Source organism: Tachysurus vachellii, chromosome 14, assembly GCF_030014155.1.
Source record: "Tachysurus vachellii isolate PV-2020 chromosome 14, HZAU_Pvac_v1, whole genome shotgun sequence".
Taxonomy (NCBI): Eukaryota; Metazoa; Chordata; class Actinopteri; order Siluriformes; family Bagridae; genus Tachysurus; species Tachysurus vachellii.
Genome location: NC_083473.1, coordinates 12,074,467 through 12,215,939, shown reverse-complemented (window position 1 = coordinate 12,215,939; position 141,473 = coordinate 12,074,467). Strand labels below are relative to the sequence as shown.

Below are 141,473 nucleotides of genomic sequence, written 5' to 3'. Positions count from 1 at the left end.
TTGCTGATTACATGGACAGTAAGCAGTGTTAAGGTGTGGATTGGGGCTATTAGGGGTAAGGGAAAACCTGATGAATCAAGTAGTACCATCTTGATTCCCTTACAGCAATCATATCAACTTTGAATACAGCTTATTTGGTTCTTTCTGTAAAACATACACAATATCAGTATCTTGTGACAAACACAGGAACAGCTTGGGTTTATTTTGGAACAGACACCTATGCTTACTTAAATTGGATGGATTTGATTCACAAACTATATAAATTTATAGCAATTGCCACTACGAAGAGTTTCTACTGTATTTCCCTGCCTAACTTGGGTCCTGTCCATTGAGAGGATTAAAGTGAGCTAATCACATGTCAGAAACACTCAAAGGTAACATTTTGTATTGTGATAGCATTATGTATTCTTACAACTGAGCTTACAACTAACAAAAAAAAAACAACATTTGCTTAAAGCCCAAACAAAGTGAACATCCCACCCATTAGCTGGTTGCATTTCTGAACCTAACAATTAATCGTTTGTCTACCAGTTAATGATTTATTCTCTTTCTGGCCCTTCAGGCCCTTTTGGTTGTGCAGAAACACGACTTGTAGTCAATTGCCAGCCAGGTTCAACAGTTGTTATTCACTGATTTATCTCCTTCCTGCCATGAGATCCTGATCTTATCTTAAAGCCGCAAGATAGCATTATCTGTTGTAGTAAAATCTGTCCCTCATAACATTTTGGTTCATTGACCTGCCACTGATAAGTCACACATTTCTTTAGATGTGGTTAGCTCCTGTGGAGGTAACCTACATAATGCCTAAACATTTTAAGCTTTACCCTAGTGGTACTTTATATCATATGCCTACTGACAAGATATATTAATCTTTTATTGAGGCTGCAAAAAGATTCAGTCATGACATAACGTCTAAGTTTCTTGGATATTTCATTCTTAGTGGAAACTGACACCACATTTACTTTTAGTAGTAATGGAGTCATATACCCTGTCAAATCCACACTTGTTGCAACAAGATACACCCTCTTACAATATTGGCAAATGACCCTGGCCCTTGTGTTGAGTATCTCACTTATAGTCAAACCTGCTCTTTTTTCTAATTGTGGTGTTATACTTTATACTTGTGTTATACTTTATACAAGTAAATATGAATAATCGATTAATGATAATGAGTAAGCTTTAAGGATTATATTAACACATTACAATCACACCTGATAATGATTACATTCTGTATGAAATTCTGTACAGATGTATTTGAGCCTACTGTGAATTTGACTCATTACAGTACATCACAGATTTATGAGTTATGCAGTCTTATTTATTGTAATGATCAAGATAGTGATCAACAGTGATTAGGTGAATGGCTAGGCTCCTGGTAGCTATAAGGCTGTGAAATTCTAAGGCTGTGTGTTTTATATTTTTCTTTCTCATCCTCTGTTGGCTTATGTCATGATTCTCTGTTGTTGCCTGTGTGTTTCTATGAGCCTGAAACAGGCCCAGGTAACAGAAACTACACTCATGCTGGCTCATGTTAATGCCTATGTTAGGCTAAGCTATGTTAATATTAGGGTTAGCCTATGGTATTCGTCAGTATAAAAGCCAATTGTTTTATAACTTATATTTAGATTATGGAGTACCTAGGCTGTCTTTGTGCACAATAAACTTTTATTTTTTGTACTTAGTCTCCTGACTCCTAACTGCACTGTTTCCCTTATTTCCTCTGGCCTTGTCCAGACTCCCTTTAAAGGTTAGCACCACCTGTCTCATTGTCTCCCCCTGTCTCCCCTGTCTTCCTGTCTTGCTGTTATCACCTGCCTTCTCCTGTCTTCCCTTGTCCCCCCTGGCTCCACATCTCCTTCTGTGTACACTTTGTATCCCCTAGCTTCCCTGCCTCCTCCTGTCTGACAGAAAAAAAATCGTGTCGCCTGCCTTCCCCTGTCTTCCCCTGTCCCCCTTGTTCCCACTATTTCCTGGAAAAAAATGTCACCTGTCTCCCCATCTCCCTATCCCCCCATTAAAAGTAGTGTCACCTGTCATCTGTTTGTCCCAGCAGCAAAGCACAGAAAAGGCTCAGGTTTGCGTCACTTTGCTTCCTGTGGTTTGTTGCATCCCAAACCACATACCAGTGCACTCAATAGTATGATGAGCTTGTTCAATGATGTAGGTTATCTCTTACCATAGGGGTCATAATATTTTAGGGACTTTTTGGTAACATAGGCTTTAGCCAGCTTTTGTTGAAAATGAATGTCTTCTGGCTTTGTCCCTTCACTACCAGTGTGTAATTTTAGAAAAAAAAAAACTGTATCTTTCTCATGTGTATACCATTTGTTCCCTTTAATGTGAAACTTTATCACAGAACACTGCATGTAGTTTGTATTCAAGATTTTATGTAGTTTACTGTGGTCAAGTTATGTACCTTAAATATTTTTGACTACACTATATTCGCATTTCCAACTGAAGGTATGAAACATTTGGTACCATGCCAGCAAAAAAGAAAAGTACAGATTAGTAACATTTCTTCTAAGCATTGTACAGAAGCCTGAAATTGTATATAAACAGCTACTACAATGGATGATACCACTATTAATTGTCATCCATAATGTTATGTGTATGTGTTCATGTGGGTCTAATATTGGATTTTTGTTATTAATTATTACAGGAGGAACAACATGGACATAATGGTGGGGCAGTGGGTAGCATTGGTGTCTCCACAGCCCCAATGCCCTGGGCTCAATCCTGAGCTTGGGTTGCTGCCTATCTGGAACTGGAATGTTCATATGGGTTTTCTTCCACCTACCAAAAACAGGCAGGTACATGAATCATCTACACTAAATTGGCCCTATATGTGTATGGGTGTGTGAATGTGTCTAAAGGTAACCTACAATATACCTGTATCCCATTTGGAATAAATTATTTTGCCTTGTACTCAGTGTTACCAAGACAGGATCTGGATGCATTGCAGCCCTGTCTTATGCACCCTTTCGGCATAATATTTAAATGTATTATTTAAATACAAGTCACTTCAGTATGAACAGCATTCGCCTGGTTACATATTTGTCAGAAAGGGATTTATTTTGCTATTATCATAAAGTTTTTTCTAGCAGTGTACTGAACTGAAAAACATCTCTAATATAAAAAAAATAATCCAAGACCTGCTCAATATTTGAGGCCATTATCACCCCTGATACTGCTAATCAGTAGGAAACTGTTTCAGTATTTGTTGGGTTCTTGATAACTTTCCTTATACTTTAACATACAGGTAGGTCAACCAAACAGCCAATGAGAAATTTGTAAGGCTGACTTAGTGGCATTCTATAGTGTTTGATAGCACTTTGCAATTGCACTTCGTCAATCTCGAATATATAGTGTGTGTGATATGAAAGATGAAATTTGTTTTGTGTTTACAGTGCAGCTCAACATTGTCAGGTTTTGAGGGTGTGGGATAGATTCTGCTATCATCACTATATCATTCTTTGAGTTAATCTTCACTAGCACTAGCTATAACCTCTCTGAAGGTTCTGCAGGGTTGCATTAGGGCAGCGCTGTCCAATCTTATCCGGATAGAGCCGGTGTGGGGGGTGCAGGTTTTCATTCCAACCAAGTAGAAGCCACACCTGATTCCACCTGTTTAATCAGTTGTTCTTGGCTTTTAGTAGACTCTGGTGTGGCTTCTGCTTGGTTGGAATGAAAACCTGCACCCACACTGACCCTTTCCGGATAAGATTGGGCACCACTGCATTAGGGGATTTGCAGTGTAGTTTTGGGAAATGAGAAAACTCAGCTATGAAGTTAGCCCTCTCTGTACCAGCCTCATGACGGTATGTGCCCTGAAACACTCCTAGAAATGACTCTGAATGTAAATGTGGCTTGCTGCTTGTCAGGAACTCCTAATGGAAAACTATATCTTAACTACAGTACAACCCACATACTGTACGATCATGAACTTCAGAGAAAGTGTGTTTAATTCCATGAGACTTAGCAGTTAGATAATTGTGTGTAGAATTAGAATTGCGTGTAATTATTGAATTTAACATTTGGTATGAAATAAGTGCAAACTCGGGACATGGGGATACAGAATAAATATTCGGAGCACAGAGATTAAACACATTTGTGTTAATTTGATTTTAATGTTGAATTGCAGTGCAATAAAACAGAAAGAGCTTTATAAGCAATATGTATAATTTACATATGCATGGCATTACCACTTTATTAAAATAGTTTCAAAGTAGAAAAAAAATAAAGAAACTAAAAATTTACACTGTTCACAAGCAGAAAATGCATAAAACACAGCAGTGAGCAAAAAGATATGATGGCTGTGTCTGAAACCCCCATTACTTTCATGCACCAACTTATAGTGGAGAACACTGCTGCCCAAGCTAAACTTCTATCTCGTTCATATAGTTTAACATTTACAGTACATGTTTGATTTATATTTTATATACAATGCCTTTTAAAAAAACATGGCACCAAAGAGTATTGAGCCTTCATTCTTTTACATAAAACATTATGCTAGCATGCCTAAAGTTTCTGAAACTGGTTGATGCTATGATTTACACACTTATCCCCCATTCAGTGATGTGTGTAGCAGTATGGACAAAGAAAATAAAATAAATGAGTAAACAAACCAGGGATTTCAAACACAGCCAAAGTGGCTTTTATACAAAATAATTTGCATGTTAGTTCACCATCACCATCTATTTCACATATAAACAAACTTGGGAGCTCCCCATTTTGATCTAGATTTGATCGCATTAATGCTTCATTAAAGACTTAAGGCACTGGTTACAATTATAACAGTAATAAACTGGTTAATTGACAGAGCCCAATCTATGATTTGTCAAGCATAATATACTGTAATACTGTAAAGTTTTCTGCAAAGCTCAGTTTTACACATGTGCATGGCAAATTGTCTTGCATAAGCTATATATTAGTAAAACCTAAAGGGTAAACATAATGAAAATTAGCTAATTATATAGCCAGAGATGTATTGCTATAAAACTGCATCCAAGCAGTTGGATTATGGCTACCAAAAATATACATATTAGCAGGCATCTTTGGCTCAACATCGCTAAAAAAATCTAAATGTGGAGTATGCAAAGAAATAATACCAACTGTGGCAAAATATAAATGGCAGCATAAAATATGATGCCACAGTAAAGACAGAAAGGTGCATGTGTCATGTTGCTTATGTGAACAATTCACTTTATAGATGAATTAACAATTAAACAGCTTTGCAAAAATATATTCACATTTCTGAAATAACTCATCCATATTATGTCCTTCCTCATATAGGCCCATTACTCCACAGTTTCCATATAGGAAATAAACATTCTTTTATCAGCATTCTTCGGAGTTAATAGCAGAAATTACAGCTAAAAGATGGGTCTTAGGTTGAGGTATATTTCCAGTTTATTGTCACTAAAATAATGTATTAGCTTCATTGCTCTTTCATGCCTCTTACTGTTGTTCCATTGGCTGTCCAACATTGCAAAGACAAACATAAATACTAGCCATAACCAACAAGTCACTTCCTATGACTACTTCATGATACATCACTCAGTGTTTTTATGAAATCATATGAACTTGATGAAAAACTGTTTTTTCAGTGGATGTGTAAAGGTTGTTGCAGGTGTTCCTTTGTTCCTCAGACATAGATGCCCTCAGGGTTGAGGGCTGAGGTGATGGGACTGTGTAGCACCCGCAGGTTAACTCCCAAAGCATGAGATGGGCCTGGGCGCTTCAGTGAACCAGTCAGTGCTATGAAATAAAAAAATAAATAAGAATAGGTACTTTTATAGTTTATTTACAATCAGTATCAGTCAAGTGCAACTTTTGAAATTCATAGCTTCTTAATGTACTATTCAGTGAGGTTAATTATACTTACTGATCTCTGTATGCACAATTGGCAGGCAGAGAAAAATATACAATAATAAAACACAAATAAAACTCAGCAAATGATCTGCAGGTTCTGTTATAAAAACAATCGAACTGTTAGTAATGAATGCTAGCAAACAATAGACAGAAGACAGTAAAAAACTATGCAGAAGGGAACTTTATACAAAATTTCGTAGCTGATTATTGTAAGATTCCTGTCACTCTTATTCTTCTATTAAATAATGAAACTTAAATCATTAAATAAAATAATAAAACATTATAACACCATTATTTATATATATATATATTTTTAAGCTGTAATCAGACTTCACACTTCTTGCTATTGTGTCATTTTTAAATGGCACTAGAGGAGCACTATAGCGTGCATGCCTCAGCATCTTGTTAAAGTCTTAGTCCACCCCACATGCTGCTGCTGGATACTAAGGTGAGTAACAGTACTCAGACCATCTCCAGGCAGCTGTTGCCACAGTAACCAACACCGAATGGAAGTAGGTGGAACACATGTAGCTCTCAGTGGGGGATCTGAAAGCCTCTAAGTCTTACTGTAAGAGCCAAAATAATGTGTGATGCATGAACACAGGGAGTTACTGCCCACAGAGATGAACAATTGTGCTTTCTGTTAAGTTTTTATCTAAATGGTTACAAACAACTCAACGATAGTTGGTATAAACGTTTAATATACAAGTCGCTTTGGAAAGTGTCTATGGAGGGACACGGAGGAAAGTACGTAGTAGTAAGCAGTTTACCTGATTCCTTAGGCACAGGGGGGACGCTGGCCTCCACGTCACTGGGCTCCACAGGCAGCACGGTCACTTTAGTGCCAGTCTGCTGGATGAACTGCTGAAGATTTACCTGCCTCAGCTCTTTAGTTAGCTGTTCAAGCTCAAACTGACTCTCCTGGGAAAAAACATGCACATCTGCTATGTAAGGCAGTAAAGACCAGATATATGCCTAATTACAGTTTCTGTGTTTAGCAATATAATATTGTTCAATAACTCTATAACTGGAACCAAATATGTTTCATTGTGCTTTTAAAGTTTACATGCTGAACTAATTATTTCTCATATTATTATTATTTCATATTCTTATTTATCTTCCCAATATGTTACCTCCACCACCACTCCATTTCTGCATCACAGTTTCTAAGCTAGTTTGGTCATCTACTACTGCCTGTTCCCTGTATATGTAGATCTTTTACTCAATACAAATTTAAAAAGAGTCAAAATGAGAGACTGTGATAGTCTAATGCATCTTCAACATTAAAGTCTTATCAGTCTGCCCTACCTGTAGTCTCTTACTAGACTGACTCAGTGACCTCTCCACAGCTCTGCAGCTGTTTTCCAGCTGTGCTGTGTGCTGAGCCTGAGCCTTGATTTCAGCCTTCATGGTCTCTAGCCTGGCCTTCACTTCTCCTTCACTCCACAGCTGGTTCTCCCTTGTCTGCTCCTGCTGCCGCTGGGCCTCCAGCCCTGCTTCCACACCATGCAGACGGGTCAGCCTCTGCTCCAGCTCAGTCTCGCAGGCTCGAAGCCGAGTGTGCACCTCCTGCAACCGCTCCTCCAGCTGCCTCTCACTCTCAAGCTCAATCTGTAGCTCGCTGGCCCAAAACTCCTCCTCCTCCACCTCCACCTGGTTCCTACACAGCTGCTGCTCTAGCCGCACCATCTCCTCAGTCATGACTGCCCAGGAGTCCTCATTGCTTGATCTCTTTTGGCTCCATACATGCAGCTCTGCATCGCATGCTTCTGTTCGGCGCTCCAGAACATTCAGAGATTCCCTCTGCAGCCTCACAAGGCGGGTCAACTCTTCCACACGACTGGAAGGTAGCCGTGGGGATGTGGACAGGCTTTGGGGGGCACTGTTCATCAGAACAACACAGCGCTTGGAGTCTCTGTCTACGGTTCTGGTTCCATTAAGTATGTCTCTAAGGCCACGTGGCGCCCCAGTAAAAGTAAGGGATTTACGGCGTGGTTCACGACGGCGAAGAGATCGCTCACCCTGGGCTCGGAGCTTAGCCATAATAGGGAGACTCTGGCGGTGCAGGCCACGCTCAGGGCCCCGGGAGACAGGGGGCCCCTCAGATGGAGGGCGCTCTGTCAGGGAAGGGCCAGTGCGGTGCAGAATGAACTGAACATCGCCAGCATACTGACCCCAAGTGTTTAACGAGGCCACAGGGCTCTCATGAGGAGCCAAGTGTCGCTCAGAATCTCTCCATTTCTCGATAAGTGTGTAGCGTCCAGTGCGGCCTGCCAGTTAAGTAGATATGATGAAATATTTTTCAAAGGATGTTACATATTCAGTTTATTTTAGCCTTAATGTTGCACATTACAGAGAAGCAAAAAGCAATTAAAAAGTTATCAAAGAGTTAAATAAGTAAGCATATGAAGCTTGTCATCTTCATGGTAATAATGGAATGAAATCAAGTATTAACCCTGATGGAAAGCTTAAGAGTCCCTGCTTCTTCTTTTTTGGCAAGATCATGACTCAGAGTTTCCATCTCAACGGGAGCTTTTTCAGCCTTAGTATATTTCTTGCTAAAGTAAGTGTGTGTGTGTGTGTATGGGTGTGTGTGTGTGGTGGGGTGTCTAAAGATTACACACACTCAGAAAACTCAGAAAAAGGCTCAGACAATGAAGTCAAGAAGTTTAAATCAATCAAACTGAATTTCTATGTAAACAGTCTGAACCTCTTTCTCAACCTTAAACAGAAGGTTTTAGAATTTGAAAATAGCTAAAACAAAAAATAAATGTTTAATATCTTGAATGTTAAATATGCAGGATTATACATTATTTCTAGGTCCCTATTTAAATGTAAACACATTTTTGATATCGACTATGTGAAGTGGTTTGTATAAAAGGTCAGATTTTCCTTATGCCTAACAAGCTTGTGGAATGCAAGCCAGCTAGACTTCACACTGCCATGAACGCAAACACGGTAAACAAATAATACCAAGCATATATTAGGGACTGAAATTCATGTAAATATTTCAAAGATTGTACTTTTCACTGAAATTGTCTGAAATCTAATTTGTAAAAAAAAACGGTTGTATTTGAAAGAAAAGGCAAAACAGAAGTGCACACACACAATATAACAGTTTAATATATCATCCTAGAATTGATGCTGCTTACCTATTGCCTGAGCTAGTGCAATGACCACTTCCTGACAGGTGGTAGCCTCTGTGACTCCGCAGACTACTCGTTGGATTCCATCCACCCAAACCTTCAGCTCCATCCTGACACAGGCGGTGCAGAGTTAGGCCTCTAGCTCTGCTCCCTCATTCCCGCAGACTGCAGCGATTAGCACCGGTCACACTGAACACAGACAGCATAGCGCTCAGTACTGCTCATATGCCTGCATGTTAAGCACCACCATACATTAGAGCACTGAATATTATATTCCTATTAATAATTCCTATATAATGAATATTATTTCCTATTAATGCTTTATAGTGATGTGTTTCTATATCCTTTCATTTCTCAAATCATGCCAGGTTCCACTCTTATATCCAAGTGATATGAGATCACTTGGAGTGTTCAAGAACTTCCTGTGATGATGCACTACCAGTGCATGCTTCTAAGCTTATTTGTTGTTCAAATATGATCCATTAATTGCAAATGAGAAAAAAAACCCTCCATCTGGCCACAGACTATAGAATCCTGACCCGGTGAGTCACTAGTTTTTCAGGAAATCTTTGCCAAAGGAAATGCCCAAGCTTCTAGCAAGAGCCCCCTGTATGCTTTCAGATGGACATGTTTCCTTCCTCAGAACAATGGAATGAAAACCTGGATTTGCTGTTTTAATGCAGCACACACTTTAGGCATAAATCAGTGCAAGTTTTGTATTGTGTTGTGGAAAAGGGCCACACTGGGAATTATGGGACCAGCTGGACTCAACACTCTTTGCCTCCCACTCACAAGTATTTCTAGGCTACAAAGACACGAGTCTGAGCCAGCTTTTTAAGTTTGTGCTTAAAAATGGAAGTAGTACCCAAAGAAAAGAAAAAAAGGGTGACGGGCAAAATGCATTAGATTACATGTAGCTTTGACTTAATGAACAGTCTAATAAGAATCATATTCCTATGAAGCTACTTATATTTATATATATATTTGTTTACAAAATGTATAATCACAGCTATTGCTGACAAAAAAGATTTATTATTATTAAAGACAAATCATTTGGCCACAAGGGGTTATTTTTTTTTGTAATCTAGTAACAAGTAACAGTCTCAGTGTAATAGAGTAAAAATAACATACAGTTTATTCATTTGTAATACAAAATTCTTGCATTAAACAAGCCACATAATAATTGATAGCCACATAGTAATAATTGATAAAAAGTCAATCAATTTTATGTCTATTAATAGGTGAGAACAGACCAAAGGGTTCTTTTCTGACGAAGTCATCATTCTCTCCACTCCAGTTCCCCCTGATTAACATCATTACAAACAGTCCTTTCATTTATTCAATACTTCACGAAAGAATGAAGTTTTAAACGTTTGCCTCGCCAAATGAGACACAGCTAATTTACTTTGTGTGTGGGGCAGTGGAATGAAAAAGTAGATCATTTCTGTCAGCCAAAGACCACAGAACGCCTCCATGGGCTCCACTCGAAGAAATGCAATACTCTGCTAATAATATCTCACAGATCCCAATCCAACACTGAACCTTCTGCTGATAAAGACAACACAAGGTTGCATGATGTACCAGATAAAACCACTCTAGTTTGTAGAGACACCAATGATACTGCTTAAACTGAGTTAATAACTGAATTATTCAGAATTGTTTGTGGAGGTTTATAAAGGCTAGCAACTCACTGTAGCACTCAACAGTTTATGTACAAAATGTCTCAGCAAACAGGAAAATTATTAGAAATTATTAAGATATTAGTGTATTTAGAAATATTTTAGAATTGCATTGCAAATGATGAGAAGCAGGAGGCTGACATTAGCATTTTACATATTCACAATTTTCTTACACATTTTATAACATTTTACTGCATATTTTCAAGTATTTTATTAAATAATTGCAAGTTATTGTGGAATGTTAGTTATTCTAGTTCAAATTATATGTCAATATATACGTATATTGCACAATACTGTTATTTGCACTACCATGCACTTCACACTTTATGTACATAACTGATCAGTCATATATTCTGTATTTATATTTAATACTCGTACTGCCTATATTGTCTCTCATCGTCTGTATTGTCTTGTCTTGTATAGTATAGTGTTATTTATGTCTGTACTTTTGAGAGTCACAAACAGCTGGAACCAAATTCCTTGTGTGTCAACACACTTGTCCAATAAACCTGATTCCGATTACTATGAACAAAGCTACAGGATGACTGCAATAAAATAGCTTTGAAACTAACAATTATACACACACAATGTTTCTACTCTGTATAACCATGGTGAGAGAAAAAAAAGCATCTCAGCAGAAACAAAACATCCCATCTTTTAACAGTCTTCAGTTAATCCGTTTGGGTGAGTCTATGCCCATGACAGCCTCAGATTCCTGTTCTTGGCTGACAGCAATCTAACCTGATTGTAGCTACATCCACATCGAGCATCAAGGATTGATGCGAACCATGAGATGCTCACTACAGTTTGTAAAGAGTGCTTATTTGAGTTACTACAGACTTCGGTCAGTTCAGATCAGTTTGGTCACTCTTCTCTTATCCCTCTCATCAAAAACCCCAGATCAGCAGTTTCTGAAATTACTCACACCAGCCCATCTGTCACCAACTACCATTCCATGGTTAAAGTTGCAGATTTCACACTTTTTCCACATTTGGAAATTTGATGTGAACATTACGTGAAGCTCTTGACTTGTATCAGCATGTTATGCACCCTGCTGATGTGATGTAATTGGCCAATTTGATAACTGCATGAATATACAGGTGTTCCTAATAAAGTGGGCAGTAATTATATATCTCCAATATTCCCTGTAAAATTAATCATGTAATCTTGTTTATTCACAGATAGAAGAAATCATTTATAGGCAATTCAGTTTGGGTAATTTCACATAATCTCATATGTAGAAGCAGGTATTGGCATAAATGCCTGTGTTAGTGTCCAATGCCATATGGTCTTGGTCTAGGATGCTGAGGAACCACTCTGAGATTGCTCTGCTCTAAGTAACATAGATACTGCCTGAAACACAAGCAACATGAAGACACAACCAAATGTGGCCACGGTATATTGCACACCATCACCAAAAGAATACTACTGAGCTGATATTAAAGTAAAATTTTAATTAAGCCCAAAATACCCTATATCTATATAGATTAAAAAACAACAACAATGGTCTAACTGTAACCAAAAAAATGAATAACACAAGATGGAAGGGCAGAACAAACTTCCAAATTCACCTTTTCTCCATTGATGCAAGAGGCATTTTTATGTAACATTTTTTTATTTGAGTTAAAGTGCTCTCATCCTTCATTAAAAGCATCTCTGGAGCTTCTCTGGAGCATCGCCGCCAGTATATGCTTTTAAAGAGAGACAGGCTCTAAAAGGCTTCGTCCATTAGCTTTCTGGCTCTTTGTTGTGACCTTCTCATGCTGTGGACATGCCCTCTGCTACCCTGACTTGGAGCACAGGTCCAAAACCAATGCAAAGGCAATTAGGATTCATGATTAGGTCTGGGGGTAGGAATCAGTACAGACCTGACAAATGTATTATTATACTGATTTTTAAATTGGGATTTGCAACAATGATAGATCAATTTTGTTTTACAACTTAATTTACGTTTTGCTTTAAATTGTAAATCTAGATAGGAACGTTTCTTTAAAAAAAAAAACACTATGGAAGAAAACTTTTTTAGTGAGTGAAGCATTTATTTTGGTATGCATGAAGGTCCCTGAAAATAAAATGTTCCAGAGATTGTTCTATTTATTCACTATTAGAAAATTACCAAAAAGAAAAAGCATTACCTTGCAAAAAGTGTATGTGTGATTCTATTATCTATGAATGAGCTGACTGTTAGCAGTTTAATCTAGGATAGGTTTAACATTAGATTTAGTTTTCTTTTGAAAAAAACTTAATAGTTTATAGAATCATGATGTTTAAGAAATATGACCTTTTTGTCTTTTCAGGAAGTGTCACTAGTGTACAGCAATTATCAAGTGACCACAATTAAATTAGACAAAAAAATAAACAAAAAACAACAAGAACCACTCCCACAATACGTACCACATGCTATTGTGTTTGTCACTGTAATGTCAAACTAATAACATCCAGACAAATTTTCAATACACTGCAATCAGTTAGTAAAATTCTTTCCTCATTTGTACCAAATATTTCATAAAATTGTATTTCTTTCTTAAAACTAAGGGTAAAATGCAGTTTTACAAAACAGATTATGTTTATACACCCATATAGAGAAATCTCACTCCTAAAAGAAAAACTTTGTGTGACAAACACAGACTTGGATTGCGGCACTCATTTACAACCAGTTTAAACAAAATCCTTCAATGCCTTGTCACTGGGCCTTTCTTAAGCAAACTAAAGTCTAAAGGGTTCTTTTTTGCTGGTCAGGAAGTGAGAGGAAAAAGCCTTCGACAAGCCTTAGGCAGTGACAGGAAACTCACTCATGAATTCATGATCAGAAACTCAGATCTCTTACTAAAACTTACTCAGTAGACCACCTCTATACTCTGATAGAAAGTATGCCACTTCTTAAAATACCACAGGATTAATAAATTAATCTGTAATATATATGACAACAAGAACACAGTGGGGAGAAATATGGCCACAGGTACACGGTGCAAATTGTACTACAATAAATAAACAATACAGAACAAAGTTAACTGAGCATATTGTACCATGGGCAAATGGACATTTAATTAAGGTGTTTGTACAGTATATCCATAAGGCATTAAGTAAAGGAAAAGTATTCTTTCAGAATGATCTTTTCAGGGGGTTGATTTCATTACACTAACCTAGTTTGCCAGAAAGGGACACAAAGGACATAGGAAGTCCTGCAAGAGACAAGAGGCTTAAGTCATGACAGGAAAGAGCCAAATTAGAAAAGAATGACAGGCCAATTTCACCTTCAAGAAGGAACACTGATGAAAAGTACATATTTCTAACATATAATAGATATATTTATAACATAACTGAACTCCTGGAGAGTGAATATAGCACTGATTCTCCTGTTTCCTGCTGAACTTTTAATTCTGCTAGTGTCTGCCTTAGCTGCCATGCTACATGTAATTACTAACAATTTATGCACTCTGGAGTAATTGGTTGCAGGCCCCGTCTGAAACGGATCCACACACTGACACTCACTCTCACTCACACACACAAACAGCATGTGTGTTCTCTAAATCTGACTGCTTTTCCCTCTACTGGAAACGGGGCACAAAAGAAAAGGTGAAGAACTTAGCTTTGCTTGCCAATATAACCATATTCACATGAAACAAGATGAGAAACTAACACAGCTAAGCAGAATTTAAATAACATGAAAAAAAGTGTTGTTCCTGGATATTAATAACTGTTGAGAATGTATATATCCTAAAGCATGCAGGGATTTAATCAGGAAACATTGGCCTTGATCTTGCACCACAGACACTGATAACATTGAGGCTGCACATTCCACACCTCATACATGCTATGAACCATGATTCAGAGAAGTATTCTTATTCCCACTACCTTTCCCTTGATGTGAGCTGAAACACTAGCAGCTAACATAGAATGTGGGACAGTAAATAAGAAGCGTAGTAAATGGTATCAAGCTCACACAAATAGTAAGCCTCAAGGATCAGTGAATAAGATTGTCAGTTAGGTGTCTTGTTTAACACAACTCTCAGATTTGATCATTTAGAAATTTTAGTCTTTTTAATACACTACAAACTGCTTTTGGTTTTGCCATCATGTATATAGACATGAATACATGCTTATGTGCACACAAGAACCACCATGCAAAGTAGCTACCAGCTGTTTTCATGCCTTAATGTGAATGACAACAGAAACACAAATCCACCCAAAGATTATTAAAGGAGTATTTTGACTTGATGAACTGTGAAGGTCAATCGAAAATGATGACACATTCAAATATTATACATGTATGGTTGCAAATAGCTGACAGAGAGAGAAGGAAAAGCAGAAACCCTTTATTGCTCTCTCAATAAGTACTGTGTGTGCAGCAAAATCCCAGTGTGTGTGGAGAGAGGAAGGAAAACAGCCCCCCTCACATAACCCTGTAAAACAATAACCTGAGGGCTTTTGGATTTTAGTGAGAGTAGTCATATCTCAAAAGTTTGTATATTGGAAAGTTTGTATATTTCGAATGATTACACCACTAGATTAACATCAACACCTTCTTAACCTGCTAGATCATATCTAACTTTTGGAATAAAAGTTGAATAAAGGTAGAAGCAAACTGCATCACATTATTGGAATATTGTCGTGCAACATTTTATTTGGAGTATTTTAAAGTATCTATCGCTGTCGTCAACTGTTTGAACTCTTCACATTCAGTTCCACAGCTGAATGCGTCATGAAGAGGCAAAATGGGCCTCAGACAATAGAAAATATGCCTCAAACAGCGATTGTTTTCCAAGACTTTCACAAAGAAGAATAATGTACCTATGGCTGTGCAACTATGGCTGCCTGAGTCCTTGTAAACCTTTTTCAGGGGTTTTTTTTTTTGGTTGGAGTGCCGTCTTGGCCGGGATGTTTTAATAAACTCAAGGATCCCCCACCCCTAACATGGAGGTCAGCACTAGCAGACGTGCTAACATCTGGATGGCACATTGAGCTGCACATAATGCTCGCTTTGTTCTTTTGCCATGATTGTGAAGAGCAACAGAACTGGCCTTCAGGAAGGAGAAAAGTGCTGTCCGACAAAAATATTAAGGTGGCCAGCTCTCTCCATATGGTTAATATTAATATTCTCAGATCTCTTCTGTTTTAGTAGTTACTCAACAAATCTCCTGTGTTAGTTCGTGTTCAGTTCAGAACAGTCAGGAGAAACCCATAATAATAATAATAATAATAATAATAATAATAATAATAATAATAATAATAATAATGTACAGTATGATCACAGGTACATCATGACAATCAATGTTTCTGGTTAATATTTCATAAATAAACATGATCTGATGATTTTGCAGATCATTCAGCATTTGTTGCTTTGTTTGATGGGTGTTATTTTGTTGGACCAGCACTTTATACAGAATAAAGAGTTAGTCTGTTGAGTTAACCCTACACTGAAGTGAAATATTACCTTCTGTACATGTAAACACGACAAAACCAAAATCATCTGACAGTTATTTAGTCAGTACACTGTAGTGAGATATGAGCAGAGGGCTAATCCGGGCTGAATCACAGCTTGTCTTCAGGCTACAGTTGATCTCAGCTTGTTTTTAACTGTAACGTGCCGTCAAACTGAGGAATAGCGAGCAGATTATTCTACCTTTATTTACACTGGAGTGTTACAACACGTCTCTGTCCATCAGTGGGCCTCATCTTTTTACGCGAATGTACTAATGAAGGGCGTTTTTTTGTCTCACCTTTAATCTGTAGACTGGAGAAAACAAGCCGTCTTGACCGTTTTGCACAGACCTGACGTTACCGCGGCTGAAGTTTGCTGAAGAAATGGACCACAGAACGCAGTTTTCTTCATCTTCCTGCCTATTAACACACTCGCTGGATGGGGATATTCGTTATAAATGGTTTGTAAACAAACACAGACGTTTCCTATAGCAGAAGACAGAGTGAAAACAGCGAACTAACGAGCAGAGCGAAAAGTTTTCATGCTGTGTAACGGCGCATTCTGCGGGAAACTCCCCCATACTGCTCTAACATGGCAACGGCTCCGGGACAGCGCGGTGAATTGTGGGGGATTTTAAAGCTGCACTAGGGTCTGTGTAAGCAGCTTTAAAAAAAAAGCCTGACGCAAAATCTGAGAGCAAGCAGAAACCAGAGATCTGGTGTACATTAAATTCACCATGATCATTTCCGTTTCTGACTGTAAATACTGTAAATTACACGCGTATATATCTAAATATATAAATATAAATGTTAGGAGACAAGGATAAATAAACTAAATAAAACTTCAACCCATTCAGAAGAAATAAAGATATGTATTTCACAACATGGCCATTTTCAGCAACTTAGTTCGGATTAATGGATATACTGACATCTTGTGCTTTACACTGGAATTGTTCCTCTTAATTGTATCATCATCATCATCATCATCATCATCATCATCAACAACAGCAACAACAACAACAATAATAAATCATTGTAGACAATGGCCTTTATATTTACTGCTAATAAGTCATGATAAGAAATAAAATGAATAGGATAGCTAAAGAAGCCAATAATAATAATAATAATAATAATAATAATAATAATAATAATAATAATAATAATAATAATGATGAAGAAAAAAAAGAAGAAGTGTTATATTTTTAGTTATTCTCATCAAAACTGCTTCTTGTTATTGTTTGCGTGAATCTGTGAGGTTGAATTCCTCTGGCACTTCGTGTCGGCCAAAAAGTTGCGCAACTAGAAATAGCGCATGTGGTAGTTATTTTAAAGCAGTCCTGCTAAGACACATGTAGGTTAAAACCATTTTGTTAATGTCACCTACTGGTCGGGGGCGGAACTAATGCGCCTCGATACCTCATGGATTGACAGAGTATTGAACCAATCATATCTCTACATGGCGCTGACGTACGTTCAGCACGTCCCGGTTATATTTAGGACCTATTTAAACAGAGAGGGACTCAGTGGTGTGCTGCGGATTTCTGAGGATCATGTGAAAAGCCGGTACATAATTCACTACATACAGCCATTAGTAAATAAATCCTTATTGTTGTACATTGTTTAACATATTAGACGTGTTTTATATGTATATACAGTATATTTTAATAGCGCAGTGTGTAGTTATGTGCCATATTTATGAGACTATTGATTATTATAAGCACAGCTCTCTAGGCAAGGCTCAGCATTAAAATGATGTGAGCTGACGCTGAAGAGAAACCGGTTGCACAGCTAATGTACGTATTTTAGGTCATATATAAGAAGTACAGACACCAACTGAGGGAGAGAAAAAAAACTCATTGTGCACTGGTGGCTGGGTAAGTGATCTGTGCGCTCCATCGTATCCGCCCATATTTATGTAAAGAGCGACCTCCATACAGGCCGAGACGAGGGAGAGGAGTGAACGAGGAAGAAATAGATATATCTCCGTCCTGTCCTCGGGGTTATAACCGCGATACATGTGCGACATCGGGCTCGTAGAGTTCACACAGCGGTTCATATTATAAAAATGGCAAGATCGGGTTTTAACAGAGGACTATAACCTGCTCTTAACTTTTTATTCGCCTTTTTCTGGCTCGGACGCGGAACTTACAACACCAAAGGTAACAAACAGGAACAGGCAGGATTCATTCAACACACTGTCGGTCATGGAGGATCGAATGCACGACCGTGTTAATTGCCTTGACCAATCTTGGAAAAGCTTTTTTTGTGTTGTTAGAGATAATGTATAATGTGAAGAACGCCCCGGTCCGTCTGGGCCCTGCAATGCAGCTATGCGGTATAACGAGGACTTCTTCAAGCTCCACACGGTTGTCCGTCGTAATGTTTTCTCACTTAAACCTGTGTAGCAATGGATTTCGATCACGTTGGCTTTAAAGTGCATTATTTTGTGTCGTTTGCATTGGGTTTGTTAAGTTATGCTACGCCCGATTTAGGCCTACGGGTGTGTGTATGTGCGTGCGCGCGCGTGTGTGTTCAAAGTTCCGTATGTGCTGTAATCATTTTGCATGCTGGGTAGCGGTTATAATGCATCACCTGGGAGATAAACGTGAGGAATACCGTGTTTTCCAAGATTGTAACCTGTGCCATGTATTGTGTACAGGGTATGTAACTGTCCTGGCAACTTTAGCAACACTTACTGAGGATCTTTTTAAATGAATGAATGTGTGGTGTAGATAACTGCACTGACAGCACCAGGTTACAATTTTTTTGTTAAACCTGCATTAGTTTAGATCAGATTTACTATTAAATGTCATTAGAAAAAAAATTTGCAAACCTTTTTATGTCTACAATCTTGTTTTTACGTATAACGATAACATTCTATCCAGGTAACAGGTTTCAGTTACTTAGATTGTGGCTGCTGCTTTACCCCAGACTTCAAAACACCTTTTGTACTTTATTAAGTCACAGTATCAAGTTATATTTTCAGGACCAAAGTGCTTGCATAATAAATCTGATTGGTAAAACGATGAAACGTGGACACTTTTTACTCTCAAGTGATTGAGAATGTCAAAATATCACAGTGTATGATGGCAAAGATAATATAAGCACAGAGCATTATAGTGGTGTGCATTGTGTTTTTAGGAAAGTTGTGTTTAATGCTTATTTTCTGCCACATAACTTTTAGCTGACTTTGGAAAAGGGCGAGACTTTGAATGTTCTAGGAATTATGATGTGTAAGTGTGAATAGTTGTTGACTGTAGTGTATTGTGCTGTGTTCCAAACAGGTGAAGAATGACGGAATATAAGCTGGTGGTGGTCGGAGCTGGAGGCGTTGGAAAAAGTGCTCTGACCATCCAGCTCATCCAGAACCACTTTGTAGATGAATATGACCCTACTATAGAGGTAAAGTGTTCATGACTTTGTTTCAATAATATAATATTTTAATTTGAGGTATGTGCATGACTTACAAAGGTATTCAGTTTATCCAAAGTTAAAAAAAAAAAAAAATGGTGTGTAAGAGACACAATATAAGCCAGTTTTTCTGGTTTCAGGCACTGGCTGCCAACTTCCTGGTCTGGCAGCCAGTGCCTGAGTGATAGTTAGGTTTAGTGTCCTAATCAATGTCCGTGAGATTATTGTGTAAAGTTTGAAATTTCAATAGATTGATTATTGATAACCTAGCCTTAAAATATCCTGGTTTTACAGTATTATCTCACCATTGGATTTCACACCCAACAAAATTAAAAGAAATCTTAATTTTAAGTGGAAATGATTCCTATGCCAAAATGTTTTCAATGCGGTTGCTTCCTCTGCTGTGAGACTGAAGTTGCTGTAGTATGATTAGAGTCCAGAGGGAGGGTGTTGTGAAATTTCTGGGAGTCGAAGTCAGACACAGAAATGAACCTCTGGAATAAGGAACTTGCATGGAAAAGAAACACGAGCGGGTCAATGGTAACACAAAAATGTATTTTGAAAAAGACAGCAATGTAGCTGTTGGATTATACACTGTGATAAACCCTGACACGGTAAAAATGCTACAATAAAGGTTCCATGGTATGGGTTTGAGATGGTAGATGTGTAACGCATACCTGTTTGTATGACTAAGCTATGCTGAAATGCCACTGGCATATAGTGACACTGGCTGATGTCATACTTGTGTAGGACTCGTACAGGAAGCAGGTGGTGATTGACGGAGAGACGTGTTTGTTGGACATCCTGGACACAGCAGGTCAGGAGGAGTACAGCGCCATGAGAGATCAGTACATGAGGACAGGGGAGGGCTTCCTCTGTGTATTTGCCATTAATAACACCAAGTCTTTTGAGGACATTCACCACTACAGGTGAGGTCCGTTATGTATAATTGAGACTGAGTTTATCTCCTTAGCGTGGATACTGAAAGATAATTAATTGTTGTTTCGTATGTTAATTGATTCTTCCCATGCTGCTTTTTCACTAACTTTTATGTTTGTGTGGTTTTGCAGAGAGCAGATTAAGAGAGTGAAAGACTCTGAGGATGTGCCTATGGTCCTGGTGGGAAATAAGTGTGACCTGCCATCCCGCACAGTGGATACCAAGCAGGCTCAGGATTTAGCACGTAGCTATGGAATTCCTTTCATCGAGACCTCGGCAAAAACGAGACAGGTATGCAAGAACTGATAACTGTGAAACACAACAGTATTTCACAATGCATGTCTGAGATATTAAAAAAAAGACATTCATATGATTCTTATCCAGTGGTCACTCTTGATTGAAACAGAATGGAGATGGCAGGTAGAGTGGGTTTTTAGGGTAAGAGATGAAAAAATGATGAGAAGATGGCCACGAAGCTGTGAAAACCTACAGTTACCAGTTAAATGAAACACAGAAGTGGGGGTACAAGGGGGTACATTTGTTAAGATCTATTGTTAAAGGATTACTTTGTTAAGAGGCTGACTCTTGGATATCAAAGTATGCATCCTCACAGTCCTAAAATTTCATTCTCTTTTTTTAGCCTGCTACTGGCAGTGACTTTGAAAGACCCGCTATTTGTTCAGGGTTTGTTTCTGAAATATCATGTAAATCAATTCTGATAAGTGTTGATATCTTTTATAAATTATCTACTTTAATCATTGAATGATTTTGAATTCGATGAACATCGAATTTAAAGAAACATTCTTTTTGTTTATTACTTAGCCGGGTGTGCAGTTTAGACACTCCTGTAGGAGGTCATACACAGTAGATTGTATGTCTGATGTGCACATTACATTTAAATTCTGTGAATCTTAATATACATGACAGAAGTAGTATAGATAATAGAAGCCTGAGTTTAACTTGCTTACATGTTTATACATCTGAGCCCACAAATCGTTTGGTTTTGAACACGTAGTAGCATTACTAAATGTACATTGTTCAGAAGACATATTTACACTTTATTTAATGTTTGTCATTTATTAAGATTGGGTTGATTTTTTTAATAGTTCCTGCCTGTTCCATTAAATAACTGGCTGCAGTAATCACAGAATATTGACTTCTTATCTGATAAGACTGATGGCCATGACTCATCATTCTTTTCCTTCTTTATTTGTATATCAGCTGAGGGCTAGAAAATATTCTGGGGACTGATATAAACATGTACTACAAAAAATACCATTTTATACATTCATATAGTTGACAAGTTTCTACAGTGTCACTGATATATTACCATTCTTGTGAATGAATGAATTCACACATTAGCACTTAGATCACTGTGTGTGTGTGTGTGATCTCAAGGTATTTGTGTGAATGTACACAAACCAAAACATTAGTGACCAGTTTTTACATGATATAATGTGAAATAATAACCCGCATACTGTGGATATAATAACCAAAGACCATCTCCATTTCTGTAACAGTCATGATTACAACACCGGATTTCACTAAATGGATTTTTGTTTAAGGAGATGATTAGTGAAATCTGACAATGTTAAGGATATTCTGAGCTTCTTTGGATTGTTTCATTAGAAAAGGGCAGCATTAAGGTCATCCTTTTAAATGTCAGTGTTGAATAGTTATGATCAGGGGAGGTGTTAATCAGATCTGCTTGGTGTTACTATGCTGTTCCTTTCTTGTGGCAGCCCCTCTCTGTTTCTCTGCAGTGCTTAAATCACAACTCCTAATGGGGATGAAATGTAAATTACTAATTCACGTTGTTCAAACCCTCATCTTCTGGTCATTGTTGCATGCATCGCTTGGCATCACGGCAGTCTTAAATTGAATTCAGAATCGCACAATGCTGTTTCTTGATCTATAAATTAAACTGATGATTTATCATAATTGGGTATTGATCTGTGTTAGTTGTATGAATCTGGTTGATTTTAATTTTCCACATCGAAATATTCTCAGAGGTAATTATTCAGTTCTTTGAATTCAACATAAATGAGCTCAATTCTGCTTCATGCAGAGTACTTAATGCTTTTAAATGGTTATTTATTGCTTTAATTAGCTTGTCAGGTGGTAGCGATATTTGACACCGGCAAATTCACCCTGAATGCAACAGCTATACTTTTATACAGCAGTACTTTTATTTTCACTTACATATTCATAAAAGGCAAACCCAAGCATATGTTTTTTTTTCCTTTTAATTTGTCATCTCTAGTTATCTCCCACATGGGTGTGTAAATGTAAGCATGGACTGCTTTCATTTTCTGTATGCTTAAGACATTATTTAAAATACCAATAAACATATAGTTTCATAGCAAGGTGTTTTTGGGAATGATGCAGCAAGAAAAAAAGGATCTGCTATATATTTACTGTTATATACATTTTTTAGCTATTTTGTAATTACAGCTGTTTCCTGTCCTTCAAGTTTCATTGGCATTCATTTGTTGTACGTTAGGCAATATCTGTCATGCAGGTAGCACAGGCGGAATGCGTGCGCTGTGGATGCGATGCTTGCGGTTTGGTGTAAATTTGATTTTTAGTGACACCCAGTGGAGCCTAAATTATCCACACTCCCTATTCCGTTGCAATGCTCTGTATTGGCCCTTGTGCGTCCCTTGATGTTGAAGGGAGTTGTGTTTTGCACTGCAGAGAGTGGAGGATGCCTTTTACACTCTGGTCCGGGAGATCAGGCAATACAGACTGAAAAAACTCAGCAAAGAAGAAGAGACGCCGAGGTGCATCAAGCTTAAAAAATGTGTTGTGATGTGAGTGGGGTAAGTTCGGGCTGAACTCTTGCCCTCTCTCGGCCTGTTGTGAGCTTCTCTGGTCTCCGTCTAATTGGTCACTTTTCTCTGTAACCAATCAGTGGTGGTGTGCTCGGGATAGAGGACCAACCTTTTCTTTATACTAGCAGTTAATCTTGGGCAACTTCTATCTGGAGCTGAAAGTCCTGGCCATTGCAATGTTGATTTTTCTTCTTTCAGTCACTTGGTGCTAACAGTACCTTATTCTGTAGTACATTATTTTTCAGTGTGCATTTAAAAATTTACCCTGGTGGTTTCTTTTTTCTTTCAAAGGGGGTTGATGATGCCTTTTATACTTTAGTCCGGGAAATTCGGAAGCACAAGGAGAAGATGAGCAAGGAGGGCAAGAAGAAAAAGAAGAAGTCCAAGACAAAGTGTATAGTAATGTGAATAATGCCTCCATTTCAGTATCGACTCTGAACAGCTGAAATATTAAAGAACTGCATTTTGTACATTACACTAAATTATTAGCCTCTTCAGAGTACAGAATGGATTCCTATTTTCCTTCATTTGCTATCTTACAAACAAGTTCTTCCTTGTCTAGTGCCAGATGCCCCAATGTGTTGGTCCTGAATTACTTTGTAATGTTAAATTACAGCCAACAATGAAATTGTATTGCCGATAGATTCATTTTTTCTCTGGCTATTTTTCCTCAGTACTCACCTAGAGCTTGTCGTTTAGCAGATAGAATGAGAATAGAAGCAACTAGCTTTCTGTACTCCAGAATCCTACGGATTAATGGATGTTTTGATGTGGATCTGTGGAGGAGTGTTTTGTGCAGTATAAATTAAAGGACATCCAATTGCAGTTTGCCACACATAATACTAATAGCACAGTGAACTTTGCATATAAGTAAGTTCCTGTTCCATATTCAGTTCAATTCATTTAATGTTGTACAGGAATGACCCCATAATTCTTAAATCTGATTTGGTTATATGATGTAATGAACAGTATATATCCTTCTATAATATTCCTATGTAGGACCAACACTATTTGGGGTAATATTTTGATATCTCCACCACTGTGTAACAGATGGTTTATCTATCTGGGATGTCAGATTTATATTAACCTGCATGTGAACATCCATAGTAGTCAACTTTAAGCCTTTGATAATGTGTGTGGATGGTAACCTTTTAACCCCGATCAGCGTTTTCGTTTGCATGCTGTTCTTTGTGTAATTTCCTGAAAAAAGACTAGGAAATGTTCAAATTCTGTGTTAAAACAGGCCCTGTTCTCCAGGTGGGAAAATCTTACCCAATCGAGTGTTTTTTTTATTTTTTATTTTTCTCTCCTTTTCCCTTCTGGAGATGTATTTCTTTCAGTGTTCTGTTTCATTTAATGATTGTCCACATTGAATTAGCCTAGAGATTAATGATAATAGCTAAAATTTGAAACTAAATGCTACATTAGAGTAAAAATCAGTCTAGCTGGTGGGTTTACACGTTTTCTTACTTATTACAGTTTGTTATTGAATTTGTAAGAAGTTGTAATGTTTGATTATCCAGCAAAGGCTTTTCAAGATAAGTCTGCAGTATGTGATTCTCCCTGTTATACTCAGCCAAATGCCTTTTTATGAAAATGTAACCAACCACTACTAATAATTCAGTAATAATATTGAATATTATTTATCTACTGATGACAAAAAAAAAAAATCAAGGCCAAAACAGGACTTATGGCTCAAATAGCCATGTAAATGGCTTCCAAAGGAGACAAAACTGACAACCCAAAATGTCTGTCTATTTCTTGTTCATTTAAACCCAAAAGGCTGGTTGAATATGAAGGGCAATGCCGACGATAAAAACACGTCATTTTGGAGAGCTGTTAAAAACAATGTTGCCTTTTTGTATTTATGGTTTGTCCTCTTTTGTAGGTCCTTAATCAGTGCATTTTCATGTATTCCATCATAGTATATGAATGAAACGACCTGATCTATTACTAATGCTGCATCTTCAAAGAGGCAAACACATCAAATAAATAAACAAATTCAGGATAACTGTTATTATGCAATGCTAATCCAGGTAAAGGCTGTTCTAAGCTCTTCTGTTACCTCTGTCCCATTAAGGTGTGGTAACTTGATTTCACTCTGTATTCAATTTAGCAGTCATTTTTGTCTCTCTCCCCATCGCACTCTTATTGTCTCTTTCTCTTCTGTTTGTGATGTGCCAATGGAGAATGTTCTTAAAATACTTCATGTATACCTGGAGTGTATTTTAACAACCTTTGTACAGTTGTGATACAGAAAGATGCATATTTTGTAAATTGTGCTTTAGGTGATTTTTTTTTTTTGTTAATAAATGTCACTTTAATAGAGCTGAAATTGACTTGCTTTACTCTAATTGACTGACTTTTGGTGTTCTTATTCTTCTTTCATGCAATTTATAACATGAATATTCTTTAAATTGATCTGAAGGAGTACGTTGGAAATCAGTCAGCACATTTAACTCTTAGCTTGCACATGCTGATGTTAATTAAACATTAAGAGTTGTTAAATCATTTTAAGAAATTACCTTGTGAGATGAAATGCTACTAAATGTGTTATAAACCTGAAATTCCATTGTCGCCCACTAGAGAGGGCACTTCTCCCATTATACCCACACAGTCCCTCATCCTTTATCTCTTATGAAATTAAAACTCCTCACTCTCTTGGATATTCCCTGATTTAATCTGTGGCACTGTATCATCCTTCAAAGGTTGGAGGCGTAATTAAATTCACCATATAAAATGAAATTTAGGACATGATTTGGCTGCAAAATCTATCTTTATACATGTTGGTAAGGCAATGTTCCAAATTAGGTTTAACATTAAGTAAGGCACATTTTATTCTGTATGATAAATCTTTTGCAGTTATCAGAAATTCTCTTCCGTTGGAATCAATTTAAGGAAGACTGTAGTAAATGTTAGTACGCTGCTACCTACATTTGTTTTATTAGGGTTGGTATGATGAATGGGGTCACTATTTTGTCATGTTATTTTGCTGAGTTAGAGTAAATGCCTTCATTTTAGTATTCATTTTAGTATAATATTTTCGATATTCTATATTATATAATTTATGTTCTTGTTTCTATTTTAGAAAGAGTTCTTTTAAATGGTGTGTTGCTGACTTAGAGAAAAGGTAAAATAAAATGAGCATACTGAATCCAGTATAAAATGAAAGCATTTTGCCTTAAAGTTAAAGGTTAAAGTCAGTTTACGAACAAAGGTTTGTGTGTAAGCTCATGGGAGATTTTTTTTGCCTTTACATACAGTCCCACTGGAAAGAATTGGAATGGAAAGGTCAGATTTGTGTTGGTTTCTGCTGTGCACCATATAATTATATTATATAACATAATATGATCAGATGAATCAGAATTTCAGCATTCATTTCCTGATATTTTTCCATGTGTTAACAAGAACATGGCACTTTTTGGACTTCCGCTGAGATGAGGCCGACTTTGTGAGGATCCTGAGGCATCTAGAGATTTACCAGCTCCAGTTGGACTCTGCTATACTAAAGAGGAGATGCCAACTCTATTTGGTCTTTGAGGACAACAATCTCCTCATCAATACAACATTTGTTGGACTGTATATTTATAATCACACCCTCCAGTGTCACCCATATGAGGATGGGTTCCCCTTTGAGTCTGGTTCCTCTTAAGGTTTCTTCCTTTACCATTCAAGGGAGTTTTTCCTTGACACTGCTGACAGAGTCACCTCAGACTTGCTCATTGGGGATAGATACAAACACACTTACATATACAGTATCTAATATTAATCTTGAATTTTGTATTATATTAATCTTTATATTATTCTTCATATTAACCTTTTGTTCTAAGTTTATGTTCTGTAAAGCTGCATGTAACTGACAGATGCCTCTTGTTGCCCTGTCTCTGGTTAGAGAATTAAGAGCTCTTGAGTTTCACCTGTGCAGAATGCATTTGTTGTTAAAAAGGATAAAGCAACATGAATCGAGATCTGTCTACGGTAGAAAAGTAGGTCCGATTGAAGCCAAATAAAGAGAATAAATCACCTTTGAACAAGCACTGAACAACACATTTGGTATGTCCAGTAAAAGAAAGTAATCACTGGTGTAATAACAAGCAGACATTAGACAGGCCTGCCAAGAAAATGCTGATGACAAACATTGTGAGATCTGCGTTCACAAGACAGGTGAAGATATCACAATATGACACAAAAAATACTTGGGAAGTGTGAAATAAGAATCAAAAAGCAAGACTAGCAAAGAAATAAATATAGACACACAATTTTTGGAACCAAGATGAACTTCTACCAAAGTGATGCAATGGCCAATGTGTGGAGAAAGAAAGGATCTGGTCATGATCCAAAACACACAAGCTTTCTGGTACATGGTGGAGGTAGTGTCGTGACTTGGGCTTACATGGCTGCTTCTTGGTACAAACTCACTAATCTTTATTGATTATATTTATTGATAACTTTATTGATTGGAAGCAGCAGAAAGAATTCATAAATCTACAGAAACATTCTGTATGGCAATTTACAAAGAAAGACACTGACTTCATCAGGGGGAAAAGGGATTTTAGACTGGTCGAGTCAGTCACCACACCTTAACCCAAGTGAACACCACTTCACCCCCTGATGATAAGACTGAAGGGAGAAACCGCCCAAAAAAAAAAAAACTGAAATAAGCTCCAGTTCAAGCCTGGAAAAGCATCACAAATGATGAATGTAAGACTTGTGATGTCATTGGGTTTCCAGCTATGCAACCAAATATTAAGTGTTATTTACTTTAATTTACATTACGTTTATCAGTTCTGTTACTATATGTTTATCAAAAATTGTCTGGTCTGCCAACAAAGTACTATGTTCCAAGTCATTTAACTCATCTACATGCGAATATCAGGAAATGAAACCTAAACTAACATTCTAACACATACATTGTACTGTATATGTTATATACTCCTTTCATGATCGACTATTGATTACTTTTAATATTCTTGTAAACACTTGTGTGTAGATTGCATGTAGTATTGATATTTTATTTTTAAATTTCTGTTATTTCTTTTATTTATTTCTAAGTTATTTCAATTTGGAAGTTTGAAGTTTTGTAGAGTTCCCTAACACAATTTGCTTAAAAACTCATTAACCCTTATCTGGAACAAAAAATACCCCCATATACCAGAGCGAGAGAGAGAGAGAGAGAAGGAAAATGAAAGCCAAAGATAGAGAATATTAATAATATTAAATTATGCAGACTGAGGCTTTTTTCGGTGTGCCACGTGCTTCGGTCCTGGTGTGACAGAATAGTAAGGGTAATTGAAGCTTAAGCAGTCAGAGCAAATCTCTGTCAGCCCCCACCTCCTTTGCCCATGGCCAGCTTAGGCCAGTCTCTGTCAGTCACACTCTCCCCATGCTGTAATCTGGGGATGACATAAAGAGCAAGCAGGTTTGATAAAAAAACATTCTACCTCTCTGTCACTCTCTGTGTCTCTCTCCCTCACACACACACTCAAACACACTTCCTAAAACCAATACCCATTTTCAGGGACTCTGGTGGGCAGAGAGAGAGAGGCTAGAAATAGGCAATGTTCAAAAAGTGATAACAGCCCGATTCACAGTAGCCATGTACAGAAATGCCAAAGCACACTCAACTCAATTTCTCTCTCTCTCTCTCTCTCTCTCTCTCTCTCTCTCTCTCTCTCTCTCTCTCTCTCTCTCTCTCTCTCTCTCATTTTCTACATTATTTTGCTGTGCCTGGTCTCACCCGGGTCCTGACCTTGTTAGTATATGTTCAGTCCCTAATGAGCCATACTTTTGCTTCTGTTTGTGCAGCAGTAGGTAAATTTAAACTCTGTGCTTGGAAGTAATGAGATGTCTGCAAGCTTCAATTAATGGTATAAAACTAGACAACACAAGACTTCCTATAGGACTACTTATATCCAAGGAGTACTTTTAGCAGAAACAAATGCAGTTTCTATCCGTCCAGTAGTGAAATTAAGAAACATTCATGATATTACTCAACATTACAATTTTTCAAAAATTCATATTATAAGTTCTCTGCCACAAACCCAAAACAGAGACAGACTTGCTTGGTCGTCATGTCATCTGTCCCTGACTGAGTGAGTAGCTAATTCCTGTTCTCTCCTAGTAGTTTATGCTGACTGAGCAGTTTCTACTGACATACAGTATACTACCAGTGTAGAAGTTTGGACTCACCTGCTCATACAAGTGTTTTCTTCATTTTTAACTCTTACTATTTTAGTATTAAATAAAAACAATCATTAAACACAAATGCTAAGTATTTCAGATTTTCAATTCATAAGAATAATCTTGCCACCTAAATCAGCTTCAGCAAAGATTTTCACCCAAGATATTAATAAAAGGAAAGGAAAGGATTTGCCAAATAGTTCTCACTGTGTCTTATAAATGAAAGCTATTAACTTGAGTAAACTATTTACATGTTGATTCAGAAATAGATGACACTTTTGACCGATACTGGACTGTATCTCATGTAACTCAAACAGGTCAAAAAACAAGATACATGAAAAAACACTGACCTTATTTTTTTGTTCTTTTTAAACAACATGTATGTGGATTAATGCATGTCTTAATGCATATTTCATTTTTACTTCCTTTGAATTCTCCCCATACTCTGTGGAAGATACAAAAATTTGCAATCAACTGCGTAATAAATCTTTACATAAAATACTGCAAAAGCAATATCCTTTCCCCCTGACTTATCTGTAGAGGTTTATCAGAATGAAAATTATATCTAGGTACTGTATAATGTCCAGTGTCAAGCACATGATAAAAAATTCACAGAAAAAAAGAAACTCAATTGAGTTCACAGTTTGTCTAGCTGTGCTTGTTTACTTTGTGAACCATTAATATGGGTTAATTTTTAGAATAGATTTGTTGCCTTATACACTTGCACTTGTGTTTTGTAGCTGGCCCTAATTATTTTATTGCCTCCTGAATTGTGTGGGTGTGGGAGTATGAAAATATTACATTTCATATGAAGAGGCTGGATGATACAGTGTAGAAGGAATGCTTGCACAGATTTCCTGATGCACTTCCACTTTTGAACCATGTAACATATAATCACAAGTGTATGTGTTTGTTTTTACTTTGTGTTATGCATTCTCTGGTGCGTAAGAGCAGAAATGAGGTGTAATATATCACAGTCCATTCAGCAAACACTGCCAAGTGACTCTTACCAGAATAATTACCAGCTCAACCTCTGGGTCCCTGTGATTTCTTCTTAACAACAGAAAAATGCTGACTACTCCTCAAATACACATATGATCTCTTACAACACTGAATTTTCAGAGATGATCATATTAAATGCTCTAACACACTGCAGCAGTGGTGCAGGGACACCAACTAGAACAATTTAAAAATATCTTTTTTTATGAGGATTGCTCGTATTCTGTAGTAGTTTATCAAAAACAAAATAGAAACAGAAAATAAAAATGCAAGTTTTTCAAACTCATTGTGTTTAAGCGGGCAAACATGTAGAGAAAATCATTTTTTAACCGGTACAGTCTAATGTACAGGTAACATATTCCACATGTACTATCACACCCCAATTTAAAATTATGTTGAAATTCATATGCAGTAGAGATCATACAGATGTTCAGTCTATGCTCACATGCTTACATACCATAAGTTCAAAAAGATGTTTTTGTTAAACATGATTAATATCAAAGTCAAAGCAAACAGTCTGTCAATCATAACCATTTGCTTTGTACTCCTCAAATCCCTCCAGTCGTAGTTAAACTGAATAATTGATGAGTGTGCTGCGGCTGATGTCAATCCTTATTTAAACCTCTTTGCTTTATTTTCTCCATGCTTAGCTGAACTTACAACTGAGGTCTGTATGTGTATGTGTGTGTGTGTGTGTGTGTGTGTGTGTGTGTGTGTGTTTGTGTTTGTGTTTCTGTGCACGCTTATGTGAGTTCATACTGTATCTGCATGTGCGCATGGACATGACATTCACATTTGGCCAATCCTCCCGCTCTGAGCGGGTGATACATAACACATTCATCCCACATTGTAGCCAGCAGAACAACCAGCCTTTTATTACCACATCCATCACCATCAGGCTTCATCGGGTTAGTGCCATGGTCAGTCTCAGCTCATCCGTGCTCTATGTTCACCTCCCTCTATGTTGGCCATTTATGTACATCCTTCTGCTCACACACCAAACAAAGAGCCAAGGGGTGTCCAAGCTCCAAGGGCTGTAGAGCTCCCCTAATAATTCAGTGTTGCCCTTTATCTCTCTCTCTCTCTCTCTCTCTCTCTCTCTCTCTCTCTCTCTCTCTCTCTCTCTCTCTCTCTCTCTCTCTCCCCCCCTCTCTCTCTCTCTCTCTCTCTCTCTCTCTCTCTCTCTCTCTCTCTCTCTCTCTCTCTCTCTCTCTCTTACTCTAAATCTTGCTGTAGTGAATCAGTTCATTTTCACTGAATGCTTCTCTCTTTACTCTATAGTAAAATCTGACTCAGAGGTGCTACAACACAGTTACACCCCAGAATAACACTGTAAATGAACTCAGCCATGGAAATGCCTTAGACAATAAATTCCACCAACTACTGTAACTAAATATTAAATTAGTGAAATGTAAGCTTTGTGTGTTATTAAATAGAACAACTGACTAAAGAGTAAATAGTCTTCAGGAACACCATTTAATCACTGGCCTCTCTATGAACATGTTCATTATATCAAATTATACTTCAGTGCCTAGGAATTCTCTTCAGATTGGACAGAAGGTATTAATTCATTTTCTAAATGACTATCACAATAGTGCAAGCTACAAGTGCTAACTATAAATCACAGGTTTATATTAAACATTTATACAGGAAATTGTATGAAGGATAAACCACATAAATATATGTAGTGAGTGATATGGTGAAGTTCTCTTTGAGGGAGGATTCTTCAGACTCAACCTGAGGTAAAATGTTTCTTTACATTTTCTGCCATGGAAAAGTCTTTAGGACTGCTTTAGCATTAAATGTGACTATATAAAGTGATAATAGGAACATTCATTTGTTTATAAATAGAAACGTGTAATCATTAGTAAATTACTGTGGTACGAGAGGAATAAATCACTATAGGGCATGTAAGACCATATCATACACCAACATGTATTACTTTTTTAACAGCACAAGCCAATGAGTTGCATTCCTTATATATTCAGTGATGAATGCTGGCCATACTGAGGTGGGAATTAGAATAGAAATGAAAAATGTATTGTTATTGTCTCATTTATATCATTTCATATCATATATCATTTTATATTGTATTCATTCATCAGAAGCTGTCATTTTAAAATATTGCCTTTGAACACAATACACCTCCATATTAACCCATATCCAATATATAGACCTTCCCTTCAGTATGCTGTGGCAATAAGTTGGAAAATCCAATAGTCAAATCAATATCTTTATTTTATAATAGCCCAAGCATTGTGGTTTTGCTGAGTTGTAGTACTTCAGAGGAATTAAGGGGTTACTTAGCTGTTAATGTCTCTCATTCTCCTTACTGCCACTGTGTGAACGCATAAATTACCGAGGATGTTTACCTCTAGCATGGTTTGTGGGGATGGAGATGCTTTGAGTGTGTGTGTGTGTCTATCTCTCTGTGTGTGTCTATCTCTGTGTGTCTATCTGTGTGTGTGTGTTGTGCATGTGTGTGTGTGTATGCACATCCATGGGGGGAAATTATGCTTTTAATGCAAGAGCTGGCAGTGGAGTGGGGATGTTTGGGTAATGCTGGTTACCTTAGTGACAAAGCGAACAGCAAATACAGAGATAGACAAAACTGTGTTTGGTCTTTTGGAAAGCTTTCCTGCACTTGAAGATGAGGTAGTTGTTTTGCTCAAAACTTGAGGCATGTGGATGGCACAGATAGGATTTTGAATATGTTTTATCAGGCTGTTTCTAATCAGAAAAACAGTCTCTTTACTTAATTCTTGCTAACAGTAAACCGATATATCTTCTTAATCCTGCTTGTATGTGTATAATTAAAAGCTATAGATCATTTTTTTCCATTTTCAATTTGTTCTAATCTTCCTCTAGTTAATCATCGCTGTCAGCTCTGGCCACAATATGTTGGCTGGACATTTTTGGTTGGCAGTTTGACTTCAATTTATCAGTATTATTGAGGCCTTTAAAAAAATCCCATCATTGCTTTTATACTTGATACTGTTGTAGCAACACCACACACATGACAATGTCAGTGCAGTACTGAGAATGATCCACCACACAGAAAACATCTGGTCAGTAGAGGTTTTATATTTTGACGCTTCCCCCTGATAGACAGTCGACTGAAAATCTCCATCTAATTCTGTCAGTAATAGTGACCCCATGGTAATGATAAACTGGCCTGAGAATATTCTGTGCTGATAACTGGATAATTTAAAAGTTTAAACAACTTTCTGTAATTGCACCTGTGAGTTCAGTACAGAGTTTAATTGACAAAACCACGTGAGGTGCAATTGTATTCAACATTTACCTTATTCCATGTCTGTCAAGATGAGACACAGAATATATGAGTGTGTGTAGCCTCTTCCTCATTCAAGTCATGTCACAGGCCAGACACTCCATTGTCAAGAGACGCTTTCATCTGCTGACTTCAAATGTGCCTGTCATCCAGTCCAATTATACACAGAGAAATAGCTACTGTTACACCTCAAGAATTGATTGAAGACAAAATAGAAAAGTGAAGAAAGGAATACCGATTCAAGGACACACTGACTCTCTCTCTCTCTCTCTCTCTCTCTCTCTCTCTCTCTCTCTCTCTCTCTCTCTCTCTCTCTCTCTCTCTCTCTCTCTTGCTCTCTCTCTCACACACACACACACACACAAACATTCTCTCTCTCTCTCTCTCTCTCTCTCTCTCTCTCTCTCTCTCTCTCTCTCTCTCTCTCTCTCTCTCTCTCTCACTCTTAGGGGAGCCTGCTAAAGAATGTGTGATTTGCTATAAGTTTCACTGAATGCCTTCATTTTAGATGGCGTCTGATATAAATGATAAATCTAATGAGATTCTCTCTCCACACTTCACATTATGCTCAGAGCCCCTGAGTCTTGCCTTTTGCTCATCTCTGGAGGATAATACAACCACATAGACAATGAAATTCTATATACATCCCACACACACTGCTGGACACCAATCTGCACTACACACCTGCTCTCTGGCTCTTTAGCTGGGTAAAAAGTCATCTATGCACTAGACACCTAACATGCTTTCCTATCAATTCTCTCACTTTTGAATCTCTCAGATATGCTACATACACTATTATCTGTTCCAAAGGGTCAATTTTCTGTAAAGTGTTGATGCACTGGTACTATTCTATACAAGACAGACTTGATAGGTTGGTGTGGATCAATTTTCAGAGATTTCTTTCAACACAGGATAAGAAATATATCCATAGCAACCAGGTACATCATTGGATATCTCTATTTTAAAATGTCCAAAATCACTTTCCAGACTCTTAAATAACGTGTAAGGGTGATGTGATAATTTAAAATCTAAGTATCATCCACTGTCCATTTTGATGTTCAAGCATAATCTCAAATTAGAGAAAAATCCAATAATCTAATACATACTCCATACGCACTTGTCAAGGGTTATACATTGTCCAAGGATTATGTCCAAAGTTAGTGCAGCGTTGAAGAAAAATATAATATGGTGTCCAGGGATAATCTAATTTCCTAAGATAATTAAATGTCCAATGATAATGTAATCTCTAAGGATAATTTGATGTAATCTAATATCAGGCGGTAATCCATGAGAAATCTAATGCCCAGTATCTAATGGTAAACTAACAGTCAAGGGTAGTCCAATACAATCCAAGTAATCTAAGTGACATATCAAAAAATCTCAAACAAAAAGGTGTATGAAGACCTAATGAGCTTCATGGTAATCTTATTAATAATTATGGCCATTATGATAATCTGGTGATTGAGACTTCAGGTGTATAATAATCAAATCATAAAAGATCCCATAACATCTAATTGCAGACCACCTGCATTATCCTGAGCCATTTTCATCCACTACAGCTTTATCACCTGTTGGGCCAAATTTGTGCTAGGAAGAAGCAACCTGGTAAAACTATATTTATATTAGAGTAGTGCATAATAGCATCTAATGGTCTTAATGATGGGAGAACGAGTATTTATATGCTGTCAGTCTGCAATGTGGACCACACTCCTGTCCTTAGAGTTGCTACATTCTGGGTAATGGCTGAGCTGATTACATTCCTCTACCACCCACCTCTGCCCTGGAATTGATTAAGTGCATGTAGTGTGTCTAGATGAGATGCATTTTTAGCCAGATAATTGCTTTTCACCCTCCTCTGAGAGGCTAAGAGATGCTATTCATCTTTATGCAGCTATTTTTTTTGAACACCATGCTGTAATGTCTTTTGGTTTGTGTTTGATTTGATTTTTCTTTTGCAGATGAAGAGGTAAGTGCATGGAAAAGATGTTTGTGTTTGAGCTAATGTACAGCACTGATGATTGTGCAGCTTTTACGGAGTGATTTGATTACAGTACATGATTGAAAATAATAGCAGCAAACAGTTAAATTGTGGTGCTTAATTATATACACAGCTATTAAGTTCCTTATTGCAATTCACTTAAACCACAGCCTCCCCCTCCCCCCCACACACAGAGTTGTACAAAGGAGGAAAAAGTGTCACTATGGAAACAAGAGGAGGAATTCTAAATGCAACCTCCTGAGAAGCCCTAGAAGAAACAAAAAAAAAGGAATCTACTGTTGTGAATGGCATTTCTATGGCAGATCCATTAGTAACATCAACCCCGACGCTGCTGCTGTCAACATAAACAAACCGATAAAACAGTCTTATCTAACTGTCATCTCTGTCACATCCATCACACTTTTGTACTGCCTTCACCCAAGCTCCAGACTGTGAAAAAGATGTGTGTAATCTGTATAAATGTACACAATGATGTATGCATGTTTAATTGCATGCACATACACTAGCATCTTGGCAAGCGTCTATACATTATATGAGTGTTGGTGTGCAATAGCTCGCTGCAGTGCACATTACACCATTTTAGCAGGGGTAATCTATTTTAATAACAGCTGCCACAGTGTTACCTTACAATGATAAATGAAAATCTAAATGACAGAAGACAGGAAATTCCTCTGGGAGGGAGAGGCGATAGAGATATGCGACAGAAGGGATAGAGATATGTGACTCTGGTGTGTGTGTGTGTGTGTGTGTGTGTGTGTGTGTGTGTGTGTGTGTGTGTGTGTGTGTGTGTGTGTGTGTGTTTGTGCATACATATAGATGTAAAGTATCAAAGGGATGGGGTGGGGGCAAGAGCATACATAGTCGTAGCATTATGAAATTATGTATAGGAAAAATGAATGTAATTAACATCACTCATTCATAGTTTCTATAAAGTTCCACAAGGCATTTGGTAAAAATCTTTAAAATGCATCAATATTTATTTAAATGATGATTTCAACATGAGCTAGATATAATTTATGAACTGAAAAGAAAGAAATACACCTTAGAGACTTGCTCGTGCTCACAGTTGGAGTAGCAAGACTTATTTTAAAGTTAGTAGCTACCACCATATGTCACCAACAAAGCTGCTCTCACTTCCACAAAGTCCATGAAAAATCACTACTATTGTTACCTGCTAGAGTCCTTCCCACTTCTTTGCTTGGTCCCTGCTGTCTTTTTAACAATCTCTTTCAGAACCTTGGACAGCAGGTTCTTGGTTACACCTTCTCTGATATTTTAAACCCCTTTAAAACCCAGACTCATATTCCTCACTCTCAGTACAACAGACCTTCTTCTATCAGACTCACTCTAATAAAAAAAACAAAACATTGTAAATAATGAATAATGTGTTTTTGAATAAATAGCTCAAGACTTTACGAGATTTTTAGCCCTTATTTTGGCCTAGATTTAGTTATAAAAATAAGTATGTATAAGGGGTAAGTTTTTTTCTAAATAAGCCTTTTTTGAAAAGCACACCTGGCTCTTGTTTTGCACCCAGTCTACTCCATTCAGACCAGAAGGGCTTCTTACTCCATAGTGATGACACCGGTGGGGGTGGGGGGAAGTGAAGAAAGCTGTGAGCCAATGAGTCAGAGTGTGTGTGAGAGAGAGAGAGAGAGGGAGAGAGAGAGAGAGAGAGAGAGAGAGAGAGAGAGAGAGAGAGAGAGAGAGAGAAACAGGAGGGGAAAACCTGCTCTGCTGGAAGGATGATGTCAGTCTCTGCAGCTGAGCCTCGATATCTGGCTCACTCAGAGGAGGACCCACCAACTCATCCCCCTGTCTGAATGGTCTGAATGAAAAGAGTGGAGAGAGTGAGAGTGAGAGAGCTAATGTAAGTGCGAAAGAGAGAGCTGGGGTTGGAGGGATGTGTGGAGCAAGAAAAATGCAAGCAGAGGAAGAGGAATGACACAGGTGGAGTGGACTTGCACAGGTGAGTGCTCTATAGCCATCGCTTCTGAAAGACGCTTCTGGAAATGATTTCAGTTACTAACTATTTTTTTAAAAAAAGAGTCATTGTGTGGTATTATATAAAATTAGTGATACGTTTATCTTTACAGGATCATGACTGAGTAGATTGATGTGCATATCTGTCTTCACTGTCTGCACCAGGTAATCCTGACTGTTAAACCAACTAATTTTCTAACTGTGTATAATGTTTAGGTCATTTATTTAATGCTAAAAAGCATATCAATCATCCAGTCATTTTTAAACCTTTAACTCATTCCACAAGAAAGACCTTTAGGGAAAACTGTTGAATATCCAAAGGCCTTGATGGATCTTTCACTGCATTGTGGGGGATTCTGCAGTCCCTCAGCATCTTATACTCTCTATTAAAGCATTAAGGCATCTATTACATTATCACCTTCAGATAATCCCAGTTTTTTTTTTGCTAAGCTTTAACAGGAAAGAACAAAAATAAAATTCAAATGACATTCAGAAAGCTTATTCAGAATACTAAAATTATAGTTGAAAGTCACTATAGAGAACTCAAAGTAGATAATATGACAAAAATTCTGAATTTATAAAATATTTAAGAGTTGAATTTAAAGGCTTTTGCTAACGCAGCCTAAATCCTCAAAAAAGAAAAATCTCTCTGAATGTCAGGTGTGAACACTATATTTTTCTATCAGTATAGACAGAACTGTTTCTGAAAGTTCTGTCTCCTTCCACAAAAATTATGTTTCCTCTTCACTATGCAGTTAATATTAGATATACTGTTGTCAATGTCAAAATGTTTGCTTGTATTTTCTGTTAACATCGCACATCCATGCATCCATGCAATGGGTGTTAAATTATTCAGTGCTGTCACTTTTTAACTGATGTAATAGGTCAGTCACGACTGAGATGTCTACACTGAATCAGATCACTGTCGCTTACAAAGCAGGGGTTTACTCATCAAATATGTCATGAGGAAGTCATTGCCATGGGCCATGCCATTTCCTTCCATGATGTGCCCCACACACACACTATGTCTATGGATACAAGATACACTGCTGCTATTCACATTGGGAGACAAGGCCTTCAGGGCATGACAGTTAGAAGGAAGATATATTGCGCAAAAGACCTAATAGTCTCAGGGTTTTATGTATAAAAAATTAAGCATATATTTTTAGAAGACTTGCCACTATCCTTAAACACTATTGTTTAAAACAGCTTTTGTTTGTATTACAAATGTAATAGTAATTGTACCTTTTAGATTGCGCCTCCATTAATCTTTATTTGAAATTATTGGTAAGAAGAAGACCCCATGCCATGAAGATTTATGAGCAGTAACTCCTAAACTCGTCTGCCTTTGACACAAGCTCTGGCCAGTTCATTAACGACACTACTGATTATGCTTAGCTCTCTATATATGAGCTGCAAGGAAACACACAGTTCCTTCTGGGCTGTAAAAACAATTTAAGCAACAGTGTAGAACTAAATCTAGACATATTAGATGATGTTTTTTGAGCAACACCTCATTATGGAGATAGTTTTCAGCAGCTAGCTTTCAATCAGCAGACCCTCAGAGACCATATACCCAATTGCTTTGTTTATCTTTCCTTTCTGAAGAAGCCTCGATCATTTCTTTGTTTGTACCTGAAAAATTAAAGGAAGACTTTTAAAGAAGTGGCAGCCTGGCAGTTTCTGCTTGTCTGACACATGAATAAGATAAATAGACATTTCTTCCTGAGGGCTTCTTGTGCATCGTGGATGCACATCTGTACAGGGAATTCTGAAAAAATCACAGCAGTACAGATAATCCCAAACCATGTGGTTTATACTGGCTTTTGAACCTTTAAAGTAAATCCTAGTAGGGAATGCTTTGAATACACAGAGGCAGCTTAAAGATCACAGGCAATGTATTTTGTGTACTTGTTACACCACTTAGACATACTGCTTTTATAAAGGCTCTCTTTAGTTCTTGTCATGCTGGCAGGCAGGAAAAACTCTCCTAGGAAGAAGAAAAGATCAGATCTGTTTCTCAATGAGAGGTGCATATTTTATTCTTTTGTTATGGAATGGAAATAAAAGCAGCCTGTAAACACCTCTGTTGAGAACTCTCAAGGGCTTATAACACTATGTTTGTTAAAGACTACATAAATTGTAGTGTAGGGGTAGGGGTAGGGGTTGTGGTGTAACTTTGATAGAGACAAACCCATGCTGATTTTTACAATGCAATCCTCTTACTTAAGCATCACTACCTTTCATGTGGCATGCTATCCATTTTTCAGATTAGGGACCTCATTCTGTCACCTCATCTTTAGCTACTGCACCTGTGGATATATGAGATAGAAGCTTGATCTCCCTTCCCCAATGAATCCTAAACAGGTGGCATGATGATTTCCCCTCTGCCAAATAGGGAAGCTTATTATCTCCAGCCATGTCATGATAGAGGGAGCTGACAGCTCTTCCTAAACCAAACAGGACCACATCCATCACTTTCCCCTGTTCCCCAGCGCTGTTTTGTCTCTTTTATAATTTCTCTTCCATTGTGGCTGAGTAATGGAATGCTGTTTTATTCCATCAACACAAAGCTACGTGTAGCATTGGGCAGTGATGGAGTCGGTAGGATCGAGGTGTTGAAGGGGAGAGAGCAGAGAAAGGCAGTAGACCCTGCTCACATGTCATTACCACTGACCAGTCACCCCTTTCAATCTGCTCACAATCTGCAGCCCTCCTTGAGTGGCAGCCAAACAGCTGGGAAAACCAATGCTATTTCAGGGCCAGCCACACAGATAATGTCTTTACACCTCAAAGAGCAAAGCCGCCTCGCTTCCCGGGAGATTTCCTGCACAGATTAAATAATCAGTTCTGGACTGTCAAGGAGCTGTGCAATTACTGCTGCCGGTACTGTTCAATACATGAGGTACTATTGAATTTGTTTTTGTTGCTCTTTTGATTGATTAGTAATCATTAATGCTTCCAATTACTGTCTGACAATTTGTACTGTGTTTTGTTTATAAGCTCAGAAATGCATAAAGTTTTCGTTCTTAACTAAAAATAGAAAATTCATGAAATTTCATAGATTCATTATTTAAATTAAAATGAATGATTTTATTAGTCAAATAATAACCACAGAGAATTCAGCACTAGTTCCTTTGTATGTGATCATGTGCTGACACTATTTCACACATATCATAATCATTTTTGTTTTTAAAACCCCATCAGTGCCCTATCACAACATATATGATTTAATCCCCAGTTATGTAATTACCAGATATTTCTGACATAAAAAACCCTGCTTATTATTCCTAGTAAATGATTTGTTCACCAGCTGATGTTTCACATTTGACTATAACAATGTCTCTCTGTGCCCCGTCCTTCTATCCAGGTAGAACAAGCTATTTTTCAAGCCAGGGAAGTCTGGTCTGTCCCTGTATAAGCTGCTGTGTCTTATGGCTTTTTATTCCTATGTGATAGTGAATGTGACTCATGTAGGGATACAAGCCACTAAACACAGAGTGAACCATCATCTGAAAATAACAGCCCAGTTCAGCATGTAGTTAAGGGTGATTATTTGTCAAGATTCATCAGTGAGATTCATTTACTTAGGTATTATATATTATTCCTGTAATGATTTCTCTTTTTGGGAAATTGTTATGCCATTTTTACTAGATTACTGTTGTTGGTGTAGAGCAAGTAATGAAATAATAAAGAAATGGATGAATGAATATAATATTTAAAGCTGATTTGTGACAAATCAACAGATTTGACACCTTAAATATTTAGAGAGTAACTACATACAAATACCTTTACTTAATAAATTAAAGCAGCACCATTACATCAACACATGTACTTAACTGCCTACCTGAACCATATTGTATTTTCATCAGTAAAGAAACTGTAGAATTACCTCATTGAAGAAGATACCATGTCTTCATTTTAATCCAGAAGTTAAGTGTTGTGATTTATCAATGTAAAATTCTGAATCACTGTAATATGAAATGGCATCGATATTCATTTTCTCTAAGAATTATGTGTAACCATTATGCATTTTATATTCTCAATAAAGGCTATTAAGAGGACCAGAGTAAATTCACACAATTGGATTTTGTGTGTGGAGGGGATTTCATGGTCTATTGCTAATATAGTTCACTATAATTAACACTAATGAGCAATTATTCAAATAGTTTTCGGTGTGTCAACAACGCTGCGCACAACTCCGTCTACTAGTAAAGACAAAGAAACAAAGGAAGACTGCAGATTTTTAATAACCAACTTTATATGAGGCATTTTGTGAACCACTTATAAGCCTTTGCTAGGCTTAGCAATTCCCTTTTCTCATTCTCTTCATCTGTTGCACATTATTAAAATAGAACTTTGACATTATGCATTGCACCAAAGATAATCTACCTACAATATAATACAATATAAGATACATATAAACAAGATAAAGCACCTTTTGTGTTCTAGTAAATAATAGTAATTATAATAAAACATTTGGATGACATCTAGCTAACTGATTGTGGATTTGGTATGTAGTAACATCAGTGCATGAGAGGAATTCCTAATAAGGGGTTCATGCGCAAGAGTTTTCCTTGTTAGCACCTGAGTTCATCAAATCAAACAGATATTAAAGTGAATTTAGTCACAGAAAAGGATTTTCCAATGCCCTTTTTTGAGGAGACCAAATTAAAACTTTGCCAAATCAACCCTTTTTTTTTTGCACAGTATTTTTCTCATTTCCTCAAGAAACTATAGAGTACCAGCAAGAATGATTTGATGAATGTATCCGCTACATGTTCCCTTCAGTTAGAGGACAATTGTGTTCACATTACAATAAAAATCAAAATAATATAGCACCAAGTATGTTTATACAAAAGCTAATACATTGAATGTCACTGCAATACAGTAAGGTAAGAGAGTATGAAAGCGTAATTCTATGAAGCGTACAAAAAAGGCACATTGATGTTGTTCAGAAAAGAAATATCATTTGGTACTGTTACAAAAAAAATAAAATGAAATAAACCCCATCTACAACACATGGTGAATGTCATGCATAATTGGAAAAAGTCAGTTAACTTTCAAGTACTGTTTTTTTTTCAATTATTTTCTTTTTTTCATGAAAAACAGACTCTGTAACTTAATGTTCAAGGTAGAGAAAATAAAGTTATTTGTAAAAGTTGGCTGGCAAACCAGCTAGTTCATTTCATATTTATAAACTTTATCACATGTCCTCACCATCACATGAAAACATTTACAAGAAGATACAAGGCAATAAAGTGACTAATTATAAAATAAAAAAAATCAATTCTTAGAGGAGGGGCATACAATCTCATTCTCATAAAAAAAATAATGTCTTGATCAACTAGTGGATAGCGTAGTTCCCTCCTCCTTAGTAGCATCATATTCTCAGTTAATGGATTCAGAAGTGTCCTTCCTTAATGGAATCTTAAAACCAGTGAGTCTTTGGCCAAATAGCTTGCTAAGGAGGCTGTTATGTGACTCTGCAGTATGATAAGATTGTGTCTCTACAGACTTGACCCCAAGCTTGGGTCGGGATTTGTTAAATGAATTGCTCAGAGAGGTTACTGACACCTTAGAGGTGGCAGAATGGATGGCTCTACCAGGTACACCTTTTTTCCCTCTGCAATCCCAATTCATATGACGGACAAGCTCTTCTTTCTTGGGTGAAAAATTGTCAGAACCTCTCTTTGGTTGTAAGTCCAGAGATCCTGTTTTGTGCTTTGAGACAATTTTGTTACTGGTCATTTCATCCTTTACTGATGTGAGCACAGGATAGTCTACAGAGATGTCACCTTTCCGTTGACCAGCCACTCTCTCACATTTGTTAGACCGAAATTTCTTTTTGACTTTTGGGTCAATTCCAAGATTCTCACGTGTAACAGTAGATGTTGTCCTTGGCAAACTTGGTAATGTCTTGAGATCTTTCCTTTTTTTCAGTTTCACACAGTCCTCAGCTGTTAAAGTGCTGAGGGAAATCCTGGTATGATTTACACCTGCAGCATCTGTAACTCCAATGCCAGACTTTGTACTATTGTCAGGGCATTGCTTAATGCTTTCCTCTGCCTTAATCAATGTTCTTTCTTTAGCCAGGACACACATTGGCTGGCCATTATTGTTTATGACTTGTTCATTTTTATTCCCAGTAGATTCATTTACTTGGTTCTGCCTCAGCTGATTTGTCTCATTGGATAGTGATGGAAGTCTGATAATATTAGTACTGTAATCCTCTTTAGGCAAAAGGTCTTCTGTTTGATGGCTTTTCATGATTTTACTTGTTTGATTATGAAATTGCAAACTGCACAGAGCTGAATTGGTGTCCTTTTCATCTGCATTTAACAAAGCGGTGCATTCTTTTATCTTGTTATCAGGGACATTACTCTCATTTGAAAATGGTAATTTTGATGTGGTCTGAGTTGCTCCACAGTCATCCTCAACTTTAACATCACAGATCTCAGTCAGGGAAACCTTATAATGTGTACCAACCTCTTTGGTACCTGTGTCTGGAATGTCATGTGCATGTGTCATGTGCAAGTCTTCGTTATCTTCTTCCTTGGCCATTTTCTTTTTGTTAAGGGTGTTTTCAGTAGAAGTCATTTGGGACTGATGCTGCTCCAGTTTTTCCAGATCCCCAGAAAGATCTTCTACCACGTCCTCAATTTTTACACTTGTATTATTTGTGTCAGTAGGCTGTTTGTCTTCATCAGTGCTGTCACATGAGCTGTCCATTACTGGTTTCAGATCCTGTATGTCTGTACTTTGTTTTAAGCGTACGGATGTAATGCTGGTAATGTTCAAATTGTCTTCTTGAGAATTCGCATGCAGTATCTTCCTCCTCTTATTTGCTGGCATATCAAAATCATCCTCTTTGAACTTGCAGGGTCTCATCACTCCCCTAAACTTAAATATCTTGCTACCACCTGCCAGGTGTTTCTCCATATGACGATCAAACTGTTCTTTCTTAGAGAAAGTGTAGTTGCAGGTACTGCAGATGAAGGACTTCTTAATTACATGCATAACATCAGCACAAAGTTCACATGTATACAGGGTAGTGTGCTTTGAATCGAGTTCATCCACCTCCTCATGTTCACTTTTTAGGTGATCTTTAAGCTCTTTTGCTTGCTGATATGAGACTGGACATTTATGACACATGAAAATCTTTTGCAAATTGTGGACCACCAAGTGTCGCTGAAGCTTAAATGGTTTTGGAAACTGCTTGCCACAATGGTGACAGTCCCTTGAGGGATCTTTGCAGTTGGGATGCATTTCAATGGTTTTTGGGGTAGTGTCTGATTTGGGCAGAACTTCAAGGGGAGTAAATATACTATGTTTGCTTCCTCCTCCAGCACTTACTACTTTGCTCTTTATTGTTTCAGGCTCACATGTGTCTGAGGATTTTTGCTCTACTCCAGAAACATCTGTCGAAGCTTTCCTCTCCTCCTTAGATAATTTCGCATTCTCCCCTTTCAAAGACTTTTTTGACTGATGTTGCATGATTGAAGAGATGAAGTTCTTCACAGCATTTTCCTGCATGAAGCAGCCTGGCATGTCCAGCAAGGAACTTTGAGACTGACCCTTTCGTGCAAACTGTGTGGCATGTTCACGCAGGTGTTCATTGTACATCCACACATCCGATATTTCCTTCAAGCACATGCCACAAGTCCAGACACCTGCTTTATTTTTGACATGCTTCTCCCTCAGATGGTCTCGAAGTTGCTCACGAGAGCTAAATTTGCGCTGGACGCACATATAACATGTTGGAGGAGGTGAAGGATTGTGAGAAAGCTTGTGGAAGTCCAACTCCCCTAATGTGAGGAACCATGTGAAACACACTTTGCATTTGTACTGCTTGTCCTTGGACTTCAGTCCAGTCTCAATTCGTTTTCTATTCCGGCATTCTGTGGGTTTCTTGGGTGATTTCTTGGGCACAGTGGCCTCAACCACAGACATATCTCTTTCAGACTCAATAATTGTCATTTCAGGGAGCTGAAATGTAGTGTTAAACTTCTGAATGTCAATGCTTGGGTACTGAGGCAAATTATCTTGAACACAGACCAACTGCAGAGGGCAAGGCTCATCAGATTTACAGTTTGCCTTGGCATCTGACCCTGCATCTGTATTTTTGTCCTCAGATCCATTTAAGTTCACTGTAGGTTTTAGAATGGCATCTTCTGTATGGCATAAAAAGTCACTAATTCTAGCCTCTTGAGTGTCTACATGTCCAACTTGATGATCTGTTGTGACATCTTTTGGAAAAGTTTTCTGAGGAGAACTTTTGAGTGTGCTCTTATGGCACATCTCAAGCATTTTAGCATCATCGAGTGATATAGTTTCATATTCACAATGTTCTTCCAGACTGCTAGCAAATACATTGTCTGTTTTATTCATACACTCTTCATTGTTAGCAGAAAATGTGTTTGAGCCAGTATAGTCAGAAACTAAGCTCAGTATTTGTTTCTGCTTTTTGTTACTTTTACCGTAAACACGTGGACACTTTTTCCTTTTCATTTCATCATTCCTTGGGAATAATTGGGAGAATGTGTTTTCATCATCAAAGAGATCTTTGAGGTCAGTGCCCAGGCCACTAGGGCTTATTGGTGGATCTTTATAACCCTCAGACTGGGACGCGCTTTCATCTGTGGGATAACTCATTGTCTCACTTTTAATTGCAACTGAAGGATCCTCACATGGATCACAGATTTCTTTAAGGCCAAGATATTCCCCAGAAATGGAATCATTTGCCTGTCCATTATTTTCTAAAGCATTTAGGCTTGCACAAATCTCTGGCTTTGCTGTTGTATTGTCTCCTTCAGATGCATGGTGGTACATGTCAGGGCACTTGGGCAAAGCTGTTATCTCTTGCTTTTCTATGCACTGAATGTCTTCTGTGACATTTACTTCTTGATAATTGGGACTGTTAGCTGTACTCAGTTTTTCACTTGACCTGGGATATTCTGGTTGTGTCATTGTAGGAAAATCAGGGGAAATGGCCTGTAATATGTCTGTTTTAAGAATACTGAGCAATTCGTCTGGGAAAGGGTCCTTCTTTACTAATTTGTGAATGAACCCTTCATTGGTGACATCCATGCTCTTGCTTCTTTTAACTTTATTTTTCTTTGCCTTCTCAATTACTGGAGGCATGTCCTCTTTGTCATTACCCATTGTACTTTGTGAAACAAGTAATTCTTTTTCCTTGACTTCAAATACTGAATTTAGAGCCGCTAAATTGCAATGTGTTTCAGGTGTTGCATCAGAGCTGGGATTCAGCAACACCACTGGATCAAGGATCCGCATGCTATCTTCCAGCTCCTTATCTACTGGATGTGGCACAAAGCTTTGGCTGTTTTGCACTGTTATTACTTCAGTTTTAACAGTGTGTTTCATGGCTTTGTGTCGTTTAAGTCCTGGTAGAGTTCGGAAATACATCATGCATATTTCACATTGAAATTTCCCTTGAACTGCATTCTGTGTGCCACCTTTTTTCGGCAAGGTCTTTACTTCTGACAGCTTTGTACACTGTCCCATGATTGACTTTGTCATACTTATGGATCCTGATGGTAATTGCTCTTTAAGATTTGGTGTTTCTTGAACACTGGACATAACAGGGTTCTGAGTCAATGCATCAAGCTTGAAAGTTATCTTACCTTCCACATTCTCAGCATCTGACTTCCTCAGAAGATTGATGTTTAAGTCCATGTAATCAATAGAATCAAGAGGAACATGACAGGTGTTTATATTATCTTGGTGTTGTTTTGAGAGTTGTTCTGTATCATCTGACGCTCTATGTTCCGCAAGGTGATTATTGGTGGGTGAAATACAGCAGTACTTAATATCATTTGGGTTTGTAGCGTCATGAAAATTTGGCATGTCTAGTTTGACCAAGTGATCATAGGTAGTTAATTCAAGCTCATTTTGAACATGTATTGGACTGAGTCGACAATTTGATGACATCTGTGTGTTGAGAGTCAGTGCACAAGCATTGAGGTTGAGGCTGTCCTTAGGGCTTGACTTAATGTTCGACTGAACATCAATACTTTTATTCAAAATGTCAGAACTTAGGCTGCAGGTATTGAAATGTGTTTCACTATAATTCATTGGGCTTAATTTAAATTCATACAGTGGGTCTTTGCTTTGGGTAACATCCAATATTTCTGATTTCTCATTTGCCTCGTAAAAAGCTTGCTTGGAGATACTGTCCACAGCTAACATTGTTGTAGGGCTAGATATTTTGCCTTCTGCTGTTTCTGCAAAGTTCAGATTGGAAGTAAAAGAATGATTTATCTCTGTAGCTGTTTTTGATGAATCACACGTGTGTAGTGACCTAGCAATATCCACATCAGCAGAACTCTTAAAAGTTAGTGTCTCGTCAATCAAAGTAGGATTAATTATATTAATATTGGTCCAACAAGATGAACTCTTTGTTGGAACATATGGGGAACCCAGTGGTGATGGAATAATTGGTGGTATAGGTTCTAGTTTTGGATCGTCATTCCCATTGATGTGTGCATTCTCGTCACATAAATTGTGTGCATCAGAAAATGGCATTCTCAATGTGGCTGCACAGCTCTGATCCACTTTGTCCATTTGTGATTGCTTGTGAGGGCTCTCTGTATCTGTGTCATCTCTTGACTTGCCATCTTCACTATGAGGAGACTTAATGCTCTCAAGGACTGGAGCATTATCTGGCATTTCATTATCTCTTGCTCTCTCCACTTTGTCAATTTCAGTTTTATCAGCTTGTGCACAAAGATTGACTGATGGAGATTCCAGCATGGCATTGCAATCTTTGGTAGCATTTGTTTCTATGAACATCTCTTCTGCTTGGCTGCTTACTTGTTTGAGGGCCTTTTTGCTTTCATCTTTTACCACATCTGGTAATGTTGTTGAGGCATTTGGATTGCTGGGAGACTCCTCTGAAAAAAAATCTTTGGTTCTTTTGGACTTCTGAACTTCTGGCTCAGTATTAACTTTCCCTGTCTCTACTGGTGGTTCACAAGTTTTATGATTAAATAAAACAGGTGGAAACTTTGATTCTTCAGATTTGTTGATTGAAATACAAGTGCTTGCAGGGTGTAGCTCGTTTACCTGTGTGTCCTTGTCATGCAGCCTGACATCATTACTCTCAATATTTGAGTCACAAAGAGCATCTGCTATAAGCTTGGATGGCTCCTTCAATGTTTTATTCAAATCTGAAGAGCAGGCAGTAAGTTCTGTCACAGCACATCTAGAGTCCACTTTTTCAGACTCATTTGGGAACCCAGTCTTTTCATCATCATCTTTTTCCTGCTCTTTGCTGCATTCTATTTGCTGAATAGATGACTGAGCTGATTCCAGCCCTGATGACAAAGAATCTGAAATCACTTCTAGGCTTTTCTTGAGGTTTTCTGTGTATATTTCTTGTTCAATCATCTCTTCTGATTTGTTCGTAGCACTGCTGTCAGATTTTTCATCATTGTTTAGTTCCACTGGTTTCTCTGTGGACAGGATATTTAGTTCTGCACCTCCCTTTACATCTAAGGTTTCATGAATTGGAATGTCTGTCACTGTCGAGTGTGTCGGGGTGTGGAGGCACTGTTGTCCACCCATTAAAACAAACTGAACTGGACTGGACCATGGCAGGTCAGGTTCAGAGAAAAGTTCTGAGTGTGAGTCTGTTGGTGCTGCAAGTCCTAAGCTTTCTGTTGTGCAAACCACCTTCATGCTACTCTGATCACTCTCAGTTTCATTATCATCCAGTCTTAATGGTGAAAACTTACTCATAGTCAAGTGTTTTGGTGGCTCATTGTCAAGTGGAGAAGGACTACTGAGCTTAGCTGACTGAAGCTGGCTCTCAAGTTCTGTCACAATTCTCTTTATCTCAAGCTCATCGTCAGAGAGGCAACCATTGAGATTTGGATGATAGTCCATTATTTTCTCTGTCAGTGTGAAAGGAACTGGATTAAAACAGGTCTTTTTATCATTTGCTATGTCTGAATCCTCTTGTGCAATAACATCTGGTAGTTCAGGAGTCACATCAACCATCAAGCTCCAATCTCTCTGCTCTAATAATGGTGAGAAGGATGATTCAAACAACTCTTTCTTGTCAGCTGCAGTCTCCATTGGACTGAAGCCTTCTTTGTTTAGTTGAATATCTGGGTACAGGTTGTTGTCAAATCCACCAACTGTGAGGTCACCAAACATTGATGTTGTATCAAATGAAAGGGGTGATTTTATAAGACTCTGTTCATGTTCTAATGTATAAGGCATAAGACAGGTTCTGTCTTTCTGTGGAAGTGCATTATTAAGTTTAGCAGAAGATAAACATTCTTCATCCATGATTGAACTGCAAAGTGATTGTTGCTCAGTGAATAAGTCACTCTGATCAGTCTTTTCAGTTTCTTTGATTTCAGAAATATCATTCCTAAAGTTCTCAAAGGAAGCTGGTGAGGATGCTGAATCTTGGTACGACTCTTTGTTCTTATGTAATGTTTTTCCATTTGATGAAGCATGATCTCTTTTGATTTCATTTTTAGTCTTTACTGAATTTATTGTTATGCCAGTCCTTCTGAGATGCATGCTGGCCTGTTTATAATCTTTGTAGTCTTTGCCGAGTGGTGTGGCCTCTTCTGTGTTTGCAGCAATTCGCAGTTCAGAGCCATAGTGGTCCGTTTTTTCCTCTACCTCTAATCTGGTAGTTTTGAATCTTGCAAGGCTGACAGTACTTTTAGTCAAGGTGTGCTCTGATGCAGTCTCTTCTGTGGTACTGATGACATTTGAACATTTTGATGTAGTAAAACTGTCTTTGAGTTCAGAGAGTAGAATCTTATCAGTGCTATAATGTTTTGTGTTTTTGGTGAAGGTCAAAGCTAATGATGTGCTTGACTCTTTTAGTATTCTTTGTGGAGATCTGTCCTGATCAAAAGAATCATGGTCTTTTTTCCTTATCTCCACTCTTTTTTCACAGTCTGAATCTGTGCGATCAATGCTTTTAGGGCTACTGAGGCTTTCACTAGAGACACTTACAGACGTGCTGAGTTCACTGCTGGTTGAAGATCTGCTGCTTCGCCTTCGCACCCTCTGATGGCCAGAGATTTCATTTATTGAGGGTGGAGGGACAGTTCCAACTTTCTTCAATTCAAAGCTCTCTATCTTGTCTTGCTTCCATGGACTTTCCCTGTTCTTGTCTGCTCTTATTCTTCCTTTACATTCTTTTGTATATGTGTACTTGCAACGGATGCTCTGACTAAGGCGCCCCTGGCCAGATATCTTCACAGGCTCACAGTCCTCATCTGAATCAGAGATGTAATCATACTCCCTGAACGTAGGATTCTGTACTGTGGGTGTCACCCTTTCCATCACAAGTGAGAACTGCATGTTTTTAGTGCCTTTTACATTGAGCTTATGAAGCTTATTTTTCTGCTGAACTATTTTGTGAATGAGCTCCTTACTCCAACTCCCTCCACTAATCCTTTTTCTTTTCCTCTCCTTTACTATTGGCTTCTGAGGTGTGGGACTTCTAGTGGCAGATGGGGATTGAGGAGCAGGTGTTTTGCCTGAAGGGGTGATGCTTTGCAACGTTTTGAGTCCACCTCTTTCTGAAAACTTTCTGGACAAGAGAAACCTCGGACCAAGCTCAATTTCATCTGCTGTCTTATCTGATTTTTGTGTCTCTTTAACCCACTCTTTACACATGTTAGATTCCTCCAAAGTGGATTCCCTCTTCACAAGAGAGGTCTCCTCTCTGGTACCTTCTATATGTGCATCTGAATCCCGGATATTTTCTTTGTAGGTAACATCAGCATGTTTGCTTTCAGCAGTGAGGCAGTCAAAGTCAGCATCAAAAGTATACTTTTGCTGTGTTAATGATTTTTCACTGGATGTGAATTCATGCTTACGCCGACTCTCTAGCATCACAGAGTCCTTGGTTTTTAGAGATTGTCTACTAGATGAGCATTTTGTAGTGGTGATCTCATCATCTGCAAATGCATCAATAAAGCTACTATCAATTTCTGCATTGTCTGACTGATACCCAAGGCCATTCAATGCCTCAGTAATGAGACTATCCAACTTAGCATCTTCCATCTCTAAGTCAGGAAGTGGTGCAGATGGCAGCATGAGTTTCATAGGATCATCTTTTGCATCAACTTTGGCTACACTGTCAGGCATTATCTCCCCATTCTTGTTAAGCCCTAGCAGGGACATCTGTAAATCAGATGAACTTCGTGACATGGCAAAATTGGTACCAGATGAAATAGCCTTTGTGTGATCTGCATGAAATTTCCTTGTATCTTCCACTTTCTGGATATCTTTGAAGTCATTTTGTGCAAATGTATGCTGTCCACAGTATTGCTTATGGTCAAGAAAAGAAGCCAGGTTATTAAAATTCTGATCGCACTGCTTGCAAGTGAGAAGTACATCCAGTTGGTCAAGGTTTGCTGTGGCTAAAGAACTAGCCAATAGCTGATGAGTTGAATATGGTGGTGGTGGACGCTGCTCCATTCCATAGCTGTTCAAGCCACCTTTCCCACTTTCCACATTAGATTTTCCGTGTCTGATATTTGAAGAAAAACTGACAATATTCTCTTTGGATTTTTCTTGGTTGTACTGCAGGCTTTGGGAAACATCTGAATGGTATTGATGCTGGTTAGAACTCAGGTTGTCTAGTGATGCCTTACATTTTGCCTGATTATAAAACTGAATTGGAGATGCCTTCTGGCTGTCATCAGAGCTGCTGCTGGCAGGGCTAGTAGAGTCTGGTGAATGAGAAGAACATGTGCTGCTGGTCATTTGGTTTTGCATGGGTGAGTGGGAGGGTGAATCATACGGGGACACCATCATTAGATCCATAGATGGACCATGTAATGTGGGATAACTGGGGGTTCTTGGTGTGGACCCATGCACTGCATGATTTACAGCAAAGTATACTGACTTGTTTTTGGCATCTCCAACTTGGTTTTGGCTTGATTCCAGTTTATTTGTAAATTGACATGGTGATATTGTATTACACCCCTGCTTGACACTGTCTTGCCTGATTTTTGAATAAGCTTCACTGGGTTTATTGTTGGGAAATTTGTTAGAGTTTCTCTGTGTGCAATTTTTTTGAGACTTACTATCCTCTTTCCAGTCAGAGGGAGTTATCAAAAAAGCCATTTGCTGATTGCTAAGTTGCCTGGAAAGCTCAATCCTGTTTTGGTTTGGCATGGCTGCAGTAAGCCGGATCTGTTGCCAGGGCATGCGGCTGTTAATTGCTACATTTTGTCTTTGCTCAAGGGGAGGTTGGCACTGAAATGTGTACGGGGTGGAGTTCTGATCTAAAGGTAATGTGAAGGCTTTGTTGGGTCCTTCCCATGGTTGTACTACCCTATTGTTTTTGTCAAGTGGTGCTGAGCCCACATGAATGATATTTGTTGGAGAACTGTAATTCTTTTTCGAAAAGTGTATTTGGGGACCTTGACTCTGTGCAATATTTCTGATGTGTTGTACACTGCCTTGAACATGAATTCTCTGAGTAGATGTACTGTTTTGTGAATGACAGCCTCTTTTGTTCTCTGCAGTAGCACCTGTATCCCTAGAGTCTACTGGGCAATAATTTTCTGACGTGTCAGATAAAGCACACTTTTTCTTTTCTGGTTGTTGATTGTTTGGTTCTTTGCTATCACCATTACTAAGACCATCTCCTATGTTTCTTGTGCAATGTACCGATGATGGAATAGCATGGGGAGTCTGCACATACTGGGAAGGTTTGGAGTGTACAGAATATTGCCTGTCCTCTGAATGTTCATAACTAAGTTTTGTATTGCTTTGCACAACCTTATGTTCCTCCCCAGAAGACTGAAAAGAAAACGAGTTTTGAATCATTTGGCTAGAACCCAAAGATGCTTCTATTAAATCTTGTGGCTGTGGGTTCTGGTCACAGGGAAACGAATCTGCATTATCCAGCAATGGATACCCATACTGAAAAGGTAATGGGACAAAGCTATTGGGTTTGTTCACTTCCACAACATTGTTAGACTTTTGTGATGGGACCCCAAAACTAGCATTACTGAAAGCCCTGTCAGGAGACTGCCACATGTCAGCTCCACTCAGCTGAAAGTCAGTGAAAAGCATTTGGTTGACAGGTTGCGTGTTATTGGTCTCCAATGCACCAGGTTGCTGCTGAGGTGCAGTGGTTGCCGGGTGCTGGTGAGAAGAGCCCCCTGCTGGTGAGGTATAGCTTGGAGAAATGAGGTTAGAGCCCTCCTGGAAACAATAGTTGAACTCCTCCTGCTGCAGTTCTGATTCTCGCTCTGGGATATTTGGTACATGAAACCTGTAGCTGCCTGAAACAGGACCACGGCTGGCCTCCAGCTTCTTGGGAGATGAAAGCTTCTGCTGTGGATAGGCTATACCTATTGTGGGATTGGAACGTGAATTGGTAGTACTCAGTCTGCACAGCTGTTGTGGTTTAGCACTGTCTGTTTTTCCTGACTTTTTCCCCTTATCCCGTATACGACTTTTCCCACTGGGAGATTGAGGACTGGCCTTGCCATTAGGCCATGTTCTATCACTGGCAAAGTTCGAACGGCTGTGAAGCGACTTGAAATCTATTTTTCCTGCCTGCTGTGGCCGGATAACAGCTTCACGTTGTTGATTGTTGTCTTTCTCCTTTTCTACAAACTTACTATTATTGTTAGCAGTCTGGGTCTCCACACACACATTCTGAAAGTGCTCAGGGGATCCTTTTGACGATTTCTTGTTGAACTGCACACTTACAAGCTTCTTTTCTTCTTGGTTGTTCTCTGCATCCAGCTCTTTGGTGGCATATGTCCATTTAGCCTCTCCTGCCATGATGCTGATGTGGCTGATTCAGCAGGCTGCTCCTTATCTATGGAGTCTGTGACACAATGACATTTTGCTGTAGTCTGGAACAATCTCCAGTTGCAATGAGCAGCAAGAACAAGATTATATTATCTTCTCTTATCTCCTCATTTCATCAATAAGCAATTGATCATCTGTCATCATCTTGAACCCCTGGAGGGAGAAGAGAGAGAATAAAGAAACGGGATGTCAGGATTGTCAGTTCTCTTTGCACCTACAACATATCGATCCAGAATTTAATTGAAATGAATAAAAATAACGTCATTTTTAAATAAAAAATTTAAATCAATAAAATAAACATTTAATTTAACTATAGCAAAATAAAGATTTATTACCAAAATACTACATGTGTATTCTTTGTCACTTGAACATTTACTTAAAAAAAACTAAGAATGTGGAGCTACAACCATATCTTACCATAAGAGGGCAGTATTATATCAGTTTAAAAAAAATAAAAATAAAAAAATACACCAATCCTACACTTGTCAGTAAACACCGCTATTTAAAATATGCTGCCAGCTATTTTTCAAAAGCTGTTCAAAAAGCTGCCAGTTATTCTTGACCTTATTTGTAATAATTTACTTATACTGACAACTGTGATTTGTATTGTCAGATATCTATTCTGGTGTGAAATGACCCCATAGTTATTTATTTTAAATGTAAACTGCGTAATGCTGTGAATTTTTTTTTCTTGTTGTGATACAATATACTGTTTCTTAATCCAAGGCTTAGTTCTTTTTCTTTTTCTGCTTCTCTGCCAAACACTTGGAATTCATTACATTCCATGTCAATCATTAACTTGCCATAGAAAATATCTTGGGCTTATTATTTTCATTTGCAGTGAATGATTGTGTGATACTCATAAGTTGTGAGTTTTGAGATTGTACAGGTGGTCATCTCAAACACTGCTTCTATCCAAGTTTACTTATGCCTCCTGCAGCTTAGTTTGTGCTTATGCTATAAGTACTAAGCAGCATTTTAATGTATTTTATATGTTGGTTAATAAAAAGCCTTTTACTAATGTAAAGTTAAATTAGTCATACAGTTACGAATAATTTGTGAGAGTTTCTGAGGTCAAAGAATGGTACAGGCCTAAAAATACACGACAGTGCCAGTGACTGGGTGCCATGTGACTTGATACTCAGTCACGGTTTAACTTGCCTCAAAAGTAAAAGTCAGCAATATTAGTAAAATTCTATTTTTGTTATGAAAAAAAAGTTAAGCCCTGAGGTTCTTTTCAAAGTTAAAAAAACAGCCAAATTTCTGTTATAAAACTTATCTGTTCCTCTCCACTTTCCAAAAAAGTAATTTTAAACAACTCTCAAATGTCCATGCTTTTAATGGTGATGAATGTGATGAAAATTCATATCATGATGTGTAAATGACTTTATAAATTGGTTTATAACGGAATAAAAATGTGTCATCAAAGCTTTAATCCTCCTACAATTGTGCCAGATTTACATTATGACCTTGATGTGTGATGCTGAATTCCTGTGAATGCTGTCAGTAGGGCTCAAATAGCATCTGATATGTGCATCTATGGCCCACTATCCTAGTGACTGTACAGTCTGCACTTGCAGTAATTTTAGTCCTGTATGGTGGCTTAGAAAGATTCACAGGACATACCTGAGCAGTGAAAGCCATTTTAATACAAACAGATATCATTTTACTTATTCCGGGGACAATGGCTTCAGCAAAGATCCCACAAGTTAAGCTGTATTGATTTTTATAGCATTTCTGAAAGAGCCTTATTTCCAGGACCCTGTCCTCAGCCTGGCTTTGGTATTTAGCATATTGGTTTGGAGACTAAGCTTTGTCTGGGTTTGGATCAGCCTGTGAAATGTCACATCCTCTCTCCAGCTCCAACTGCAGTCAAAAGCAGTATGTCTGCTCCTTTCTGAAAGCAGAATGGAAGCATGCAAGTTCCCCTGTGGGAACTCCCTGGACAGTCCTACTTAACCCATATATCATACCCCATATACTGTTTGTCCAGGTCAGCCAGCCCCTTGGAACAGTGGATGAGGATGCAAGCTGTCTCTAGCAAAAAGCTCACAGTGCTGTGATCGCAGGGGCCTATCATAAGTAGCACCAAATCCATAGCTGTCAGAGCACAACGAGTGCGGGCTCATTTATATCTTCACAACTGTCAGTTTGAGTTTCCTAATCCAAATCTATAAGCACATGGCTGCCACGTTTCCTGCCAGCTAGGTTATCTCAAAGCTTTAAGTCTGTCATTCTATCTAACTGCCTATTTGGTGTGACTTTAAATATCTAGCCAGTCAGATCTTTTTTGTTTTTACTTTTCCGCAAACCAGATTAAAGTTTATGGAACTTTGACTAGCAAATAAAGTCCTGTGCCTGTGACACATTTGATTACTAAGTATGACTTGATATCACACTCTATGCACGTTGTCTTAAAATGGTGCCATAAAATAGAATTTTAAGCTCTTTTATAAGTCAATTAAGGCAAGCCTGTGTGTTCCTCAGGCTTAGTGTCAAGTCAGCCTGCACCACACACCACCATCAGCTCCATATGGTCACACCAAACACACCACCCAGATGCCATTCTGGGCCAATAGGGGGGTTCCTTTTGAGCATATGTGTGTACACAAACTGAAATGTAAACAAGCTCTGTGTGTGAGTGCAATCTTGTTTCATCTGTCTTTCCTCTTTGCCTTCTTGTCTTGTGTTAGTTAGTGTTTTGTGAGTCTGTTTAAATCATATTCTCTTGCTTATTCATTCTCACGGTAAAAAAGCAGAACTAAAGTGAAAAGCCAATTTCCTGAGCGGTCCTTAACACCCCACCCCCACCCCCAATTGTATGTAGTGTAAGCTAAAGCAAAAAATGTGCTTTTGTTATGCTTAGAGACTCTTTTGCCATTTATCAACTGAGATCATCCTACCATCATTTCTAAGTATCTTTCTGCAGGCAGTCTGTTTATCTAATGGTGCATATGGCATCCGAGTACTTAGTTTTCCATTATTCAGGCAGAAATGAAGCATAAATTGTCTTTATAGCTTTGAGGTGTGAACTCCTGGGGCCCCAAATGATTTGTTATTAGCTAATGAACGTCATTTCACTCTGTTTAAGTAGCTACATCAACCTAAGTGCCGATAAACATGGGTTTAGTTTAACCCAGTGCTGAAACACACTACTTGGCATTTATAAAAGGTAAATAATAAGCATCTAGATCCATCCTTTAGTTTTCACTGACAGGCAAAACCACACAAATGCCAGTGAAAGGAAAAGAACACCTGTTTATCTGAGACTTTGAAACACCAAAGCATCCATTTCTAATACCCACAGCCTTCTACACATTTATCCACACAATACTCACACACACATGTGGTGCACATGTTTGAATGTGTGTTTTTTTGTTGGATACAGTATATGCCACAAGACTCCACATTAAGAAGAAAACCAAAACGATGTCCACTTATGGGAGCTCAACCAAATACCAAAGCTGCATCTTTAAGATGCCTAAACCTTTACACACAATGGCCCTCTTCATCCGCCTGTAAACCTGTAAGGAATGCTGGGTAACCTTGCTGACATCGTCAGCTTTTCCAAACACCTGGTACACTGAGGTATCTTCTAATTCCGTTTGCCTAGAAGAAAGTTAACAGCGAGTGCAAAAAAGTGTGTGTTTGTGTATGTGTGTGTGTGGAAGGATTAGTGAGACTGAAAGGGTAAAAAGTTGCCTACAGTGTGTCCAGCTTGTGTCCCGATCCTCTGAGATTACTTAGACAGAATGGGTCAGGTAACAGTTTAAGTCTCTCAAACTGCGTTCCTCATACTCCTAAACATCGTTATGGGCCAAGGGAACACTAACACATTCCCTAAAAAACAACTGGCACCTTGACGGCATACCGATGGCCAAACCAACCTTCTGAAGACCGAACTTCATTTTATTTTAGGAAACATCCATTATCCAAGCAAATTGCCTTTCAAGAATATTTTACTTGAGAAATGTCAGCAGCGGGTGGCAAACTGTGCCGGGCCTCAGCCAGTTCTTCTAAAAGTGAAAATAAAAGATTTATTCTGGGGCAATGGAAAGAAATTTGTCTAATCTGACATTTCTGATATATAGTTATTAAAAAGAGCTGAAGTGGCAAAGCAGTCCATTTATATCACTTTGTGCAAAATATGCATGAGATGTTTACTTAGTTTTCTGCCAGACTCTGAATGAGGTTTTTATCAGACCTTATAGTGCTATTTTGGGATGCAATTTAAGGAACCTGAATGGTAATCCACATGCCACCACAGGGTAGAGACACCCTCCTTCCCAAAAATGTGGTTAGAATGTGTGTGCGTATGTACGTTTGTGTGTATGTGCATGTGCATGCTTCTATATCCCTGTGGGGACCAAATATCTCATTTTTTTTTTTTACCTTGTGAGGACATAAACAAAATGGCTTTAAACAAAAAAACATTTTTTTTTTACAATGGAAACTGCAGCTTTTATATAAAAACAACAACAACAACAACAAAAAATCCAAACTTTTCCATTTCTTTTTGAATAAGTTGTAAGAATAGTATTAATAGATTACATGTATAATTTATTAGCAAATGTCCTCACAGGGAGAGTTAGAATAGCAAGACAAATGTATGTGTGTGTGGGATGGGGGAAAAGGGGGGGGGGGTAATTCCAGAAGCTCCCTGTACCCCCTTCTAAGTTTCCTCTTTTCCTCTCCATCAGACAGTTTTTATTACCAGTACATTTTTGAACCAGTCTGTTTCCATATTGCTAACCACCTCATTCCACAAACATGATGGAATCTTTGTTTCGAGGGCATTTAAAAAGTCATTCTTTCCCACTTTTTGACACAATTTCCCAAATGCCTACAGGCTCATGGAAAATTACTCAGAACCTGAGCAACTGGGAAGAATATTATCTTATAAGAAGGGTGACTCAAATGACAAGATATGTAAAATAATAGCAATTGTTCTGTTTTAATCCTTACTAACCATGATGGTCTTAGTCTATGTAATTTATTATGTCAGTCTTCTGTCATTTTTTTTTCCAAAAAAGCTTATTATATACATTAAGCTCCGGTCTGAGAGAGACTGTTTGGTTGCTTTTTTTTAAACCATATTTGGTCCAGAATTTGTTGGAAGCTGACAATGAGGCCAGTCAGAAGAAACAAACAGAATGAATCAAATTTTTTGCCTTGTACTGAGTGCACTTTATTACATTACCTAACTAGCTCATTCATCATTTTCATATATTCATCATCTTCTGTTCAGTAATATTTCATATGCAAGCCTTTTCTTCACCAAAATCCATATTAATATTTGACAATTTATCTTGCCATTCGCCTTTAATTCAAAGTTAAACTCAGACTCATCCATTGCAGGACCTGGCTCGTAGCCTCTGATTTGCATTTATTTGCTCTCAGCGAGAGCTTTTCTGTGAGAGAAAGAAAGAGAAAAAAAAAGAGGGACCATCTGTCATAGGACATGAAAAAGTTCTAGAAGCTCGGCTCTGATCGATGATATGTGGGTTCTCTGAGCTTGGCTAAGGCCGGTGTTTACTTCCATTTCTTTCCATATCCTCTCAGCAGCCTCCAAAGCTGACATCAGTCCAGCACTGTGTGAAGGAAGAACGCTGATTCTCTCACTCTGTTTTACCAAAAGCGTACTATGAAGTTCATTTAGGGATAGTCTAAGCTAAAATGATGGCCTAAGTCTCAATGCCAAACTGCGCCCTAGCGTCCATGTCCATACAGCTTTTCTGAGAAAGAGCTCAGTGATGGCCATCTGTATCACTCAGGAACTATTTCTGAATTGTGATCAGAAGTTATATCTAATCTACTCAGCTCCCAGGACTGAGCACACAGAGACCAAGAGCACAACACTGAGTGGCAGGTATATGGTGATATATATTGGGTAAGGCAACCCCGGGCTCAATCTTCTGGAGTTCCTGCCTGCAGGTCGAAGAACTCTGGCCTTGCTCTCTACATCCAGGTCCTGTCCTTATATTTCACAAACATCTGTCAACATAAGCAATTAGCTTCACATGCAGATTTTCAGAGTCTCAACATCTGAACACATTTGCTAATGTATGTTCTAATATCAAACTCATTAGGGCTTTAATGAAGTTTGTGTGATTAATGTAAACGCATTTATGCACTTTTACACAAAAAGAGGCCCTAAGATATTCTGTCAAAACCAGAGATTCAAGGAATAACGTGCAGGAAGTCAGACGTTTCCCATAAAGTTGGCAGGATCATCCGATTAATGGCCATCCTGTCTACCTCACCTCTATCCTTCAGTCTCTTTCACATTTTCCTGACCCAAAAGAATAGCTGCTTAACTATAATGCATGAACAGGGATAATTTAATCCCCATTCTCTGTTGTTTCCTTATTCACAGCGAGGTGATAGCATCGCTGAGAGCAGTGAGAGCTGGAATGGGCTTGGGGAGGAGGGAATGGGCTCAGCCAGGTCAGGTCTCTGCTACGACAATATAAGAGTAAGCAGAACTATGAGGTGTAAAGAAGACTCTGACAGCAGTGATCTCACCAATGGTCCAGGGTTAAAAACCAGGGGCAAGAGTGCAAAGTTTAAAGAGAGGACACTTTAATTATATGTACGTTCAGGGGTGTAGTTTAAAGGGGTCATTAGAAGGAATAAAAAAGTATACTTGAAGGAAACTTGAGACTTGAACAAAAGACTGCAAATTATCTTTTCTGGAATAAATTGGTATTAATGTAACTTTCTTTTTTGTTTCTGAAGCAGTGTTTGGCCATCGGTGAGATGAGTGATTCACTGCAGTCACATCATTATTTCATTTATTTGGCACATTCTATTTAAGTTTTCCCTGCAGGGCCAAAAGCAGTAGTTAGCCAGCCAAAAGCAGAAGGGAATTCCAGGCACTGAATGTGTGAGTCACGTTGTACTAGCATTTTCCTAAATCACAGTAACTTTAAATAGTCTAAGGAAATGTCTAAATGACTCAATTACAACTCAGCCTTTTTAAGTATATCAGTACATAATGTGATATTTGTGAGTCAGGCAGTAAAATACAAATGTACACTCTTATTACTGTTAATACTGGACTAGTTAATATTGGCACAAAGAAAAGACATAATCAATCACTTTTCTGTCTGAGAGGAATCCTAGATAGAAAAATTCAATTCTAAATTTACTGAAAATGTTCAACTTTACTGAACTCTGTAGTTCTTTAACAAAAAAACCCAAACCATATATTTTCACATACAGTACATGTGCACACATATTTTTCAGACAGAGGCAACATCGATAAAGTCACCTAAGACAAGAGTCTACAGTCACCAGTGGAAACAATAACAAGTAGACTCACTCACACAAAGGGCTCACACATTCAGCACCAAGCCAGTGCCTCTGCACCCACTGCTCTCTGATTCTAACTATATCCTTTTATTGTGATTGTTTATATTGTGCTGTGGGAGCCCACGTGGTATGCATCCTGTTCAAACCACTTTATGGTAATGGTTTGGAAATATCTAAAGCAATTAAAGCAAAAATTAAGGGAAACTGATGGAGGCAGTGCTCTGGATTCCACTATAGCACAGACTAATTACCCAACCCATGGACACCTCTATGAAGAAGCACTTTTAAACAAGCCCAGGTTAATAACCTACTATTGTACCTGGAATAGTCCACCTATGCTGAAATATAATGACAATTAAACCTTTTTACATTGCCTTGACACTCAAAATGCGGAGACGTTTTGATCATAGGAATGACCGTAGCAAACGGGAGCCTTCAGAACAGGAAGGAGCTGTCAGACCTGGAGAGAACACAGATATCGTTTTGAGTGAGAAACAGCTTGAAGCTCAGTTTCCTTTATTTACCCTCCCACCTGAGGAATTATGATGAATTAAAATAATAAGCATAATTAATGTAATAATTTCAGCATTTGGAAAATGCCTGAGGGTTGTTTTTTCACTGAATTGCAGTACTTCAGTGGTCTAAAATTTGGACAGTGCGACTGCCAGTCCCTCTGGTGAATAGCTTTCACTCTTATGGTGAGTCTTTGAGGCTGGCGGTGGGGTGCTAGTGCATGCTGGGATGTCCCTGATGTGAGCTGCTGTTTATGTGGACGGAGGACTGCCTGATGTGTCGCAGCAGCGTGGCGAACAGCCGCCACTGAAAAGGGGCTCTGTGCGGGTCTGCAGATCACTTTACACATCCACGTCCTGCTTCCGCCCCCTCTCTGCACAGGCAGCCTAGTGTACCCGCTCTGATGGAGGGGAAAAACAACCCAAAACAGAGGGGTTCAGTCCACCCAGCAGCCCAGCACAGAACCCTATTCATCTTCCTCTGCTGCTCCAGGATGACTTTATTTTTCAAATTCACAAATATTCCCCTGTGAAAAACCTGAGATCAATGAGAGAGCTAATGCTTGCTTTTCTCTATCCTGCTGGACATCTGAGGCCTCTCATTTACACACTTGTGTGTAGATGCATGCATGTGTATGTTTTAGAGATCCGACAGAGTTAATGAGCCGGATTACTAGGCTCATTAGATGCCTAGAGGTGCCAGCAGATGCCTGTGATGAGCAGGATCTCAGAATAAACTAACGATTGTGACAAAATCACAAAGTTAGTTTCCATGGTGGACTGCAGCTATCCCAGCAAACGTTTAAAATGGAGACATAAACAGAGGGGCAAAGTGGCAGATATGGGGGAGGATAAAGGTATTAAGGTGCTATTCCTGGAATCCAGGATCACCACATGGTGCTGACCACAGTGCCTGAGACAAGGCATGTGAGATTGAGGCACCATCAAGAGCTGTATTTATGCAGAGGCCCTTTTCAACGTGGGAAAAGAAGCCAGGGCTATTTAAGATTCCTGGGGAAATGGCAAAGTGGGTGAATAACTACAAAGACAAGCAAACCTTGGTGCATTAATCACAGGATAGACTGAGGTCTGGACCTTTTTTTTATCTCTCTTTCATTCATTTATAAAAGTAGTGTTAGAACTTCTACCTGCACTGTTTTCACTACTGTCCTAAGACACTTCTAATGATCACTGGACACTCCCTCATTCAGCTTTATACTCATTAAAAGAGCACCTGATATGGCTGCTGCTACCTGGGGGAATGGGAAAACCTCCAGTCTACACCCCTGACTCCCCTCGAATGTCAGTCCTGCATCAGCATGAGAAGAATGACGCTCTGTACGGGCCATTGCAAGGGCCATTCATAGCTTCAAGCCCTGCTACAGAGAACCTACATGACCAAATCTGAGTATCTGACACAAAACTGGTACTAATCCACTTCATTGATTATCTTCCCTGACAGCCATTTACATTTGAAAGTATATTCAGAAGTGACTGGCCATGGCTGCAGTGAACCAAAGCTTACTCTAGATCTGCCCTGACATTGCCCTTGCATTACTTATGCCTATAAAGACATGTCCCCATTTACTTTCAGATCCTCATTAGGCAGATTTTAAAAGTGGCTTATTAAATTTAAATTCACTGCAGTTTTTAGTTCATCAGTTGCCATACTCACAAAATCAAGAACCTGAACCACATTTCATTAAGGTCACTGTAGTACAAATAGAGCTACAAAACTCGGATCAAGAGAAAATGAATCCAGTACATCTCTTGTTTACCCTCCACATATTCCACTTTTAGCCCTGCTGGACATCTCTCTGCATTCCTTCAGGACCATTTGGTTGATGACAAACAGGAGCCTGTACTGAATGTGTGTCTAGGTGCTCAGGGGCGAGTCGTGGTCTGTGCCCCCTGTGGGTGCATCTCTGTTTGGGAACAGTGAGCATGGACCTGATGACCGGCTGGAGAAGGTGTCCTCTGTCCGGCTGGCCTCTGTGGTTTGTGTGTGTGGTGAAATGCTCTGCCAAGCCAAAGTATGGCACACAGTGGTGTGTGCTTTGGAAATGTTTGCTTTTCTAATAATCGAGGTCTTATAGAAAATGTAGCCTTTCAATTGTACTTAATAGATATAGAACTGGCAGAGAAAACAAACTCTTCCCCACAACATACTACCCCTTCTACAACAATCAGAGATCAAGCCTGTGTGACAGTTTCTCATATGTGGATAATAAAATAGCAAACCTTATGTAATTCAAGATGTCAACCTTCACAAAATTTAGAATGTGCAACATATTTCTTATACTGTATAATTCTCAGAGATCACATCTTGTGGTACTGGTTCTTAACTGGTTTGTCTATTTTATATTCAAGTTCCTAATTTAGCTTATTTTATCCAAAATGAGCTGAAAATCTTTAAATAACAGCAACATCTCATATCAGCTGTGTTTTTGGATACTCGGGTTGCTCGGACAGTAACAGAGAGAAAATCTGTCCATTGATGATTTAGTGATAAAGATTGATGATTTCAAAGAAAAAAGCCTGATTACTTCTACAGTAAAAAAGAATCTGTAATGCATGCTTTAACTCTATCCCTCTGCTCATGAATCATACTTTCCCTTTTCTCCATTCCTATTTTTACAGCTGGACACAAGCAGATCTGCTCGAGCACTTGTCTCCAGCAGACAGTTGGAAAATGGCACACAACTCTGACTACCTTTGACAGGGTCACACCATCTGTTCTATGTTCATAAACCATGCAAATCGTAGAATATCTACCTAATTAAATGATCTTGTAGTGCAAATAAGGTCCAGGGTAGATTTTCTGTTTAGATGAATGAAATAGAACATTAAATGCTAAAACAAAACATTTACAGTTTACTATGAACACATGAATACATTAACATCTAACCAGTATTAGATTTTGTAATCTGGTTGCTCTGAGCCACTTGCCAAAAAGACAAACCGGGAGAATTTCTTTTACAGTCTATACTTGTGTGTATACTTCTATCAAGCTATCCTACTCAGCTGTTGAGTAAACGTATACCGTACTGTTTGTATGTGTTTTTCAGTAGCAAAAAATAATGTGATCAAATGTCTATCAACTCAGTTCGCTGTGGTAGGTATACAACAAAAAGGAAATGTTGGAGAAAAGAAGCTTTGTGTCTGTATGTTTGATGTGAAGAGCCTGTCTATGTTTAAAATGAGGAAACAGTACCCCTACATTCCTCTGTAATCTCTCCATCTACCACACCAGGAATAGTAAAAAAAAAAAAGAAAAAAAAAGAAAAGAGAGAGGGCCTGGTAAGAAAGGATCTGAAAAGTATAGCAAAGTGGAGGTCACGTTTTCCAAAGGTTAAAGGAATACCATAACTAATGCAAACAAATGTAAAGCTGCAGTAATGGCTTGGAGAAAAAGGTCTAAAAATATGACTCCATTTGACTATTTCATCTTTCATCACTAACCTTATCAAAACCCTAAATATATATTTCACCTTTTCTTTACAAACTTTCTTAAGGGACCAAAATCCTGGTGTGGTTTCATCAACAGTTCTACCTCATTGATTTCCTGTAGAGACTTTTGCAAACGAAAGCCAGCTACCTCATTCATCCAAACAAAGCTAGGAATGAGGGCATGAGATGGGGAATATGAGGTGTAATTTACGCCTCTCTCTCATGCATGTGAACCAGCCATACCACTGTAGCACCCGAGAGAGCCTCTGATGAATAAACCATTTGGCTGTGGGCCTCCTGAGATCGGAAACGCTGTCATAGGCCATTAGAGGGACTAGCTGTAGTGAAAAGCCAGGGTCTGTGCTCCTTTCCATCTCTGCTGCTTCTTCTTCTTCTACCACCGCTCTTCGCCTCCTACAGAAACCATTCTTGTCTCTGCCCTTCCATTTAAGTTGGCAGAGTTAAATCCCATGACCATAAAACGCTGAGGCAGGCTACTGTTAACTGGACAAGGGTGGAGCCTAATGGTTGGGCACGCACACTGAATGAGCTGCTTTCGACAAGCACACCCTCACAAATAAACTAGAAGACACAAACTCATAAACACAAACACGCAGAACAAATTCCTTTGGGTTGCCAAGCTTTTAAGTTTCTGAATTTTTGTTTTCTCCCAGTGGCTTGACCTGCTGGTAACTGTAGCTTCAGGCAAGTACGGCATGGATTATAAATTAAGGTTATTAAGGTTGTCTACTTTTGTTTTTGCTTTTTTTTTTTTAAAGAGAAAATGTTGTCTTTTTTCTCTCTTACTATCACTGAAGGAGATGAAAATGATGTACAAGCCTATAAAAGCTTTCTAGAATGTGAAAAAAGCAGAAGCTCCTTAGAAAACCTCCTCTGCGGCCCTTAAAGGGTTTAGTGCACAGTGTGCAGGATGGAAAAAATTCCTCAAGACAAAATCTATCTGCTTAATAAATTCTAAAAATTTTTTGCTTTGAAAAGAAACTCTGGTTGCAGATGATGGCTGTGCTAAAGGGTTGTAGGTGTGTGTTTTTGCCAGATGAGGACTTGTTTCATTGTCTAAGACTGTGTTGACAAATGTATGACTTGTGAGCCGCATTCTCGCTGCCAGCCCATGAAGTTGTATAATCAGTGCCAATTGATGATGCAATCCCTCTATCCAGCCACTCCAGCTGATCTTTCCTTGTAAAAGAACACAGCCTCTGGTCTGAGTGGGAAAAGTGATGTCATGCTGGAATTAAAGAGGCACCGCTGACCTTCTGGAAAGGATATAGGTGAGGAGGGGGTTAGCATACCTCTGGTATTCTATACTACTGCTGAAAAGCTCTTAAACCCATTTATCAGCAGTGCTTATCTGAGTCTATGAAAAGTAATGGTGTACTGTGTAATTGTGTTCTTGGCAGGTAACCCACTGCATTTTAGGTTGTCTGAACAAACATCTGAGTGGAATGTAATTGCTGGAACTGCAGGAAAGATGGAGTAAAAGAAAAGGTGAAAGTGGAAAAGAAAGAAGTGAGGAGGTGTTGTGTTGTCGTCAGCAGCTCCTGCTGATGATGGAATTTCTGGGCTCAGAGGAACAGTGGTTAGCCTTGCTACTGTGCAGCTCAGTGGAAAGAAGAGCAGAAAGGCCATTAAACCCCATTATCTTTCCAGGGTTGCTCGTGTCTGTACATGGAGACTGAGCACTGAGGGTCATTAGGGTCTCTGCAGCTTTCTGAGGTGGAGTCGCCAGGAGCCAGGAAGCCTTGCTTTAAATTATTCCACAGGTATGTTCCCTAACCCAAGGCTGAGGATTAGGAAGGTGGCAGAAGTGTGTCTAGAACTCAGCCCTTTTCTATTAATGGCATGTTAAATCCTGTGGCATATGGCTACTCCACCCATTCTGAAAATAAACAATGGCACTCCTGTATTTTCCATTTATCCAGTTGTTGAAAAAGAGGACACCAGGGAAGACTATAAAAGGAGAAGAACAATAGAAAAAGTACAACAGAGAAAACATTTGAAGAGAAAAGTTGACTGTGTGTGTATGTATGAAAGAAAGTGTGAGAGAGAGAGAGAGAGAGAAAGAGAGAAAGAAAGAAAGAAAGGCACAAAAAGTGCTATGCCACACCACTGGACCAGTAAACCTCTCAGTGTTATTGCATGTTTCTAAGTGCTAGCTGTTTTTATTGCTGCTGTAGGCTTACAAAAGCCTTTAGGGCTTCAGGGCAAAAGGTGTTTTATCCAACTACTAAGCTCTGGAGAAACTCCAAAATGAACATCCATCTTTTTGTATTAAAAGCTTGCTCTGACAGCAATCACCACTAACAAGATGTTACAAACTCATGCTCATCATTTTTGCCTTTCAGTTTCTCCCTGGCTGCTTTGTTTCCTCCTTCTGTCTTTGAGTGAGTGAACACACTCATAGTCACTCACACACATTCATATAGTCTCTCCCTCTTAGAAGAGACCAGACTTGTTTAACTTGAATGACCTAGTGGGCAGCCAAAAGAGAAGAGAAGCCTATTTTTAGACTGCACACAGATTAAAAGTGGAACTTATTTCCTCATCCCCATAAAAGCGAGACTTCTTCTTTCTGTCATTTACATCAGTCTCCCTGGTGGAGAGTTTCTCTCTTTCTTTTGACTCACCATTTTTTTCTTCCTGAAATGAAAACTGAAGTCATGCTAACTGAAGGTCTGTGGAGGTGGTTTAAAAACTCCTGTCACACAGATTATAAATGGCAATGCCAAAGTAAGCTGTCAAAAAGCGGCAAGAAAACAACGCTAATGCATAGTGACATCCCCTCACTGTTTACCTCAGGTGACCTTGGTGTAAGAGATACTCAGTAAACTTAGTTCATTATATAGCCATCTCAACCAAGTGTAATAGTATAAATACATTAAAAACATTCCCCTATATATACATGTGCAAGTGTGTGTGTAGTAAGGTTGGTGTAAAGCTGGGAAGTTCTGTTGGCCTGTATTTTTTTTTTTGTGCCAAGCCAGACAACACTAGAGACACTGCGTAACAATGAGTTAGGGATCTACCATGTAACCACTTTTACGGGAGCCACTACACCTGACCCGGACCAGAGTTTGGAAATGGACTGTAGCTGCTGCTGCTCCATTTACTGCAGAAGGCCTTTGCTGTAATTTTATCTCCTATCTAAAACTGTGGCATGACATGGAATTAAAACCTGACAAACAAAATCACCTTTTCCCTAAGTGTTAGGTCTATAAGTCTAGGCATATTGTAAATTATTATTTAAAAAAAAAAAACACTTTTTTTAACAAGACAATTATTAGGCAATCAGCATGGTACAAAAAGAAAAGTACAGTTCTTGTGGGAGAGAATGGAAAACACAGCATCAGCAGTACCGGGGAATATCAGCCACAATGATGGGGGTGAGGCACAGTAGCAGAGAGAAAACCATGTTATTTAATAATCAGAGTTGGGGGGATGAGGAGGGGGGAATAGAACCCACTGGAAACACAGAAAATGATATAACAGCGCTGGCTGCCCTCCCAGCACACACTGCAGGGGAAACCTGAGACAAGCAATTCTGCTTCTCAGCTCCTTCTGTCTCAGGAGTGAAAGCGTTTAGTCTGTCATCAAGACTCTTAGAGAGATACGTGTGTCAGAATACACATGTGTGTAAGTGTGTGGGAGAGATGGAGAGTGAATACAGAAATGTGATCGGTATGTTGTGAAGTCAAATCACAAGCAACCAGAAAAGAAACAAAATACATGAAATGCCAAAAAAACATTTATACATATATAGAAAAGAGAGAAATGATTTAATCATTCCAGATTAAATCCTACTCCTCTTCCAGATGTTTAGAAGTTTTTTAACACACCAGGCCTAATTGTATAGAAAGGCAAGGCTTGGCCAGGGACTAATTGTCCAAATAGGTTTTCGTTGTTTAAGAAAACAAGACTAAAATCTGGGGCTTTCCTTCTCTGGGGTTCTCTCTGTAAGTCTTTATGCTGCAGGCCTGTAGTAAACCTGTAGATCCTTACACCACATACAGAGTCTGAATACTCTGGAAAACAGGAACAGTTATGACATCCTCAATTAAACAAAATGGATGGATAAATAAAATATCCGTCCAGTCACCTCCAGCTTGGCAAGAAAGTATGCAGTATATAGAATAACTGGATAAAGTTGATCAATTTAATAAATTGTACAATAAATTTAAATAAATTTATTTATAAATTTAGGTTAAATAAATTGTACAGATATTTAAAGTAACCTATCAAAGTGGAGAATAAATACAATTTCAGTGATTGTATTAAAAACACTCATCTAGTACAGGGTTTCCTTTACTTGTGGTTTTACAAAGAGGGACATTATGTAAGAATTACAGCAGGACATTTTAGCAAGAATGCCTATTTATTTCCAGTTTTTATTAAAGTCATCTGTTAGTAGCTTTATTTTGGTTTATGGCTTAAACTGACATGAGCATTGACATCAAAAACATTGAGCAGGTTTTAGTTCTATAGTACATCAAGGTTACTTTTATATTTCTGTGTTATAAGTAAACTACAGAACTAAACTATCTACAGTGTTAAATAATAGCTCCAAAATACAAAATAACTGCAAAATATCTATAAACCAGATATTCCAGGATCAACATTCCTCTGCACTGTTACTGTTGTCAACACATATTGATCGAATAGTGTTAACAACTTGCAATATTGCCTTCCTGTGGCTGTAAAAACATAGAATAGCCCAACAGTAATCATCCAACTTAGGAATCTTCTGAAGGACGTCCAGGGAGTCAGTCTTTGACTATCTTACCACGCTGTCTCCAATCACTATGAGGGTTAGACGCACAAGCATGACAGCCACACACACTTGGCTCCGTGTCTGAGGGGAGGTTAAGGTTAAGTTATCCTCTCATCTCATGTTTCACTACCACTTTGTGTCAGATAGTGGAATGAAAATTGCAAGGTAAGGATCATATGAAGTAAAACAAAGCATCACAGCTAGTGTGCTACTTCAGTCCAGACTTCCTGCCCACTCAGCAGTCAAAAAGCACTTCATTGCCAGCATCATAGGAACGCGCTCACAAGTAGTTTGAGTCCTTTACTCTTACCTATCTGCATCGGAGAGTCCTACATGGTTAAATTAATACTATAAAGCTTTTTTCTTTATTCTTGGCAGGTCATACAAAAGCTGAAACTAAAATTCTGACTTTCTGACTTTATGAGTCCGACTGATCTGGAATGAGATCTAGGACAGGATAAAATGCTTCCAGGGGCACATCTTAATTTGTTTTCATTATCGTCCTTTAGTAAGAGGACTTACTAACAAAACCAGCTGAGGGAGGATGGATAGTTGTGTGGTGAAATGGATATTGGCTGATGTAATTTTTGCTGGCATATATTTATTTCACCACACAACTATTCATCCTACTCCAGCTGGCAAACCCGAAGCATGAAAAATCTCTAAAAACGGTAATTTGTTTGTGATTTGCTTTTTAAGACATATAAGTGTACTTAATAACTGCTATGTTGTATGTTTACCCTGGCACAAAGCTGGAGGAACATAACATCTACTGTACCCAGGGTAAAAGTAGAGGGAGGTGGAGAAATGAAAGTTCCACTTGGCTTGAACTGGATGACTACCCCTCCCTTATTTACGTCTTTCCTCCCCTTTTTATAACCCCACCCCTCCCGCTGACCAGCCATCTCTCTCCCCTTTTCTCTGAGCACCTGTTCCATCACCCACCTGCAGGACAATAAAATGGCTCTGTAAACTCTCTCCCTCCTTTCTTCCATCTATCTCTCCTCCAGCTGGCACACAGCTGGCACTTTATGAGTCACATCTCTGTGTCCTTGATGTCATTACAGCCTTTCCATCCAGCTCCATTTTCACCATTCTAATGTGTTCATGGTTCCCATAACGCACTTATAGCAAAAGCAGGGACAATGGCCATGGAAAAAAAATCAAAGACAGAGAGGCCAAAACCACAGGGAAAAGACAATGGTAAAGAAATGAAATATTTAAGATTAAAGAAAGGACAGTAAGACGGACAGAAAGATAAGGAATCTGTAAAAGAACAAGGGAATGAAGGAGATGTGAGAGGACATTTGATAGGGAGGTGAAAAAAATTGGGATGAAGGGGCCCAGGCCAAAGTCTTTCCCACAGAATAACTGGCACTGACATATGAAGCATGCTGCACCATTAGTGTGAATTTGTCACCCAAGTCCTAGACAGATGAATCAGCCTGTCTAAGAATCCATTTATGAATGAAAGAATTGTGGAACAACCACAATGGTTTTTCCTCAGTGCTCACAGGTTCATGTGTATGCATCTGTGATGTCTATATACCTCAGTGCAGAGTATCTGAGCTTTTACTTCTTTCTTTTTTAATCACACATAAGTGTGATCACACCCACCCGACCCTTAACTTGTGATGAACCCGAGTGTGTTTGTTGATGGTTGCTCTATACCATCTGACCTGGGAGTGTATAATATAAAATGTTGGTCTACTGCACATGTACCCTTGTGTTGCCAGATGGCCTGTTTACACCTCTTTATAAACAGAGGAAGCAGACATGTAAAGAATCTCTAAATGTGTATGACCTCTTGATATGCATCGCTAATCTATTAGACTTTTTGTGTAATATTGAGTCCAGCTTTCTGGAATAAAGCCACAGCATCTGTTTATGTGTATGTGTGTTGATGATTTGATTTTCTGTTTGTGCTTTTCATGCTGACAACTGGGATATTGATTAACTGGGATTTGGTGTCACATACAACATGGATTAGCTATGCTTCAGCAAATAAAACAAATCCTCCTTTCAACTAAGTTTTCACATAACTTAGCTTGGATCGGTTTTCATTTGGTACTGACACTGAGGTAAATGTTTGCATTCCTAATTGTGGAAGAAGGGATGCAGTTAGTGAAATATGTGGCTTGGAGTAATTGTGTTTGGTACTGCATAGGCGGTTCTGATGGGTTCTGATTTAATTTTTTGTGAGAACGAAAACCTAAGCTTTTCCTAAAATCAAGCTTGTCACTGAACATCTCAGAGATAACCAATGTAAACAAAGAAGGTTTGCTGCCTGGTAGTGTGGATTGACAAAGGATTGACCTTAAAGAAGAATTATTGGGCTGGTAACTTAACTGGACTACCTATACGCACGAGCAGGTGAACTGGTTGGTCGCTGATAGCTGCACACACTCCTGCTAACTTCACCTGATTCTCTATTTATCTTGCTTTGGTGACAAACTGAAGAGTTGTGTCAAATGTTTTTCGTCAAGTCCTGCCAGGGCTTTCCAATACCCTATTGCTTCCTTCGCCAGTCTCCCTATGGCAAAAATTAACGTTTAAACCGGAAACCTTTGCAAGGGGTAACTTCCCGATGCTGACCATTTGAACCAGTGTTACTCACTGAGACCCGGCAAACATGAATGTTTGAGGGCAAACATGGAGCGGATGAATCAGCTACATGTGGAATGCGACAACGGACCCTGACTATTAGCAGCTGGCTTTCTAGCAGAACACTCAGCTTAAATAACATGATTATTGCTGTACTTGGAAAGGGCAAAAGCAACAGTTTTGGCTGAATGACACTAACAGAGATGTTTCCCACAAAGGGAGGACAAGAGAAATGATTGAAATGATTATTTACACAAATTTTCCATCACCCCAAATCCATGACTATTGAGATATGTGCAAACACACTCATATCACTTTGTACTATAGATCTTTTGGTTTCACCTGCCATCAAAAGTGTATTTGCACACTCTTAAAAGCACACACCCACATTCTTGGATGGCATTAAGTGCTGGTTGTGTTGATACCAAAGAAGACATGCAAAAGCATATAACCTCAAACACACACAAGTGTCAGAGACAGGTATTAAACGTGGGTTTAAAGCTATAAACAAATGTCACTGGTGCGGTATCTTCAAGGCCACATTCTCATTAATATAATCAAGAATTTAATCATAGAGGAGATTAAAGACTGCTGTTGTAAGTTTGGAGGTATAATCACCCCATTTGCTGAATGAATCTGTATGTGTAGAATATAGATCTCTGAATGAAACAAGTCTCTGTGTACATATTAGGACTACATTTCCCAAAAGGTACACAGTACAACTATCAGCAGCATTGTAGAAAAAGAGTATGAGCTCTTCTTTCTCTTCCCATGAAAGACTCGGCACACAAAGTTCAAAAAAGCCCATAGAGGTTTTTCCCCTTTAAAAGAAAGCATGACATCAGCCATAGCTAGGTTGACCAAGTGCCTGAACAACACTAATGTGTCTAAACAATGCTGCATCTGGATCAAGACACACTAGGGATAAAAAATGACTCAGAGCCAAAGAGAGAGGGAGAGGGAGAGAGAGCAGGAATGCAGAGGAAGAGAGCAGAGATGAAAAAAAAGAGGAAGCAGCCAGCTGTTTAGGACAAGTGCCAGAGTGTCTGCGGATGTGCAGAGCTCTTATTTATGGGCGATTCCCCTCTCTCAGCCAAATCCAGCCCTCAGCCAAAGATAGAGAGAGAGGAAGAGAAAGTGAGAGAGACTATCGTCCAATGTGGACTTTAAGTCACTCACACGGCTCCTAAGCGCAACACCCATCAGACAGGACATAACATGCTACACTAAACAAGTCTCATCACTCCAACAGCTTGGAATGCAGTCTGCCATTACTGAAAATTCCCAACCCACTACAGCACACTCTCTCTGCAGCTATAACTCTATATGGCTTAAGACTTGAGCCTGAATCACCTAGACTAGCATCACTCGCTCAGCAGTGTCTGCACAAACAACACTTAACCTGAAATAAACTATGCTGTGCTAAAGCTAACAAAATATGATTCATTCTGGACTCAAGGTGCTCTCTTCTATGCTTAAAGAGCGTATCAACTGTCCAGTGAAGTATGTTGACAGAAAGGTTTCTGTGACAGTTTGATAGAAGGTTGAAGACAGTCTCCTTCTGTGCTGGCACCAAGCTCCTGTGGTCCAGGCTAAGAAGAGTACCTAGAAGTGTCTAAATTAAGAAAGCAGAAGAAAAGAGTAAGAGTAACAGATCAAATGTTCAGTTTAATTATCAATCTGTTCCACAAAGATGTGTACTGTCTCTCTCAAAACACATTCTGAGCCAAAAATGCGTGATATCAGGATGCAGGCTAACAGCATCTGTCTCCTGTTCCATCATTCTTCGCCTCTCCCTCCATTTCATTCGGCTTTTCTATCAGCAGCTCTCACCTCTATGCCAGAATGCTGTGGGGGAGCTGCGTTTGGCTCCAATGCTAAAAGTGCAACTTGACATAAAGAGGACGTCCAGAATGCTGGGAGAATAATGTGAGGTATCTCCTGTGACTCATGTGGTTTTACATTATGCGTCCAAAACCCCAACATGGAAACGCAGTAAAGTGTGTGTTTGTGTTTGCCTCTATACTGTGTTTAGTAATGTTGTATACTAAACACAGGTAATTTGCAGAGTTAATTTCAGATGCATTTTCAGTGTAAATGGGGCAAATCATGGCCAAACAGAGACATACAAACATACATGCAGGCAGAGAGCAGCCACATACCTTACTGCTGTGCATCTTTAAAGAACCACAATATATGTATATGTGTGTGGTATATATGTAAACAGGACTGCAATCCAGATCTAGAAAAGGAATGCTGAAAACCTGCTAAGGTCACTGATCTGGCTAAATGCCGTAAATATATATTTCTGTTGAAGACTCACAGCCTGCTAGGTTACTCATTTGTAAGTACTGTACACATAACAAGAAGGGAGAGTCAGGATTTAACCCTTTATGTACTTCAAACTGCTTTCTATAGTACTAGTTATTTTCCTAACTGCCCAATTGTCATAAGAAAATTTGTAAAATCATTTGCATTGTATGTCCATAGGATCAATGAATACAGATTTCATTTCATTGCTATTTGCAGGCCTCCAGAGGAATCAGAAATATGCACCGTCTTCTTCCACATTGTTGCTCATGCTTGTTTTTTTCATCAGCTCAAACACCATTGCCTGACCACCAAAAAACTCAACAATTCTGCATCACTCAGAGACTGGCTGCTGTGACCAACCTAAATTAGAGTTGATGGAGATGTCAAAATAAAAGCATAAAAGCATTTCCTAAAAGCATTGCTTGGTAAGTATGTGAAATACTGTTTGTGTGTGTGTGTGTGTGTGTGTGTGTGTGTGTGTGTGTGTTGTATCTTGGTAGAAACCTCAAGTGTAGGTAGATCTGACTGTTTTGACCTTGTAAGTCTGTTTGGTCTGTTTGTTTTAAGTTCCTGAGGTGAGGATTGGATTGGTAAGGATTGGTAATAACTGTAAGATGTGTGTGTGTGTGTGTGTGTGTGTGTGTGTGTGTGTGTGTGTGTGTGTGTGAGCCCACCTAAGAGGATATAAACAAAAGCTCACTTCCTGTTTGTGTGCAATGTCTTGTTACCTGGTGACACTGTTTAGGAAGAATGCTCAAGCACGTGCACACACACACACACACACACACACACACACACACACACACACACACACACACACTTTTTTCTGCATTTCGCATTTTAGATGCAAATCATCAATAAACCTGCCTAACAAATCGGGCAAGCAGGCTTTCTCCTAGAGCTCAGAGCTTTCACCCTACAGCAGCCTGGCAAATGGCAAACTGGGACGATTACACACTGGCTAGTGATGAAGAATAGTAGACTGTAGAAAAGACAGGCCTTGCTGCACCCTTCACAGTGAGCTATTCTCTCCTGGACTCGAATACATGTAACCTGACTAAGATGCATCACTCATACTTTCAGAAACTCTCACACAAATACTGACACTGTTAAGGTGGCATGCAAGAGACATTACAGTGTGGTACTAAAATACACATGCCTGCGGCCAACTAAAGCAATGCTATGTCTTTTCAACTTGGAATAACATGGAATATTCCTGTGGCTATTACTGTATGGTCCTGTTAATTTAACAGCAGCTTAGGTTTGTAGCTCTAAATGGTCAACCCCTCCTTCCAGACATAGCTTCGTTTCTGTGACGTTTCTTTGCATCTTTTCTTTACCATTTCTTTCTCTCTGTCTTTCTGTATGTGTGACTGTCTGTCTTGCTTTTGCTCTTTCCTTCCTCCTCCACTGCAGCCACTTCTGGAAAGTCCATTTGCACAGTTCGCAGTAAGAGCAGGTCCGTCTCCTCCATGGCAGATTCCTGCTTGTGTTTTTTCAATTAGCCTCGGCTCCTGTATACTATTCAGAGGAACATTTGGGAAAGCATAATTCTCATGGCCCAACACAAAAACTAACGGAAAGTCACTTAAGATTTTTCCGGTAGGAGTTTTGGAAAGAACCATTATTCTCTCAAAGGGAGAACAGTTACATGTCCCTATAGAAACAGGTGAGAATTAGATGGAGGGAGAAATAGATGGATGAGTGACTAGATAGTTGGGTAGATGAATTCTGCAGGTGGGTGTATGTGGATCTGGATGGATGGATTGATGGAAGGATACATATATAGATCAGAAGATGAATGGATGAACATCTGGATGGATGGATGAATGTCTGGATGGATGGATGGATGGATGGAAGTGGTTGGTTCAATGGATAGGTGAGTGGATAAAATGATAAATACTTAAGTGGATGGAGAAATGGATGGATGGATGGTTGGATGGATGGATGGATGGATGGATGATAAAATGATGGATAAGTGAATGAATGAATGGACAAGCAGTTTGGTAGGTGGATGGCTAAATAGATTTAGATGGTTTGGTATATGGGAGCATGCATATGGGTAGATGGATCAATAGTCAGTTAGAAGTAAGATATAAATAAAAGAAAATGTAAATGCCCAGAGTAGAAGGAGGTGGGGTGAACGAGTGCACGGATGGACGAATATCCCTAAGAATGCAGATGAAAGTCGACTGTTCCGGATCTGAAGAGGGCCACAGGGAGAAGGGACATATCCAGAGGCCTCACATCAAAGCTGCAAGGCTGAGAGACAGATGAGAGGAGCAAAGACGTCTCCACCCTCTCTCTGTCCCCATCATATTTACACAGATGAGTCGAAACAGCTCTTGGCATCTTTTCGGCAATAAACACCAGGCCAGATACACACACAGACACACACAAACGGTTTTGGATAAATCATACGCATAACCCTACCAAAAACTAACACACAGACAAGTTCATGTATATTGAACTAACTTCCATGCAAAATCACAGATACTCCACTAAAGTTAACAACTCTACCTGTACAGCCATTTAAAACATACTGGCTAACTTACTCAGATCCACACCATCTCTCTGGATGTATACAGAAAGGGTACAAGAGTTCAGCAGGGAGATGTGGATGCCAGTGTAACAGCTCCCACACACTGCACACATTCATTGTGAATCCTAAATACTGCCTTAGTCTAGTCCAGTCTCACAGAGACCTTTATAGAGTCCTGACTGTGGAAACACTGCCAACTGTCATCCCTCTGTGTGTGTGTGTGTGTGTGTGTGTGTGTAAATGAAAGTTTGTGCTCAGGTACTGGAAGTGACAAACCTCACCGCCACCCACCCAGACAAGTCAGACAGACACACAGACAGATAAACAGACAGAGACACAACTCTGAGTAGTTCAGTGAAGTTCACAGCTCTTACCTGTGTGTGTGGAGTCCGTGTGTGAGAGCTTCATATCTGCTGTAGCAGTTCCACAGCTTTGCATTTAGACCCAGGGCTCATGTGAGGAGACAGAGAGGTGGGGGAGAAGGGGAGAGAGAGAGGGAGGGAGAGAAAAAGAGAGAGAGAGAGAGAGAGAGAGAGAGAGAGAGGGAGAGAGAGAGAGATGTAGAGAGAGAGGGAGAGAGAGAAAGAGTGAGAGAGAGAGTGTACTGGAACACTGCAGCCCCCAGCCCCGGCCACTCCAACTCTACAGTCTGAGGATGAAAAGAGAAGTCTTCATTACCAGCTGGAGACCACGCCTCCACCCCCTCTCTCCTTCCCTCCCTCCCGCTCTTCCTCCCTCCCTCTCTCTTCCCTCACTCTCCCAGCCAGTAGCACACTCCAGGGCCAGCCCCAGCCAAAAGAGGGCCAACCATCTGCCAAAAAAAACCTCCAAGTACAGTTCACTGCCAGCACAGTGCAGAGTGAGAGAGAATAAGAGTGAAGGGAGAGAGAAAGGAGCTATGACAGATAAAGTGACAAAGACACAGGGGAAAGAATAAGTAGAGCAAAGGAAGGTCAGAAACACTTTTAATCATTGTTGCTGAGGTCTTTAATTAACTCTTGCCTTAGAAAACACCAGATCAAACGGCCTGTTTAACTTGGTGACATGAATCAGATCTCTCTCTCTCTCTCTCTCTCTCTCAGAGTTCTCTCTCTGTATGTGTCAGTATGCCCATGCCCTCTGTGTGTATTTACAGTAGAAATATAATTGCTTACCATACTCATCATTCACATCTGTCTTTCTCTGCTACTGCACACTGTCTGATCATTCCTTCCTTACTCACTTTCTCTTTCTTTCACCCCTGCCAAAGTGAGTGTTGTCCCCTTTGGAGGAGAAAATTGCTCTTTAAGGAGAACTGCATACCGCCTGTAATTATGAGTGGGGTTGTGCATGGAGAAAGGCTTGGGGCCCAACCCCCACTGCCACCACACACACACATACACACACACACACACACACACACACACACATATATATATATATTCTCTCTCTCCCAGGGCCAAATCAGGGCACACACACTGTCACGAAGAGACAGTTGTGAGTTTAAACTTTTTTCAAAGGCCATATTTATTCAGGCAACCTGAAGCATAGAAGCATGGGAGAAATGATGTATGCCTTGAAACGATGCAATTATCTAGCATACACCGCAATAGAAAATGAATGCATTATGACAACAACGAAAAAAATCTGCTTAGTATCAAAAAGTTATTGCATTTTCCTAAATGCACATAAAAATTGCACATGCACCTTTGTTGAAATGCTCTGAAGTTCATTACCGGCCTGTTTAAAGCTGCTCCTATTTTTATACACGTTGCTCTTATGGTATGTAAATGAGGGCTACAATTAAAGCGGCTAAATATGGCTTCAACCAAGCACTGATCTCTTTTTGTTCTACATAAACTCCACTGCCATCATGTGTGTTTGCATAACCCCAAACAATTAACTACTGTACAGAGAAGACAAGAGAATTTTACTGTTGCACGGCCAGAGACTATGACTGAGAGCATGAATTTCAAGGCAGTTAATGTTCCATTAGAGAGACTATGAAGTCTTTGCTTCTTTGTTACTGGAACTCTATATGTAGTGTTTGTACCATTAATTAATACTAATAGAAAAAATATACAACAGCTGGCTGAAGCAATGCTACTGACTGTATTTAGCTTTCTATTTTTTTTGTGTGTAACGACCCAATAAATACTCAATCTCGTATAAAGTAATCATATCGCATACAATATTGAAATAAAACAGTGATACTGCATACTGTGTAAATAGACAAAACAATTAGGTGGACACAGATATTGAGTTAGCCTTTGAATGGTAGCTGTGCCACACACATTGACTGGGATATATTTAATAATAATAATTTGAATATGTTTACTGAGTAATCTATTAATTGCAAAATTGGGAACACACCCATATGACTGAATTGAACTACAATGTCAAGATAGAGTATGAGCAAATGAGCAAATATACAAAGAGCATTATGGCTCAGTGGAGTCCCCTGCACCAGCTCATTAACAGCTCCTCACAGACACACAGTCTTCTCAACGGCATAATGGTGTCAAATTAACACATCACCACAAAAAGAGCATTTACAGTTCCAGACTGTCATCATCATCAACCTCCTTTCCACATGTGGGGAAAGGAAAGATACACGCCTGGAATTAGTAAGAAAGAAAGAAAGAAAGAAAGAAAGAAAGAAAGAAAGAAAGAAAGAAAGAAAGGAAACAGAGAGAAAAGAATCCTTTAATCGCTGCCCTCTTTATTGTTTATGGACGATAATCTCCTTGAGCCAGGGAAAAACACAGCACCTTAAATGCGGTCTCATGAGTCAAATCCCACAAACTCCAGAGGTGTAATTTCACTTTGCTGTGATAACATAGCTGATAAATACATCTAAAACAGTGAGTGGAGAAAGAACTCGAATAAAACATTGTAATTATATGAAGCTGTCACTGAAAACTCAGGGACAAAGGCAGAGAAAGTATTTAACAGTGTTGAGATTCCAGGGTTATACCTATTTCAACCACTAGGGGATCTACTGAGCTGTCTGATTTCGAATAAAATATTTGGCCAATGTGCTGAGGCATCAGTTGTGATTCAAAAAGACTTCAAAGAAAAATCTGATATTGGTCACACTAAGAAATAAACTGATTTCAATTATTTTTTAGTCTCTATGTCATCTTTATTATTAATAAACATTCAATCATTTTAAAGATCAAAAACCTTTAATTGAAATCTTTCCATCATACCCAAATGAAGTCTTTTATATGAATAAAAAGTGAGTTTTCTCTATTTCTCCAAAATACACTTGCTGGACAACGTGTCTTCATGATTTCCTTAGTTATAGACACATAGAGCTGCCGATTAGACAGCGAACATTATATATCAGAGTTATAGTAACAGGACTGACTGCAGAAGACTCCGGGGTTTCTATAAATGCAAAGTAAAGATCATTAAAGATTTACCTAGGTTAGAGATTAAGATCTTGAATGTCCTGCACAGAGCCCTGATCTCAACCCTGTTGAACACATTCGGAGTGAACTGGAACACTGACTAGATTGCACCTCAGGTCTCCTCATCCAACGTCAGTGTCTAATCTCACTAATGCTCTTGCTGCTGAATGATCACAAATCCACACAGCCATGGTCCAAAATCTAACAGAAAGCCTTCCCAGAAGAGTGATTAATGAATGCAATCTTCAACAAGCACATGTGTGATGGTCTGGTGTGCTTCTAATAGAGTTTATTAACGTGTGCAATAGACATCTTTTTGAGGAGATTAAAGTTATTTGTAATTAAAAAATGCCAGTGATAGTCTGCACAAAAAATTAAAAACAAACAAATTAAAAATGAACAGAAACACATTTTTGGAGCACAGTTACATACAGAATAGGTGACTTTACACTTGGCTCCAAGATATGTGTCATTGCCCAAGCAGCAATCTGAAAATATTAGCTGTTTGTTTTCAGGTAGACTTTAGATACAAGTAAACTGAGAAAATGCCAAAGACAAAGGTAAATAAATGGAGAGTAGGTTTACATGACCGGGCTGAGAGAAGTGCTGTAGCTACAGGATAGTGTCAACAACCAAACATGTCATCTATGCAATGAACAGTGGCGCGAGAGATTATTTGCCATAATGAGCTTCATTGCATTGATTAATCAGTGGTCATCATCCAGGAGACCCCTGTGCTAGTAGCTAAATACCACATGCTCTCTATGGCATTTACTGTAGCCTGTTGGCTAGCTTTAGCTGGCTGTCACCAGGGAAACGACTGCCAGTGGCCTGTGTGTGTGCTGACAGGGTCATGTTGTTCCGGGCCATGTTGATGCTGGCAGTGTGTATGTATATGTGTGTAGGGTAATAAAATAAATCCACACCAAATTAAAGATGTTGGCACTGTGGGGCAAATATATGACACACCAATAGCATAGGGTGACAAATAACACCTGCAGGACACATTTTCCCATTTTATCTGAAATCCAGTCAGGTTGGAGATCAGGTTTTGTGTGTGTGTGTGTGTGTGTGTGTGTGTGTGTGTGTGTGTGTGTGTGTGTGTGTGTGTGTGTAAGAGTGAGTGTGAGAATGAGCATGTTTGCATTTGTGGAAATGACTGTGTACGTATTTAAGAGTGCATTTTATAGCAGCACAAGGTTTGGACAGAGTCTGGGAAGCAGTAAACTTACAGGAGTTGAGGAAAGAAAGAACTGGAGCGAGAAAAATAGAGAGAAAGAGACATAAACTAGACCAACCACATCCCTATTATTGTTACTGTTTTTTGTATATTTCAGAATTTAACTTAGAGCTGTGTTTGTTTGGGCAATACCTTGATACTTTCCCCAATACAGCAAATCCACCTGAATTAAACAGTGATAAAATAATAGCCATGGTGATCGATCAAGTTGGGTGTATAGACCAGCAGAGAGACAGACAGACAACATAACAGAAGAAAACACCCAAGAGAACTCAGAAACATGTGTCCACATTATTATCCATTAAAGAACTTTTAAATCAAATGCAAATACTTTCAATCATCCTTGAAAAGGAATGTAATTTATTAAATGATTTTTGATTGCTCTCAGACCCCTGAAAGTGTCTTTGCCAAATATGAAACTGCACACATTTGAAATCTTTTTGTCATCCAGCACCATGGGACAAATCAGAGAACTTTCAACACAAAAGAGAATGATGGTTGATGACCTACACAAATCAGCTCATGTATTAAAATGACAAAGGCAATTAAAATAATTGCATTAAGCACAATCAGTGCTAAAATTAAAAAAAAAAAAAGAAAAAAAAAAGTTTTTTTTAAGGCTTCCGCAGTGAAGCAGATGTTAGAGGCAATGACGAACACAAAGATCACAGATTGCAAGGTTTACAGAACATACAGACAAGACAGACATTAGATGAATTGGCTCAGTGCTGCTATTCTCTCCAGAACAGGTATCAACAAAGGGTGTTGAAAATTATACAGCCGACTGTATCAGGCCTTGCATTTTACTCATAAATCCCAGCTTTTGTATCCACTGCTGACTGGAGTGACCCATCACACCATGATGTGCCATTTGAGTGCACTGCAGGACTGAGTGACTGCTATTCGTCACTGTACCCAGAGCAAACACTAGCTGGGAGGCCTGCTGTAGACATAGCATCAGAGTAATGTTTATTCTCTCCGCAGTGATGGTCCTCGGTGAGGATGTTCCCAGGTTCACAGCGGCACAGAAGAAAAAACACCACACCCACAGAGAATCACCATTAATGAATACCGCCAATAATTTAAAGACACTGTCTAAAGCCCACCACCAGCACACACCAGTGTACACATCTAACTGGTGAGAATGATACCTTTCCTACCTGGAATGAATGTCATGATTCACACTGACTTACTCGTCTTTCTCTATGCTGTGTGTAGCTTTAACTTTAGACTTCATCACTATCATTTTATATAATCATTAGATTAGACTATACAAACAAGGGGGGAGAAAGAGAGAGAGAAAGAGAGAGAATAATCCAAAGAGGGAGAAAAACAGGAAAGGCAATGCAAACATTATCCTTCTCAAAGAGCCTATTCATGGGCATCCTCACGTTTGAGCAACCTGCATTCTTCTGTTATTTACTTCAACACAAGCGTAGACCAAGCAAAAAAAGAGACAGCATGCAAAAGAGAGAAATACAGATGGAGGGGTTGAGGAAGGGAATTTAAAGCCACTCAACTGTGTCAGTACTCTGATTATACATAAGGTGAATAGTTTCAGAGCATCAAGAGAACTAGACTCATTTTTATTTAATCTCCATTCCCTTTTGTAGAGGCAATGTTGGCCCAGCTCACTAAAATAGGAACAGTGGTGAAATTGTGAGATATTGCTAGAGTTGTTTGCCAAGGCTCGCTTCTCAGAGCGGAAAAATGCTTTGAATGTATAGATTCTCAAGAGACATTCTAGTTTGAATTGCAGCTCTTACAGCTGCCAGTCACAAAGCACCTGGATCTAATGCAACACCAATACAAATTTGAACGAACTATGATGTCCAATTGACAGTCTGATGAGCATCTGAATGTTTCCATGCACATCTTCATACAGATGATAAATGTTAAATGTCACACATTTACAACCCGAATTCCAGAAACATTGAGACGTTTTTAATTTTGAATAAAATGAAAACTAAAAGACTTTCAAATCACATGAGCCAACATTTTATTCACAATAGAACATAGATAACAAAAAAGTTTAAAAGGAGAAATTTTATACTTTTATCCACTAAATGAGCTCATTTCAATTTGATGCACGCTAAAGGTCTGAGAAAAGTTGGCATGGGGCAATTCATTTCTGAAAAAGCAAGACATTTTGAAAAGATTCAGCTGGGAAAACATCTACCAACTAATTAATTAATTGATATCAGGTCTGTAACATGATTAGCTATAAAAGGCATGTCTTAGAGAGGCAGAGTCTCTCAGAAGTAAAGTTGGGCAGAGGCTCTCCAATCTGTAAAAGAGTGCATACAAAAATTGTGGATTACTTTAAAAACAATGTTACTCAACATCAAATTGCAAAGGCCTTGCAAATGTCATCATCTACAGTGCATAACATCATCAAAAGGTTCAGAGAAACTGGAGAAATTGCTGTGGGCAAGTGACAAGGCCAAAGACCTTTATTCAAACCCTCAATGACACTGGATCACTCATCGGCATGATTGTGTCAATGACATTACTAAATGGGCCAGAATACTTCCAGAAACCACTGTTGGTAAACACAATCCACTGTGCCATCTGCAGATGCCAACTAAAGCTCTATCATGCAAAAAGGAAGCCATATGTGAACATGGCCCAGAAGTGCCTTCGTGTCCTGTGAGCCAAGGCTCATTAAAATGGACTGTTTTAAAGTGGAAAAGTGTTCTATAGTCAGGCGAGTCCAAATTTAACATTCTTGTTGGAAATCAGGGACACCGTGTCCTCCAGACTAAAGAGGAGGGAGATCTTCCAGTGTGTTATCAGCGTTCAGTTCAAAAGCCAAAACTCTTCAGCAGCTGGAAACCTATATCAAGCAAGAATGGGACCAAATTCCAACACCAAAACTCCAGAAACTCATAACCTCCATGCCCAGACATCTTCAAACTGTTTTGAAAAGAAGAGGAGATGCTACACCATGGTAAACATGCCCCCGTCTAAACTACTTTATACCTGTAGCAGGCATCTAGACCTGTAGCAGGCATCAAATTGGAAAGGAGCTCATTTAGTGGATAAAAGTTTAAAATTTATGTTTAAACATTTGTTATCTATTTTCTATTGTGAATAAAATATTGGATCAAGTGATTTGAAAGTCTTTTATTTTTCAATGTATTCAAATTTGATAAACATCCCAACATTTTGGAAATTCTGGCGTTATTTGAAAAGAACAATGCATTTAACACCTTTAAACACACCCCTGAGAAAATGTCATTTTTTTGTGAATAACTCATTGCAAGGCAAAACAGTACAAACCCATACCACTATTCACACATGTTCCCGGACAATTTAGAGATGCTAATCAGCATACAAATCATGTCTTTGGGCTGGAGGAGGAAACCAGAGTAACCAGAAGAAACCCCTGAAGCATGGGGAGAACATAAATTCCAAAGTGTATGTTTCATGCAAAGAAAAACACATCACCATAAGAACACCGTGCAGCATGGTGGTGGTATCATCATGCTTTAGCGTTGCTTTTCTTTAGCCAGTGAAGCAAGGTGACTACTGTCCCATGCCCTGAATGACCTCATTTCCTCACTGATTTCTTCTAGGCCAAAGGAAAACCTAATGTAATCTAAACCTGGAGTCAGTGGTAACATCTTGCTGCAGAGCTTAGAGGGTTAGGAGGAGGCAGCTTAGCAGGTTGCAGAGTATATTTAACTTTTTGCAGCTGGTACGCTGTGGCATGTGGTACAATCCTGATGCGTGTGGCCTTACCATACAGAGAAAAAAAAGATGAAGTGAAAATGAAGATGAGGGAGTGGAGCAGTGCTGACACCAGTAATCAATTTGTCTTGATGTAATAATTACAGATATAGGAGTTGATATAATGTCATGTACAAACAAGTCTAATGTACACAAACTCACGTATGTGCACACATATAACCATACGTCTATTTGCTACAGTCTTACTTTATAAAAAAATTGGAGGAATGATCTACGACTCTGGTGACTATGCAGATGCAGTGTTTGCGATAGGGAGGGAGAGTCTCTGATGATGTTCTGTGTGCTGTTTTCATTATTTGTTTTAAATTCACGACCTCTGAGACTTGGGAAATCCCATACCTGATGACTGAGCAATGCAGCTCCTCAGAATGGGGGTGTTGGGCAAAAAAGATACTGCTGAGCTTTCTTTTGGCTTGGGAGATTGTGTTGAATGTTCACTGCAACATGTACACCAAGGACCTTGGAGCTCTTATGTGTTTTGAGGTGGGGCTGTTTATGTGCAATGGAGCATGATTATCATGGTCTTCTTAAAGTCATCGATCATCTCTTGATTTGTCCACATCAGGTTGCTCCATCTCCTCTACAACACTGTTGTGTTTCATGAGAATTGAAGAAGTAAATAGAAAGTAGCTTTCCGAAAAGGTCAAAATGAAATTAAGGTTTATTATAAAACACAAAACCTAATGTTAATGGTATAGGACATGCCCAAACAAAGCTAGTGTGAATAAGTTATAAACTAGATCAACTGCAGGAATGCGATTCGAACAATGTCTCATCAGATGGTTGTAAAATTGTGATAAGTCTAAAAGTATTGAATTTACTATGTATATGAGTTCATTCACTAAATGTAGTAACATTTTGTGTCAAGACCCTTTAAATAATTAAAAAAAACTTAATAAGAAAGAATTTGATAAAATGGTACATTTTATTTGAAAGTTACATTTAAGCATTTGAATGTGGGCATTACTGTATAAGGCCAAAATGCTCTGTAGGTATAGCAATAAATTTGTTCTCATAGATTGATGCATAGTTTTTGTAGAATGATTGTGAAAAAAAACTCACAGTATGCACCATGTGCATTCTTGCTGAGATGAACACAACATAAAACCATATGTTAGACTGAGCGAACTCAGACACATTGTCTTTGTTTCAACTTCATACGGTATGTGCACAGGCTCCTGAACACACACCCACACACTGCCTTCAGTGTATCTGTGTGTGGGTATGTGGTAACAATGGTTCATGGCTTAGTAAAGGCAACTCTGTCTGAGACTTCCACATAAACCTTTAATATAAGGCCTTTTAAAATGCAGTAGGCCATCAGAAGTCAGTGCACCCTGTAATTGACCTTAAAATACTTTCTGAAGAGGTCGGAGGCAATGTCATTGGCCAAAGGCCCAAGCGGTGGCTAAATTGCTGGAGCCCATAGGAGCCTGGGAAGACTTCATGGTGTATATTTAGTGTCCTGTCCTTTGATTGGGGACAAGAGACACACAGATAATGCCAGTCTGCATGTAAAACCACGTGTATCCGCCCTGAGGTGCCCCATCTGTGGTATGCTCTTCTCTCCCACGGCAATGGTGAGACAGAACAGGTCAGAACTGTATCTCAGACAGACAGGAAGTTCTGCCTCTGAATCAGACCTGCTTCAGTCCTGTACTGGAGCTTATCTTGTTCTAATGAAACCATTGTCTTTCTTTAAGTAGATACTCTGCTAGTTTCTTCACTCAAAATATAAAAGCTGATACTGTTGACTGTTATTTGCAATAAAATGTATGCACTGACTGTACTCAAGGTCATTTGTCTTCATGTGTAATTTTCCATTCCTGCAATAAGATATTTATCTTCACAGCCAGAAAAAGAGAAGATCCCAGTCCACTTTCTCTGCTACATGTATGAACAGGGCACCCTTCTAATTCATATCCACAAGCGATACAAAAGATTCAATTTTGAATCAACCTTAAGTGTCATTCTTCATGCCCTGAATTCCTTATCTGCCCCTCAGTAACACCTATGTAATTTAAGCTTGTTTTTCGTGAGGATTAATGGGAAGAAATCTACCATGGATACTTCTGTCTCACGAAGTACACAGATGCCTGCGATGGAAAAATAAAAAGAAGCCTCTGTTGTAGACATTTTATGCATATTACCAGATCTAAATTGCACGCCGTAGTGCGGTTAGTTATCATTTGTAAATTGCCTATTAATTACGTAAGACTAACATGACCGCACTTTCACACTCAATCAAAAAGAAAAACGTAGCCAAGCATGTGTGCTGCTTCAGTGAAGATTCACTACTAACTGCAGCAGTAATCCTAACTGTGGTTAATGTTTGGAAAACGAATAAATGTGTTTAAGACAAAAATTCTGTTGACAAAGTTATTAGGTTTGTGCAAACATTGCCTTCTATCGGATTGGCTTTTAGCCCCATAATATACTATAATTCAGTACAGACATATTGATACACACACATACACTTTGCAATCAATGCATGGCCTCTGTTTTTTGTCTTGTTTATTATAAGGCCTTTGATTCAAGGACAGATTCATAGGATATGGGAACAGTTTAGAGACAGAGAATGATGGGCTAAGGAGATAAAACTTTTCTAGAACATTGTGGAGTCTGCCAAATGTCGTTGGTGCTGTGGATATAGACCATGTTAAAAGATAACGACCAAATATTTTTAGTTTATCTTTTTGATCTTTCACAAAGAAATGAAATCACAGATGAATTAGAGTGAGAGAATTTAAAGCTCTCTAATGCACGGTTCTGTGCTGTTCTTGCCAAAGTGACAGATATGACAGATCAGCAGATGCTTGCCCATCTGGGACAAGTGTGGCTGTCAGCCCACGCACTGAGGACACCGAGTTCAATTGTGTAATTTAATTCAGGTGAGGTATTCTCACATTAATAGAAGCCATATTGCTCCAAAAATTATCCAGCTTTCTTTCGATTTTTTCTTTCCTTCATGTGAGTTGATCCCCCACCTCTCACCATCTTATATGTAGAAAGACTTCTCTGGCACAAGATCAAAGACAGAAAGAGGGAGAGAAACTGTTAGATAAAGAGAGAACGTCACATAGAGAAGAAATAAACACTTGACAGAACACCCCATATGCTGTCATTACATTACCAAGCTCAAGAAATCTGAGAGTGTGATGTCTCGGCCGTGAACTTTTGTGTTAAGCCTTGTTTATAAACCTGATTCTTACTCTTTATACTGTATGGAATCAAATGGATTGCATGGCTAGGATAGAATGACACAAGGTTCTGTGTGCTGTAGAGTGTAAAAAAAAAAAAGTCAGGACATAGATCTAAGAACATGATCCAGCCTAATTTTAAGTCCTCTTAATCAACAAACCTCTGGAGATCTACACAGAGATCCACTACAGACCAGTGATACACTATACAGTCGTGTAACCATAGTGAACAACAGCAAAGAGTCTTGAATGTTTTGCTTCAAGTTTATTGTTAAACAATTAGCAAACTATTATTTTAATGTGCATCTGTCTTCAGTTAATGTCATTAAAATCTTCTCATGGGGATATAGTGTATAGTTTTTAAGAGAATTGAAGTTTATGAATTAAAATTACGCTAGCTTTGTGTTTTTCAACAATTAATTTTGCTAATGATCTTTGTGTTTTCTCTTTGAGCTCTCCACATCCCCTCAGCTAACCACTCCAAGCATCATTTCCAATCGCTTCCTCCTCAGTGGAAGAAGAGTGCCGCCTCTCTGGCTCTCCAACAGCAGGCCACATTAACGGTTGCAGGCAGCGTTACTGATCACAATGTGTTTTTCAGTCTTTTCCAGCACTGCAGGGTTTCGGAATCTCTAATGGAGAGCTAACTGGCCTGTATCGCCCTCTTCCCGCTAAGTCAGCACGGTTTTGGGCCAGAACTCAGGCTGTCCCACTCTCTGGCTGTGATAAATGAATAATAATAAGACACAATTTTCGCTGGTTCTCCATCAGCTTCATTTTTTTTCATGTACTTTTTCTGGAACTTTCCCCTTTATTCACTGACCACATAGCAGCACAGTGATGTAACATTTGGGCCATGGTATTGGCTGCAAGCTCTCATCGACCACTTGAGTGGGGCAAAATGCACCCCAGTGTACTTTTCTTTTAAGAGGGAACATGAAATTAGTGGTGAATCATCTCTGCCGACCATGTTATTATATCATTTCTTTTACTTTTTACCAAGATGATTTCGATTTATCAAAATTTCCAGGAAATCAAACCCAAGCCTAGAATAAATGGCTCCACATCTTAAGGATAGCTATCTAACCAACTAACCTTAATGGAGGGCTATTTCTCTGCCAAATTTTTGTCCCAAACTAGACAAAATGATGTTTCCATAATTTCAAGTCAAATCAAGTATTCACCCATATTTAAATCTACAAATGACTATAATCATTGAATCACATAAACAAAAAAAAATACAAATAAGTTTTTCCAGCAGTAGTTGGATTGATATTTGTGTATAAAGAACAAATAGAAATCCAAGATGTCAAAGGTCTTATGACATTTGTTCAGTTTACTCTTGCCAGTTCACATATCTCATGCTCTGAAAACCTGTACACATTTTTATTCTATTCTTAAGATATATTATCCTAGAATGCTATATTCTATTACTGAGATATTATTCTGGAAAGGCATTCTATGACCATGATATGTATTAAGTACTACCTGGGAAGAAAATATTGGCACTAGAATACATTATTTACAGTGACAGACTATTAACAACCCCCGTTCTGATGTATGTTTAAGAGGATTTATACTATACAGTAAAGAATTCTCTAGAAAACTGTATACAAAGACAAACTAATAGACAATGTCAACCTACTATTTTATCTTGGCACTTCTACACATTAAATCCTCATGGATCTTGTAATGGATTTTTAATGTGCATATCACAATATTATGCATGTATTGCACAAGCTGGAACTTCAAGCAAATATAGTCCTTCTGTTCAGTGTTTCCTTCAAAGCCACAACCCCAGAGCACTTGAACCCACACTGCCTGGGCTTGAATGCCTAAAGGGGAGCTTCCTGATTCAATAGAAACATGACTGACAGAAAACTAGAGAAATCTCCTTGTACTGATTAGCTGCAGGTTGGTGATCCACATCTCCTGAGTCTGGAATGGCACAGAGACGTGTATTTTTCCTCTAAGTAGATATTTTATTGACAGCTGCCAGAATTTGAGAACTCTGTCAAATAATTCAAAAGGTGTTCTCATAAAAAAAGAAAAATCACTGACCCAGCCTTGAACTAACTGATCTGAGCTACTATAGAACAAGCACATAATCTTAGAGGCTGCACATTTTGACGAACTGGAGATTTGATCTTCTGCCTGAGACGCCACATGCAGCCCAAGCAGATGGAGGAGACTGCTGTCACGTTACTGTTCCGCACGTCTCTGTACGCACATGCCAGCTGGGAACGAGTCCACATCAATGGCAGGCAACTTGAGCTTTCTGTGATAAGCCAGTAGGGAAGAAAAGAAACAAGCAGTGTTAATTGTGTACTGTCAAAACAGAAGGGTTAACAGGAGGATCTCCATAACAAGCACTCTGGACCATGTGTACACAACAGGAAATCCCAAATCATCTGCACATTCTCCTCTACTGGCTCTCTAATGACCTCTCTGGCCCTGACCTGTGAAAGGCAGCAAGAGGTGACAGCTTGAAGAGCAGTTAGCCAGAGTAGAGTGAGGTACGTAGTGAATCAGAGGATGATGATGGAAGAAGGTTTATTCAAAAGTTTTTTTTTCAAAGGCTTTTTGTATACAGTATATTCATGACACATTTAAGCCAAGCCGCAATTTGCCCATTAAACAGAGATTTACGTAATTTGTTCTTCATGCAGTTAAACGCCCTACTAATCCGTTATCCCTATACGTATGGAAGCTGAGCCCCACATTTGGGTGGCGGTATCCAGCTCAGTTCTAGCCTGGCGGAATGTGACCCTGCATTGCTGAGCACATCTGAGATTTATAGAGGTGCTGCAGGCCTTGCATGTGGCAAGCAGATGGTGGCATCATGCTCTTCTTCTCTTTCTTCTTCTTCTTTGTTTTCTCTTTCTTTCATTGTTCTTTTGCATATCAGTGCTGATTTTGCAAAGCCACCACACTCCTTCTGCCCCAACAAAAACACGTTACTCATCTCACACACGTGTTTCAGGCCCAATCCAACTCATCACTGTTCATTGTTAACCTCCAACTCCCATCAGCACTCTCATTTGTGAGCCCTTTAAATGGTCGGTGTCCTGTCCTGCCCGTTCACTGCACACTCCAAACACACAAGCACATGCACACACTGAATAACTTTCCAGTCAACCAACCAACACTTTCCTGAAGCCATCAGAAAACCTCCACAATCCCATACATGTTGGATCAGAACCAGTTCCCTGCATTAATCCTGATCATGTTTGACATCGGCTAAATGAGACAAATTGCAGCGGTGTCTCTGCAATGCTAAGTAGATCAGAGGTCACTTCCTCGCTTTTCAATTTACTTTGTCAGCTACACTTTCAGGTCTGGATCTAGGCTCCTGAGTTCCTGACACACACAAACTCAAGCATTTACAAACAAAAACACACAGATATATAGAGCTTATGTCTCACATTTTGTGCTGCTCACATTTAATCAGACATGTGGAGAGAGGAGCGGCAGAAGCAGTCTCACAGTCATATGAGCTCACTCTTTCACAAAAGCATTCACATGTCTGCACGCATTGTTCAAATTATGGGGCAGTCAGGGGTAGCTCTGGTCCCCTAAAAGTTGACCAACACTGACGTAATAGAAGGTGAAATGTAGGTTGTAAAGTGCTAATTATTATTGATGTTTATCAATATATTATATATTATATATATTTATTAGGGATGAGCGAGTACAGCATTATCTGTATCTATATCCGTATCTGTTAACCATATGAATTATCTGTATCTGTATCCGTACTCGGAGTGGGTGGGGCCTAACCCGGAAGTAGGCGGGGCTTTAACCGGTAATAATTAATTTGTAATATTTATAACACTAGCTTACTACCTTTATGTTTTTATGAAATACAGCAAAAACGTGTCAGACACTCAGTGTCTGGTTACTGGTTAGAGACAGCTGAAGGTTTAAAAAAGAAAAAAATCTCCGACAGGCAGAGATGCAATGCGAGTCGCATTCTACCAAGCAAGCACCACGTCTGAACAAACCCACGTTTACCAGAACTCTACTGGTTAGTAAGTACGTATTATTAACGTTACAACCCGAAGTAAAAAGCTAAAGAAACCCTAAACGTTAACGGAAAAGACCCGCGAACCCGAGTGGCTGAGGGAGAGACAGAGAGCTGTTCTGTGTGTGACTGTGAGTGAGCAGAGCGAGACACAGCAACACAATACATCTGTATGTGTGTAGGGGAGGGGCGCTGTGACTAGCCTATCACTGTAGGGGAGGGGCGCTATGACTAGCCTATCACAGAACGCTGACACAATCAGCTACCCAATGATGATTTTCATTCAATCCGAGCACAGATATTGACTCGTATTACTCGTATAATACTCGTACTCGGCAGAAGTGCTTTATCCGTACCGGATACTCGTTTCAGCCGAGTACCCGGCTCGTCTCTAATATTTATGTAATATAACACTTATGTAATTGAGGTTTACATAAGTAAATAAATATGTAAATGTAATTTAATCGCTCACAACCCATATTCTCTTTGTTGTAGCATTTCTCTAATAAGGCAAAGGAGTCGCTGCTCTTTATTTTGACCTGCTCTTTATGTTGATCATAAGGAGTTAAAAATTAGATTAGAGCTCATTGTTTTTTTTAGCTGTCTATTAATATTCTGGCATTTTGCAGAATCTATATTTCAATCTGGCTGTAACAAAATCTCAGTGTGGAAACAATCACATACCAGTCTCACCAGTGGATGAAAAGAAATCACTTAAACATAAATAATACCAATCTACACATAATTTCAAGAGAGGCCAAACAATGTCAGGTTGCAGCATGTTCAGCATCAAATGTTTTAATGTGCACGCAAGTGAAAGGGCTACTACTGACAGTAGCACAAACAAACCCCTGCACCAGACTCGAGTGTAATACAAGCAGACCAAAAACTGTAAATAAGAAGAGCAATAAGAAGAACAAATGCCATAGGTTAAAGCCATCTCCTTTACTTTTCCAATGTGATCAAGTGTCCTCATGCTCTCTTCTACATATCCCATACCCTTCTGAAGGTCTGATAAGCTGGGCTGAGCTAGAGTACAAACTACAAGCATCTTGTCTTTCAATCAAACCAAAATAATGAGGCATCACCAGGGGGATAGAACACAATGTGATATACAGCTACACCTCAGAGGTCATGGACTTATCCAGGCAATAAACCGACATGCACACACACATCCCTGCCAAACAGCATCAGCTGCATGTCCTGTTTCCACTCCATAATCACTCATTTCCATCATTCTCAGTGTCTGAGCATGCAAGTTAAAGTTTATGTGTGTGTTTGTGTGTATAAGTGTGGGCGGGCGACACACTTGGTGAGCTGCCAGGGGGACTCACCCCTGGGTGATGCAGTTTTCATCTGGCCTGACAAGCTGCAGGAATACAACCAGGCCCAGAGCTCAGGGGAGTTTAATCAGAGTTGTTTAGAATCACTTTCACTGTAGCAAGACAGTTCTTTTTCCAAATACAGCTCTTTAACTAGTGATTACCATTCAGCTGGTTGGCTGGCTCTGGCTTGTTTGGAGAAAATAATACTATTTATCAACTTTAATAGAGCATTTGTCAGACTATATATTAAATATCTACAGTCTCTGGTCATAGTGAAACAGCAAGGCCAATTCTTTTGTTTTGGCTATACAATAAAGACATTTCAGCTCCAGATCAATCTGAATTTCATCTGATATGTACATCTAGATGTGTTAAACAACTTGGCACCTTTAGTGGAAAACCACCCAATTTGGAACATATTGTCTTAAATGTTAATGACACCTTATATTTGGTTGCATATCGCTTGTATGTAGTAACTGCATGAAGCCAACAGTACATCTTTATGCAACACGTATTACAATATTGCAGGCTTTCCCCACAGCTTCTTTGATTTTTTGTTTGCTTTAGGGGGTTTCTCTCTTCAGTCTGCTCTTCAGGGAGTGAAAGGCTGCTCAGTTGGGTTAAAGTGTGGTGATTGACTTGGCCAGTCTACCTCCCCCCCAGCCCCTTATTCAAGTCTGTGTGTTTTGGGTCATTTTCTTTCTGTATGAAGTTCCTCTCAATTATATTGGATGCTTTTCTCAGTAAATTGGCAGAGAAAACATTTCTGTCGACTTCTGAATTAATTCTGCTGCTACCGTCATGAGTTACATCATCAATAAAGATTAGTGAGTCTGTACTAGAAGCAGCCATGCGAGCACAAGTCATGACACTACCTCCACCATGTCCCAGCAAGCTTGTATGTTTTGGATCATGAGCAGATCCTTTCTTTTTCCACACTTTTCCACCCTTCCAACACTTTTGTAGAGGTTCAGCTTGGTTTCTAATATTTTGTGCGTCATCTCTGTATTTCTTTGAATATTCAAGTTCAACCTTTTGATTCTTACTGCTAATGAGAGGTTTGCATCTCATGGTATGGTTTTTATTTCTTCTCTTGAAGTCTTCTTCGAATGGTGGATCATGATACCTTCACCCCTGCCCTGTGGAGGTTGAAGATGTCAAAGACTGTTGTTTTGCAGTTTTTCTTCACAGCTCTCACAATGTTTCTGTCATCGACTGGACTTGTTTGCCTTGGCATTAGCTGTTTGAGTTCTGCTTGTTAGTACACCCTTTATTTCTTTATTTATCAAGACATTCCAAATTGTTGTACTGGCTGAGCCCAATGCTTGTGCAACGGCTCTGATCAATTTTCCCACTGTCCTCAGCATCAACATGGCTTGTCCTTCTCCCAGACACGGCTCTCTAGTCGTGTCCATTTCTTGTCCATGTCCATGTTCTTTTTTTATCAACGAATGCAGGTGAAACACAACAGGAGACCTTCAGAGCTATTAAAATTCACATGGACCAATATTTTTATCACTTGGGTGGTTTTAAATAGAAAGTGCCATGCTGTTTAACCCTTTTAGACCTAACGCTAGGAAAAAGGCGACTTCACTGGCCCCTTTCACACAGATTTTTGGCAGATTTTCTTCTTTTTAGTGAGTCTACCCCTAACAGTGATGTCTGCATACAGAACCTGAATAATAAACACAACTTTTTTACAAGAAAGCTTGTCATTCACACAAAAACCTTTATGAGGTTAACACATCTAGATGTATATATAACAAAATAATTGACCTTGCATTTGCAATACTTTTAGGGGGACTGCATGAATTTAGACAAATACTAGGTTTAACTGAAAATCTGTAAGACAGATTTCTACATAACTCGCTGAAATTGAAAGTGCATGAAAGACTTCAAAACCCCCACAGAGCTGTAGCCGTTAAGGAGGAGACTCAGTGATTTACTCCTTAATCATCCAGATAAGTACTGGCCATTGGGCTGAGAGTTGAAGTGACTAGCCGCTGTTAGCTCAGATACAAGAGAAGCCTAGCTGACTCATGGACGGTTTGAGACATAATGCTTTACATTAAAGTTTTTTTTAAATAGTACAACCAGCCAAGTGAAATCAGTGAAAAAATGTCTAGATGTCTGTTTTGATGTCAAAGATGTTGACAATCTGTCCATCTGTTCTGATCTTATGGTTTGCTCTCCCTGTCTTTCTCACACATGCACACACTACGGTATACAGCTGTGTTTGTGCCACTTGTGTGAGTGTGTGTGCGTGAGTGTGTCCGAAGCCTGGGTTTTTGTGGTTGCCCATGCCGTTCCACATTCTCTCGACTCTGCCACATGATCTCAGCAGGAAGGCGTCTAATTCGGGTGAGAGCGGAGGATGGAGTCTGGAGCCAGTCAACTGAAGCAGGCTTTTCTTTCTTTCTCTCTTTCTCTCTCTCTCTCTCTCTCTCTCTCTCTCCCTCTCTCTCTCTTGCACACTCTCTCTCTCTCTCTCTCTCTCTCTCTCACTCTCTCTCTCTCTCTCTCTCTCTCTCTCTCCTCCCCACTGTGCAGGGTGAGGTTCATTTTACTGCCATTATAAGAAGCACACTATTGATATAGGAGGTAGGCTGGACAGGTCCCCAGGCAAGAACATTAAACGCGTAAAGTCAAGTGCCTAGAGAGTGAACAGAGAGCACAGCAATCGTCCCTCTTTCCCCTCTCTCCCTCCCTCTCTCTTCTCTTCTCTTCCCTCAGGTATGGAGACAGTAATGCCTGTCTGGAGGAAGAAGTAAACCAGATGAGGACTCTTTATCACACCACCCTGAAGCAAACAAGGCAAATAAACACAGGTTATCAGCCCACAGTGGCTTAATTTGCCCACAAACACACAATACACAAACCCACTGTAAACGCACATTGCAGTGCCACACACAAACACAATCACTATCATACAAATAACATATCATACACATATGTCGATACCATATGCAGAGAAACTAAGTCTGAAGCATTTGGCCACAGAACTCTGGCTCATAACCAAGTTAAAATTTTGAATACAGCTTCAGTCACCAGCGAGATTATTGTGGCAACATGCCATGGCAGATTTAAAACGGACAAGTAACAGAACTGGTGTTTAAGTCCAAGAACAATAATGTCCAAGAACAAAGTGCAATGCACAAAACAGATTGTAACTAGTGAAATGTGCACATGCACACACACCCACTCTGTCTCACAGACATACACTCTTGCACATGCACACACAAACCTGCAGACACATTCGCACACTCCTGCACAAGCACACACACACACACACACACACACACACACACACACACACATGCACACACTCGCATATACACACACAAACTTAAAGACACATACGCACACTCCCGCACAAGCACACACACATACTGTACAGTACCTGCAGCAGCCAAGCACAAAGAGTCGTATTAAGAATCGGCGACTTAAGTTCACAAGTTACATCAATATTTACATATGGAGTCGAGTAGCACACAAGGTTAAGTTGATTTTCTGGGCTCCTCATTCAGATTATAAAAAATACCTACATGTGGTTCACAGTGCCAAAGTTATCATTTCTACTTGTTTTTAACTGGCATCTAGACCACCACCTTCAAACATAATCCTTAAGCTTTTAACTCACTGACCGGACATGCAAGAAATAGACTTTAAAAGCAAATCTTTCTATTGTAAGCTGTAATATTTTGTATTTAAAATAAACCAAAATGTGAAAAATGATCAAATCTGGCCAAGAAACTATACTGATGTCATAAAACTATAAAGTGACCAACAAAAACATTAAAAGACCAGTGGTACTGCTTATATGAAGAAAAAAAAAGCCTGAAATGTTGAATGAGCAGCAGAAAAAATATTTAGTTAATGAAATTAAAGAATTTGCCATGAAGTAAAACTGAAGGAAGTGGATAGGAAGTGACCAGGAAACTACAGGAAGTACACTCACACTCACACACACACACGCACACACACATGCGCACACATACACACTCACACACGCACACACATACACACTCACACACACACACACACACACTTTGATTCTGATCTCAGCTGATGCTCCATGTGTCTGTTGGAAGCCCCATTCAAAAACAAGTGCAATGTGCCAATTATGAGTGCAGAAATATGAAACTTGTGTACTCTTTGACCGACAGCCTTAGTGTTGGTTTAAGATGAAGGAGCTTAGAAACATATAAAAATGACATATTTAACACATCAAAAACAAAATGGCCTTGTTGACATTAAGCAGTTTCTAAAATTGAATTTTTTTCACAAAGCTCAAATGGAGCAATATTTCCTTTAAATTATAAACAATGACTGAGTTTGGAAAAAAATGATTGGGTATGACACTGGGATAGAATGATTCGCTTTTGTGTCAAAGGACACACTGAGTTGCTGTGTGTGTGTGTGTGTGTGTGTGTGTGTGTGTGTGTGTGTGCGTGCATGCTTTCTGATACTTGGTCACGGCTCTATCATAGTCCTTGGGCTTGACTTCCACATGTTACTGATTATCTGTAATTTACTAGATGAATCCATCCCTGAGTCTCAAAACTGTGTCCATCAGGGAGGAAAACAAGAGCAAACAACCTGTGGCACTATCCATTCCCATGCAATATCTAGCATCATACCCAGCCAGCTTCAGCTATTATTCAGCCAAAGCACAAAATGCATCCTGACAGCATCTCCAACACATAAGGACACTCCTCTGAACCGATGCGCTCTTACTTTTCTTATTGCCATGTGTTTTTAGGCCACAATTTGATTTCTTTTCGATTCAGTGTACTATTCTGAGATAATAAAAGGATTTACAGCGTTCCTGAGGTTTCATTTCTAAAGTTTACATAATGATTTTATTTTCTGTATGTCGACTTCATTTCATGCATTGAAAACACATTTTTATGTGTATGAATAAAACATGAAAAATACATCATGTTTATTTAGAAACTCTTCATTTTAACATATATACAAGTTGATGTAAAAGTGATTGCCCTTCTACCTGACCATCCCGCAGGCATGTCTAGGCTCTCTCTCCTCATCCATCCATATATCTAAGCCAGATTTCTAAATCATTCTGTTTATTTTTGCTTACTCATATATCTGGACTGTAGTATGGACTCCACCGATGTGATGCTTCCATTGTCTATTGTCTTGTTTACTGCTATTGCCTTTGACTTTAGGCTTCTTTATAAAACATTTCTTGTAACTTTCTGGATTTCAGATATGACTTAAATGTCATTTAATATCATCTAAATTGATAGTTGTTTAAACCAGTAAAGCTGCACTGAGGAAGTTGGCTCAGGAAGAGACTGTAGTGCCCATGGATAAGGAAATGAAAACACAATACCTAAATACCTCAAACGTATTGGGAAAGTAATATTTTTAAATGTGTCTGTTGTAAGAATAAACTGTAAAACTTGTGTGAGTGTTTTATTTAATCAGAATGTCCATCAGCACAGATAAATAGCATATCAGGCACGACAATGGTTTAAATTTCATGCAACAATATTTAGTCATTTCAAATACTAAAATAAATTGATAAACATTGTATTACACTGCTAAGTTTATTAAAAGGCATCCTGCCAAGTAAAAAGTGAGATGTGATAGCTTAGTGGTGGCCTACTGATCGGGAGGTTGTGAGTTAGACTCCCAGGTGCACCAAGCTGCCAATGTTGGGCCCCTGAGTAAGACCCTTAACCCTGAATTGCTCAATCGTATAAAATGAGATAAAAATGTAAGTCACTCTGGATAAAGGCATCTGATAAATGCCATAAACTGTCACACACTACATACATGTGACACAGCTCTGCACTGAAATGAACACAATGCTCATGACAAGCTTGCCAGTGGACTCACACTGTTGGAGTAGTGAAAACAGCAAAATCTGCACAGGGTTACTCTAAGACCACTAAACTATAAGTAATTAGCTTTAAAAACTCCCTCTAAAAAATCCATTGTCTCATTCTCACAGCTCTAGTTTTGTTGTGGTATCTTTACTACACAACCTATAAATATAATTCACATGATAACATACTTATTGTTTTACTAGCCAGCAGAAAACTTAGAAACAGATGCCACACACATAAAAAGTAACACTAAAAATTGAGTGAAACACAATTTGTGACGTACACACAAATGTAAAGTGGTGCTCATTAAATTCAATGAACCCATTGATATCTATATTCCCTCTATTCTGGTTGGTCGTGTTCAATTTACCATATAATGATAGTAACAGCAATGTGTGTGAGTGAGTGTCTGTCACTTGAGACCAGATTTATTTTACACTCTCACAAATCAAAAAGCCATAAAAAAACAAGTTAAGAATAAACATAAAAACAGCCAGGTGACCTTTTTCAATAAGTAACTCTCTGCAGACATACATGTCCTCCAGCTCAAACACATACCATAGCCACTGCTCAGAAAATGACTCCACATACAATCAATCTATCTAATATATCTAATAGAGAGCAGTACCCACAGACCTGTACAGGCAAAACCAGTCCAGATGTGGCATGCTGCTTGTGTTTTCACACACTCCTCTCTCCTTTCTCATGTACTCATGAAGCTATGGACATAGAAAGTTGAGTAAAAAAGCATCTAATAGCGGCTGGTACATAGTAGACCTGCAGTGGAAAGCATTTCACCTTGTTTGCCTTGAAAAAAAAAAGGATTTGCCATAGGAGTAAGAGTGCCAAGAGTTTATTTTCCGAATTCAAACAGACGCACTTGGTGTCCTGGCGTGCACGCACACACACACACACACACACACACACACACACACACACACACACACACACACACAGAGGGACAGGACAGAGCACGCTCCCATGGAAAGAGCCACAGGGGATACAGAAGGAGGAGGGAGAGCTGGAGAGAGTGAGATAGGTGAAAGGGCAGGGAGCCAATGACAAATATTTGAAATTCCAGGATCTGCTATAGTACGTACTCATAGAGTGACCAAATGTCATGACTTACCTGAGAGTTTCAACTTCCCAATGAGCCGAGAGAAAAATCAGGATCATAAAATCAACCAGGCTCTGATTTTAACACGTGCCACACTGGACAACTGTCACTGCAGCAGGAGGACACAGGACTAAGCGGCACTTTATATTTACTTCTCCTACAAACTTCACTGTGTCCATCACTCAGGTTCCTAACATTAAATCTAACTTGCAAACACTTACAGGACAATGTCAATAAACACAACTCATAACAAAACCTGTATTGCTCTGTCATGTATAAATCTGTTGGAACCAGATGGCAGGTAGAAAAAAGGCATAAATTCACAATCACTCAAATTTTCCATTGCTTACAATGACGGCTTTCCAGTAGCAACAGTATCATGGCAGTGTTTCACAATAAACTCTTACTTCCTTCCCTAAAGGCAAAAAATATGATGTCTTCTGGAATGCTAGATTTTTAATGTTGCATAATAAACTGATGCAGTGATGCAGTACACATGCAGTGTCTAATGCTATATACGTGCAGCAGAACACACACAGTGTTTATGATGGTGGCCGTTGTCGGCTAATGACAGAGTACTAAAGATGTACACATTTTACCAGTGAAGCAATAAAGCCTCTATATGAACTCACAAGAGCACACACACATACACACATACACACTCAGACACACACAAAAAAAAAAACAAAAAAAAATCCTGCACATGCACATACAATAATCCACCAGGGAAAATAAATCACTGGAAATCCGATAACAGAATTCATTCACAAAGCTGAAGGATTAAACTGTTGTCATCAGTTGAAAATGTTGGTATTAATGTTCTGGCAAGCCCATTCGTACACAAAGCAGTAAGTGTAGACTCTCACCTTGCACGCTGCTTGGTCACTCACTCTAAGTTCCGACGTGAGTGTGTGTGCATGTGTTGTGCTGCCTTCCTTCTCCCTTTCAAACTGACTCCTCTCATCCACAACTCATCGTGTGGCTCCTGTTACGCACCAGAACTGAAAGAGGGAGGGGGAGGAAGAGAAGCAGGAGGTGGGGGACCAGAAAAAGGTTTAAAAACAACAACAAAAAAATTCTGGTGAAGACAAAACTGGAACTGTTTATGAACTTTATATATACACTCTTGCTTCTGCAGTATATACACTCTTGCTTCTGCAGTATCTGTATATATCTTCTCTCCAACTTCTGTACAGCACTTTCTCTCTTCACGTAATTGCCTCCTACCTACAGTCCTCTTTTTTTCTCTCCCCACCTCTCCCTCCCTCTCTCATCCTCCCCCTCTCCCTCTCTCAGCTGTGCACCTGTATGAGGAACACACACCTGTCTGGACTTTATTAAAGGTGATGACTCCCAGATGAGTTACTAAAATTCTCTTCCTCTTTCCTACTCTACTTAGGATTTCAACGCTTTATGAGACACATACTAATTAACATCCCCTTCACCTTCATTAACTGACTCGCTCAGTTTTTTTTTTTTTTTTTCATCTGATTAAGCCTTTTCCATCTGTCCTTACGGGCATGTTCATGATCAGCACTGCATTATAGACTGCTGAAATGTTCAGCACTTTTAACCAGAAATGTATTGATACTGTACATATCAGTCAGACCCTGTGTTTATTTATTTGTGCTCTTGCTAATAAAAATGTACTGATATCAATATCCAATATTATGGTTTTATAAACAGTAACAGACCCACAGAGTAAGACAGAAGTCTAAGTTAATTAGTGTTAAATCTATTATGAATTCAGAATCTACATTGATTTATACGACGCTCAACAACTCCACTATACAGACTATACAGACTTGTAGAAAGGACATTAATTATAATCTCACTCTCCAGCGTCACCCAGATGACGATGGATTCTCTTTTGAGTTCTCCGCATATCGTAGCAGGGAGTTTTTGCCACCACTGCCTCAGGCTTATTAGGGATAAAGATAAATTTAATTGAATTTTAAATTTCTGTAAAGCTGCTTTAAGACAATATGCATTGTTAAAAGTGATATACAAATAAAATTAAATTCAATATAATTCAAATCTAATTTGAGGTCGAGGTCCCGCTCTCTCCTGCTTGGATTTCTGATTAGATTCAGTGTAGTAAACAGGACATAACGACAACATGTAATATACACTCAGAGTAACAATGGATGCCTGTCCATAATGCAGGCATAAATGTCAATGAACCTGTGGTATCTCGCTCACCAATGATCTGACACATGTGCCATAGTTTTGCTTACAATTACCGATTTCTTTGGCCGGGGAAAGAATTTTCCCTCTGTTCAAGATATACATGTGCCTCTAACAGCTCATTATAGCTTCTACCTATTTAAGAAAACAAAGTGTACTTTGAGGAACATTAGTACCACAAAAAAGTTCATTTCATTTCACAGCTCTCAGTATGTTCTGTTGCTTTTTCTTATTTTTAATTTTCATAGAAACATCCATTTCACACACAATCTCTCGCTATAATACATACAATACACAGTCAACAAAGCCGTAAATCAGGCCCAGAAGGACTTCTGTCCACACTCTGAGAAGACCCTGCGTTCTGTTCATATATCCATAGACCATACAACAATCTCGTGCTGCAGCACCATTTTAAATCCCTGTATATTCTGAATGAGAGCTGTTCATGGAGAAAAAAGATAATAAGATTACTGAAGAGGATTTTTCCAGTGCTTTGGCCTACAAAAATGCATATGACAGGCTTTTCTTAAATAAGTTTATCATCTTGACAGTTTCCTTTCAAAATGTGTGGAATGCATCACAGCGACTGGCTTGCACTTGTGTCCAGTAAAATTATCTTGGAAGGCATTATCTTGGCTTAACTGAAAATATTTAGGAGATTTGACACAGAAAAAAAAGCCAGGTTATTGACCTGGTAGATTACCGTGGGCTGCGCTTCTTTGTTGAACTTAAAACCACCGGCAATGAAACTGAAAAACTGACAAGCCAAAATGTCAAACCTCCAACAACACCTACGCTAGCTGAAAATAACATAACATAGCTAAATGGACATCATGCAACAAATACTCCGTATCCTTTTTTTGCCACCATTTCTAAGTAATGAAAGGCAAAGCAGTTACTTGTAAAAAAAAAAAAAAAGCAGTTACTCTTCATGATGCTCAATGGAAATAAAAACCACAGCTAGCTGTGTTTAGATGAAGTAGCAGTTTAGGGGAAAACAAACATGACCTAGATCTCATAAACAAACCAGCAGATGCTGTGCCACTCTATAGCCAAAACTGTGAAACCTGATGAGGCGCAACATTGTGGATGGAATCCCTCGACGCAATCTATGTCCAAATGCACATCCTCCTCCGTATCCAAGAGATAACAGAAATATTGTACTGTCTTTCTCTTCTGTTCAGCCATATTTTCACAAGGCAATAAACAACCTAAACAAGGATATAAAAGCGACCCGGAAATATAAATACTGTCTGTGAGAGAGTTTTGATTTTGTAGTCTTGGCCAATAAGGCAATGACCCAAAGAGTTGTTGAATGTCTATGACCTCTCTCTCTCTCACACACACACACACACACAGAAAAACAAAACAAAGAAAACTATACATTCACATATTTTGCATTATCTTTACAGTAATGTGACTATCTGGATGGAAAAGTCATGGACTTCCCTGTTATTGCTGGCAATGTCTATGGAACAGTTTATCTTACAGTAAACAGCATATTTCAGTAATCAAAATAGTCACATTCTTACATTACTCCATACATTTTGGTAATATCCGGCTATGCCATTTCAAGTATGGTCAAATTATTGCGTGGGTGAGTTTGTGTCTGTACACAGCATGCAGCAGCTCATGATCAATGGCAATAACTGTAACACAGTAAATATGTGGTAGCATAAGCATGTGATTGTTTTGATTAGAGAAATGCATTATGTGGTTGTATTTCACCTGAAGAAACATCAAGTGAGTCCTTTTGGAACATAAATTATGAATCTTTTCCCAGAAAAAGAAGACAGAAATTTAGGATAGTGTTGAGTATTAAAAGTAAATATGTAACTCTGTAAATATATAACTTTAAGTAGTAGTATCTAATATAATAATAGATGATGCATCCATTATGCAACAAAACACAAGAAAGGTTGTTCAGTATTTGTATAGATATAATTGAATAGGTTTCAACAAACCTCATTAAGATGCTTCAGTCAGCACAAGGAACATCAATCACCATGAGAAATGTAATTTGGGACAAAAGATGAATTTGGGTCTTCTAAACAGCCATGACTCATAGTGTGTAGCTGTAGGTGTAGGGTTTTCATATACTGCTCCACAGGTGAAGATGTTCCCAGGTATTTAGTTTTGCCCCAAACCTTTTTCTGTCAGAACTTTCCAGTTATCTTCATATGACTGCAACCAAATCTCTACAATAAGAAAACTCTGACATCTAAAGCCACACGTTTCCCAGTAAGACCCTCACCTGCATAACCATCTACACCACCTCACCCCTCCACACACAAACACACCCGCACTCATTTTTTATATTAACAGTAATAGTAATACACACAATGTAAAGGGATTATGGTAAAAAGTATTCTTAATAAAAACAAAACATTGACATATATGACAAACGGTGAAATGTTTGCATAGTCTTTATATGCACATATACGGCAGGTTTGACTGACGGGTGCAGATATAATCAGTGATAGGTTAAAATGAACTCCCCAGAGAGATCCCCTATGGGTCACTGTTTCCAATCACACCTGCTCCTTTTCTCTTTTGCCCTTGGCAACATGCATGCCAGTCCAGACAAGCAATCAAAGAACACTGTACTGCATTGATACCTGTCTGCTATGGGATGCACGCCCAGGATTTTTTTTTTTCTTTTTAATGTTATTGCTTGTCAAACATGGCTGCCACTTTAGAGCCAAGTTATGCAGGCACAAAAAAAACACCACAGAATATTGGTAGGAAATGGGTCTCAGACTCAAATATTTGAAATAATATATTAATATATTAATCATATACTAACAATTGGATTAAACATCTAATCTAGATGTTAATAACATCTAATCTTAGTACAACTAATCACATTTCACAGAGATTTATTCATTAAAAGCTGAAAGTATAAAACTGGCCAGTGGAAGGCAACAGTGCAGGAATAAATATATTCTGCCCCAAATGGCCATGCCTAACTGTTTAAACACCAATCACTACCAATAAACTGTGAAAACTATTTGGAAGTCTGGAGGCACTGGTTTTAAAATTCTGCTCAAGTAGAACTCGGGCAGTGTGTCCACATAGCAAGTCCATATACCAGTGTCTACATCTCACTGCTTTCTCTGAGTTGTGGACCAGAATCAAGCATCATGCTGGCTTCCATGTGCTTTTGAATCATTCATGCATCAGTAATAATGGATCGAAGATAGAGTGTCAATCTGCTTCCATTTAGAAAAAAACACTTGGATAGGAGATAAAGTAGTCCCATCTGAGTTGTCCTCTTTGCTCTTTTAGTTATTAATTGGAAACAAACTGCCATCCATAGCAACATACAAAGAGCTCCAGGCCTGGGATGGCTCAGAAGAGACACAGTGATTTATCAGAATAAGAAGTGAGTAGCCACTTCCAGGGCCGGGTTGGTGAAAAGATCTTTGTTTTTTTGGTTTTGCACCGAATCTAGTAATCCTAAGTAAAATATGAAGGCACTTTAGTGAGACACTAAACCACTGCAACATGATCTTTCCTTATGCAATTGATTTTATCCTTTGGGTTCATTAGTCAAAAAAATAGGTCAAGAAAAATAGTTTGTAGAGTTAAGTGTAGCATAAAGCCAAAGTTGGAAAAGATAACACTGCCTTCAGTGTGTACAATTACTAAAATATGAAGTAGGATCTGCATTGCTAGTTTATTATGAGAAGGACTCTAAGACTTTGATTTTTAATCACATAATAATTGCCAAAGGAGTATAAAAAGTGTACAAGCTCCAGTCAACTTTCAGCAGCAGATCTCATATTAATTACATAAACAAAACCACAACAGTGAGTAATATTTCAGAAAATTTTTTTTTTTTTTTTTTTTTTACAATTTGCTGTCACCACTTACATTTCATTATAATGTCTTCATGAAGTCTGTTTCCAATTCTAATAGTAATAATGATAATAATACAATATGTCTTTTACATTGATGACTCTTTAAGTAGTTCCACAAACAGTCCTCCTCATCAAATACATATTTTTGCTTGTTCATTGTTCCACACTGTCTGATTTTTGCTTTGGCTTTCTTAGTCAAAGACATATTATTCACTATATTTGCTCTATATACAGTCAGGAAAAACTGGTGCCTCTTTTGCTATAGAATCAAGTCACATAGAGTAGCGTCACTACACATGAGTACAAAGTAATTCTAACTCAGCACCTTTGATGAAAAAGTTAAACCATGATGAGAGTGACATCTTCCAGGAACACATTTCTGTATACTCAGGATGTGAGTGCTCATAGTTTAATGAATATGAAAATTATGTCACTCTTATGCTAAGGCCTCCACAGTCATCAGATCTCAAGCCAAGTGTACATCAATGGGAGATTTTGGACTGAGATCGCTCTCCCTCTCCATCATCATCATAAAATGTGTAGCGATACCTTTTAGACAGATGACGTTCATTCCTCCAATATCGTCCCAGAAACTTGTGTAATCTATTCCAAAGAGAACTGAAAATGTCCTGTGTTTCCTTTAACATGTATTTACTGTACATGGGGCTTCAGAACTGTTGGAACAAGGTAACTGTTGCTCATATGAGTGCTCCATTACACCACATGAAATCCTTCTCAAAGTGGGGAAGCATAACCAGGTGGTCTTTTTTAGACAGTATTGGAAATCACAACCCACCTTAACCCTCGACCTATTTTACTTTATTGTTTGACTGGTCAGTGCAATGGGTTAAATCCAAATGTCAATAATTCAAAAACAAATAAGCATATAAATAATGTTAAAATCTGTTTTTTTTTTTCACAATTAGTAAAAGGTTCAGGGATAAAAATCTGAATGGCTCCAATAACTACACAATATATTATTCTACACATATAATATGTCTAATTAATGAATAATCGGATTATGTTTACAAATAAAGTTTCCCTGAGGGAGTCTGTGGTATACAGTTAAAGGGACCCATGACAAAAAGATAAGCAGGGGTTATTCCAGGTGCTTGACATTCACCTGTTAAATAAGTTTTATAGAAAACTGGTGGTCCAGTCAGTCCACTTGTCCATAATTTGGGACATTGGTCCTAAATGTGGATCGCGTTGCTCTTGCCACAAAGAGACAGAGAAGAGACCTCAAACCATAGCAGCATACAATTATCCAAAACAAGCGAGCCAGACAAAGCTCTTTCCAATAAGTTGAAAAACAACACTAGACACATATGTGCACACACACACACACATTTTTGCAAAAACACTTTTATGCGCTCATACTTTTCAGTCTAGGATTTCATCTTCTTACATAAGTGTCACATTTCTCACACAAACTACTCACCAAACACACGCATGGGCTAAGAAGAAAGCCTGCATTATTTAGATGATTATAGACAAATCTAATTCTTTATTTAATCAATCAAACTAAACTAGAAACAGATTTTCGCTGACAAAGCTGAAATACACACTCAATTCATAAAGACACGTATGCAAAAACATGTTCTTCTATTTCTAAAAACATGTTATGACTAGTTCCACACAGCATTTTCCATTTAAACATTGGTGCAAGTGCTCAGAAAAGAGCAAGTAGGCATGTGTGCAATGCTGGCATTCACAGGCATTCCTCACACGTCCCTAAAGGGTACCTGAGCGTCTCTCACCTCACTGTAATGTGATGCTGTATATTAGAGCCCCATGACATGCTGAATATATATAGGATTAACTGAGGAGCATTTCATCACTATTGGAGTCATCCAACAAGAACTCAACATATTTTCTTAGAAGTTTTCACTTTTTGGAGTAGGGTGGGGTTTGGACAATCATAGGGTGAGGTATGTTGAGCTTTTTTACAGAGACTACACAAGCCCATATGTTTCAAATGAGGTCAGTCTGCCTGTAAACTGGACATAAGAACACTCACATATTATATAAGCCATAATATCCAATGCAAAACCAGCAAAGAAACAGGAAGCTTGGGCTTCTTTTGGAAGCTCACAATCTGCAATTTGGTCTTATTTTGGACATTTTTTTTCTGAGTAAATATAAACACAATTGACAGTGATCTGAACTATCCCGGTCAACTGAAGCTTGCCATCTGATTTAAACATGGTGTGTTGGGTAAACCAAGGTACATATCAGTGGGAATAAATGTCTAGAGTGAAAACCATGTGGCTGTATCCACCATCTGCCAATATGTTGAGAAATGAACTGCAAGAAGTTCTTCTGCAACAGAGCAGAAAGAGACAGCATGTAATGTCTATCCCATCAGAAAGAGAAGACACTAAGCCCAGAAGTCCTGAAAGAAAGAAAGAAGTTCTGTTGAAACCCCAATGACTAACACAAATAAGTAAAATTTGGGATTTCTAGGTAATCTAAAGCAATTAGCACAAAAAAGAGTCCAGATCCATACAAATTAGGCTGCACTACCTCAAGGAACAAGTCCATATAGACCAAAATCCACATGACCTCATGAGTTTGAGCTGCAAACAATAGCAAGATCAGAACTTTTGTAGAATTTCAAAGGAAAATGTTTCAGTGTGGTTGTATATAAATCTGATTCAAATCAAATTCAGCGAAGAGAGATGCACACTTGGGACAAAACAAACGATAAAACAAGTGCAGATGGAAATTGTGTTTTCGAAAAGGAAAAGGAATGTCCACTCAAATTAGCAGTCTGGATTTGCAACGTGAAATCAGTGCATGAAATATTTGCATGAATTTAAACCAATCCAAATAATTCTTTTCATCCACAACTGTGTTAAAACTGTCCATTTTACCTTTCCTATGCATCGTTTTTAGACTGCGGCTACAGTTTGTTTCAACATGTCCTGTCAGGACATTATCACAAGGTGATAGCTACAGGCTTCAGTGTGACATTCCTTGAAAAGTTTCATTATGAGCTTGAGCTCCAAAATCTGTGCTGTGTAATGTGTTAAATAAGGTACGACACACAATGGGTACGTGCAATTTTTCATAAAAAGCAAGCAACAACTTTATCAAAAGATGTTATTTTGCAAAGTCATATTTTAGCTTACTCATGACGCTGTATCAAATGCCTATTTTGTCACTGATTCAGTGGCTTTTTAAATATTTGCTCCTTGTTTAGGTTCCCATATGATTATTTTATTTCATTAATAACGTCATTAATAAATAGAAAATCTTTACACAAGATTGCATGTTGCTTTATAGTTTAAAATATGCCAGTGGTATGTATAATTAACTAGGATGGTGAAGAGACCACACTTTCAGTACTCTAGTGGAATTGATTGTTGCAGTTGTTTCAGGATGAACAGTTAAACAGCACATAACAAGCTGAAAAAGAAAAGAAGCCCTTCTTGAGAGAATTTCATAAAATACAGCGTTTGAACTACAGTACAATCGGTGTTGTCGGTCACCCGCACCATCAGCATGTTTGCTGTCAAAAAGATCTGTAAAGCTTTGGGCTGTTTTGTGATATGAGGTAGATATTTTAGGCCAAATCCCGGTTGTCCCTGCCAGGACATTTGAAATATATAAGACAGAAATGGTTTAAATGAAAAAGGGAATTGAAGGATACATGCACAAGCTTAATAATAACAAGTATTAAACTGCTCTGTATGGAGGAACAGACCTACAAATCTCTCCGTTTGTTAAACCTTAAAAAAGAGTCTCAGAGCTGTTAATTATGTTTTCTCACTTTTTATTCTCTCTCTCTCTCTCTCTCTCTCTCTCTCTCTCTCTCTCTCTCTCTCCCAAATAAAAAAACAAAACATATAGTTCATGAACATGTACATGAACTATATATTACTATAGTAATTTAACACTGCAAGTAAAAGGGTCCTAAATAGCAGGCAGGTCTTTAACATTCTCATGTTCTGAAGGAGCTGCGTAGCTTGGGTGGAACTACAGCACTGTAATGACATTATCTATCTGTCAGTGAAGGCAATAACAACATGCTCTCACACAAGACCGAGGCTCCACCTTGACCACCTCCATTTCCAACCCTGCAGGCTCTCAAACCTGTCAGTCACATGTTAACTGCTTAACCAGCTTAGATATATTACTTAAAAAAGGTCTCTTACACACACGTGACTTTAAAAGCGAGCTCTTCAGCATGGTCATGCCTTGCTAAATGCTCCCTTGAAGTATTTCCTGGCCTAAAAAATGCTAATAATATTTAATATTTTCTTATAAATTGTGATGCACTATGGATTAAAATTATTGTATCGAATCAATTCAAGTAAAACCATGTCAATAAGCTTTTATTATCATTTCCAACAAATATAGCTGATTCAAAACAACGTTCCTCCAGGACTACAGTGCTACATAAAGCATAGAGCTACATAAGACAACAAAGCTAAGGAATAAATAGTCATTTAGCCTAGCCATATAAAGTGCATTGTGTGAAACCTAGTGCAAATAGATGTACAATACAATACACCACAAGATAGAAAAAATAGTGCCGACCAGTTTCCAGTCTGCTACATTACATTACATCCCTTGACCTTCTGTAAAATACACAGCAATTATGTGTTACATAATCTTCATTAAAAACACACAAGGTAATGCTTTTAATATGTTTTTAAAAGGAAACATGTGGCTCACGTGGAATCATAAAAATCATGTGGCAGCAATAACAACACTCTCTCACACATGACTGAGGCTCCACCTTGGTCATGTCCTGCATATCAACCCTGCAGGCACTCATACCTGTCAGTCACCTGTTGGGGCAGAGCACGAGGGTGGAGCAAGCAATGTTAGAGGTAAAACCCAAATATCCCACCCAGATAGAATTTCATTCTGAAGTGACAGTTATGAATCCCTACATATCTTACTTAAAGGGTCTCAATCCTACTCAAACACATAGATCTATGTAGCTGTCATAGCAGCTAAGAAAGGAGGTTTAAACCTTCTGAACCACGGTGTTTTGATTACCAGTTATAAATAAACAACAGCCACAAATGTGACTAGTGGATCTTGTTGGATTTCTGTCCAAATTGATAGACAGCTGATTACAATACAGAAACAAAAGCAACAGTGAAGATGGAATCTGAGGCAAGTGATGACATGGTTGTCTACAGTCTGGAGAGGTTTTGGGGTACGGGTCATTACTGTGGAACAACCAAAGCTTAATATTTGGTAGTTTATATTAAAAAGACATTTTTAATATGAACAATAAAATAACTCTCTCTATTTTTTCTCTCTGTCTTTCTGAACATACGTGATAGAGAGAGTGAGAGACAGTCAGAAAAATGAAGCTGCAGGAAAGCAGCCATGCCAGAAAGTGTCAGAGAGCACAGTGCACTTAAATAATTTTTCGGTATTAAACAGAATATCGATCAGTATTGATCAGAAACACTTTCACCTCTACATGTTAACCAGCTATTAGCTCAGACTGACACAATGTATGCATCTATTCCTTGTATTATAGCTATGTTTAAAACAACTCTGCAAAAACCTATCATAGCAAGTTCTGTAAAAAGATCTTAAACGTAGGCAAATGCGACTATTTTGTTTTTATTATACTGTTTTGAAATGAAAACAGTTTTGAAATTAAAACAGTGCTTGAAATGATCTTATTCTATTGTAAGAACATTTTGCTCACTTCAACTTTTAAGCTTGAAATTTGTATATCTAGGATTAACGTTCTTGTATTTGCTATATAATTACCTCAAAATATCTTCACTTCACTTTACACATATTTTGCAGTGAATTAAAATGTGTTTCTCTGAAATATTCATTTAATTACAATAGCTCTGTGTTAATGTGCTGTACATGAAACTGAGTGATGTGGTACTCCTGACAGTCAACAACAAACAGTGCTGATGTTCTTGACCAGGTACCCAAAACCATATAACTGAAACACTTAATACTGTAACAAAAGTCAATGGAAAAAACACAGTTCCAGTTTATTCTGTCCTAAAAGTTTTAGCGGTGGAAAAAGCCCTAAAGACAAGTTTATATAATGACAGAAAAGTCATGGGTTACAGGAAGGTTAAATTTGTCATTTGATTTAAACGTGAGTCCTTTTGTTGCCCCTGTAGGCATACACCAAGGTGAAGGCACAACTATAGCTGAAAATGAAATCAAATGAAATGTTGCTGATATTGATGGATTTTGCAGAAGCCTGGGGTGCATTCAAAAGCATTTGTTGATACCACAGACATCAGCACAACAGATCACATCCCAGCAAAAACTAACACACATGATCCAAGACCACAAGACCACTGCTGCTACACACCGCTCAAGCCCATGCTTACATCTTTAAAAATTTGTACTCTATGTTCTCAGCATAATATCACAATGATTACAGTCTAAATATCCGCTAATCACTCCCTGACCTCAGACGTGCCAGCTCTCATGCATTTCATCCTGGTCATCAAACAAAGTGCCCAGGAGAAAGCTTGTTTTTTTAGGTTTGAAGTTAGAGTACAGCTTTGATGTGTTTTTTTCAATGAAAAGACTGCGACAAAATCTATGTGTCTAACCAGCCTTGGCATGTTACTGAAGAAGCAAAGTCCCCAACAGGGTGTGGCTTATTTATACACAGTTGCACAGCCTCTAATAACTTAGACACTTTCTTTATCATTAAATGGGTCTAACTCATGTCTTCCTAGACATTCCCTTGCCAAAAAATGCTTAGAATATTTATTATTTCGCAGAGGTTGTGATAAGTCTTACAAATTAGGCTCTTTACAGCTGCACTATCTCTTAGAACCATTACCAGAAATGTATATCTATCACTGATATTCTTATCAAGAATTACTGGAATAGAATGATTTCAATAATAATACGCACACTGCTAATGAGCTAAACGTCCCTGGAGGTATTCATAAAACTACTCCTTAACCGCCTGGAAGATACAGTAAAAAAAAAAAATAAAAAAAAAAAATAATGTATCTAGGAAACTTCATTTAAAAAAACACACAAGTTTATCTGTATACTATTTTTTAAAGGCTTATAAATCATGCACTTAAGGCTAGGATTTACCTGCTATCACTTTTTGCTGACAAATGTATAATCAACTAAAATGATGGAGTTTGAACTGTATCGAAACAAGACAAAGTCAGCAGAGGAAAAAATAATTGTGCAACTCACAGTGTCCTCTCGGCCTCTGACGTTTTTGAAACTTTTTTGTGGCTTCTAAACCTCATGTCTCTGGCCTGCACTCACACTCTATTTATGCAAGAAAATAAAGCCGAAAAGTCGGCCCCTCCTAAATCTGTAAACTGCAATTAAGCTAAATTCAAAGTTTATTTCCAAATGCCATCCTTGCTCCAGACCATGTGAGACGTTGGAGTCTAAAATTATCACACTATGGGTCAGGCAGCCCGTGAGAAGCCAGTCCATCTACTAGCCTCTCCAGGCCCCAAGCAGTTTCCCAGTGTGTTTACTCTGCTTACTCCTGAGCACACACACTATACAGTATATTGCATGACAGGTAACACTAAAAGGAAAACAAACAGAAATTAGATGATATAAAAGTAAAACTAAAGCATATATATCAGTGTATATTCAATTCAATACGATTTAATTCAATAAAATTGCATTTCTATAGAGCTTTTAACAGTGGATATTGTCTATAGTTCATTACATTAAAGTTAAACAGATCCCCAGTGCAATACCCACAATGCAAAGCAAGCCCATGGAAGACAGTGGATTACAGTATGAGACTGACTACAGTTGGACTACCAGAGATCAACAACTGGCTGTGTGCAAAAAAGCTGCTGGTAGCGTACCATGCACTACACACCCTATATTTCTCTCTGTGCTTCAGTAAGCAACAATGTCCTAACCTCAGTCCTACGAGTCAATGGCATGTAATCGGAAGTGGAATAAGGAGCAATTTACAGCAGCCAATCCACCTACAGGCATGTTTTAAGGAGTGAACCTTCAGAGTACCTGGAGACAACCCAGACAGACACAAGGGAGAATGCTTTATTACAGCCTTATAATATTTTTATGATGTTTACTAGTCTTTCCACCTAGGCATGTTATGCGTACGTGCTTACTGATACCTTCCACAAAAAATTTATTAGACCAACCATGACGCACCGCTGTATCATTCCTCTAAAAAGCATGGGTGGGAGACAATCACCTAAGGAGTCTAATTACACACAACCTAGCAATCCAGCATGGAAAAAGTTGAGACATCACAAATCTGTGGAACAAAAAAAATCTTCTCATCTAAAATAGTAATCAGAAAATGCGTTGGAAAGTCAGAAAAAGATCTAAGACTGCTGTTTGCCATGGAGTAATCTATGCAGAATGCAGACAGACACACTTAATCCTGCTAAAGTTCAAAGCTGCACTACACATGTGCTGCCAACCTGCACAAGCACAACATGTGCTCCATGATGCATACATCACATACACAGTATGATTCACAGTGATAAAGAGAGAGAGAGAGAGAGAGAGAGAGAGAGAGAGAGAGAGAGAGAGAGAGAGAGAGAGAGAGAGAGAGAGAGAGAGAGAGAGAGAGAGAGAGAGAGAGTTTAAAAAAAAGAGACAGATTTCTTATCATTTCTTTTCTCTTGGAAAAGGAGAAAATTACAACATATAAACATATAAAAAAAAAAAAAGAAAAATGTTCTGTACTTCTGATATCTAAAGGCTTCCCATAATCAACTGTAATTATTTATCAACGTAGACGTTCACTTGCACTTGACCCTGATTAACTAAAGGTTTTGGGTGTAAAATCATATGAGAAATTATAACACTTGCAAAAAAAAGAAAGCTGCTTTCTAACTGGATGTACAAATGAACAACATAGGATGTTTTGTCCATTTTGGGGACAAAATATATATTCCTAATATATACCTGACCCTATAGTGGTAACTATATTTACATAATTATGTACATGCAAATTAATTATTCTTTACAATCTTTCTAAATTGCAAAATAACACTGCTGCATCTGTCATGTGCTATGAGGATCAAAGCAAAATATGGAGTAATATCTATTAATTATAAGCATAGAACTATTGAAACATTTGCTAAATCAAGCCATCAAACATTAAATCTTGGTGAAAAATGAGCACAAGTCTATGATGTGGTAAACAGCTGCAGAAGCAATGAGCTCACTCTTTTTAGGAATCCAGCGTTCTGATGAATGAAGATGCTGCATCCAGACAGAGAAGCAAGGCCAGCTCCACGGCAGATCCTGGGAAAGGTCACTGTTGACCAGGAGGATGTCCAAACTCACTGGGGCTGTAGCCCCTGACTCATCCACGCTCCATATAACCACAGAGTTCACCAAACAACAGCTTTAACAGCATACACTGAGTGAGTCACCCTCCACACGCTTGATGTGAACAGCGAGTGTTCATATTAAACACAAAATGTGTTTAGTCTAGATCTAGGCTTAATTTGTGTTTGTTAAGATGTCATTAGTTTGTAAACTTGCTCGAAATATCTGGCGAGCAAATGAAGTTACTGTACTATAATAGCTAGTGTGCTGTGTTTGAGCTTATGTATCACACTGTGCCCTTTACATAGAGAATCCCTCAAAGACCAATTCAACAGACAATTATTAAACATATACAAGCTCAGGCATGTAAAATAAAGAGTGGGTATTCACATCTGTGCCCCAGATTCCTCTTGAATTATTACAGTTTTAAAAGCAGTAAAAGAGTGACAGATTCATTATGTGGATACAGTGATGACCAGAGAAACCCGACTGACTTTCCATTTCCTCATGTTGGGGTGGAATCATGGTTTATACTCACATGTGATTCTTCGTCACACCAGAAAATTAAATGTCTGTTCGGGACATCAGGGATGCTATTTATAGGCACCGTATCAAATCCTGACCTGGAGTTTCACCCTGTATGGTACAGAACAAAATACAAAACACAAACATTAATCAGTGAGTTATAGTCAGTAGGGATGAAACTACCTGGATGCTCCATTTGAGCTTGACAGTCACAGACACTGTTCTCTCAGTGTGGTGAGTAATGCTACGAACAGTTTCCACTCTCTGAGCCAAAATCAGTCAAATAAACAAGAAAAGCTCTTGGTGGATTATGGCTAAAACTATTCACCAAATGTGTGTTGGACATAAGACAAATAATATTTACCAAAGTTAAGATGTGGAGCAGAAATGCAGACAGGGTTAGAGGTTTAGACAGCACTGCTCATTCTAAATCACATTCTGTACCTTCATTTAGCTAATCCGTGTGTGACACATGGAAGGCATAGTTCTGATAATTACTGTGGTTACCAAAGTGGCCCTAAGCACAAGATGTATCAAGCAACAACCACCGAAATGAAAAGATCGTTTCGTATAAACAATAGCAATTTCAGTTGCTGTAATATAATTGTGGCTTTTCATGTTTTAGTGTGGTGTTCATAAACTAGCAGGTTAACCCTCTAAGCTCCAAGCTATTTCTGGGGGTTTCTACAATCTTCATATATTAGTTAACTGTTTATTTGAAATATTTAACTGTTAATCATGTGACCCATTTATGTTCAACCTTGGAGTAATTTCGACTTGCTAGTAGTTCTCAGACGTGGTCTAATGATGGGATTATGCAAGCCATGCCGAAGAGTTTGGATTTGGTTTGGACATGTGAAAGTTAGCAGTAAATTCCCTAAAAGACCTGTGGAATTCAAATCGCCCTAAAAAAATCTCTTTACAAACTACAAACCTAAAACTATAGGTTTTAAAAATGGTTTAAAGCATTAGAATAAAGGACACTGGCATCTTGATGGTACTTACTGTTACTGTTTTGGCAACATCTTTAAAGAAAACCATTTAGTGCTACAGTTGACAGGGATGATGGCTTTCATTGTGCCATGTGATTCAAGAGAAAATCATTTGAGCAATAGGCACAGGGGATTGAACCAATACTGATGGTATTATTACGTAAAATCGTCAGGATAAATTATGTGATAATACATTTTTCCAAGGCACTGTGGGTATTATTATATCTTCTAAAATATAAAATATTTTTTTTTAACTTTTTTTAAATAACAAGCCGCTGATATGATGAAGGTTTTCTGCTGTAAGGTTTTTTCCTGAAAAATGCCCTCCCCCCATTTATTTATTTTAATTTAATTACTGTTAATGTACATTTGCAGACAATAAATAAAAGTAATATTTTAAGTTTTATTATAAACTACTTCAAAACTATTTTTCTGGCAATTTGCTAGGAAAATTAAACATAGTCCTATATCCAAAACAACATGGAAACTATTAAAGCATAACCTCAAGCATCTGAGTGCTAAAAGCCTTTTCTAACACAGAAACACTGAAACATGGGTTTCAGAATTCAGTCCTGGTAAATGATCAGAACCTTCACAGCTGATCGAACACTGACACTTACTACAGATTCCTCTAGGAACAATAAATATATGTGATTACAAGAATGAGGAAAGTAAACAAGAAGCTGTATTCATCGACAACAATCACAAACCCTGAAAAAAAAAGACAATTCTTGGCCCTGAAGCTAAAATTGCTGATGTTAAATCACTTACTGGCAGCTGCTTTAGTGCCTTGGTGCCCAAAGACAGACATTTTGGAACAACATCCCATTTTGTTGAGCAACAGCAATTGTGAAAGCTGCTAATGACCCTAAAACACTAAAAGTCTTAAAAGTCACTAATAGGAGCAATAAGGCATTGTAGCAGTATCTGGAGAGGGCTTTAATTGTATAATATGACCGCTGTTATCCCACGGTGTAAAGCAGCCTTTAGTCAGCTCCATGAATGTGGGAGAGAAATGAACATGACATGGAACCTTGTGTGACTTCTCTGTAAGGAATATATGGAGATCACAAGGTTTCAGAAGCATCTGTTTGGAATCTTCTTTTCACCATAGTGATTTACTGATTACTCATTCCAGGATTAGTTCCTCACATTACCATAAATACTGATTACAAATCCACGGTCAAGGCTCGGGCAGAACTGTGAACAGTGAGTAGTATACATCATCTACTTAAATATATTTATTATACAATTACATGTTATGCTGTGTTTTTTTATATATTTACTAAGATCAGTGCTCACACATACACACACACAAAAATCAAAAATAAAACGTAAAAGTAAAACTTTACAACTTGGCATCCTCACTTACACTACTTAAAGAAGCAGCAGTTCTGGGTATTTTTGCCATTAATCTGTTTGGACATGTGTACTTAAACTCCTGCATCAGACCCTTGCCCTTAAATTCACCCCAGCCACCAGAAAGGCTGTGAACTGAAGTGTTTGAGAGTAAACAAAAGTGCAAAGAAAGTCCCATGCTGTAAAACAGCTGTGTGATGAAGGCCACACAATGCCAGGCTAAAGCTAAACAACGTGCTCTGGTTCTCACTAGGCGCAAGTCGACAGCTCTCTACAGCCATCAGTCAAAGACACGGACAGCCTCAGGTTCCGTTCTTTAAAGTCCAACTTCTAATTATTTGTATGTTTTTCTTCCAATGTCAGATTTATCCTATTAACCTACGGTACCAATTTCTATTTGTACCGGTTTACAAAGTTCCATTAATTTTCCACAAATTATAGAGATAATATATTCCTGTGTAAAACAGACAGCACATTAGTTCTGTGCTACTTTTATCCCCAGAATTCACAAGAGCTAAATTCAAACCCTGACCTTTAAAAAAATTAACAGCACATGTGATTCTGCTGTAAAGAGAAAATGAAAGAAAGAAAGAAAGAAAGAAAGAAAGAAAGAAAGAAAGAAAGAAGGAAAGAAAGAAAGAAAGAAAGAAAGAAAGAAAGAAAGAAAGAAAGAAAGAAAGAAAGAAAGAAAAAAAGAAAGAAAGAAAGATTGCCTTTAACATTGATCACATTATATAGTCTCAATTAATTCAACCATGAGGAATAATCATAAATGTCAACTAAAATGCTAGTATAATGTGAACGAATCCAGAGTGTATATCTAACTAAACGTTTCAGAGTAGAAAGAAAGGAAGAAAAAGCTGAAAACAACAACAACAACAAAACAAAAGAATACATCCTGAAACATTTAATCAATCACAGTCAAAACAAACTCATGACGCAGCTGCTCTCTGTCTCTAATCCCCTCTCCCTCACATCCTCCCCATGGTCCTCCCCATGGTTTCTCAGCCTCGTGCCCACAACCTGGCCTTGTAAAAACTAACCAGAGCATGTGCTCATCATCGCAGAGACTTTCACCTCAATAATTAAGCTGACAGTTATTTCCCGGAGTCTCTGCTTAGCACTTCACCCTTTTTATGATCCTCTGAAGTTTGGACATCACTGCTTACACCAGATCATTACAACACCATGGGGGATGCACTACATCATGAGGACTATTCCCCATCCCAGACCTGTTGACTCATTGCATGTGTCTATAGGGATATTTAGGCATTCTCTCACCCTAGATGAATCATTGTCTGAGAAAACTGCGCACTTTGGGGTCTCAACATGTGTTTCTAAATCTTTCCACAATTACGAGTGGCTAGTATTTGATTATCTATGAGTCAACAAGGCTAGATAAAGGAGTGGGAAAGGAAACCATTTGTTCTAGTAAACAGACTTAAAAAAATACCTAAAAAGAAACAAGGCTGCTAAGCTCATCAATATGGACTCAGCATGTTGTCAGTAAAACTGGAATAAAGGGTCAATAATCATTTGGAAATAAAAAAGCTTAAATAAAAGAACGTGCTTTGAGGACTGGAGGCCAGAGTTTTGTTTAGCCAAAAGCACAATAATTATTATTAAAGAAGTGGGAAACATCCGTTTTGAAGAGAAATAATGTGAAGGCATGTCACATCTAAAAGGTAATGCTGCAGGGGATTGCTGGATGGACAGCACCGTATTTGATCATTGGGAAGAAGTGAACCTCCCAGTCAGCTACAAGTAACAACATGATGCTTTGGAAGACGAGCCACACATTAATCCACAAGACTGTGTGTGTGTTTGGAACATTTCCTTTAAAGAAAGCTTGCGCATGGTATGAAATCACATGATGCTTTCATATCCTTTATTGTTCCAGCTTGCATTTGAACTTTGCTTTATTCCCTCAATACAAAGCAGCACCACTTTCAAAGTCTTCTGGCCAATAAATGCCTGAGACTAAAGATTTCTACTTATTGTTAAAAAAGAACAGTGAATTACTTCCAGGAGACGTCTAATGCATTCCGTACTGCTTTGGATTTTTCAAGCCATCTTAACTCAGAGCAGGGTCTCTAAACACCTTTTTCCAGTCGTGTTTCCTTGGCTGCTGTGTTAGTGTTTGTCCCACATTGTCAGTCATTCTTCTCCTCAGCTTTCAGTAGGTTATGTAGGTTAGGTTTTTGCCTAACTCCATCTGATACTATATAGTTACTGGTTTGGGACTTCCATTAAGTAGAAAAAAAAGCTTTGCTGTGAGAAAGACACAGATAAATACAAAAGTTTCCATCCTTCAAAAAACCCAGACAATAAACAAAAAATGAACTAAATATAGAGCCAATAACAAGAAGCCAAAACAAATTTTAGTCATGACCCCATTTGTCTTTATGCCTGATCTGAAGAATTTAGTGCAGGGTTTTAACAAATATTTCAAAAAGATTAAGCAAATACTGGCTGAGTTTTCTGAACATCTATTTAATGTTTATGAAAAAGCCTCCTATTAGTACAGGTCAGTAACAGAATCTGTATCAGAGGTAAATCTATTCATTTAAAGAAAGAAAGAAAGAGTGTGAGGGAATGTTTATAGCTGCTCTAATGCAAGTGATAACTAGTTTGTTTCAAGGACGTGCAGATGTTCCATAACATTAAATGGAACTATAAAATGTTGGCAGGTCCAACATTCTGTCATTCATCCACACAGTAACCTACATGATGAACTGATACTTGCTGACTTTTAACTATTAATACCTAATATAGAATATAGACTAATTGGCCACTTTTAAACAAATGTATGATTTGTCTAAGGTTGTATCTAGGTGGCAAAGCAATCGATGATAACACACTGCTGCTATTTCAACACTGTATATATCAATATTTCTTCCTTGTTTTGTTAGAATATGAATATATGAATGTATACTAGGAAGAAGTCGAAACCTCATACAGGAAAAACTGAAAGACTTCTAGGACTTTCCCTCAAATGAACCTTTGCTGTTAAAATCATAAGTTAATATAGCTACTCAGTTAACAGCGCTCATGTTTCTTCTTAGTAAAGAAGAATCTTGTTATCTTGTTAGATAGTTAGTACAAATTATGATCAAATATGTTACGTTTAATCAGCAGCATTACACATAGAATATTATAAGGCACTATAAACAAATTAGTTTTTAAATCTGAGCATTAAAAAAGTTCAGATTTGGCCTGGTCAGTTAAATGATTTAAACATTTAGCCTGATTTATTACATTTATGCAATTTTTCCCTTAAAAAATGGGGAACTGCATGTATCGTAACAGTATTCCATAAGGATGGAAGCCAGGAAATCTTCATAAAAAAGGATAGTTACTGTCCCCAGAGTGCTGTTCAGGTATGCATGCATTTATGGTGACATTTACACCACAGGCCAGCTTCCAATCTGTCTGTGTCAGATGGACATTTGAACTGTATAACTTAACCTCATCAGTGCGGCAGATAAACATTTATCACAAACTTCATAAGTATGCTTTCATTTATATTTTAGTGCAAAAAAGGCTAAAGAGTATAATGCAGTGACATAATTAGGTTTGTATTTGGACAACTATGACCTGTGCTAACACGAACCAGACGTTCCTAAAAGAATTTAAAAGCCACTTGAAATTTGCATTGAGACTGACCATTCACAATCAGTGGAAAGTCACAAAGTTCTCAAAGTTACTTTGAGAAAGTCCAAAATCCCACTAGAATATACTCACATAAGCAAGTTAGCAGTTAGCAATGATGGAAAGACTGCTACAGTAAGGACATTTTTACAAGCAAACATAATTTCCCAAAAGTTGTGGAAACAGATTTTGCTGAAAATCAAACAATAGTCTGCAAGAAACACTGGCTCCTGTTTGGGCCTTTGTTTAATTTAGCAAGCGTATAAGCTGTGAATGGACATTACTGTTATGTGGTCTTCTTTGGTATTGTTGAATCTGCTTTCTTAAGCAGAGTACAGATGGTTCCTGCTATTTAAAGGCTGTGACCCTGTTCTGTTACTGTTCAAAATTCTTAGACTAAATGTCCGTGAGAGAGTTGGTATGATGTCCAACTGTGCCAAGAACGCCATCTGGTACCACACAGTGCCCAGAAATATACACCAAAGCAAAAAATAAAACATCCCCACCAAGACAGGGGTCAGAACAGCAAACATTTTTTTTGTGAATGGAACACAATAGTGCAGCGTCTGCACACAGCTGACTCACCTCTGACTCACTACAGAGTCAGTCATCAAAGAAAAGCGTAGAATGTAGATCTTACATTACCCAGTCTACGTACACAAAAGAAGACATGTCCTCCCGCTGTGCCAACATGGCATCCAAATACGGTTACAACAAACAGGCTTAAGACCTGAGTCAACAGAGATGCATCACACGCCAGTCTCGAAAATATCATAAATCTTTTTTTTTTTTACCTGCATACTGCCACTATTTCCTCCCATGGCTGTTCAGTTGGTTTAACAATCACAGACTATCTCACATGTTCCACCAAATCCAACCCCACCCCAGCCTCAGGAACACATGTGGGGTGTCTAGACAAGACTGTGATGTGGGGTAGGTAATGGAAGGGTGCCTGTGTGTTTGTGTAGAACACAGTTTAGTCTGAGACACTGCGGATTTTGCAGCGTGCTGAATCATTAAAAGGGAGTCTGACGGCTGTGCAGTCTGCGCATCATTTCACTATGGGAAAGCGTGAGTAAAATACTCAAAAATCTAAACACACCCACTCTGACACACACTATCTCTCGAAAACCTAGTAATAAATTCATACAACACATAGGTTTCCAGTTATGACTCCTCAGGGACATTTATTCAGACTGTGAGGCCATTAACACTTGCACTTTCCCCTATCTCCAGTTATCGGACATTACTCAAGAGGGGCCAGCACCTTAACCATGTGCTCTGTTCAAGAGCAACTTACAGCTAAACTGTTTAGCAGAGAAGATAAATTATTACGTTTTATGCTGAGGCCACTGCTTCTGAGCTGATAGCCATCTAAGAGTTACAATGTTGTAGAAATGGGGAAGGATTTAGGATGCAATTTTGTTGGCACATACTTGCTTGTGTTGAACAAAATGTCATATAAACAAAAGCTCCTCTCTTGCTTGGCACAACATTTTAGGTCTGTAATAAAGATGTTTAGTGGTTTAAAGTAGTTGGAGTGTAATGTTTGCTAGAACTCATGTTCTCGTCAAAGTCAACATAATGTTGATTCACTCGTTTGCTCTAATATAATTAGTGAGTTTTGATCAATTGTTTTATGTCAAATAACAGTACCACTAGCTTATACACTTTCTGCAGTTTACTGACAGATTTTTTAGTTAGCCACATGCTAAGGACATGGTCAGTCTGAAAGTGTTCATTTAAATATCCAAATCCAAAAGATTCATAACTTTGCATCATTTATCTAATTTATCTTCACTAGCAGGGGGGGCACGGTGGCTTAGTGGTTAGCACGTTCGCCTCACACCACCAGGGTTGGGCGTTCGATTCCCGCCTCCGCCTTGTGTGTGTGGAGTTTGCATGTTCTCCCCGTGCCTCAGGGGTTTCCTCCGGGTACTCCGGTTTCCTCCCCCGGTCCAAAGACATGCATGGTAGGTTGATTGGCATCTCTGGAAAATTGTCCGTAGTGTGTGATTGCGTGAGTGAATGAGAGTGTGTGTGCGCCCTGCGATGTGTTGGCACTCCGTCCAGGGTGTATCCTGCCTTGATGCCCGATGACACCTGAGGTAGTTCGGATAAGCGGTAGAAAATGAATGAATGAATGAATGAATCTTCACTAGCAAGGACACTCCCATAGGTTCCTATTGCAGCCAGACTAATCTCCATTCCTGCTAGAAAGTGGTCTGAATTATTGTTTATGATTGTTCATCTTTTCGCTGTTACCTTTTTTTATTACTTGCCACTCTAGCACACACACCACCAGTTATAAACCTCCTAATACTGTGTATCAAAGTCACTGTGTCAAATAACTAACTGTTACTTAGAACCAAAGCCATTGTTCTAGACCAATCCAACTCTCCTTGTACACTTTATTATGTTCATGCATCACACATCTTTTAGGTTGCAGTATATACAAAATATAACAGCATGGAATATATAACTTAAAACATACACTGTGGCAAAACATGTATAAAACTTACTACAATATACAGTATGAAACATTTAAAATGTAAACATGTAAAAAAAAAAAAAAAGTTTAAATGTCAACACAAAAAACCAACAATTATGTTATTACACTATAATAAAAATGGCAGCTCAATTAAGTTTTGTGAGTTTATTTCTTTTCTTGAACTTTTCTGAATTGTCATGACAAGATTTTGAACTTAATTTTATAAGATTTCAAAAACGAAACTTAAAGTAATCCATTGTCTTGTCTACTTGGTAGTTGAAGTAATGTTTTTTTTTTGTTTACTCACATTTTTAGTGCAGCAGGTGAACTTCGTTTCTAAGTTAAAATGTTAAAAAGTTTTATAGTGTCACACAAGTGCTGTAATGAGGAGGAGGCATACGGCTGGGGATCCATTTGCAGCAGTAGTTTATTAATAAACACAGGCGAAGTCAAACAGGCAAAGATCGGTACCGGCAAAAACACTATGTCAGACAGAGCGCAGAATCGGAATCGGGGACAGGCAAAAAGGTCGGGGCAGGCGGCAAACAATCAGAAAGTCAGAATGAGAAGGCAGAAGTACTAACAGGAAAACAGAACACAGGAAACGCTCAGAATGACTGCACGATGACAAGTCGGGACCTCGCACAGGTATGAAGTTCAAGCGTGGTTTTATATGAATGGGAGATGAGGAACAGGTGGCGGTGTAATCAGGAGGAAGGGCGGCTGATGGGAAGTGTAGTCCGGAAGCGCGCTAGTACTCTGGAGACGCGTCTCTATGGCGACAATCGCGCGGTGGTTTGTTGCTCATGACAGAGCCCCCCCCCGAGCGGCTCCCGACGCGAGGACTTTTGCGACACCGGGGTCGGCCCCGTGGACGGGGTGCTGGTTTCTCCGGGTGCCGTTGGTGGAACTTGGCGGTGAGCGACGGATCTAAGATGTCCCCTGCTTTCACCCATGAGCGCTCCTCCGGGCTGAACCCCTCCCAGTCGACCAGGTATTCCAAGTGGCCCCCTCGGCGTCTGGAGTCGAGCAGTTCGTGAACTTGATAGGTCTCCTCGCCATCGACCATCAGTGGCGGTGGCGTGGGCGGAGCTGTGGTGGAGTCAGGATCCCCTCTCGGCTCCTCGGCCGGTTTCAGCAGCGAAACGTGGAAGGTAGGTGAGATGCGGTAGGTGGCTGGTAGTGAGAGGCGGTATGAGACGGGGTTAATACACCTGAGGATTCGGAACGGACCCATGTACCTGGGACTGAGTTTGCGGCAGGGTAGGCGGAGTCGGATTTCGCGAGTCGAAAGCCAAACCCACTGGCCGGGTTGGTACTCAGGATGTTCCCGGCGGTGTCTGTCAGCCTGGGTTTTCTGCGTCCTGACGGCTCTCCGTAGCTGTCGGTGGGCCGCGGTCCACGTCTCCTCGCTCCGGTGAAACCAGTCATCGATGGCTGGTAGGTCGGTGGGCGTGTCGGACCATAGGAATAAGGGAGGCTGGTAGCCGAGGACGCACTGAAAGGGTGTCAGGCCAGTGGCGGGTTTGATTAGAGAGTTCTGGGCGTATTCCCACATCAGGTACCGGCTTCACTCGTTCTGATTGTGGTGACAGTACGTTCGGAGAAAGCGGATGATTTCCTGGTTGAGGCGTTCCGTCTGACCATTGGACTGTGGGTGGTACCCTGAAGTGAGGCTGATGTTAATATTGAGCTGCCTGAAGAAGGCTTTCCAGACCCGTGAGGTGAACTGAGGACCTCTGTCCGAGACGATGTCTTCTGGAAGACCATAAAAGCGGAAAACGTGGTTACAGAGCATCTCCGCGGTCTTGAAGGCGGAGGGAAGTTTGGTTAGCGGGATCAGTCGGCAGGCTTTAGAGAATCGGTCGATGACGGTTAGAATGGTGGTGTAGTTGTTGGATCGAGGCAGATCTGTGATAAAGTCCAGTGCTATGTGTGCCCAGGGACGCTGTGGGACTGGTAGAGGATGTAGCAAGCCCGCGGGTAGTTGATGTGAGGCTTTGGAGGCGTGGCACACCACGCAGCCGTGGACATACTCACGTGTGTCCGCGGCCAGCAACGGCCACCAGAACTCATTCTGGACCAGATGGGTTGTCGTGGTTATGCCGGGGTGACCGGAGGCCGGACTCGTGTGCAGTAGGGTAAGGAGAGAAGTGCGCAGGTGCTCCGGCACGTATGTTTTGCCAGTGGGACACTCGATCGGAGGCTGCGTTTGGGCATTGGCATCAGTGATCTCGGTCATGATGTCCCACTGAATGGGTGCTATGATTCGAGTCTCGGGGAGGATCGGCTCGGTGGGCGTGTGTTGGTCCGACTCTCGGTGTATGCGTGACAGGGTGTCGGCTTTGATGTTCTTGCTCCCTGGTCTGTACGTCACGGTGAACTGGAACCGAGTGAAAAACATAGCCCACCGAGCCTGGCGTGGATTCATGCGTTTGGCAGAACACAGATACTCCAGGTTACGATGATCAGTGAGGACAGTAAATGGGTGCTGTGCGCCTTCCAACCAATGCCGCCACTCCTCAAACGCTGCTTTCATCGCCAGTAGCTCGCGATCTCCCATGTCGTAGTTCCGTTCTGCAAGGGACAGTTTGCGAGAAAACTAGGCACATGGGAACATTTTATTAGCGGGTCCCTGATGCTAGGAAAGGATGGCGCCGATTCCCGTGATGGAGGCGTCCACCTCGACGGTGAACGGCTGGTTCGGGTCAGGGTGGTGGAGGATCGGGGCTGAGGTAAAGCTTTCCTTTAGCTGGTTGAACGCCTCATGTGCCTCCGACGACCAGGTGAGCTGAGTAGATGCTTGTCGTGTCATCGAGGTGAGGGGCGCAGCGATGGTACTGAAGCCACGGATAAGCGGCAGTAGAAATTAGCGAACCCTAGGAAGCGTTGTAGCTCTTTGATGGTCCGCGGTTTGGGCCACCGTAACACCGCTTGCACTTTCGTGTCATTCATGGCAACTCCCTCTGCCGAAATGATGTACCCCAGGAAGGACGTCGCGGTTGAATGAAACTTGCATTTCTCCGCCTTGGCGTATAAATGATGCTGGATGAGACGCTGCAACACCGCCCTCACGTGTTGGATGTGTTCCTCTTTGCTCTCTGAGTAGACGAGAATGTCGTCGATGTAAATGATTACCCAGGGGTCGAGCATGTCCCGGAACACATCATTAATAAATGATTGGAAGACCGCTGGGCTGTTCGATAAGCCGAACGGCATGACCAAATATTCGCAGTGGCCTGATTGGGTCGAGAAGGCGGTTTTCCACTCATCTCCTTGTCTGATGCGGATGAGCTTATATGCACAGCGGAGGTCAAGTTTTTTGAAGTACCGCGCGCGGCGGAGTTGTTCCAGAGCTGACGGTACAAGCGGCAGAGGGTACCGGAACTTCACAGTTAGGTCGTTGAGGGCTCGGTAGTCAATGCAGGGTCGAAGCCCCCCGTCCTTCTTCTTGACGAAGAAGAACCCTGATGACGCCAGAGACACGGAAGGGCGAATGAACCCCTTCTTTAGTTCTTCCCGAATATATTCATTCATGGCCGCAGACTCTGTCTGAGAGAGGGGGAAGATTCTCCCTCTAGGTGGCGTTACTCCTGGCAGTAGGTCGATGGCGCAGTCACAGGCGCAATGTGGAGGTAGCTCCGTGGCCTTGACTTTACTAAATGCCTCTGCGAGGTCTAGATATTCGTTGGGGAGATCGGGGATGTCGGAGGAGATCGGCATGGTGTCTGTGGTGTTAAGTTGGCACGGCTCCGCCGGGTGCCGGCGGTGCATGGCACATGCGCTGTCCCATCTGGTGATGCGCAGCTCGGACCAGGAAATGGTCGGGTCGTGGAGTAGGAGCCATGGTAGGCCGAGGATGAGGGCGCGCCATGGGGAGTGGATGATATGGAAGAAGAGGCGCTCCTGATGCTGGTCCCCCACCTGCAGGCTGAGATCTCTGGTGAGGTGTGTGATGCGCCCCTCTCTTAGCGGTCGTCTGTCTATCGCCTCCACTGCTAAAGGAAACACAGAAGGGATCACCGGAACGTTATGAGCGTGAACGAATTCCCAAGACATAAAATTACCGGCTGCACCCGAGTCGATAAGTGCACAGACTTCCACCCTCTCCCCATGACTCTCGAGCTGCACACTGATTTGGGCGCAGCTCGGCGATCGAGGGGTGACGGAATGTCGACTCACCGGGTAATATCGCCCTCGCGGGGGTCGGGTTGGGCAGGCCGGCAGTCGGTGTCCCGGTTCTCCGCAGTAGAGGCAGAGCCGGAGGCGGAAGCGACGCTCTCGTTCCTCCGGCGTGAGGTGTGTATAATCGACCTGCATGGGCTCGAGGTATTCGGCGCATGCAGGATGTGTGACGGCGCGTGGAGGAGTCCGCGCCCGCCGGGAGCGCATCAGATTGTCCAGTTGGATGGAGAGATCCACGAACTCGGACAGGCTCCTTCCCTCATCCCGACAGGCCAGCTCAGCTTGGCGGTCCGGATTTAAACCCTTGCGGTAGAGCAGTCGCAGGGGGCGTTCCTCCCAGCCTGCTTCGGCGGCGAGAGTGCGAAACGTTAGCGCATACTCCGCTGCGGTGCGATCGCCCTGCGACACGGCCAGCAAGCACTCCTCCGCGCTCTCTCCAGAGGCGGAGTGATCAAAGACCGTACGAAACTGGGCGAGGCTATACGGCTGTCCTCCGTAGTGTACAGGGTCGGCTGCTGCGCCACGAACAGTGAACACTGCATCTGGAAGCCCCGGCAACCTCCTGGTTCGCCGTTAAACTTTTCCGGGAAGGCGAGACGGGGTCCGGTGGCAGCAGGAGCGGGATACGGCGAGGCCTGGGGAACCAGTGCTGGGGGATTCGGTGCAGCGGCAGCTCCTTGTAGCCCTTGTAACGCCGTGGCGAGCTCCTGTGTGAGCTGAGTGAGGCGCGTCAGCTGCTGGTGGTGACCGGCGAGCTGCTGGGCCTGACTGGTGAGCTGAGCGACAGCTGCTGGATCCTCAGGTGGCGAGGTCTCCTGTAATGAGGAGGAGGCATACGGCTGGGGATCCATTTGCAGCAGTAGTTTATTAATAAACACAGGCGAAGTCAAACAGGCAAAGATCGGTACCGGCAAAAACACTATGTCAGACAGAGAGCAGAATCGGAATCGGGGACAGGCAAAAAGGTCGGGGCAGGCGGCAAACAATCAGAAAGTCAGAATGAGAAGGCAGAAGTACTAACAGGAAAACAGAACACAGGAAACGCTCAGAATGACTGCACGATGACAAGTCGGGACCTCGCACGGTATGAAGTTCAAGCGTGGTTTTATATGAATGGGAGATGGGGAACAGGTGGTGGTGTAATCAGGAGGAAGGGTGGCTGATGGGAAGTGTAGTCCGGAAGCGCGCTAGTACTCTGGAAACGCGTCTCTATGGCGACGCTCACGCGGTGGTTCATTGCTCATGACAAGTGCATTCATACACTTCATGAAAAGAATTTGTTTTACAGCTGGAACATTTATCAGAGCCATGCTGTAATAGACAATTAATATACACCTTCTTATTCAAAATGTAATAGCAGGTATGATATATTGAAATACTGGTTAGTGGTGATAAATGTGAGTGACAGGAAGTGGTGAGTTCAGAGAGCTAATGTATCACTGAGCAAAACCCTTAACCTTTATACTTTAACCCTTACTTGTTACCTGTATGCTTAGATTTTATTCTATAACTCAAATGTAAATGTGGGTATAGATGTCTGCCAAAAACATAAATTACCTCAAGAATTTCAATAGAATTTGATTTTCAAATTTTTTCCAGAACCATCCAAGCATCTTGGCTGTAAATTCCTTTCTTTAGCGTAAGAGAAACATCAAATGCAGATACACAGGGATTTCAGATGTCTGAAAAATGTATGGTGCTGTGATGATGTGCGTATGTGTGTGTTCACTTTATAAAAAAGGATCAAACAGAACTGCCTGACAGGTGTAAATTCATGAGGTTATGCTCTGTGTCGAGGGGCATCCTCTCATCAGCCGCCAACAAACCCTCCAACCAAATCGAGTATTTTGATCCTATCTCACAATCTGGACACAGTAGCAATCAGAGAGGGGAACAAAACACCCAGTGTATGACATAAAAGCTTCTTATAATCACTGTTCTTAACCATACCTTGCTTAATTAATCTGTACGTTCCTTTTATAATGCAGTTGAGCTTCAGGCAGTGCTTTGTAAAGGAACTTGTGAAGAAAGCAGAGACAGGGCTTGAGAGCTCCAGACACTTTCTCCTCACTGTCACACTGCAGGATCATTAGAGTGATATACTGAAGTGTGCATTGAAGGCTCTGACATCACCCACTCTGTTTATCACACACAGCTAATAGACCCTCTCTGTTCCTCATTAAATACACACACACACACACACACACACAAACACACATACAGTGTTAAAGGTTTGGCTATTTTCACTCCTGCACACACACAGTGTTTATCATACAGTGTTAAAGGCTTGGCTATTTTCACTCCTGCACACAGACACACACACACACACACACACACTCCCACACTGTCTATCACACATTGCTAATGACTCCTCACCACTTCATGTTTCAGCATTTACTGCACTCTACTGATGGCTTCTCTTCTTTCCGTAATTCATATGCCACACAAACACAAAATCACACACACATACACACACAGACAATCCATTAAACTGGCGGCTTCACTGTTCACGCAAGTGTCAACATATCATGCACCACTCATTCCTCCTCTCTACTCATCATACACACACACACTCAGTGCAAACAGTTCATCTAGGGGCAGTTAAGAGGGATTACGAGGACCCACAGAAGAGCAAACTGACTGGCTGAGCAGGGAAGTATATCAGGTAGTGCTGGAGTTTTGATGAGAGCCAAACAATACTTGATGTAAAACAGAACTACTGTAATAAGTTCTTATATTTCACATCTGGAAAACATTATTCAAAAATATTGAAGTGATGATGAATTCTGGAACAGATAAAAAAAAATAAACGTTAAGGTACAGTGTGTGATTTTGAAAGATAGCTTGATTCAGTGTTCTCCAAAGCCATGTCCACAAACATATACAAATCTACTGCATAGGTTTGAATATCTGAAGCCTAGTGCAACAGCGGGAGCTTTCTGAATCAACATAGACCATGACTGACAAGGGACTTGTGTTGATTGGCTAGATGTTGGTCCACTTCACGTGATCTGTTTTTTTAATGAGCCTGGTTCACCATTACCACTCAGAAGGCACATTATTATCAGCTGTCAGATAAGGAAAGAGGTCACCAAATAACCCAAAAATGTGTTCTGGTTTGCTTACAAAACCCACCTTTAAGTGGAAAAACGTTCTGAGCATTTCACTAGAAGTCACTGCACTGCACTGCACTTATCAGGAAGGTTCGTCATAGTTCACATATAGTTCACACAGACCAGATCATGAGATTAACAAAACAACTGCAAAATTCATCCTCTTTAATAATTTTTAACAATACATATAATTAATCTTTAGAAAAAAAAAATTAGATGAAGAATCAGCATAGCTTGCTGTGTATGAACCCAGAGAGCTGGATACATTCAGATACAGCTTACAGCACATGGTAAAGATGAGCAGGAATTAAATGGTATTGTCCATGTGAAATGTGAAAAGCCTTGTATTTATGTGCTAGTTGCCCCTGTGCAAGAGCTGTGCAGACTTGTGTGCACCTGGGGTCATATGTGCATATTTTATTCCAAACAAACAACATAACAGAACAGAAAAATAAAGGAGGCTTGGCTCCTTTACACACACACACACACACACACACACACACACAGTCTCTCTAAGAGAAATTGTGGGGGGAAAACGGCCCACACACATAAGCAACAGGTGTGCCACATTAATTGGCCACGCCCCCATGCTCCAGGTGCAGACTCCTGCAAAGCCACCCCCAACCACACACACATACTGATAGCTCATTGGTTACTATCTTTTGCACATGACATCTAGATGGAATTTTTATATGAGACAGAGGGAATTCCCCTTCATTATAATTAGCATGCTGAGTCAATGTTAAACAAGTTTAACATTTACTATAGATCAGAAGATAAAGACAGGACTGCACACACTTCACACCTCAGAATAATCAGAGAAGATTTAAGACCAGCATAAAACATATTCCTGATTATTCAGCTGCATGTATGACTAATATTACCATTCTGTAACAACCCCACAATGAACATGTGATGGCCAATCGATCAGGAACACGTGCTGCTTCATGCAATTATCCAATCAGCCGATCGTGTCGCAGCAGTGCAACATATACACAGGACAAGAGATTCAATTAATGTTCACATCAGACAATTGTATGGGAAAAAAATGGGATCTCAGTGACTTGGCTGTTGGTGCCAGGCAGCTTGGTTTGAATATTTCAGACAGTGCTGATCTCTTGGGATTTTCACACCCAACAATCTCTAGAGATCTGTTATAAAGAATGGTGCAAAAAAAATCCCATTTTGTGGGTGGAAACTGCATGTTGGTGGGAAAGGTCAGAGGAAAATGTCCAGACTGGTTCAAGCTGAGAGGAAAAAGCTATGGTAGCTCAAATATAACCAGACTTTACAACTGCAGTGAGCAGAAAAGCATCTCTGAATAGATAGTCCACAGTGGGTACCGGTTTACTGACACTTGACAGCTGAGGATGGAAAAATGTGACCAGTTCTGATGAATCTCAGATATTTTGACTAAATATCAGATATTTTGACTAAACACAGTTTCTGATAAATCTCAATGAAAATCTCTTAACCCTTTAATACCAATTTAGCATCATATGCATCATAACTATTTAGGTAAGTTTGTTTACAATGTGTATCCATTCATGGCCACAATTTTACCAACTCATAAAGGCTATTTCCAGCATGATAACGCACATGAACAACTCATCTCAAACTTGTTCCATGAATCAGAAATGAGATCAGTCACCAGACTTTAATCAAGTAATATGTGGTAAAACAGGAGATTTGTAGGATGAGTGTGCAGCTGAAAAATCTCCAGCAATTATGTGATGGAATCATATTAGCATGAGCCAGTGTCTTGGTAAAATGTTTCCAAAACCTGGTGTAGTCAATGTCATGAAGAAATGAGGCTAGAACAAAGCATATGATGAACACATATCAAAGCATCAAACTTACACATGACTTCTCTGCAGATGACCTTCTGTACCAGTGTAACTGATTTACACCCATAGTCTGAAACTACACAATTTGAATCTTGTTCATTATTTAAAAAAATCCTGCTTTCCATATGTTTAGACTAAGAAGGATTATGAAATACAGTAATTAATTAATTAATTTTTCATCCTCTCAATGCCAGATAAAGGCACTCATGCTTACAAGTCTTGTGGTAATGTAATAAGGAATTTTTTTATTGTAGTTGTATAAATTAGAGGCTGGACACAACAGGGCAAAACAACCGGCTGGATACAGTGAAAGAGACACAAGGAGGGAGATTTGATTAAAAATCCCCACAGTTCAAAATCAAACAATTTGACAGTCTTTTTGCCATTCCATTGTTCATATGAGAAATCAGTGTGCAGTCAGAGAATCTTAAATATATAGTCTGAAACTAAAAAACTGCACTTTTATGTGACTGTTTTTCTGCTTTTAGTACATTTTTGTATCGTTTGGCACATGGAAGGTTTTTGTTTGTGTGCGTCTTGAGTACTGTAAGTAAAGGTTGTAGTGCTGTATGTCTCCTGATTGGATGTGTGGAGTTATACTCACCTATGAGTGAAGACGCGACAGGATGTTTCCATAAGAATATATAAATGTGTGTTTTTTTTTGTCTAGCTAGAGGCATGTGGTGTGTGTGTGGTGTGTGTCTTGGCTTCGTGTGTATACAGTAACTGAGCTGAAAAATGACCTTAGACAGTCGGTCTACCTGTTATCACTGCAAATATTTTCTTTCCACACACCCAATGACTTAACTTCAATAAATGAATTTAAATTAGATTATATGAAGAAAACGGCAGCTGAATTGCTCACTTAAGTTAGGGGATTGGCTCTCGGTGAAAAGGTCCAGAGTTTAATTGAAAACATCAGGGTCGAAAAGTCAATGGTCACACGATGCCACTGCAGAGGCTGACATACATAAATATGAAGTTATTGTACTTTACACATTCTCTAGGGTAAAGAGAAAATAAATTCGACCTTTTACACCATCTGAATTGACTGCAGATGATGGACGTCTCGGAGGCTATATGCTCCTCCAAGGCCAGCACAGAACTAAGGTTGTCTGAAGTTCAATCTATGATTGAAAGTTGAATTTCAAATACACATGAAATATTTAAAAGTCTTTTTTTTCTGAGGTGACTCATTCACAATGAAACATATAACACTCACGATCTTGGGTTGATCATAAACAAAGATTAATGACATGATATTAGAGAACTTCAATCTGTTTCAGAACAAGTAAATCAAATAAAGTCAGTACACAGTGCACAGACAAATATGTACTGAATCTGAATACTTTAAATGTTCATATGTGGCAATAAAAGAAGAAAAGTAAATCTATTACTACAGGGGAGTGCCAATGTTTAAATCAGGTACTGTAAAGCTGAGAGCAGTTGAGGGTGAAAAGTTTAAGTGTTGTGCGTTAGGTTACTAAAAAAAATGAAATCTAAGAATCTTGTGCAAGGAAAGTAAATCTGGAAGCTGCACAGTCCTGCTTCGGATGAGCCAGCCTCAACCGCAGGAGTCCTGCTCATGATACCTGCTAACAAAACAATGTCAGGAATTTTTCCAGGTTTTCCTTTTTGTCACTGTTCGCCTCATCCAGAGGGATTGTTTTCTGCATCATGGTGACCCAGGCAATAAAACAGGATGGCAGCATTATGTTTAAAAGAGGAGATTGCCAAACACAACCCCTGCTGGCTGAATAATAAATATTGGATAAAGAGACTTAGTCTTTATTATTAATCAGAGCATATTTTCCCTAAGAAACACACACCTTGTATATTATAATAGAGAAGGATCTCCAGCTAATACATATCTTTTGGTGTTGTAACGGAAGAACCTGATACCTAATAACTCAGCTGAAACATTGTACTGAATCTTCAACATCAGAGGCATTTCATTTGATTTACAGACAATACGTTTAAAAGTTTAAGTATTTTAATTCACTTTGCATACCCCAAGGAGACCGCTTCGATTATTTATATGTTTGTATTTTTTAAAGTAACCAGTGTATTTCTGAAATAATTCATTTAGGAATTTTGAAGGTCAATACCCAGTCATTGACACAAAAACACACCAGACCACGATTACTGAAGCTCTCTGCGCTAAGTCCTACAACACCCCATCAGTCATTCTTAATGACAGCCACTCAAGTATGTGAATCTCAGGTCCAAGTTTCCTATCTAACATTCATTTAAAGCTGCAGGACAGATAAAAAAAAGCAAGCCATGTCAAAGGAATTCAGAACCTTCTAATTCATTCACCAGAAAAAAAGAGGGGAAAAAATCATTCTTAAAGAAACTTCACAAAATCTCAAATCAACTCTTAATTAAAGGGTGTACATATGCAAAGCTGAAAAATGGGATGCAGAGCAGATGCGGCACGTGCATAAACTTGTAGACACATGCAAAACTGCAAGGCAAGACAAGGGGGCTTCCCCTAGATGAAGATTAAAAGCTCTTTTTCCATTCTGCAATGGAGGCAGAGGTGGACGAGCGACGGTCTCATTACAGCCTAACGCTTAGCAGCTGCCCCTCTCTTCTCTCTTTCTCTCAACAGCACTTTTTTCTCTCCATTTTCCAGACATTCTCACCACTTTCCCCTAAGTGTTTCACATTAGACGCTTTTGGTGAGCCTAGTGATTTATTTTATTCTTGCAATATTCCATTGACTGTCTGACCCCTGAAGAACCCAAAAACCTCATCCTTCACCACAGCAACACTCTATGGCCTTGGACTGTTTCCTGGGTCTCCACACTTTGGCCCCTATAGTGCTGTAAACATCACTAGGAAAAAAACAGTAATGGGAAAATTGTGATGGCTGCTCATGCAAACACACACACACAGACACACACGGACACACTCACAGATACACGCACAGACACGGACACATCCACATATAAACACACACACACAGACACAGACACACGGACACATCAACATGCAAACACGTGCGCAGACACACACACACACACACACACACACCATTTTTATTTTTTCTTCCCTTCTTCCTTACTTTTTGTTCCTTTCTGTGGCAAACAGGAGCTTGTAGTGTAGTCACTAGAAGTCACTAACAATCTGCTGACATCATGACCAAGCCAAGGCATGCTCTAGGAAACAGTCACACAAGTCTCATCTCCTGACACTTGTCCAATAAATCATACAAGAGCAAACCTATTTCCTACTTAACTATGTTATGCTGTTTAAACACTTGTTATCATTTCACTTATTCGACTCATCAGCATCATTAACTGTGGTGTCCTCGGGGCGTTGCTCTGCTCCTGTTACCTTATGCACTCCACGCTCTGTTCCATGGTGTTAGCAAGTGCTCTGGTATTTGGTAGGGTTCTGGGCAGTGTCAAGCGGAAAACAATACAGCTCTTATACTGTGATTGCATATGTTGATCTTGCTGTTTAGCTAAACTTTGCTTTAATGATTGAAAGGGAGTAATAAGTAAATCACCATGCAATTTGCTCTCTTTGCATAGGCAGATGTGAACACAGAGGATTGAATCAATAGGATATTGTTCGCTGGAACGGTGGACATGACGTTAGCTGTGTGCCACTGAAAGGAAATTGGGGCTGGCAGAAGTATGCTTGGCAGAAGTGATGTTATAGTCTACTGCAGTATATCACTATATAATGTCACAAATGCATTAGATTAACCAATTCTAAAAGAGTAAAGCTGGCAAAAATAATGAATTTCAAACTTATGACAAACAATGACTTATTAGCAATACCTTTTATTTTTAAAAGTATTATAAAAGTAAGGGGGCACGGTGGCTTAGTGGTTAGCACGTTCACCTCACACCTCCAGGGTCGGGGTTTGATTCCCGCCTCCACCTTGTGTGTGTGGAGTTTGCATGTTCTCCCCGTGCCTCGGGGGGTTCCTCCGGGTACTCCGGTTTCCTCCCCCGGTCAAAAGACATGCATGGTAGGTTGATTGGCATCTCTGGAAAATTGTCCCTAGTGTGTGATTGCGTGAGTGAATGAGAGTGTGTGTGTGCCCGGCGATGGGTTGGCACTCCAACCAGGGTGTATCCTGCCTTGATGCCCGATGACGCCTGAGATATGCACAGGCTCCCCGTGACCCGAGATAGTTCGGATAAGCGGTAGAAAATGAATGAATGAATGAATGAATTATAAAAGAACAGTATTAACTTATTTCCAGTATTTCGCAGGGCACACACACTCTCATTCACTCACGCAATCACACACTACGGACAATTTTCCAGAGATGCCAATCAACCTACCATGCATGTCTTTGGACCGGGGAGGAAACCGGAGTACCCGGAGGAATCCCCCGAGGCACGGGGGCCATGCAAACTCGACACACACAAGGCGGAGGCGGGAATTGAACCCCCAACCCTGGAGATGTGAGGCGAACGACCCATCATACTATCCTAAATAACTGTAAATGAGAAGAAATGAGTCACACGCAGAAAGATGTTCAAGCTTTAGGAAGTTAGCTAAAAGTAAAATCCAATTTAATAGGATCTTCATCCAGAAAACTATTTATAATAACTGACACATTATGTTTAAATTTAGAATGCCTGCTAAATTTTGCTCAGTGATTAAAAAGGCATGCAGTTTTAGCTATCGATGATGGCACTATGGCAATAATACACTGCATCAGAAGAATAAAAACACTACTCTTTTTACTCAAGTAAGTTCAGCATAAAAAAAGAACATGACCACTATTTGGATTATAATTCATTACACTGGAATGCTGGAAATCTAAAGTGCTATAACTTTCCTTTCTACCATGATTTGTGGGCCTTTTTCTAATTGTCTTCAGATGAATTATCGTTGGATCCATCTTAACCCCCTGTTTCTGTGCGAAGGCCAAAGACCGTTCTGTTTGGTGAAAAAACACAGCCTTTGCTGTGGGTGTCATGGGTTGTAAAGTTTTTCATGGACTCCTGTGTGATCGAAAACACAACATGAGGAACATGCAGAATACCACAATGAAAATTAACAGCATGGAGAACCAACAACTTTTCCAGCCAGGCCTGTTCATACGAGAACCTGTGAAGCATTTTCACCAGCATTGAACATAAACAGTACTACTGTACAAATGAGCAAAGCAGGACAGTTGCGCAAAAGAATGATGAATGCTTTCTGTCATCCATGGAAAATATTATAGTGTAAAAATGTTTGGGAAGTTTGAGATTCAAAAGGACGGTTGTGCTTAGAGACTCAGAGTTTCTTTTAACACTATTCCTTATTCTCTTAATGGCTTAATAGCACCTTTCTAAAATCAGCTCCAATGTTCCACAAAAACAGTGTTTGTGTCCAGTCATAGAGAAATACAGAGAGTATGGACATATGTCTTTGAATTTCCAAGAACAGGATGCAGCACGCTCGTTCCGACCGCAGGGAAGGCCGAGTCGGCACGTTGAACGTTGCAGCAGCCAGCACTTAATGTGCACGGTGTGTGGCACACTCCTCAGCCACAGTTGTGCTTGTCTTGGGTTCAGTGCACTCTTTCTGATCCACTGGCCATGAGTGGAATCTCCAGTAAGAACAACTTTTTTGTTCCAGGCACTGCGTAGTGCAGCCTAGATCTGACATCCTGATATCTCAGTGGTTCTATTTGAGATGAACTGATCACCCTGTTCCCGACATTGATAACATGGTATTCCAGTCATCTGGGCTGAGAAGAAATGACTCATGTGCGTATGATGGGAAACCCAGTGGTTGCAGTGTGCATAACACAGCTTCTATAATCCTACTCCCACTTCCTCCCAAAGGAATTCTGATCAAGCTCACTCACTTGAGTGGAAATTATTTTTCCTTGTACCTGCTCACTGTGAACTTTGCTGGTTCTAGTTGATAATATATAAATAAATGATTAATTTAAAGCATAGTGACCATGAACAGAAGAAAAAAGTATTGAAGATTAATGAATAT

The 141,473-nt window shown here is 39.3% G+C and overlaps 3 protein-coding genes across 8 annotated transcripts; 1 reads left to right on the top strand and 2 right to left on the bottom strand.

Moving 5' to 3' along the window:
- Nucleotides 1-4,107: 4,107 nt before the first annotated feature.
- Nucleotides 4,108-16,740, bottom strand: LOC132856695 (ras association domain-containing protein 8). Its single transcript, XM_060886363.1, has 5 exons — nt 16,417-16,740; nt 9,024-9,206; nt 7,180-8,141; nt 6,642-6,792; nt 4,108-5,757 (listed from the first exon to the last, which is right to left on the bottom strand). The coding sequence occupies exons 2-5, from the start codon at nt 9,124-9,126 to the stop codon at nt 5,645-5,647; spliced, it is 1,329 nt and encodes a 442-aa protein (XP_060742346.1). The 5' UTR covers nt 9,127-9,206; nt 16,417-16,740; the 3' UTR covers nt 4,108-5,644.
- An 844-nt stretch (nt 16,741-17,584) lies between these two features.
- kras (v-Ki-ras2 Kirsten rat sarcoma viral oncogene homolog) lies at nt 17,585-25,636 on the top strand. Of its 4 annotated transcripts, none has more exons than XM_060886177.1 (6): nt 17,585-17,680; nt 19,402-19,519; nt 20,279-20,457; nt 20,599-20,758; nt 23,165-23,289; nt 23,593-25,636. In XM_060886177.1, the coding sequence occupies exons 2-5, from the start codon at nt 19,409-19,411 to the stop codon at nt 23,282-23,284; spliced, it is 570 nt and encodes a 189-aa protein (XP_060742160.1). In that variant the 5' UTR covers nt 17,585-17,680; nt 19,402-19,408; the 3' UTR covers nt 23,285-23,289; nt 23,593-25,636. The 4 variants fall into 4 exon arrangements, with proteins under 4 accessions (XP_060742160.1, XP_060742161.1, XP_060742159.1 ...); XM_060886178.1 differs by lacking the exon at nt 17,585-17,680 and adding an exon at nt 17,968-17,991; XM_060886176.1 differs by lacking the exon at nt 17,585-17,680 and adding an exon at nt 18,018-18,276.
- Nucleotides 25,637-41,986: 16,350 nt separating this feature from the next.
- On the bottom strand, nt 41,987-117,247 carry LOC132856605 (uncharacterized). 3 transcript variants are annotated; one of them, XM_060886235.1, is made up of 4 exons: nt 117,238-117,247; nt 102,893-103,027; nt 78,492-78,766; nt 41,987-54,746 (listed from the first exon to the last, which is right to left on the bottom strand). In XM_060886235.1, exon 4 carries the CDS (start codon nt 54,561-54,563, stop codon nt 43,146-43,148), a length of 11,418 nt encoding a protein of 3,805 aa, XP_060742218.1. In that variant the 5' UTR covers nt 54,564-54,746; nt 78,492-78,766; nt 102,893-103,027; nt 117,238-117,247; the 3' UTR covers nt 41,987-43,145. The 3 variants fall into 3 exon arrangements, with proteins under 3 accessions (XP_060742218.1, XP_060742217.1, XP_060742219.1); XM_060886234.1 differs by lacking the exon at nt 117,238-117,247 and having other exon boundaries at nt 102,893-103,174; XM_060886236.1 differs by lacking the exons at nt 78,492-78,766; nt 102,893-103,027; nt 117,238-117,247 and adding an exon at nt 76,916-77,321.
- Between the last annotated feature and the right edge of the window lie 24,226 nt (nt 117,248-141,473).

Excerpts from the sequence above, each read along its gene's own strand:
- LOC132856695 (XM_060886363.1), bottom strand. The coding sequence starts at position 9,126 with ATGGAGCTGAAGGTTTGGGTGGATGGAATCCAACGAGTAGTCTGCGGA. Across the intron at positions 6,793-7,179 it reads AGTCTAGTAAGAGACTACAG|GAGAGTCAGTTTGAGCTTGA; the intron begins GTAGGGCAGACT and ends GTTTTTTCCCAG. Across the intron at positions 5,758-6,641 it reads CCCTGTGCCTAAGGAATCAG|CACTGACTGGTTCACTGAAG; the intron begins GTAAACTGCTTA and ends TTTATTTCATAG.
- kras (XM_060886177.1), top strand. The coding sequence starts at position 19,409 with ATGACGGAATATAAGCTGGTGGTGGTCGGAGCTGGAGGCGTTGGAAAA. Across the intron at positions 19,520-20,278 it reads AATATGACCCTACTATAGAG|GACTCGTACAGGAAGCAGGT; the intron begins GTAAAGTGTTCA and ends ATACTTGTGTAG. Across the intron at positions 20,759-23,164 it reads CCTCGGCAAAAACGAGACAG|AGAGTGGAGGATGCCTTTTA; the intron begins GTATGCAAGAAC and ends TTTGCACTGCAG.
- LOC132856605 (XM_060886235.1), bottom strand. The coding sequence starts at position 54,563 with ATGGCAGGAGAGGCTAAATGGACATATGCCACCAAAGAGCTGGATGCA.